This window comes from Zea mays, chromosome 10 (assembly GCF_902167145.1).
Source record: "Zea mays cultivar B73 chromosome 10, Zm-B73-REFERENCE-NAM-5.0, whole genome shotgun sequence".
Classification (NCBI taxonomy): domain Eukaryota; kingdom Viridiplantae; phylum Streptophyta; class Magnoliopsida; order Poales; family Poaceae; genus Zea; species Zea mays.
This window is the reverse complement of record NC_050105.1, coordinates 105,869,463-106,013,641: the sequence shown is the minus strand read 5'-3', so window position 1 is coordinate 106,013,641 and position 144,179 is coordinate 105,869,463. Positions and strand designations below refer to the sequence as shown.

The 144,179-nt window shown below is 49.9% G+C and overlaps 1 protein-coding gene across 9 annotated transcripts; it reads left to right on the top strand.

Annotated features, from left to right (window-relative positions):
• The first annotated feature begins 28,876 nt into the window (after positions 1-28,876).
• On the top strand, positions 28,877-117,872 carry LOC100192729 (uncharacterized). 9 transcript variants are annotated; one of them, XM_008663144.2, is made up of 14 exons: positions 28,877-29,145; positions 29,250-29,436; positions 31,405-31,500; positions 31,597-31,684; positions 39,343-39,409; positions 39,553-39,595; positions 40,431-40,602; positions 40,708-40,806; positions 59,335-59,400; positions 69,231-69,366; positions 114,128-114,323; positions 114,556-114,671; positions 114,741-114,777; positions 117,436-117,872. In XM_008663144.2, the coding sequence occupies exons 1-14, from the start codon at positions 28,951-28,953 to the stop codon at positions 117,606-117,608; spliced, it is 1,671 nt and encodes a 556-aa protein (XP_008661366.1). In that variant the 5' UTR covers positions 28,877-28,950; the 3' UTR covers positions 117,609-117,872. The 9 variants fall into 9 exon arrangements, with proteins under 9 accessions (XP_008661366.1, XP_008661365.1, XP_008661369.1 ...); XM_008663143.2 differs by having other exon boundaries at positions 31,405-31,503; NM_001137929.1 differs by having other exon boundaries at positions 28,898-29,145; positions 31,405-31,497; positions 117,436-117,743.
• Positions 117,873-144,179: the final 26,307 nt, after the last annotated feature.

Sequence of the window (144,179 nt, the reverse complement as noted above, 5' to 3'; positions counted from 1 at the left end):
TTTGTAAAACAGGGGATTAAGGAGTAGTAATTAAATCCAAGGAAGGAAATGCAGCAACTGGTTTAGCACACAACTCCTATCACCTAATGCATCAAGTAAGTGAGAAAGATTTCAAAATAACAAGGGGGTGGCAAATGCACCGGGGCTTTCCTTGAGTGATAGGTGAATCAGGCTTTGTTCCGCAGATATCAAAGTAAAAGCAGTTTCCTGCCTGAGGTCTTCAGGTGGTGGTGGTGAAGTCCTCGTTTCTTCAACTTTTATTTCCTCCTCGTTTTCTAGATATAACCATATATAATCATGAATGCTCATATAATGCTCATGAAGATGTAAAGATAATAAAAGTTTATTATCTAATGTCTTGAATATAACTTTCCTTCACGGATCTCCGAGAAACTAGGGTTTTCGGAGTCTATAGTGAAGTTCATAGGGCAAGGGGTTAGGGTTTTGGGTTCTAAGTAACAAACATGGTCTAAATCATACCAAACTTTATCCAAGGCTTCGAAATATTATATAAAGTCTATCTAAAAAGTTTGGTGAATTTTGGGATTATTAATTATTCTCTAAAATTCCATAAGTATGTATTTTGGCTATTTTAAATGCCCCAAAATTTCCTATTTGAACTAAAAATCAGGAAACTATTTTTATTAAATACTATAAGAAATTAGAAGCCTAGCAAAATTGGTCTGGTATTTTTACCATTTTTCTACAATTTTCTAGAAATTCTTTAACTCTGGCAGAAAAAGAAAAGGAAAAACATTGAACAGTTTTGGACCAAAACTGGCCCAAGTCGGCCCATCTACAGGCGGAAGCGCGCCCACGCTGTCGGTTTTGCGCAGAAAGCCCTGATGATTTGAAATTCTTTAAAGAGCCCCTCCCACTATTCCTCTGTCTCGCTGACACTTGCAGAAACACCCTCGCGCTTCTATTCCTTCACAGTCCGAAGTCCACGACGGCGAATAGTGCGGGGCCGAGCTCCGGTGAGCTTGTACCGGCCGATTTACTCGATGACCGGCGTTCTTCTTTGGCAGAGACCGAATTCAAGTCCTAACGAGAGTTTCCCCTCAACTAATTTCACTAATGGCGCACTAACACGCTCTGTCCACGGTGACAGCGGGCACCACGGGCAATCAAACGCGTTCCCGACGATCTAAGGGGTCCTATTCCAATTGGCAGGGTCGGGGAGTATCAGGAGAACCTAAGGATGCTGAAACAAGAAAGCAAAGGGCAAGATCGGACCTGAATCGAGCTAGCCACGGCGAGACCTCTTTCACGGTGGCGGAAAGCAGGTTTGGGGGAAATGAGAAATTAGCGAGCTCTGGTGATCAATTGAGGGCACGGCTTGGTGGCTTGGTGCTTGACTACCCTATGGAGCTCATGGTGTGCTCAATTTATAGAGTCCATGAGCAGTGGTGTCCAATTTCGCGAAGATGTGCTGGTGGCCGGAGAGGAAGGAGGTTACTTGCGCTCAGGATTAGTGGCTTTCACCGTGGCAAGCCCACCGGTGACGAGCTAGGACCATGGGGCGGTTTATGGTGACTCACCGCGACGTAGTAAAGCATTGAGGCACATAACCCGGCCGGATAACGGCGAACGCCGATGATGCCAACGCGATTGACCACGGCGGGACACGACGGCGGTGAGAACAGTGGCCGGAGTTTATCTCCCGTGCGATATTTCTTACTGAGGAGCGCTTATCTGAGTTTGGTTGGGCGTGAATCGCGACGCCGACATGGATCTGAGCGCAAGATCACTAGTGGCGAGGTCTCTGAGCTAGCGATCCAATCCGGTCACTGTACCATCGCGAAGCTCATTCAGTCGACCTGCAGAGCATGTTTGGCATCGATTTGCTCCAGATTTTATGTAATGACTGAATCAACTCTCTGTATCAATGTTATAGCCTAATAAACCAGCTACAACTTTGCTACATCGTGCACCCACAAAAAGTCAAAGGATCTAGCTTAGAATTAAGCCCTAAGTTCATGCAATTCCACTGTCAGTCTAAATTCAGACTTAAGGCAGTCTGACAGCTCAACTTTGGGCACATTTTTCTCCAAATTTTTCATGTGACCATGGTTTAATTCCTATAGCAAAGTTGTTCTCCTTTCATAGCTTTACAAACTTGATGTGTTGACCTAGGGCAAAATCTTCATAATTTGGAAGATATGGGGCTTCAAAGTTGAGCCAATTCACTGAAATTCAGACTTAATAGAGTTTAAGTGGGACTTTTTGCAAATAAGTCCAAATCTCAAGGTTTAATTTGCAAATCCACATACATGTGAATCATATGAGTTAAGGTATCCTAATTTCATGGTTTTTGCACTTAGGTCCAAAAATGTGCACACTTTTACAGATAACCCCCTAGGGTTTCATTCCAGGGCTTTCCAGGGGTCTATTTAGGGTTTTTGTGCTTCTAGGGTTTGGATGCCACTTAAGTCTATTCATGGTGACATTTTATGACTATTTCTAATGAGTTTTGAAGTTTTCTCTTATTAGGCTTTGTTTACTCTTCTAAGTCCAGTTTAGGGTTAAGTACCTTATTCTAGGGTTTTACCCACAACCAGTCATATCCACACAACTTGTTTGAAATTTTTGGCTAGTGAATGCATTCTAGGTGTAACAAACACATGATATGCCAATGCTTATGATGTCATGCTCAAGTTTTAGTGACAGTAACATCAGGGGTGTTACAGGGTTAACATTTTCCCATAATTAATTTTGGTGGTTGAATGCCCAACACAAATATATGGACTAACTAGTTTGCTCTAGAATACATGTTCTATAGGTGCATAAAGGTTCAAAACAAACCAATAAATATTCAAGTTAGGGATCAAATACAAAGGAGCAAAAGAAACCAGAGTGTGCTGAGGAACGACGCACCGGACGGTCCGGTGTGCCACCGAACAGTGTCCGGTGCACCAGGACCGTACAACTCAAACCAACCACTCTCAGGTTTCTCCAGGCGCGCTCCGCTATAATTCACCGGCCTATCCAGTGCGCCATCAGACTGTCCAGTGCACCAGCGGAGCAACGGCTATCCAGTGCAACGGTCGACTGCAACGGCGCCCTGAGAGCGCTACAGTGGAGAACAGTGCACGACAGAGTCAGAGGCGCACCGGACAGTGAACAGGACCTGTCCGATGTCACATGAGGATAAAGCCTCCAACGGTCGACTGCTCCCGAACCCTAACGGTTGGGTGACATGGCGGCGCACCGGACAGTCTACAGGACCTGTCCGGTGCGCCCATCGACAGCAGCCTTCCCCCAATGGCTTGTTGGTGGTTGAGGGCTATAAATACCCCCCCCCCAACCACCACAACTCCAAGCATTCAAGTCTTATGAACTTTTCATTCAATACAAGAGCTAGTGAATTCACTCCTAGACACAAATCAAAAGATCAAAGCCTCTTCAAGTCCCAAAATTCACTCCAACCACCTAGTGACTTGAGAGAGTGTTTGTTCGTGTTCTTTTGCGCTCTTGTGCTTGGATCGCTTTCTTCCTTCCTCATTCTTGTTCCCAAGTGAATGGTAATCAAAGCAAGAGACACCTAAGTTGTGGTGGTCCTTGCGGGGTCTAAGTGACCCGTTTGATTAAGGAGAAAGCTCACTCGGTCTAAGTGACCGTTTGAGAGAGGGAAAGGGTTGAAAGAGACCCGGTCATTGTGACCACCTCAATGGGGACTACGTTCTTTAGAACCGAACCTCGGTAAAACAAATCACCATGTTCATCCGCTTGATTCTCTCTTGATTTGTTTTGTCCCTGAAAGGGAAATAGGGTCAAACCTTTTCCTAAATGATTTTGGTGGTTGAAATGCCCAACACAAATAATTGGACTAACTAGTTTGCTTTAGATTATACATTCTATAGGTGCTAAAGGTTCAACACAAACCAATAAAAAGATCCAAGTTAAGGTTCAAAAGAAAGGAGCAAAAGAAACCGAAGAGAACCCTAGTCTGGCGCATCGGAGTGTCCGGTGCCCAGGGCCGCACTCCTTCAAACTTGCCACCTTCGGGTTTCTGAAGAGCCGCTCCGCTATAATTCACCGGATTGTCCGGTGGGTCACCGGACTGTCTGGTGCACCAACCAGAGCAACGGCTAATAGCGCAACGGTCGTCTGCAAAAGCGTGAACAGTGCACGCAGAAGTCAGAGCAGGCGTCAGAGGCACACCGGACACTGAACAGTAGCTATCCGGTGCGACACGGACTGTCTGGTGCCCCAAGATGTCAGAGCTCCAACGGTGGAAACCGTTAGAACCCTAACGGTTGGGTGACGTGGCTGGCGCACCGGACAGTGTCCGGTGGCGCCCATTGACAGACGGCCTCCCCAACGGTTGGTTTGGTAGTTGGGGCTATAAATACCCCCCATCCACCACCATTCCAAGCATCCAAGTTTTTCAGACATCTCATTCAATACAAGAGCTAGTGCAATCAATACAAGACACAATTCAATAGAATCAAAGCCTCTCCAAGTCCCAAATCCACTCCAAACAAATAGTGACTAGAGAGAGTGTTTTGCTCGTGTTCTTTGAGCTCTTGTTCTTGGATCGCTTTCTTCCTTCCTCATTCTTGTTCTCAAGTGTTTTGTAAGCAAGGCAAGAGACACCAATTGTGTGGTGGTCCTTGCGGGGTCTAAGTGACCTATGAGAATTAAGGAGAAAGCTCACTCGGTCTAAGTGACCGTTTGAGAGAGGGAAAGGGTTGAAAGAGACCCGGTCTTGGTGACCACCTCAACGGGGACTAGGTTCTTTGGAACCGAACCTCGGTAAAACAAATCATCGTGTCATCCGCTCTATTTCTTTGGTTGATTTGTTTTCCCCTCTCTTTTGGACTCGATTTTATTTCTAACGCTAACCCCGGCTTGTAGTTGTGCTTAAAGTTTATAAATTTCAGATTCCGCCTATTCACCCCCCCCCTCTAGGTGACTTTCAATTGGTATCAGAGCCCAATACTTCATTAGAGTTTAACCACTGGAAGTGATGTCGAGAGATCACGCCAAGAAGGAGATCGTGACCGGCGGTGACAAGTCTACTAGCCACGGGAAGGCTCCATCGGGGGAGTCTGGCAACAAAATGAAGGGATCCTCTTCACATGCCAAGTCGCATCGGAGCGGCGACAAGAAAAAGAAGATGAAGAAGGTGGTCTACTACGAGACCGATTCTTTGTCACCATCTACTTCTGGCTCCAACGTGCCGCCCGTCACTTCTAAGCGCCATGAGTGCAAGAAGTTTAGTAAGATCCCCCTACGCTATCCCCGTATTTCCAAATGCACTCCTTTACTTTCCGTCCCTTTAGGCAAACCACCGGTTTTTTACGGTGAAGATTATTGTATATGGAGTGATAAAATGAGGCATCATCTAACCTCACTCCACGCTAGCATTTGGGACATTGTTGAGTTTGGAGCGCAGGTACCATTCGTGGGGATGAAGACTACGACTCGGACGAGGTCGCCCAAATCCGGCACTTCAACTCCCAAGCCACTACTATACTCCTCGCCTCTCTATGTCGAAAGGAGTATAATAAGGTGCAAGGGTTGAAGAGCACCAAGGAGATTTGGGACATGCTTAAGACCGCGCACGAAGGGGATGAGGTGATCAAGATCACCAAGCAGGAGATGATCGAGGGGGAGCTCGATCGATTCATCCTCAACCAAGGAGAGGAGCCACAAGCGATGTACAACCGGCTCAAGACCTTGGTCAACCAAGTGCGCAACCTCGGGAGCACCAAATGGGATGACCATGAAATTGTAAAGGTTATTCTAAGATCACTTGTTTTTCGTAATCCTACATAAGTTCAATTAATTCGTGGTGATCCTAGATACAAGCTAATGTCTCTCGAGGAAGTGATAGGAAGTTTGTGAGCTTTGAGTTGATGATCAAAGGCTCCAAACAAATCGTCGAGCAAGGCGACACCTCCACACCCGAGGTGCAACCCATCGCATTCAAAGCGACAGAAGAAAAGAAAGAAGAGTCTACATCAAGTAGGCTCCCCATCGACGCCTCCAAGCTCGACAACGAGGAAATGACGCTCATCATCAAGAGCTTTCGCCAAATCCTCAAGCAAAGGAGGGGGAAGGATTATAAACCCTGCTCCAAGAAAGTGTGCTACAAATGTGGTAATCCCGGTCATTTTATTGCTAAATGTCCATTATCCAGTGATAGTGACAGGGGCGACGACAAGAAGGGAAAGAGGAAGGAAAAGAAAAGATACTACAAGAAGAAGGGCGGCGATGCCCATGTATGCCGGGAATGGGACTCCGATGAGAGCTCCACCGACTCCTCCTCTGACGAGGATGCCACCAACATCGCCGTCAACAAAGGCCTCCTCTTCCCCAACGTCGGACACAAGTGCCTCATGGCAAAGGATGACAAAAAGAAGAAGGTAAAATCTAGAGCCTCAACTAAATATACAACATCTAGTGATGAGGGTAGTTCTAGTGAAGATGAGGATGATTTGCTTGCTCTTTTTGCCAATCTTAACATGCAACAAAAAGAAAAATTGAATGAATTAATAGGTGTTGTTCATGAGAAGGATGAACTCTTGGATAGCCAAGAGGAATTCCTTATTAAAGAAAATAAAAGGCATGTTAAGGTAAAGAATGCTTATGCTCAGGAAGTAGAAAAGAATGAAATTTTGACTAAGGAGCTTAGCATTTGCCATGACACCATTTCCAACCAAATAGAATGGTAATTTACTTGCTAAGGTTGAAAAATCAAATGTTTGTCATGATTCAATTGTCAATCTTAAAAATGATAATGCTAGTTTGGTTGCTAAGATTGATAAATTGAATGAATCAATTTCTAGCCTTAAAATTGAAAATGCTAGTTTAATTTCAAAAGCTAAAGATTTAAATGTTTGCTATGCTTCTATTTCCAATCTTAGAGATGAGAATGCTATTTTACATGCTAAGATTGATGAATTAAATATTTGCAAATCCTCTACATCTAGTGTTGATTATGTCTCTACTTGTACTAGATGTAGAGATGTTAATGTTGATGCTATTCATGGTCACCTAGCTTTAATTAAAGAACAAAATGATCACATAGCTCAACTAACTGCTAAAATTAATGAGCATGAGATAGAGAATGAAAATTTTAAATTTGCTAGAAGCATGCTCTATAATGGGAGATGCCCTGGCATCAAGGATGGCATTGGTTTCCAACATGGAAGCAATGTCAAACTTAATGCCTCTAAAAGATTGTCTAATTTTGTTAAGGGCAAGGCTCCATAGCTCAGGATAACGAGGGTTACATTTTATATCCTGCTGGTTATCCTGAGCACAAGATTAGGAGAATTCATGCTAAGAAATCTCATTCTGTTTCTCACCATGCTTATATGTATAAGAATGAGGCATCTAGCTCTAGGCATTCTACACATGTTAAAATGCATAAAAAGAAATCTCCTACTGCATCAAATAAACCTAATGTTTCATTTAAAACTTTTGATGCATCCTATGTTTTAACTAACAAATCAGGCAAAGTAGTTGCCAAATATGTTGGGGGCAAACACAAGGACTCCAAGACTTGTGTTTGGGTACCCAAGGTGCTTGTTTCTAATGTGAAAGGACCCAAGACCGTTTGGGTACCTAAGAACAAGGCCTAAACCTGTTTTGTAGGTTTATGCATCTGGGGGCTCAAGTTGGATAATTGATAACGGGTGCACAAACCACATGACACGGGAAAAAAGGATGTTCTCCTCCTACGAGAAAAACGAAGATCCCCAAAGAGCTATCACATTCGGGGATGGAAATCAAGGTTTGGTCAAAGGACTTGGTAAAATTGCTATATCTCCTGACCATTCTATTTCCAATGTTTTTCTTGTAGATTCTTTAGATTACAACTTGCTTTCTGTTTCTCAATTATGTAAAATGGGCTACAATTGTCTTTTTATGGATATAGGTGTTACTGTCTTTAGAATAAGTGATGATTCAGTAGCATTTAAGGGAGTATTAGAGGGTCAGCTATACTCAGTTGATTTTAATAGAGCTGAACTCGATACTTGCTTAATTGCTAAGACTAATATGGGTTGGCTCTGGCATCACAGACTAGCCCATGTTGGGATGAAGAATCTTCACAAGCTTCTAAAGGGAGAACACATTTTGGGACTAACAAATGTTCATTTTGAGAAAGATAGGGTTTGTAGCGCATGTCAAGCAGGGAAGCAAGTTGGTACCCATCATCCACACAAGAACATCATGACGACTGACAGGCCTCTTGAGCTACTCCACATGGATCTATTCGGCTTGATAGCTTACATAAGCATCGGTGGGAGTAAGTGCTATCTAGTTATTGTGAATGATTATTCTCGCTTCACTTGGGTGTTCTTTTTGCAGGAAAAATCACAAACCCAAGAGACCTTAAAGGGATTCTTGAGACGGGCTCAAAATGAGTTCGGATTAAGGATCAAGAAAATAAGAAGCGACAATGGGACGGAGTTCAAGAACTCTCAAATTGAAGGCTTTCTTGAGGAGGAGGGCATCAAGCATGAGTTCTCTTCTCCCTACACACCTCAGCAAAATGGTGTAGTGGAGAGGAAGAATAGAATTCTATTAGACATGGCAAGGACCATGCTTGATGAGTACAAGACTCCGGACCGGTTTTGGGCTGAGGCGATTAACACCGCCTACTACTCCATCAACCGGCTCTACCTCCACCGAATCATCAAGAAGACATCCTATGAACTCCTCACCGGTAAAAAGCCCAATGTTTCATATTTTAGAGTCTTTGGCAGCAAATGCTTTATTCTTGTTAAAAGAGGTAGAAAATCTAAATTTGCTCCTAAGGTTGTAGAAGGCTTTTTACTTGGTTATGACTCAAACAAGGGCATATAAAGTCTTCAACAAATCCACTGGATTAGTTGAGGTTTCTTGTGACATTGTGTTTGATGAGACTAATGGCTCACAAGTGGAGCAAGTTGATCTTGATGAGATAGATGATGAAGAGGCTTCGTGCTCGCGCTAAGGAACATGTCCATTGGAGACGTGTGTCCTAAGGAACCCGAAGAGCCAATTCAAGCACAAGATCAACAGTCATCTTCCATGCAAGCATCTCCACCAACCCAAGATGAGGATCAAGCTCAAGGTGATGAAGAAGAAGATCAAGAAGATGAGCCACCTCAAGAGGAGGACAATGATTAAGGGGGAGATGAAGTTGATCAAGACAAGGAAGATGATCAAGAGATATAGGGTCAAAAACTGCCACACCCAAGAGTCCACCAAGTGATTCAAAGAGATCACCCCGTGAACTCCATCCTCGGCGATATTCATAAGGGGGTAACCACTCGATCTCGAGTCGCTCATTTTTGTGAACATTACTCTTTTGTTTCCTCTATTGAGCCATACAGGGTAGAGGATGCACTAAGAGATTCGGATTGGGTGTTGGCAATGCAAGAGGAACTCAACAACTTCACGAGGAATGAGGTATGGCATTTAGTTCCACGTCCTAACCAAAATGTTGTAGGAACCAAGTGGGTATTCCACAACAAGCAAGATGAGCATGGTGTGGTGACAAGGAACAAAGCCCGACTTGTGGCCAAGGGCTATTCACAAGTCGAAGGTTTCGATTTCGGTGAAACCTATGCACCCGTAGCTAGGCTTGAGTCAATTCGCATATTACTTGCCTATGCTACTTACCATAGCTTTAAGCTTTACCAAATGGACGTGAAAAGTGCCTTCCTCAATGGACCAATCAAGGAAGATGTCTATGTTGAGCAACCTCCTGGCTTTGAAGATAGTGAGTACCCTAACCATGTGTATAAACTCTCTAAGACGCTTTATGGGCTCAAGCAAGCCCCAAGAGCATGGTATGAATGCCAAAGAGATTTTCTTATCACTAATGGCTTCAAAGTTGGAAAGCTGATCCTACACTCTTTACTAAAACTATTGCAAATGATTTGTTTGTATGCCAAATTTATGTTGATGATATCATATTTGGGTCTACTAACAAATCTACTTGTGAAGAGTTTAGTAGGATAATGATTCAAAAATTCGAGATGTCTATGATGGGGGAGTTGAAGTATTTTCTAGGATTTCAAGTGAAGCAACTCCTAGAGGGCACCTTCATCAGCCAAACAAAGTACATTCAAGACATACTCAACAAGTTTGGAATGAAGGATGCCAAGCCCATCAAGACACCCATGGGAACTAATGGGCATCTCGACCTCGACACGGGAGGTAAATCTGTATATCAAAAGGTATATCGGTCGATGATAGGATCTTTACTCTATTTATGTGCATCTCGACCGAACATTATGCTTTCTGTATGCATGTGTGCAAGGTTCCAAGATGATCCTAAGTAAGTTCACCTTAGGGCCGTGAAAAGAATCATGAGATATTTAGTTTATACACCTGAGTTTGGTCTTTGGTACCCCAAGGGATCCACTTTTAACTTAATAGTATATTCAGATGCTGATTGGGCACGGTGTAAAATTGATAGAAAGAGCACATCAGGGACTTGTCAGTTTTTGGGAAGATCCCTGGTGTCTTGGGCTTCAAAGAAACAAAACTCAGTAGCTCTTTCTACCGCCGAAGCCGAGTATATTGCTGCGGGTCGTTGTTGTGCGCAATTACTTTGGATGAGGCAAACCCTTAGGGACTATGGCTACAAATTGAGCAAAGTCCCTCTCCTATGTGATAATGAGAGTGCAATCCGCATGGCGGATAATCCCATTGAACACAGCCGCACTAAGCACATAGCCATTCGCTATTACTTTTTGAGGGATCACCAACAAAGGGGGATATCGAGATTGCTTATGTTAGCACCAAAGAACAACTAGCTGATATCTTTACTAAACCATTAGATGCTTTACCAAACCATTAGATGAGAAAACCTTTACCAAACTTAGGAATGAGCTAAACATTCTTGATTCTCGGAACTTTGATTGACACTTTGCACACATTGCTCATTTATATACCTTTGATCATATCTCTTTTATGTCTATGACTAATGTGTTATCAAGTTTATTCCTCTACTAAGTCATAGATTGAAAGGGAAATGGAGTCTTCGGCGAAGACAAGGCTTCCACTCTACTCTATCGGTATCATCTACCCTTCGCCATCACTCCACTCTCCACTTTGGTATAATCTTCACTCATATTTACTTGTACCAATGGGAGAGAAAAAGGGCTCTCAAACGACTCCGTTTCTGGCGATTAATGCCAAAGGGGGAGAAATATTAAGCCCAAAGCAAAAGGACCGCACCACCACCAATTTTAAAATTTTTCGAATTAAAGTTTTCAATTGGTATCTATATGGTGTCAAAGATTTTTCAATAGATATGTAAAACTCAAATCCCTCTTGAAAGCTAAGAGGAGAATTTCATCCAGGGGAGTTTTGTAGTCAAAGGAAAAGCATTTGAAACAGGGGGAAGAAAATTTCAAATCTTGAAAATGCTTCTCGAAATCTTATTCATACACCTTTGACTATTTGAAAAAAAGACTTTGAAAACATTTTCCAAAAGAATTTGCAAAAACAAAACAAGTGGTACTAATGTGGTCCAAAATGTTAAAATAAAGAAAGCAATCCATGCATATCTAGTGAAAGTATAAATTGGTTTTAATTCCAAGCAACCTTTACACTTGCCTTATGCAAACTAGTTCAATTCTGCACTTATATATTTGCTTTGGTTTGTGTTGGCACCAATCACCAAAAAGGGGGAGATTGAAAGGGAAATAGGGTCAAACATTTTCCTAAATGATTTTGGTGGTTGAAATGCCCAACACAAATAATTGGACTAACTAGTTTGCTCTAGATTATACATTCTACAGGTGCTAAAGGTTCAACACAAACCAATAAAAAGATCCAAGTTAAGGTTCAAAAGAAAGGAGCAAAAGAAACCGAAGAGAACCCTGGTCTGGCGCACCGGAGTGTCCGATGCCCAGGGCCGCACTCCTTCAAACTTGCCACCTTCGGGTTTCTGAAGAGCCGCTCCGCTATAATTCACCGGACTGTCCGGTGGGTCACCGGACTGTCCAGTGCACCAAGCAGAGCAACGGCTAATAGCGCAACGGTTGTCTGCAAAAGCGTGAACATTGCGTGAACAGTGCGCGCAGAAGTAAGAGCAGGCGTCAGAGGCACACCGGACACTGAACATTAGTTGTTCGGTGACCCAAGATGTCAGAGCTCCAATGGTCAAAACCGTCAGAACCCTAATGGTTGGGTGACGTGGCTGGCGCACCGGACTGTCCGGTGCGCCCATCGACAGACAGCCTCCCCAACGGTTGGTTTGGTGGTTGGGACTATAAATACCCCAACCACCACCATTCCAAGCATCCAAGTTTTTCAGACATCTCATTCAATACAAGAGCCAGTGCAATCAATACAAGACACAATTCAATAGAATCAAAGCCTCTCCAAGTCCCAAATCCACTCCAAACAAATAGTGACTAGAGAGAGTGTTTTGCTCGTGTTCTTTGAGCTCTTGTTCTTAGATCGCTTTCTTCCTTCCTCATTCTTGTTCCCAAGTGTTTTGTAATCAAGGCAAGAGACACTAATTGTGTGGTGGTCCTTGCGGGGTCTAAGTGACCCGTGAGAATTAAGGAGAAAGCTCACTCGGTCTAAGTGACCGTTTAAGAGAGGGAAAGGGTTGAAAGAGACCCGGTCTTTGTGACCACCTCAACAGGGACAAGGTTCTTTGGAACCGAACCTCAGTAAAACAAATCACCGTGTCATCCGCTCTATTTCTTTGGTTGATTTTTCCCCTCTCTTTTGGACTCAATTTTATTTCTAACGCTAACCCCGGCTTGTAGTTGTGCTTAAAGTTTATAAATTTCAGATTCTGCCTATTCACCCCCCTCTAAGCAACTTTCAGTCCCTCTCTCTCAGACTCCATTTAAGTTCTAACGCTAACCCCGACTTGTAGTTTGTGTTTAAAGTTATAAATTTTAGATTACGCCTATTCACCCCCCTCTAGGCGACTTTCAATTGGTATCAGAGCCTGGTGCTTCATTAGAGTCTAACAACTCGAAGTGATGTCGGGAGATCACGCCAAGAGGGAGATCGTGACCGGCGACAAACCCGCAAGCTCGGGGAGAATCCTATCAAAGGAGTCCGGCCACAAGCACAAGGAGGAATCCTCTTCCTCCAACAAGACACATCAGAAGGGTGACAAGAAGAAGAAGATGAAGAAAGTGGTCTACTACGAGACCGACTCTTTGTCACCCTCCACTTCATCAAACTCCGACTTGTCCGTCGCTTCTAAGCGCCATGAGCGCAAGAAGTATAGTAAGATGCCACTTCGTTATCCCCGTATTTCAAAGCGCGCTCCTTTACTTTTCATTCCCTTAAGCAAACCACCATACTTTGATGGTGAGGATTATTGTATGTGGAGTGATAAAATGAGGCATCACCTAACCTCACTCCACGCAAGCATTTGGAACATTGTTGAGTTTGGAGCTCAGGTACCTAATGTGGGGGACGAAAGCTACGACTCGGACCAGGTTGCCCAAATTAGGCACTTTAACTCCCAAGCCACAACTATACTTCTCGCCTCCTTGTGTCGAGAGGAGTATAACAAGGTGCAAGGATTAAAAGTGCCAAATAAATTTGGGACGTCCTCAAGACCGCGCACGAAAGGGACAAGGTGACCAAGATCACCAAGCGCGAGACGATCGAGGGGGAGCTCGGTCGATTCGTCCTCAACAAGGGAGAGGAGCCACAAGCAATGTACAACTGGCTCAAGGCCTTGGTGAACCAAGTACGCAACCTCGGGAACACCAAGTGGGATGACCATGAAATGGTCAAGGTTATTCTTAGATAACTTGTTCTTTGTAATCCCACTCAAGTGCAACTAATCCGTGGAGACCCTAGATATAAACAGATGTCTCCCGAGGAAGTTATTGACAAGTTTGTGAGCTTTGAACTTATGATCAAAGACTCCAAACATATAGTTAACTTGGAGCAAGGCACCACCTCAACACCCAAGGTGCAACTCGTCGCATTGAAGGCGACGGAAGAAGAGAAGAGGGAGTCTACACCAAGTAGGCTTCCAATCGACACCTCCAAGCTCAACAACGAGGAGATGGCTCTCATCATTAAGAGCTTCTGTCAAATCCTCAAGCAAAGGAGGAGGAAGGATTACAAACCCCGCTCCAAGAGGGTGTGTTATAAATGTGGTAAGCCCGATCATTTTATTGCTAAATGTCCAATTTCAACTGATAGTGACAGGGGCGACGACAAGAAGGGAAAGAACAAGGAGAAGAAGAGGTACTACAAGAGGAAGGGCGGTGATGCCCATGTATGTCGGGAATGGGACTCCGACGAGAGCTCCACCGACTCCTCCTCCGACGAGGATGCCGCCAACATCGCCGTCAACAAGGGTCTCCTCTTCCCCAACGTCGGCCACAAATGTTTCATGGTCAAGGACGACAAAAAGAAGAAGGTACAATCTAGAACCACCCCCAAGTATACAACATCTAGTGATGAGGGTAGTTCTAGTGAAGACGAAGATGATTTACTTACTCTTTTTGCTAACCTCAACATGGAACAAAAAAATTGAATGAATTAATAGGAGCCATTCATGAGAAGGATGAACTCTTGGACAGCTAAGAGAAATTCCTTATTAAAGAAAATAAAAAACATGTTAAAGTAAAAAATGCTTATGCTCAGGAAGTAGAAAAATGTGAAAACCTAACTAAAGAGCTTAGCATTTGCCATGATTCAATTACCAGTCTTAGAAATGAAAATGCTAGTTTAAATGCTAAGATTGATAAATTAAATGAATCAATTTCTAGCCTTAGGACTGAAAATGCTAGTTTGATTTCTAAGGTTAGAGAGTTAAATGTTTGCAATGATTCTATTTCCTGTCTTAGAAATGAGAATGACATATTACATGCTAAATAGATGAATTAAATGTTTGCAAACCATCTACATCTACTATCGAGCATGTTTCCACTTGCACTGGATGTAGAGATATTAATGTTGAAGCTATTAATGATCACCTTGCTCTTATTAAACAACAAAATGATCAGATAGCTCAATTAACTGCTAAAATTAATGAGCATGAAATTGAAAATGAAAAATTCGAATTTCCTAGAAGCATGCTCTATAGTGGGAGACGCCCTGTCATTGGTTTCCAACAGGGGAGCAATGTCAAGCTTAATGCCCCTAAAAAATTGTCTAATTTTGTTAAGGGCAAGGCTCCCATGGTACAGGACAATGAGGGCTACATTTTATATCCTATTGAGCATAAAATTAGGAAGATTCATGCTAAGAAATCTCATTCCGTTCCTCACCATGCTTTTATGTATAAGAATGAGGCTTCTAGTTCTAGGCATTCCACTCATAATAAAATGCCTAAAAGGAAAACTTCCACTGCATCAAATGAACATAACATTTCATTTAAAACTTTTGATGCTTCTTATGTCTTAACTAACAAATCAGGCAAAGTAGTTGCCAAATATGTTGGGGGCAAACACAAGAGTTCAAAGACTTGTGTTTGGGTACCCAAGGTGCTTGTTTCTAATGTGAAAGGACCCAAGACCGTTTGGGTACCTAAGAACAAGGCCTAAATTGTTTTGCAGGTTTATGCAATCGGGGGCTCAAGCTGGATAATTGATAGCGGATGCACAAACCACATGACAGGGGAGAAAAAATGTTCTCCTCCTACGAGAAAAACGAAGATCCCCAATGAGCTATCACATTTAGGGATGCAAATCAAGGTTTGGTCAAAGGACTTGGTAAAATTGCTATGTCACCTGACCATTCTATTTCCAATGTTTTTCTTGTAGATTCTTTAGATTACAATTTGCTTTCTGTTTCTCAATTATGCAAAATGGGCTACAACTGTCTTTTTACATATGTAGGTGTTACTGTCTTTAGAAGAAGTGATGATTCAATAGCACTTAAGGGAGTGTTAGAGGGCCAGCTATATTTAGTTGATTTTAATGAGAACACAGCTGAACTCAACACTTGTTTAATTGCTAAGACTAATATGGGTTGGCTCTGGCATCGCTGACTAGCCCATGTTGGAATGAAGAATCTTCACAAGCTTCTAAAGGGAGAACACATTTTGGGACTAACAAATTTTTATTTTGAGAAAGACAGGGTTTGTAGCGCATGTCAAGCAGGAAAGCAAGTTGGCACCCATCATCCACACAAGAACATCATGACGACTGACAGGCCGCTCGAGCTACTCCACATGGATTTATTCGGCCCGATAGCTTACATAAGCATCGGCGGGAGTAAGTATTGTCTAGTTATTATGGATGATTATTCTCGCTTCACTTGGGTATTCTTTTTATAGGAAAAATCACAAACCCAAGACGAGCTCAAAATGAGTTTGGATTAAGGATCAAAAAGATAAGAAGCGACAATGGGACGGAGTTCAAGAACTCACAAATTGAAGGCTTTCTTGAGGATGTGGCTATCAAGCATGAGTTCTCTTCTCCCTACACACCTCAACAAAATGGTGTAGTGGAGAGAAAGAATAGAACTCTACTGGACATGGCAAGAACCATGCTTGATGAGTACAAGACACCGACCGGTTTTGGGCGGAAGCAATCAACACTGCTTGCTACTCCATCAACCGGCTCTACCTTCACCGAATCCTCAAGAAGACATCTTATGAACTCCTTACCGGTAAAAAGCCCAATGTTTCATATTTTAGGGTCTTTGGAAGCAAATGCTTTATTCTTGTTAAAAGAGGTAGAAAATCTAAATTTGCTCCTAAGGCTGTAGAAGGCTTTTTACTTGGTTATGACTCAAACACAAGGGCATATAGAGTCTTCAACAAATCCACTAGATTAGTTGTGGTTTCTTGTGACATTGTGTTTGATGAGACTAATGGCTCCCAAATGGAGCAAGTTGATCTTGATGAGCTAGATGATGAAGATGCTCTGTGTGTCGCGCTAAGGAACATGTACATTGGGGGATGTGTGTCCTAAGGAATCCGAAGAGCCTCCACAAGCACAAAATCTACCGTCATCTTCCATGCAGGCATCTCCACCAACTCAAGATGAGGAACATGCTCAAGATGATGAAAATGAAGATCAAGAGGATGAGCCACCTCAAGAGGAGAACGATGATCAAGGGGGATATGAAGATAATGGAGACAAGGAAGATGATCAAGAAATACAGGGTCAAAGACTGCCAAACCCAAGAGTCCACTAAGCAATTCAACGAGATCACCCCGTCAACTCGATTCTTGGTGACATTCATAAGGGGGTAACCACTAGATCTCGAGTTGCACATTTCTGTGAATATTACTCTTTTGTGTCCTTTATTGAGCCATACAGGGTGGAGGATGCACTAAGAGATCCGGATTGGGTGCTGGCAATGCAAGAGAAACTCAACAACTTCACGAGGAATGAGGTATGGCATTAAGTTCCACGTCCTAATTAAAATGTTGTAGGTACCAAGTGGGTATTCCGCAACAAGCAAGATGAGCATGGTGTGGTGATAAGAAACAAAGACCGACTTGTGGCCAAGGGTTATTCACAAGTCGAAGGTTTGGGTTTTGATGAAACTTATGCACTCGTAGCTAGACTTGAGTCAATTCGTATATTACTTGCCTATGCTACTTACCATGGCTTCAAGCTTTATCAAATGGACGTGAAAAGTGCCTTCCTCAATGGACCTATCAAGGAAGAGGTCTATGTTGAGCAACCTCCCGGCTTTGAAGACAGTGAGTACCCTAACCATGTTTATAAACTCTCAAAGGCGCTTTATGGGCTCAAGCAAGCCCCAAGAGCATGGTATGAATGCCTAAGAGATTTTCTTATCACTAATGGCTTCAAAGTCGATAAAGCTGATCCTACACTCTTTACTAAAACTGTTGCAAAAGATTTGTTTGTATGCCAAATTTATGTTGATGATATTATATTTGGGTCTACTAACAAATCTACTTGTGAAGAGTTTAGAAGGATCATGATTTAGAGATGTCTATGATGGGGGAGTTGAAGTATTTCCTTGGATTTCAAATCAAGCAACTCCAAGAGGGCACCTTCATCTGTCAAACTAAGTACATTCAAGACATACTTAAGAAGTTTGGGATGAAGGATGGTAGACCCATCAAGACACCCATGGGAACCAATGGGCATCTCAACCTCGACACGTGAGGTAAATCCGTAGATCAAAAGGTATACCGGTCGACGATAGGATCTTTACTCTATTTATGTGCATCTCGACCGGATATTATGCTTTCTGTATGCACGTGTGCAAGGTTCCAAGCCGATCCTAAGGAAGTTCACCTTAGGGTCGTGAAGAGAATCATGAGATATTTAGTTTACACTCCTAAGTTTGGACTTTGGTACCTCAAGGGATCCACCTTTGATTTAATAGGATATTTCGATGCCGATTGGGCAGGGTGTAAAATTGATAGGAAGAGCACATCAGGGACTTGTCAGTTTCTGGGGAGATCCCTGGTGTCTTGGGCTTCAAAGAAACAAAACTCAGTAGCTCTTTCCACCGCCGAAGTCGAGTACATTATCGCAGGCCATTGTTGTGCGCAATTACTTTGGATGAGGCAAACCCTCAAGGACCATGGCTACAAATTGAGCAAAGTCCCTCTCCTATGTGAGAATGAGAGTGCAATCTGCATGGCGGATAATCTCGTTGAACACAGCCGCACTAAGCACATAAACATTCGGTATCACTTTTTGAGGGATCACCAACAAAGAGGGGATATCGAGATAGCTTATGTAAACACCAAAGATCAATTAGTCGATATCTTTACCAAGCCTTTAGATAAGAAAACCTTTAGCAAACTTAGGAATGTGCTAAATATTCTTGATTCTCGGAATTTTGATTGAAACATTGCACACATAGCTCATTTATATACCTTCGATCATATCTCTTTCATTTGGTACAAATGCATATCTCTTATTATTTATGTACTAAGGCTACGACTATTGTGTGTTCAAGTGTATTTCCATACTAAGTCGTAGATTGAAAGGGAAATGTGACGAAGACAAGGCTTCCACTCTTATTTACCATTTATCCTTCGTCGCTACTCCGCTCACTCCAAATTGGTATAATCCTTCACTCTTATTTACTTGTACCAATGGGAGAGAAACTACAATGGCTCTCAAAGTCTCTGTTTTTTGGCAATTAATGCTAAAGGGGGAGAAAGTATTAAGCCCAAAGCAAAAGGACCGCACCACCACCTAATTTTAATTGTGTTTCGAAATTTTTTCAAATTAGTATATTTCAAGTTGATATATTTAAAGGAAGTTTTTTTAAAAAAAATAGTATCTATTAAAACCCTCTTGAAAACTAAGAGGAGAATTTCATTCAGGGGGAGTTTTGTTTAGTCAAAGGAAAAGCATTTGAAACAGGGGGGGAGAAAATTTCAAATCTTGAAAATGATTCTTGCAATCTTATTCATATACCTTTGACTATTTGCAAAAGATTTTGAAAAGATTTTCCAAGAGAATTTGCAAAAACAAAACAAGTGGTGCAAACGTGGTCCAAAATATTAATAAAAGAAAGCAATCCATTCATATCTAGTGAAATTATCAATTGGTTCAATTCTAAGTAACATATGCACTTACCTTATGCAAACTAGTTCATTTTTGCACTTTATATATTTGCTTTGCTTTGTGTTGGCATCAATCACCAAAAAGGGGGAGATTGAAAGGGAAATAGGGTTAACCTTTTCCCACAATTAATTTTGGTGGTTGAATGCCCAACACAAATATATGGACTAACTAGTTTTCTCTAGAATACATGTTCTATAGGTGCATAAAGGTTCAACACAAACCAATAAATATTCAAGTTAGGGATCAAATACAAAGGAGCAAAAGAAACCAGAGTGTGCTGAGGAACGGCGCACCGGACAGTGTTCGGTGCACCAGGACCGTACAACTCAAACCAGCCACTCTCGGGTTTCTCCAGGCGCGCTCCGCTATAATTCACCGGACTGTCCGGTGTGCCAGCGGAGCAACGGCTATCCAGTGCAACGGTCGACTGCAACGACGCCTTGACAGCGCTACAGTGGAGAACAGTGCACGATAGAGTCAGAGCGCAGAGTTAGAGGCGCACCGGATAGTGAATAGGACCTGTCCGGTGTGGCACCGAACTGTCCGGTGTCGCATGAGGACAAAACCTCCAACGATCGACTGCTTCCGAACCCTAACGGTTGGATGACGTGATGGCGCACCAGATAGTCTACATGACCTGTCCGGTGGTGCACCGGACTGTCCGGTGCGCCCATCGACAGCAGTCTTCCCCAACGGCTTGTTGGTGGTTGAGGGCTATAAATACCCCCCAACCACCACAACTCCAAGCATCCAAGTCTTCTGAAGTTTTCATTCAATACAAGAGCTAGTGCATTCACTCCTAGACACAAATCAAAAGATCAAAGCCTCTCCAAGTCCCAAAATTCACTCCAACCACCTAGTGACTTGAGAGAGTGTTTGTTTGTGTTATTTTGCGCTATTGTGCTTGGATCGCTTTCTTCCTTCCTCATTCTTGTTCCCAAGTGAATTGTAATCAAAGCAAGAGACGCCTAAGTTGTGGTGGTCCTTGCGGGGTCTAAGTGACCCATTTGATTAAGGAGAAAGCTCACTCGGTCTAAGTGACCATTTGAGAGAGGGAAAGGGTTGAAAGAGACCCGGTCTTTGTGACCACCTCAACGGGGACTAGGTTCTTTAGAACCGAACCTCGGTAAAACAAATCGCCATGTTCATCCGCTTGATTCGCTCTAGATTTGTTTTGTCCCTCTCTCCCAGACTCGATTTAAGTTCTAACGCTAACCCTGGCTTGTAGTTTGTGTTTAAAGTTATAAATTTTAGATTACGCATGTTCACCCCCCTCTAGGCGACTTTCACCTAGAACACCCGAGATCCAATCGGCAAGCACCGGTCGGGTGGCTGGTCTACTCGTGGCGGTGCCACCCGTCTCCACGGCGAGGTTTCGCCGGAGGCGAGAGCACGACCACGGCTAGGGTCTAGAGCACTAGGGAAGGGCTCGGGCGCGATCGGGGTGACACGACGGACTCAAACATAGGCACGGCACCGGCGCGGGGACACCAAAGGGGCAGTCCGCGGTGGAGCGGCCCTACGGCGGCGTAGACCCGCTCCGGCGAGCAATTGTGCGAAGGATAGGGCAACACACGGGGAAATAGGGGTGTGGGCAAGTTGCTCACCTCGAGTGTAGACTCTGGAGCGCTTGAGCAACGGCGGAGACGCATGGAGGCCTCGGTTCGACGATGGTGAGGCTTCGGCTGCACGGGGAGAACGCCGGTGAGCGCGGACCGGGCGAAACAGAGGGGTAGCGGGCAAACCAGAGGGTGTCCCGCGTTGCCGGAGAAGAGACGGAGCTCACTGAGGCAACAGATGTAGCAGATGCACGACAACGGTCACGGAACGAGCAATGGACCTCGATGGAGCTTCACGAGCGTGCGCGCAGGGCGAGAGAGAGGGCGAGGGTGCTCGGCTGAGGGCGCAACTGAGGGGGGAGGGCGAGTGAGTGTGTGCGGGCTCCAGAAAAGGGCTCGGGCGCGTGGGGGCGTGGCCAGGAAACATGCGGTCGTGGGCACATCCGCGGCGGAGTGCGTGGACGAGAGGTTAGGGAAAGGGTAGTGGCTGACAGGTGGGGTCCGCAGGTCAGCGAGGGCGAGCGTGTGAACGGGCGGTCAACGCTGACAGGGAGGGCCTGCCGAGCAGCGAGAGATAACTGGGCGCGCGCGCGGATGGATTGGTGCCGACAGACTGGTCCCACCAGGTAGCGGGAGGGAGAGAGGGAGAGAGAGTGGCGTGCTCGGTCGCGGGCTGTCGCTGACAGGTGGGGTCCACCTGTCAGGCAACAAGGGCGCGTGCGCGACCTGGCTCGGCTGGATTGGGCCTGATGGGCTGAATTCCATTTTCCTTTTCTCCGAATTTTCTAATGCCTTTTCTTTTTATTTTCTTTATGGATTTAGATTCAAATTCAAACCAAATTTCAAATTCAAACCAATTCAAACATGTGAATCAAACAAAAGAATAATTTAGGCTCAACATGATGCAACATTTCATGACTCACATAAGTTTTAACAAAATAAATGCTTAATCCTTCCCTAATTGACTTAATTCTAATCAAAAGGAAGAGAGAGAAGGTCTAGAGAGCGAGACAAGAGGTAACACCTGAATTTGGTAGGCATTTACAGAAGAAATTTTATACCCCCAAATTCAGGGTGTTACAGTTATATATGTTAGAGGATGGAGGACCGTGAGTGGATGTACACATGCCGTGTAGGAAGGAATGATGTCACCCTGAATGGATTAGAAAGATCGATGATTTCGTGGAACGGGCATATGGTGAAGCTGCTAAAAAAGCGAGTCTAGTTCCATGCTCGGGCAGCAAATGTGCCAACTAGAAAAGAAAATCAAAGAAGGCAATGGTAGAACATATTTGGAAGAATGGATTTACATCGGACTATACTCGGTGGATCTTCCATGGTGAAGCGCATCGTACAAGAGAGGAGGTGGTGAGACAACGCGTCGAGGATTATGATGTTGATGCTAGGGTAGCGGATATGTTGAACGACTATCACAAGGCACAGTTCGCCGGAGGATGTACGAAGGACGAGCCAGAGCCGACCGCAAAGACGTTCTACGACATGTTTGATGCGGCACAGAAGCCCCTTCACGACCAGACAAAGGTTTCTCAACTGGATGCCATTGGGCATGTAATGGCATTCAAATCGCAGTACAACATGAGTCGAGACGCATTCGATGGCTTGTTGACAGTTATTGGCAGCCTGCTTCCGGAGGATCATGTTTTGCCAAAGAGCATGTATGAGGCACAGAAACTCTTTCGTGCACTGAAGATAATGTATGAGCAGATACATGCTTATCCAAAGGGATGCATGCTATTTAGGAAAGAATACACAAAGGCAAAGTAATGTCCGAAGTTTAAATCGTCTAGGTTCATGGAGGTATACTCTGGTGATGGACACATGAGGCAGCTCGACATCCCCGTGATAATCCTACGCCACCTTCCGTTCCATACCGAGGATCCAGCGTCTATACATGACCAAGGAATCCGCGAAACAGATGACATGGCACAAAAATGGCAAATGATATAATCCTGACAAGATGGTGCACACATCCGATGGTGAAGCATGGAAACACTTTGATACCATTCACCGTGAGAAAGCCGAATAGGCTCATAATGTACGTGTTGCATTGGCCACATATGGGTTCAATCCCTATGGAATGAGCGCTGCCCCGTACACATGTTGGCCCATGTTTGTTATCCCAATCAATCTCCCCCCGGGTGTTTCCTTTAAAGACATAACATATTCGTGTCATTGGTAATTCTCGGACACCCGAGGAATAAAATGGAAGTGTACATGGAGCCTTTGATTGATGAATTGGTATGTGTTTGGGAGGAAGGGGTATGGACGTATGACCGAGTTACGAAGACAAACTTCAAAATGCATGTTTGGTACCAGTAGTCCATTCATGACTTACCTGCGTATGGGCTATTCTACGCCAATGATGACTGGTACCGAAATTCATTAATAGATAGACAGGCTCGTGGCTAATCCAGAAGGTGGATTTGTGGGATAAGGTGAGCAGCATGTGTGGACACAAAAGTCGGGCCTGACTTGGCTCCCCTATTATGACGACCTGCTCCTTCCACACAACATTGACGCGATGCACACTGAAAAGAATGTCGCCAAGGCACTTTGTGCAACAATTATGGACATTCCTGATAAGTTAAAGGATAACATAAAGGCAAGAGTGGATCTAGCAGTGTTATGTGATAGACTAAACCAAGAGACGATGTCGCCTAGTGGTGGAAAGACATGGAGAAAGCCTAAGTCCGATTTTGTCCTAAGCAGGGCCCAGAGGAAGGAAGTACTTCAGTGGATCAAGATGTTGATGTTCCCTGATGGGTATGTAGCTAACCTGAGTAGGGGGTGAACTTATCTACTCTGCGAGTCTTAGGATAAAGAGTAATGACTTTCACATATGGATTGAACAGATTCTTCCAGCGATGTTTCGAGGCTATGTCCCTAAGCATGTCTGGCAAGCACTTACAGAGATGAGTTATTTCTTCCGCCAGCTTTGTGCAAAAGAGTTATCTCGGATCGTGATTGCAGACTTGGAAAGATTGACACTCGTGTTACTGTGTAAGTTTGAGAAGATATTTCCACTCGGCTTCTTCAATTCAATGCAGCATTTGATTCTTCATCTCCCATATGAGGCACGAATGGGGGGGGGCCCGTGCAGGGATGTTGGTGCTATCCAATCGAGAGATGTCTAAAGACTATTTGAACGAAATGTAAAAATAAATGCAAAATCAAGGCTTCCGTTGCAGAGGCATACATTCTAGAGGAGGTGTCAAACTTCACAACAACTTACTATGGTGACAAACTGCCGAGCGTGCATAATCCACCCCCGCGTTACAATGATGGTGGCAATGAATCAAACCTCAGCATATTTTGAGGCCAACTCGGAAGCGCAAGTGGTTCGACCATCAGACCTTGAGACATGAAGAGTGGCGCCATATCATGTATATGTATTGACCAACCTTGAAGAGGTGACACCATACATGGAACAATTTCTTCATGAATTCTAGCATCGATCAAGGGACCCAACTCCATAGGAATATGATGCCCTTCTTAGAAAGGGTACGGGAAATGGATTGCCTGATTTCATTTCCTATTTCAAACATAAGATACGTGCATAGTTTGTCAAAGAGATCCGTCTATGAACTCAATTTAGCGTCTTTTAACTTGCGAATACTTGCAGGGCCAAAGAGACCCGTCTATGAGTGTCGAGTTGAGACAAGTAGCCAATGACTTTGCTTATAGGGTCAGGAAATATTATGGGTATGACATCAATGGATACCGTTTTCGCACAACAAGCTACGACCAAAGTCAAACCAATCGAAAAACAACGTGTTCTGTAGTCTTTACGTCCGGCCTTGACGATGTCGATTATTTTGGACAAATCGAAGAAATATACAAACTCAATTTTCATGGTTCCAAACCTCTTACTCCAGTGATATTCAAATGTCATTGGTTTGACCCTCAAGTGACGAGACAAACACATTCTAATCTTGGGATAGTCGAAATTCGACAAGATTCTACCTTACCAGGAGACGATGTCTATATCGTGGCCCAACATGCCACACAAGTGTATTATCTCCCATATGTGTGCCAAACAAAAGAACATCTTAAGGGTTGGGATGTTGTGTATAAGGTATCACCGCACTGTAAATTACATGTTCCAAACGATGAAGATTATAACTTAGACCCGGACACATATGACAGAGCGTTCTTCCAAGAAGATGGGCTAGAAGGGCGATTTGAGATAGACTTAACCGAAGCTATCGGAATTGAGTAGATATTGAAATGGTTGTTGATGAGGAGGATGAGGAGGTGCAAAATGAGAATGCCTTAGTAATACTTGAAGGCAATGTCATTAATGATGAAATTGCGCCTTTTAGATGGTGTTGATTATGAAATGGTTGATAGTGACGATGAGACTTATGATCTGGCTAACCCCGACACATATGAAGATTATGTTTAATCGATGTAATGCTATATTTTTTTATTTCGCACATGTTTCTAAATACATTTTTATATGTGCCTATTTGCTTACTCTTAATTACATGTTGTTGGACAAATATGGTGGGTGGTGAGATGAGGACGAGGAGAGGGAGGAGGAGCACCCATAGGACGCGGAGGAGGCACAACAGGATGGCGACGTCCAGCAACAGGTGGAACAACAGGTCGCTGTCGATGCGGCGCAGTAGGACAACAACGACGCTCAGCAGGATGCCTCAGGTTTTGGCGCTTAGGTTCGAGGAACGTCTACCTGCGAGGTCCCGCGAGTCTCCCTCAACGTCCCATACTTCGAGATAGGCGGTCGCTGATTCGACCGGATGGGGAGAGGCATGTAACTTTATGTTCTCCCTACTTGTTCAAATTATGTGTTCAAATTCAAAATATAAACTAATACTTTTTTATTTATCACTTGGACGGGTCTTGGAAGGTTGTGGAGAATGCAGGAGGTCACGATCGCAACCCCAAATGGCACCCCCGGGCTTCTGTGCAGGGAACACTTCTCTGGACTGGTTGAGTACGTCGGAGTGATGGGCCCCGCCTACACCTTCGACCACTATGCCATCGCCCCGATGCAGTAGACCGGGACGACAGGGAATTCAACAACAAGGTAGAGCGGGTGAAGCAAGAGCTGCGGGTAAGTCTTACTATAATGTAAAATATGTCGCATTCGTTGCACATTCTTGAAATAATGTATGGATACATTGTCTTTGTATGCAGGATTTCTTCAGATACGAGGTTGGATATGAGGTCAGGGCAGATGTGGTGGCCACCACAAGTTGTAAGAAGCTCGTCGTGGACATACACTATGAGGCACGAATCCAGGTCATCGTCAGCAACCACAGCTCCGTCCTTGGGGAGAAGGTGACCAAACAGGACGCCCGAACCATGTCGTTGACTAGGGACCAATACTTGCATGTAAATACAACACTTTAATATTTGTGATAAAAATTTGCTTAATTTTATCTTCTGATATGCAATGTACCTGTTTTACTTTGTAGATGATTCCTTATTGGTGCGCCGCACATCCTCAGTGCTGGGAGCAGATGGTGAATAAGTGTTGTTCGCCTGAGTGGGACGGCGCACAACGCTAGCCGGTAACGGCGTCTGATGATGCAAGGTCCCTCCCACCACCAAGGCAGCCGCAACCTCGACAAATATACATAAGCATGGGTACGCCCTCTTTTTTATTTAGGTATATAACACTGGATTAGATATTATTTCTACCTATCTCGTTGGTTTTCTTGCAGTCGACGTCACATGGTGGCTAGCCTTGCTCCATCTTCTCGGCTTATGCTATGGCCCATAAGGCAAGGCGATGTCTGACGTCACTTACAACCCAAATGACGGGCTCGAGGCGTATAGCAAACCCGCTGTCTACAACTGCCTTCACATGTTACAGGAGGTCCATGGGCCAGATTACGATTCAAGGACCGAGGACATCGACAGAGATGTCCTCATGAGGTTCGGAGCAGGCAAGAGGCATGAAAGGTACTGGATTGCCGACGGGACAATCAACTCGTCGTCCACTCCCACTCTGTCTCAGGTGCGAGCAAGGAGGACGAGCTCGAGCCCAGCCATATGACCTCGGCAGGACAGCTCACATCATCAGATACAACAAGTCCAGGTTAGTGCTTCTGTAACTCGTCATTTCTTGAGTTATATACCTTCTCTTTGAGTTATTATAACATTGGGTTGGAATATTACAGGCCTAACTAGAAGAAGAGAGGAGGAAACATCAGGAGATGGAGGAGCGGGAGGCCCGCTTGGCAGATCAATAGAGGATGGCGGAGATGTTCCAGTACATTCAAAGCCTTGGCGCCGCACAAGGTTTTGCTCCACCACATCCGTTGTTCCCTCCAGTTGACCCTACTCAGTTTCATACTCCTGTGAGTATCAAAATTCTAGTTCTGCATGATATATATTTATCTATTATAACACATGCAATCTCTTCTCTGTGCAAGGACAATCTGGGGCAGCATCCAACAACCCTCATGGATCGTCCAGCCCATCGTCGCACCAGTCCAGCCGCCCACCTTGCTGATCAGCTTCTCTTAGCTTGTGTGATAAACTTGTCCTGAACTTATGTTTGTGAAAAACTTATGTTTTAGAGTTGTGTGATACTTATGTTGGTGAATCTTGGTATGGACATAGACATATTTGTGAAAAACTTATGAGATTTGTGTTTTTTTGTGAAATATGTGGTCTCTATTATGTATGTGATGATGATGTGATATCTGTGATGTATATGTGATGATTATGTGATATATCTTTTTGTTTGTTTGGATGGAATATAAAAAATAAATAAAAAAGAGGTATACTGGTCACTTTGCCGAGTGCTACACTCGACAAAGAGGCTCTATGCCGAGTGTCAAGGTCATAACACTAAGCAAAGAAGGCACACCTTGGCACCGGTAAAAGCCTCTTTGCGAGTGCTGTGGCCATGGCACTCGGCAAAAAAGCAAGCTTTGTCGAGTGCATCCTAGTGCACTCGGCAAAGGAACTGACAAAGGGGCCCGCTGGCGATCTCTTTGCCGAGTGTCTGTATAGTGGACACTCGGTACAGGCTCCGTTACCTGGCGTCGTGATGACGACTTTTCTTTGCCGAGTACCGAGTGACACTCGACAATTGCCGAGTGTCCGATAAAAAGTACTCGGCAAAGAAGCCGTTGTCGATGTACAGTTTGCCGAACTTTCTTTGCCGAGTGTTTTCCAGGCTTTACCGAGTATTTCAGACACTCGGTAAAGAAGTGATCCCGGTTAAGGCTGGGAAAAACCTCGGGCTCGGCGAGCCGGCTCGAGCTCGTTGTGGCTCGGGTAGGCTTGAGCCAGCTCACAAGCTGCGGGCGAGCCGAGCCAGTTTCGCAAGCTCGAAAAATTCCCGAGCCGAGCCAGCTCGCACAAGCTCGCGAGCCAGCTCGCGAGCCAAGCCCAGCGCGTGCACGTGTATCAGCGACCCAATACGAATAGGCCCACAAGGCCACAACCACCCAAAGCCCAGCGCGTGCGCCTGTGTCATGCTGGTGTGATCTCATGCGGGACATGCTTGCGAGCTAGCTCGAGTCGGACCCGAGCCGAGCCTATTTTGGTAGCTCGGTGTACCGGCGAGCCGAGCCAGGCTCGAGTCGTTTCACCTTCGAGACGCACCGAGCGGAGCCTGGCTTGACTCGTTTTCAGCCCTAATTCCGGTAGTGAGGACTAGCTCAACGTCGGGAAGCCGGGCCTGCTCCATGAGGTAGAGGGCCTTTTTAAAACAAAACATACAGTATAATGTGCAATTCATTATTAGTATTTAGTAGTACTACTACATGAACCATTCTTATTTTTTTTAGATTATTTTATCAAAATTTTATATTAACTCATTGACATGATTCAGCGCTGCCTATGCGCGCGAAGGGGCGCGTAAGATACTAGTATTTCTCTCTCTACGGGAGTTCCCTCTCCTTCGGTCCTTCGCGAGTCCAATGGCCGCCTCGCCCTCTTCACCCTTGACAGCGCCGCCAGAGCCGGTGACCCCGCCGTCCCCATGGACCATCACAGACGGAGCCATCTCTGGCACGCTCCCAGCAGCCGAGGCCTTCGCAGTGCACTACCCGGGCTACCCCTCCTCTCCCGCCCGCGCCGCCCGCACCCTCGGCGGTCTCCCCGGCCTCGCCAAGGCACTACTCCCGGAAATTCTAATCCATCTCCAGTTTCAGCCTTGCAGTGCGCCCGACCAAAGTGTACTGATGTTTGTCCGTGCGGCTCCTCCTCTCCCCCTCAGGTCCGGAGTTCCGATCCCGGCGCCCGCCTCGAGCTCCGCTTCCGCCCCGAGGACCCCTACTGCCATCCAGCCTTTGGCCAGTCCCGCGCCTCCACTGGCCTTCTGCTGCGCCTCTCCAAGCGCAAAGGAGCTGCGGCACCTTGTGCCCATGTGGTCGCTCGTGTCCGGACTGCTTACTACTTCGAAGGTAAGTGCTCCAGAGCGCAAAGCGTTCGGTGAAATGCCTCGTTTGCAGTCCCTATGGATTGGTTGATGTTGGAATTCTGCATGTTAGAACTTGTACATTTAAAAGTCATGGGCTGGGTTGGTCCAGTAGGATGATGGGAGGGCTTTAGACAGTTTGTTAATTTAATGTACGATACAAGCTTTCTTAAAAAAAAAACTCGGCTGGGGAGGGAAAGACCGCCCTCCCGGTATTCCATATAAGAAGAGACCGAAACAATGGTCCCGGCCGAGAAAATCCCCGAACGCTGGCCCCCATCACTAACGGACCGGCGTCAACGGTCCACTCTGCAACGGTCCAACCGGAGGGTGGCGCACATGACATCGCAACCCGAGAGTGGATGAGGCACAGCGAGGGGATTTTTTTAACCAAGCCTGAAAATTCGCTCCCGATAGGAATCAAACCCATGACTTGGAGGTGCTACTCGAAGTCCTTAACCGCTAGGCTAGAGGCCCGCCGATACAAACTTTCTTGCTACATCTCAACATATTTTTGTATCATTGTTTAGTGCCATACCTGAAGTTTTTGTAGAACTACTAGCACATATGAACTCTAATACCCCTAGTAGGTATTAACTTTATTTGATCCAATTGGCATACAAAATTGTATGGTCTCTGTTAGATCTAATCTTTGTTAATGATCTTAACTAACCTAAGGCATGAACAGACTACACTTACCTGGGATGGTCACAATACTCTATGGGCTGCTGACGTCCCCATGCCTGCTCCTAGCAGCAGGCATGGTGTCGATGATGAACTGGTCGCTGAAGATTCACGGTTCTTGTATATCACAGTCTTCAGAGTTCAGACCACACATGAGGTAACCTGATGGGGAGGTTATGGCTTGATGGCCCTAATCGCGACCCACAACTCATGAAGCGATGGGTTGCCTTTCTTATACCTCGCCAGTGGACCTTGACCAGGGCCAATTTGGTTGGTTACTGGGCTCACCTATCATGGTCAAGGCTTAGTCAAAAGCAATTAAGCTCCTCAAGACTTGGTCAAGTCTTCGATTAGCCGAGATCAACCCTAACCGTCTCTACTTACAACTACTTCAGAATACTAATTGTTTCTCTAACTGTTGTTTCCTTCAAAAGATATATGTCATAGGATGGTCTAAGATTTACGGGAGAGGATAGAAACCTGTTTTAGAAACATGAAAGAGAGGGAGGGAGGGAGAGGGGGCAAGTGGGTGCAGGAGCAGCCGAGCAGGAGGGGGTGGGGGTAGAGAGAGGGTGCGGGTGCAGAGGTGCTCATCAAGTTTCGATAAATTTGTGTTACGGATTCTCTTGAATGAGTATTTTGCTTTTATGCCTCTTGATAAATTTGTGCTATGGATTCTCTTGAATGGGTCTTTTGCTTTTATTCTTCCTGAGCAATGAAATCATGTTCTGGGATTACATTGTTTTATTTTAGTAGATTAGGGCCTTTACCATAATTTCCTATGTTTTCTGTGTTTTCATCCAAACAGCCAAGTCCAATGAATTTACTTAATTTTCTGTTTTGATTTTTTATGTATTTACCATGGTTTTTCCCATCCTTATGCCAAACAGACCCTTCAAGGAATGTCCAATGTGCATACCATGCTGGTTAAACCAATGCAGACTACTCAATAAAACTGAATTGATTTTGGCCTTTTGTCATTCCATTATCTTATATTGTTTGAAAGTTGATTCTCCCATGCCTCCCCAAATTTTCGTATGATCACAACTTACACTTATGCATGTGATAATGTGATATCTTAACATTGGTTTATTCTACATGCAAATTTGCTGATATACAGGTATATTATCTTATATTGTTTGAAAGTTGATTCTCCCATGCCTCCCCAAATTTTCGTATGATCACAACTTACGCTTATGCATGTGATAATGTGATATCTTAACATTGGTTTATTCTACATACAAATTTGCTGATATACAGGTATATGCAGGTATGGCAGATTTTCAACATGTTGTTCCAGTGCATGCTGCACAAACAAGAAAAAGAAAACACTCAGATTCTCAAAATGATAATGAGAATTTTGGTAGTGGTACCTTGCTTTCTGAAATTCTTTACTTTAAGGATTACCGGCTTCTTGTGATGATGCCGTTTCTAGTCAATATCCTCGTTTTCTGTATGACAGATAAGACAGGACATGATGAAGCAGATGGAGATGTCATGATGTTGGTACCCCCTCTCTTTTCAGTGAAGGATAGGCCAACAAAGATAGCGTAAGTGATATTGCTTGCAAAAATAGCAAATGATGCTGATCTTTGATTTCTTCAACTCTCTGTATTTGCAGTTCACCTCACTGCCTTGAAAATGGTACAAATTAGCCTTTTGTCCTGAAAAATTGTTAGTGAAATTTCCAAGATATGAATTGATATGGCACTTTGGGGGCTGATTGGATGGCCGCATTAACCTCCATCCAGGCTCGCTGGATGCAACTCGCCACTGATTGAATGCCTGACCTGCTGTTCAGCTAGGTCGTCGAGATGCATCCGGACCCCTCAGAGCTAGGTTCGCAGGATGCATGTTTTTTTTCGTGTTTCCGCGCGGCTAGACTCAAGAGGTGCCAGAGAATGCATGGGGGAGCGTGTTGTGAGAGGAAAAGTGGAATGGTTGAGCATGAGAGAGGCAAACAAACACTATCTCTGGTCGGTATAGCTGAACTCCGATATAAACCAAACAAAATCATGTTGCATATGGCGAGCCTGGCCAAGATGAGCCTAGTTCTATGATGTGAGCCATGCTCGCTCGAGAAGACAACCAATCACTCCCTTGTATGCACATGATTTTTGATAGAACATACATTGTTCCTGACATTTTAAATATGATTTGGATATGCATTTCTTGAACTATACTTCTTTCCTTTCTCAAACTTTGTAAGCCTCAAGCAAGTTGGTTCCTGCTTGAAACTCAATATAATATCAGAGCCAGAGAACTTGTGCTGCGAGATGCCAGGTGCAGGAGCTATGGCACAAATTGGGGCTGGGGCTGCCCTGTTGTACATATACTCCATTTCTATTAATTCAAAGGCAGAGCTCCTGCCACTTTGTTTAAACAAAAAAAAAACTTGTATTGTGATCAACCTATTTTCTTCTTTGAAAAGAACAAGTTCCAGACCCTTAGTCCTATGAGTTTACTTGTCAGCCTGCGAGGCAAGTTGTGAATTGTGGGTGCGTTGGTCATTGGAGTATTATTGCTCACCTTTCCCATAACAGCCCAAGCTGAAGCATGAGACTTTAGCGTAAAATATGAAATTATATCTAACTTTTTCTGTATGCTTTCTTGCAGTGTCTGTTCAGTTTTGTGATTGTGATGAAAATGATTCTTCTAATTTTTTTCTCTCAAAAGTGCAGGAGAACTGCACATCTTTATAGATAAAAGAGAAAACACGTCTTACAGAAAGAGAGACACACACACGCACACACGCACACACACGCACACACACACACACACGCACACGCACACAACCCTTCTCCTAATAGCTTAAGCTTTTGGGCTGATCTAGTTAGTACGTCCGCTCTAACATGATATCAAAGCCAGAGGTCCCGAGTTTGAATCCCGGCAGATGCTTTATTTGTGCCTCTGCCCCATTTTCACGTTTGCGCCTTTCTCTTTGGCTGCACATGAGTGGGGGTGTGAAGTGTATAAGTGGATTGCCTTATTCAGAAGAACCTTAGTAGAGGAGGATAGCAGGCCACAAAGGATATCGCACCAAATCTGACCAAAACCCAGCTTAACACCTCCGGCAGAAAAGGCCATAAGACCGAGTAAAAGGCTTTAGAGATATCCAACTTAAGGAGACATGGTTGCTTTTGTTGGAGGAACTTGTCTGTTTGCTGCACAAGCATAACATTATCATGAATAAACTGACCTTTGATGAAGGCACTTTAATTGAGAGAAACCATCTCATCAAGACCCTAGCTAATCTGTTGGCCAATAGCTTCGTGACAACCTTAGCGAAACTGTGAACTAAACTAATGGGCCGGTAATCCTTGATTTTTTCTGCATCCTCACACTTTGGGAGCAAAGTAACATAGGTTGTGTTAAGCAAACCCAAGTTCATAACTTTTCTACTCCACACAGCAGAAAAAGCAGCCATCAGACCGTTCTTCAAGATAGGCCAGCAGACCATGTAGAACCTCCTTGTGACATGTGGAAATTCTTTATGCATAGTAGTAAATAGATGCATATTCTAGAAACTTTGGTACCATAACTATTAGCATATGTAATGTTTCTTTTTATTAGTTCCTTGCCATTTAAAGAAGTTTGTATAATATTGTTAGAGTATCCGTTTAGGGTTTGAGGTTTACCTCGTGTATTTACCTTCTCACCCCTGTGTAATGGGCCAGGCCCAACTAACTCAGTCTATTAATACATCACCCAACCCCTTGTTAGGGTTAGGGTTTCCCACATGGTATAGAGCCAGTTTTTTCTTCCCTCCCCTCTCTAAGCCGCTGGCTGCCCCTCTACCCTTTCCAGCCGTCGGCTGCCCTTCCCTCCCTAGCCGCCACCGGCTCCTCCCTCTGTGCAGCCGCCGCCACTCCCCCATCTTCCCAACGCCGACCCCTTCCCCACCTCCAACACCCCCAACGCCGCCTGCCTCTCTAGCTGCCGCCGCCCGTCCCGACTACCGCCGCCATCACCGGATCCCGAAGCCGTCGGCCCCATCCGGCCCTCCGCCGTCGCGTCCGCCCACTGGGGCTCCCCTTGCTCACCGCCGCTGGGGCGGCCTCTAACATGGCCCTGGCCGCCACCGGCGCCCCCCCTGACCAGCGTCGCCTGGCGGTCGGCGACCTCGCCACGGGCCTGGCCGACGGCGCGCAGCCGCCGCCTCACAAGCCGCACTGCTCGGTCTCCACTCCTCCGGCGGTCTCTGCCTCATCCCCGGTGTCCCGGTGTATGCACAACACCCCTCCGCACCAGCACTCTCGTCGGGGACGACCCCCCTTCATTGCCGGCCTCGGGCTTCTCCCCGGCGACCTCTCAGCCACGCCACAGCGCCCCTGTCGGGTTTCACTCCCGCTGCTCCCGCGCTTATGGCTACCGCCACCAACCTTGCGTTGCTCGTTGCCATCGCCACGATCCAGGCTGCTGTGGCCGCCTCGCAGGAGCACGAGCGCGCCACATCCCTCGCCCTTGCCCTGGAGCAGGAGCGCGCCACGGGTGCCGCCCTGATTGCGCATATGGCCACCGCGCAGCGCCTCATCCTCGGCCACCCTCCGGTCGCCCAGGTGGCTCCTCCGGTCGCCCAAATGGCTTCTCCGGTGATCCGGTCACTCCTGAGGCTCCCCTAGCCTCTGGACTCGACGCTGACCACATCGCCGCTCTCCACGCTCAGGCCGTCGGGCTGCACAACATACGGTCCCTTGTGTCCATCGTGTTGGACCCGACATCCTTCCACTACCCTCGTTGGCGGGGCAGGTCCTCCTCACGCTTCGACGATATGCTCTAGCCGACCTCGTCGGCCCACCGTCTCCATCCTGGTGGCTGATGGACAGTGTGGTGCTCTCGTGGCTCCACGGTACCATCAACGTTGAGCTCCAGGACATCATCCGTGACCAGGAGGACATGGTCATCAGGCGTGGCTTATCCTCGAGGAACAGTTCCTCGGGAACCGGGACGCTCAGGCCCTCCACCTCGACGCCCAATTCCATCAGCTCTCTCCATGGGGGAGTATCGCTGCCAGATGAAGGGCATGGCAGGCTCCCTCCGCGACCTCGGCGAGTCGGTCGCCGACTGCACCTTGGTGTTGAACCTTCCGCGTGGCCTCAGCCCCGCTATGGCCACCTGAAGGCTCTCATCAAGAGGACCGTGTCCTTTCCCACCTTCCATGCCGTGCGGGACGAGCTTCTCCTTGAGGAGCTCACCATGGCGACTGAGGCTCCCGCTCTAGCCCCGGCCCTCTACAACGCTCCTCCCGGCGGCCAGACGCCCTTCGGGAGTAGGCCCCTCGTCCTCCGCCGACAGGACCACCTACCCGCGCTCCTCCCTCACCCCTGTGGCTCCTCGTCCGGCTTCCACCGCCGACGGTGGTCGTCGCCCCCGCAAGGGCGGCCGAGGGGGTGGCGGCTCCACCCGAGCTGGTCCCTCCGGTCGGGGTGTCGGCCAGTCAAGGCCGTCATTCTACAACCCCTGGACCGGGACCATCTCCATGTGGCTGGGTTAGGCCCCGAGTGCCTCCCGTCCTACGACGCCGGCTCTCCTGAATACGCCGCTCTACAACATGCCATCGTCGCCCTACGACGTGCCACCGATGTCGCCAGCTCCGCCCTAGCTCCCACCGGTTGGAGGATGGGATCACACCTTCTTCGCCGCCGCTTTTAGCACCATGGCGATGGCCCCACCCTCATCTGACTGGGTCATCTACTCCGATGCTTCCTACCACACCACCCCCATTGTAGGCACACTCTCTCGCTCACATCCCCCTCATTCCTCCTATCCCTCCTCGATCGTCGTTGGAAACGGTTCCACTCTGCCGGCCACCTCAGTAGGTGCCTCGGTTCTCCTTGGGCCGTTCTATCTCAACGACGTTCTCGTAGCCCCACACATCACCCATAATCTCCTTTCTGTTCGTCGGTTCACCATCGACAATTCTTGTTCCATTGAGTTTGACCCCTCTGGTTTTTCTGCGAAGGATCTGGCCACCAGGACCCCTCTCGCCCGCTGTGACAGCGCGGGGCCACTCTACACGCTCCGGTCTTCCACCACCGGCGCGTCTCCACCTCCCCCCACCACTTGGCATCGTCGTCTCGGCCATCCAGGACTCGACGTCATGACCAAGATCACCAGCAGTTTAGATCCTTCATGTAGTAGGGGACATTTTGAGGGCCTCTGTCATGCTTGTCAGTTAGGCCGACATACTCGTCTCCCATTTACTACTTCTCGGGCAGAGGCAGGCTTTTGACCTGGTTCATTGTGATCTCTGGACCTCCCTGTACTCAGTCTTTCTGGTTATAAATACTACTTGGTGGTTTTGGATGATTTTCCCATTTTCTTTGGACTTTTCCTCTTCGGTTGAAGTCCGACACGTTCACCACCATCACAGACTTCTTCGCCTGGGTATCCACCCAGTTCCGTCGGCCGGTCCGTGCCCTACAGTGTGACAATGGCCGCGAGTTCGACAACCACGCCTCCCGTTCTTATTTTCTCACCAATTGCGTCTCTCGTGCCCCTACACCTCTGCACAGAACGGTCGGGCCGAACTCATGATTCACACCACCACCAATATGATCCGCTGCCTTCTCTTCCAGGCGTCTCTCCCTGCCAGCTACTGGGCAGAGGCCTTGAACACCGCCACACACCTCCTCAATCGTCTTCCCTCGAAGGCGGTGAGCAACCCTACTCCCCACTTCGCCCTATACGACACAACCCCCTCCTACGACCACCTTCGTGTGTTGGACTGTGCCTGCTATCCTAACACTTCCGCCACCGCTCCTCATAAGCTATCGCCTCGCTCCACTCGTTGCCTCTTCCTTGGCTACTCCCCTAACTACAAGGGGTATCATTGTCTTGACCTCTCATCATCTCTCATCACGTCGTTTTCGACGAAGATGTGTTTCCCCTTGCTGGCTCCTCCCCACCCATCGATCTCGACTCCCTATTTGAGTCCGATCCGATTACCCCTCCACCCCAGGCGCCCCGCCTTGCGCCGTTGCCTGCACCACGTGCGGCCTCGACGCCTCCGCTCGCGCCTCTTCTTGCGCGACACGCGGCCTCGTTGACCCTGCCTGCGCTACGCGCGGCCCCGTCGACCATGCCAGCGCCACGCGCGGCCCCGTCGTCCCTACCTACGCCTCGCGCGGCCCCGTCGACTCCTCCCGCGCCATGCGCGGCCCAGTCGACGAGCGAGGCTCGCTTCGCCGACCCTGCCCTTGTCTACCATCGCCGCGGGCGCGCCACTCCCTCAACACCCACTGACCCGGGTCCATCGACGAGCGTGGCTCGCTTTGCCGAACCCGCCGCCGTCTATCACCGCCGTGAGCCGGCCACGCCCGTGACCCCCGACGTCCCGACGGTCCGCTCTGAGCCGCCTGTGTACCACCCGGTCGCCATCCACCGCGACCCCGGGCACGTCCACCCGATGGTGACTCGACGCACCGTCAGCGTTCTTCGCCCCATCGACCGACTGATTCTGGCCGCTGATACGACCGACACTCCTCCGGACGCCTCCTCGCCCCCCTCCGTTCACACCGCCCTCGCCGACCCACACTGGCGTCGTGCTATGGAGGAGTACACGGCTCTGTTGGCCAACCACACCTGGGACCTGGTGTTGTGTCCATCAGGCACCAAAGTGGTCCCGGCAAGTGGCTCTTTCGCCACAAGCTGACCTCAGATGGCTCCCTCGACCGCTAGAAGGCCTGTTGGGTCCTTCGGGGCTTCACCTAGCGCCCCAGAGTGGACTACGACGAGACCTTAAGCCCCGTCGTCAAGTTCGCCACCGTTCGCGCCATCCTCTCCCTCGCCCTATTCAGGGACTGGGCGATCCATCAGCTCGACATCAAGAATGCCTTCCTCCACGACACTCTGACGCCACTGACCCGGATCTGGTCTGCCGGCTGTACCGCTTCCTATATGGCCTCAAGCAGGCGCCGCGGGCATGGTACAGTCGCTTCGCCTCCTACTTGGCCTCCATCGGCTTCATCGAGGCCAAGTCGGACACGTCACTCTTCATCTACCGATGCGGCAATGACACCGTCTACCTCCTGTTCTACGTCGACAATATTGTGCTCACGACATCCACCGCCGACCTTCTACAGCGCACGATCGTCGCCCTTCAGCGAGAATTCGCGATGAAGGACTTGGGGCCTCTCCACCACTTCCTCAGCATCACCGCCGAACACCGGTCCTAGAGTCTCTTCCTTCACCAGCGTCAGTACGCCATCGACATCCTGGAGCGGGCTGGCATGTACGACTGCAATCCCTGCTCCACGCCTGTCGACACTCAGGCGAAGCTCACTGAGAACGATAGGCCCCTAGTCACCGACGCGACGTCTTACCTGAGCCTGACCGGCGCGCTGTAGTACCTCACCTTTTGTAGGCCCGACATCGCCTACACCGTCCAACAGGTGTGCTTGCATATGCACACCCTGCAGAGCCCCATCTCACCGCTCTCAAGCGGATCCTGCACTACCTCCGCGGCTCCCTCGATTACGACCTCCTTCTCCGACCATCCCCGAACTCGTGGTCTACACCGACGCTGACTGGGCCGGCTGTACCGACACGCGCTGGTCCACTTCCGGTTATGCCGTGTTCCTGGGCGCCAACCTCGTCTCCTGGGCCGCCAAGTGGCAGCCCGCCGTCTCCCGCTCTAGCGCAGAGGCCGAAAAATGCGCTGTGGCCAACGACGTGGCAGAGGCCTCCTGGATGCGCTAGCTTCTACACGAGCTCCACAACCCTCTTCAGCGCGCAACCCTTGTCTACTGCGATAACGTCAGCGCGGTCTACCTCCACAAACCCCGTGCAACATCAGCGCACGAAGCACGTGGAGATCCACCTGCACTTCGTCCACGAGCATGTCGCTAGCGGTGACGTTCGGGTTCTCAGCGTCCCCACCACGCTGCAGTTCGCCGACATCTTCACCAAGGGGTTACTGTTGAGTGTATTTTAGACTTTCGATCCAGTCTCAACATCTGTACAGGATAAGAGTTGCGACTGCGGGGATGTTAGAGTACCCATTTAGGGTTTAGGGTTTACCCCGTGTATTTACGTTCTCACCCCTGTGTAATGGGCCAGGCCCTACTAACTTAGTCTATTAATACATCACCCAACCCCTTGTTAGGGTTAGGGTTTCCCACAAATATTATTAATGCTATTGTTCTAGGCTTCTACCATCATCCAATGCCATAAATCTGCCTAATATTTAATGATGCTATTGTTCTAGGCTTGTACCATCGTCCAATGCCATATCTAAAACCATGCACAGGGGAGTTGTACAAGAACGGTGGGAGGTATATAATCTTTATTTTTGGCTTGACATATATGATTTCTTATGCATTGCCATGGAAAGTTTTTTCTCAGAGATACATGCACTCTACCTAGTATAAAAGGGCTAACTGAATCTATCAATTATGGCTTTATTCTTTGGTTGCAGATGAATGTTGGACCAACTCTGGCGCTTCCGTTCAACACTCAAGATATCCTTTGGGAAAATTTGTCTATGTCTCTAGGATATCGTGATCTTCATGAAGTATGTACATACTAATTAATGAAAAATCTAATGCAACTAAAAGAGGTAATAAATCAGAAATGGGACAAATAGAACTTCTATTTGTGTGGAAACTGGAAAGGTAATTCAAGAGAATACAACTTATAGAAAAGAATGAACAATCAATTCAAGGAAGGAACCGAAGAAGAGTGGCAGGCAGAGGAACCCACTGTGGGGCTGGGTCCAGGTGTAGTGTGTGGAAAAGCATGAGTGACTGCCAGAAAAGGACATAAGAAGAGGCTGTAGCTGTGAATGAGGGTCCAAGATGTACCTGTTTTGGTTTTAGGGTTCGAGAAGCGCATGAATAGTATTTGATTTATTTTCAGTACATGATTCTTTCTGTTTTGCTTTGGATGCATTCCAATATCAGATGCATATGCAATGTCCAGATACTGTTACAGTGATTTTCAGAAGTACCTACCATACATTATCAATTACCACATTCTTATGAAGGTCTATTACTTGCTAAATCATGAATTTATCCCTTTAATGGGCATGAAATCCATATTCGTGTTGATTCTTTGGGTAGTGGAATGGCAAGCACCATAACCATATCTTATAGCTATAATGAAAAAAAACCTATTTATGCTACTCGTTTTGCATGTTATTTTTAGTGAGGACAATGTGATATTCTTTTTACAGGAAGCAAAATCTTGTTCCCTCTCAGTCTAAAGGTTTTGTTTCATGCCTGCGTCTTGTACATTGGTCATGATGTAATTGTCCAATATGTGCATGCCTTTTTTGTGATCTTAACTGTCATATACTTGTCCCGGAGAAGATTAATTGGGAAGACCACATTAGAAAGAATTCTGTAGAATGGGGTTGGCAAATGGCTGTTTGCAAATTGTTTGATGAGCGCCCTGTGTGGCCAAGGCAATCACTTTATGAGCGGTTCCTTGATGATAATGTGCATGTCTCTCAAAACCAATTCAAAAGGTTTATTTATGCCTTCCACTCTTTGTTATTTGTCAATCCTTTGTTATGTATTTCAACTGTTACTTTATTTGCTTGGTCTGTGTTCATGTCTTTTTGTTTGCTCAGGCTTCTGTTTAGAGCTGGATACTACTTCTCTACTGGACCCTTTGGAAAATTTTGGATCAGAAGAGGATATGACCCTCGTAAAGACTCTGAGTCACAAATGTGAGCACAATAGCTGCTTTCTTAAAGTATCTGTATTGTTCATGGTCTAACAAATTTGTTTGTGTTTATTTATTCCATTGCATTATTGTAGGCCCTAGCTGTTTCTGTTTTTCCTTTTCAAGCTGAATTATGGTTCAAAAGTTTCTTGTTCAGTCGGGCAACATATGTACTAACCAAAAAGCATGAAAAATGGGAACTCTAGTGTGAAGCTTTGACCGGTCCTTAAGGTTCATACTTTGTGTTATTTGACATATTAGATAAAGTGGTCTGTGCTTTCGATTAGGTAACATATTTACTAACAGAAAAGCATTATAACTGCAAAATCTGGTGTTGGGCATTGACAGGTCAATTAGGTTCGTAGTTTGTCCCATTTGGTATATTAGATACTCTCTCCAGTTTCAAAATACTAGTCGTTTTGGACATGAAACCACATACCAAGGACTGATCAACTAGAAGTCATATTTCCAGTCGTGCCCCTATTAAATATGTTTTGTTGCCTCTGCTATTGAGTTGTCTTAGCCGTTCCAGCTGGTCAGTTCGATCTCTATTGCAGCCACCGTGGTTTGATTCTTCTTGGCCACACGCCCTGTTTTATTACCCATTTTTATGGCGTTGCATGTGCTTGATTTTCCCACATGCATTCGCTCGACATTTTTAGCAGCGGTTTGTGAAGAGACATCTAGTAGAATACATGCATGCAAAGAGACACAGACGCGCCGGCCCCACGCGCGTGCAGTCCTCTAGGAAACGCAGATAATGAAGTTGCGGACACTAAAGTTATGGAGTGTAATTAGGGGCAAAGTTAATCAATGCTAACTTAAAAAGCAGAAACGACTAGTTTTGCTAGACCTTGAGTGTAAGGCTAAAACGACTACTATTTCGATACCGGAGGGAGTAAAGTAACATGTACAGCAAACCAACTACATGAACATCATAAGATCGCACACATGCCCCCTAGAATTTTTCCATTGTTCATTCATGTTTGAGGCAAGATTTAGGCCCTAGACTTAGAGCACAATGACTAGTCATGATTCCCCAAACTTGGCAAGTGACATTGGCATTGAACCACGGACTGGTAAGGTGGAACTTCATCTTGGCTTTACCAGAACTGAGTAGAATGCTTTATCATGCCTGGAGTGCTTGGGAAGATCAGCAGCATGGCATGGAGCTCTCCAATGGCATCCGTAGTCTAAACAAACCTAAAATTGTTGTGCATTTCTTGTATATGGACCGTCTAAAAGATTACATTTCTACTTGGCAATGCATCTGATCAGTTCTGCATGTTGGAAGGTGTAAAAACCCTAACCCATTGAATGGGTTGAGTATTACATATATACCAGGGTTACATGGACTGGGCTCTAGGCCCATAACACTAAACATAAAAGAAATAGTCTAACACCCCCCGTAATCGAAACTCAAGCCATGACAAACGTTGATACTGGACCGAAACTAGGAGAATGATGAGGGAAGACCCTTAGTGAACTCGTCGGGACGTGATGAACACAGACGTCCTCGATAGCAACGAGCAATGCGCTCATGGATGAAGTGAAGGTTGATCTCAACATGCTTTGTGCACTGGTACTAGACGGGGTTGACAGAGAGGTAGACAGTGTTGACGTCGTCGTAATAGACAAGTGTGCTCTTGATGAGGCGGTTGTGAAGCATCTGGAGGAGCTGACGCAACCAGCTTGCCTCATCCACCCTATTAGTGACAACCCGATACTCAGCCTCGACACTGGAGCGGGAGACCACATGCTGACGCTTAGAGGACCAAGATATGAGGTTGCCCCCAAAAACATAGCATAACTGGAGGTAGACCGGTGGGTGTTCTGGCACCCAACCCAGTCAGCATCGATGTAGACCAGCTCATGTGTGGAGGAGCGTCGAAGATGGAACCTGTAGTCGACAGTACCCTGAAGGTACCAAAGGATCATATGCATGTAGAGGCAGACCTACTTGATAGCATACACAGCCGAGTGAAGGTGAGATACTAAAGAGCGTCAACAAGACTGCGGTAGGCCGTATGGTCATTGATAGGGGCATCATCACCAAAGACCTTGGTTTGCGTGTCCGCCTATGTCGCACATGGCTTGCAGTCCAACATGTCAACGCTCCAAGTCCAAGATATCCAGGGTGTACTTCCGTTGATGAAGAAATAGGCCATCCGGGTGACACAATAGCAATCCCCAGAAAATGAAGAGGACCCAAATCCTTCATAGGGAATTTGTGCTGAAGGACAATAATGATCTGATGCAATGGCCCCAAAGAAGAGGCAGTGAACACAATATCATCAACGTATAGGAGGTACACAATGCCATTGCCACATTGGTAGATGAACTAAGAGGTGTCCGACCTAGCCTCAACAAAAACCCATGGAGAGCATATATATGGCAAACCAGCTATACCAAACATGGGGGCCTGTTTCAAACCATAGAGGTACTTGTTGAGCTTGCAGATCTAGGCTGAGTAGAGTCAACAAAACTAAAAGTCGCCTAGAGGGGGGTGAATAGAACGAATCTGAAATTTACAAACTTAATCACAACTACAAGCCGGGTTAGCGTTAGAAATATAATCGAGTCCACGAGAGAGGGTGCAAAACAAATCGCAAGCGAATAAAAAGTGTGACACGCGGATTTGTTTTACCGAGGTTCGGTTCTCGCAAACCTACTCCCCGTTGAGGTGGTCACAAAGACCGGGTCTCTTTCAACCCTTTCCCTCTCTCAAACGGTCCCTCGGACCGAGTGAGCTTCTCTTCTCAAATCAATTTGGGAACCAAACTTCCCTCAAGGACCACCACACAATTGGTGTCTCTTGCCTTGTTTACAATTGAGATGATCGCAAGAACGAATGAGAAAAAGAAGCAATCCAAGCGCAATAGCTCAAAAGAACACAACAAATCTCTCTCACTTAACACTAAAGCTTTTGTGGAATTGGGAGAGGATTTGATCACTTGGGTGTGTCTAGAATTGAATGCTAGAGCTCTTGTAAGTAGTTGAAAGGTGGAAAACTTGGATTACTTGAATGTGGGGGTGGTTGGGGTATTTATAGCCCCAACCACCAAACTAGCCGTTTGGTGGAGGCTGCTGTCGCATGTCGCACCAGACAGTCCGGTGTGCCACCGGACACTGTCCGGTGCGCCAGCCACGTCACCAGGCCGTTGGGTTCCGACCGTTGGAGCTCTGACTTGTGGGCCCGCCTGGCTGTCCGGTGGTGCACCGGACAAGTCCTGTAGACTGTCCGGTGTGCCACCCGTGCGTGCTGGCGCGCATTCAATGCGCCTGCAGTCGACCGTTGGCGCGAGGTAGCCGTTGCTCCGCTGGCTCACCGGACAATCCGGTGTGCACCGGACATGTTCGGTGAAATATAGCGGAGCGGAAATCCGAAGCTGGCGAGTTCAGAGCCGCTCTCCTCTGGAGCACCGGACACTGTCTGGTGGTGCACCGGACAGTCCGGTGAATTATAGCGAAGCGTCTCTGAGAATTCTCGAAGGTGAAGAGTTTGGCTTGGAGTCCCCTGGTGCACCGGACACTGTCCGGTGGCACACCGGACAGTCCGGTGCGCCAGACCAGGGCAGCCTTCGGTTGTCCCTTGCTCTCTTTGTTTGAACCCTTTTCTTGGTCTTTTTATTGGCTTGGTGTGAACCTTTGGCACCTGTATAACTTATAGATTAGAGCAAACTAGTTAGTCCAATTATTTGTGTTGGACAATTCAATCACCAAAATCAATTAGGAAATAGGTGTAAGCCTAATTCCCTTTTAATCTCCCCCTTTTTGGTGATTGATGCCAACACAAACCAAAGCAAGTATAGAAGTGCATAATTGAACTAGTTTGCATAATTGGAAGTGCAAAGGTTACTTGGAATTGAGCCAATAAATACTTATAAGATACGCATGGATTGTTTCTTTAATTTCAACATTTTGGACCACGCTTGCACCACATGTTTTGTTTTTGCAAAATTCTTTTGTAAATTCTTTTCAAAGTTCATTTGCAAATAGTCAAAGGTAAATGAATAAGATTTCGAGAAGCATTTTCAAGATTTGAAATTTTCTCCCCCTGTTTCAAATGCTTTTCCTTTGACTTAAACAAAACTCCCCTTAAATGAAATTCTCCTCTTAGTGTTCAAGAGGGTTTTAAGATATCAATTTTGAAAATACTACTTTCACCCCTTTTGAACACAATAAGATACCAATTTACCAATTGAAAATCCTTAGTTTTTAAAATTAGGTGGTGGTGCGGTCCTTTTGCTTTGGGCTCATGCTCTCTCCCCCTTTGGCATAAATCGCCAAAAACAGAACCATTAGAACCCTTATCCTAGCTACTTTCTCCCCTTTGGCAAATAAAACATGAGTGAAGATTATACCAAAGACGGAGAGATGCTCAGAGCGACGGCGAAGGATGAGTTACGGAGTGGAAGCCTTTGTCTTCGCCGAAGACTCTAATTCCCTTTTAATATACCTATGACTTGGTTTGAAATTCACTTAGAAACACATTAGTCATAGCACATAAAAGAGACATGATCAAAGGTAAATTTATGAGCTATATGTGCAAGACATCAAAAGAAATTCCTAAAATCAAGAATATTTAGCTCATGCCGAAGTTTGTTAAAGGTTTGTTCATCAAGTGGCTTGGTAAAGATATCGGCTAATTGATCTTTAGTATTAATGTATGCAATCTCGATATCTCCCTTTTGTTGGTGATCCCTTAAGAAGTGATACCGAATGGCTATGTGTTTAGTGCGGCTATGTTCAACGGGATTATCCGCCATGCGGATTGCACTCTCATTATCACATAGAAGAGAAACTTTGGTTAATTTGTAACCGTAGTCCCTAAGGGTTTGCCTCATCCAAAGTAATTGCGCGCAACAATGGCCTGCGGCAATATACTCGGCTTCGGCGGTAGAAAGAGCTACAGAATTTTGCTTCTTTGAAGCCCAAGACACCAAGGATCTTCCCAAGAACTGGCAAGTCCCCGATGTGCTCTTTCTATTAATCTTACACCCCGCCCAATCGGCATCCGAATAACCAATTAAATCAAAAGTGGATCCCATAGGATACCAAAGCCCAAACTTAGGAGTATAAACTAAATATCTCAAGATTCGTTTTACGGCCGTAAGGTGAGCTTCCTTAGGGTCGGTTTGGAATCTTGCACACATGCATACAGAAAGCATAATATCCGGTCGAGATGCACATAGATAGAGTAAAGAGCCTATCATCGACCGATATACCTTTTGATCTACGGATTTACCTTCCGTGTCGAGGTCGAGATGCCCATTGGTTCCCATGGGTGTCTTGATGGGTTTGGCATCCTTCATCCCAAACTTGCTTAGAATATCTTGAGTATACTTCGTTTGGCTTAGGAAGGTGCCCTCTTGGAGTTGCTTTACTTGAAATCCTAAGAAATACTTCAACTCCCCCATCATTGACATCTCGAATTTTTGTGTCATGATCCTACTAAATTCTTCACATGTAGACTCGTTAGTAGACCCAAATATAATATCATCAACATAAATTTGGCATACAAACAAGTCATTTTCAAGAGTTTTAGTGAATAAAGTAGGATCGGCCTTTCCGACTTTGAATCCATTAGTGATAAGGAAATCCCTAAGGCATTTATACCATGCTCTTGGGCTTGCTTGAGCCCATAAAGCGCCTTAGAGAGTTTATACACATGGTTAGGGTACTCACTATCTTCAAAGCCGGGAGGTTGCTCAACATAGACCTCTTCCTTGATTGGTCCATTGAGGAAGGCACTCTTCACGTCCATTTGATAAAGCTTGAAGCCATGGTAAGTAGCATAGGCTAATAATATGCGAATTGACTCAAGCCTAGCTACGGGTGCATAGGTTTCACCGAAATCCAAACCTTCGACTTGGGAATATCCTTTGGCCACAAGTCGAGCTTTGTTCCTTGTCACCACACCATGCTCATCTTGCTTGTTGCGGAAAACCCACTTGGTTTCTACAACATTTTGATTAGGACGTGGAACTAAATGCCATACCTCGTTCCTAGTGAAGTTGTTGAGCTCCTCTTGCATCGCTACCACCCAATCCGAATCTTGAAGTGCTTCCTCTATCCTATGTGGCTCAATAGAGGAAACAAAAGAGTAATGCTCACAAAAATGTGCAACACGAGATCTAGTAGTTACCCCCTTATGAATGTCGCCGTGGATGGTGTCGACGGGGTGATCTCGTTGGATTGCTTGGTGGACTCTTGGGTGTGGCGGCCTTGGATCGTCATCCTCCTTGTCTTGATCATTTGTATCTCCCCCTTGATCATTGTCGTTATCGTGAGGTGACTCATCTTCTTGATCTTGTCCTTCATCAACTTGAGCCTCATCCTCATTTTGAGTTGGTGGAAATGCTTGCGTGGAGGAGGATGGTTGATCTTGTGCATTTGGAGGCTTTTCAAATTCCTTAGGACACACATCCCCAATGGACATGTTCCTTAGCGCGATGCATGGAGCCTCTTCATCACCTATCTCATCAAGATCAACTTGCTCTACTTGAGAGCCGTTAGTCTCATCAAACACAACGTCACAAGAAACTTCAACTTGTCCGGAGGACTTGTTAAAGACTCTATATACCCTTGTGTTTGAATCATATCCTACTAAAAAGCCTTCTACAGTCTGAGGAGCAAATTTAGATTTTCTACCCTTTTTAACAAGTATAAAACATTTGCTACCAAAGACTCTAAAATATGAAATATTGGACTTTTTACCGGTTAGGAGTTCATATGATGTCTTCTTGAGGATTCGGTGTAGATACAACCGGTTGATGGCGTAGCAGGCGGTGTTGACCGCCTCGGCCCAAAACCGATCCGATGTCTTGTACTCATCAAACATGGTTCTAGCCATGTCCAATAGAGTTCGATTCTTCCTCTCCACTACACCATTTTGTTGTGGCGTGTAGGGAGAGGAGAACTCATGCTTGATTCCCTCCTCCTCAAGGAAGCCTTCAATTTGAGAGTTCTTGAACTCCGTCGCGTTGTCGCTTCTAATTTTCTTGATCCTCAAGCCGAACTCATTTTGAGCCCGTCTCAAGAATCCCTTTAATGTCTCTTGGGTATGAGATTTTTCCTACAAAAAGAACACCCAAGTGAAGCGAGAATAATCATCCACAATAACTAGACAGTACTTATTCCCGCCGATGCTTATGTAAGCAATCGGGCCGAATAGATCCATGTGTAGGAGCTCCAGTGGCCTGTCGGTTGTCATGATGTTCTTGTGTGGATGATGGGTTCCAACTTGCTTCCCTGCTTGGCATGCGCTACAAATCCTGTCTTTCTCAAAATGAACATTTGTTAATCCTAAAATGTGTTCTCCCTTTAGAAGTTTATGAAGATTTTTCATCCCAACATGGGCTAGTCGGCGGTGCCAGAGCCAACCCATGTTAGTTTTAGCAATTAAGCAAGTGTCGAGTTCAGCTCTATCAAAATCTACCAAGTATAGCTGACCCTCTAACACTCCCTTAAATGCTATTGAATCATCACTTCTTCTAAAGACAGTGACACCTACATCAGTAAATAGACAGTTGTACCCCATTTGACATAATTGAGATACGGAAAGCAAATTGTAATCTAATGAATCAACAAGAAAAACATTGGAAATGGAATGGTCAGGAGATATAGCTATTTTACTCAAACCTTTGACCAAACCTTGATTTCCATCACCGAATGTGATAGCTCGTTGGGGATCTTGGTTTTTCTCATAGGAGGAGAACATCTTCTTCTCCCCTGTCATGTGGTTTGTGCACCCGCTGTCGATAATCCAACTTGAGCCCCCGGATGCATAAACCTACAAAACAAGTTTAGTTCTTGACTTTAGGTACCCAAATGGTTTTGGGTCCTTTGGCATTAGACACAAGAACTTTGGGTACCCAAACACAAGTCTTTGATCTCTTGTGTTTGCCCCCAACATATTTGGCAACTAACTTGCCGGATTTGTTAGTTAAAACATAAGATGCATCAAAAGTTTTAAATGAAATGTCATTATCATTTGATGCACTTGGAGTTTTCTTTTTAGGCAACTTAGCACGGGTTGGTTGCCTAGAACTAGATGTCTCACTCTTATACATAAAAGCATGGTTAGGGCCAGAGTGAGACTTCCTAAAATGAATTCTCCTAATTTTGCTCTCAGGATAACCGGCATGGTACAAAATGTATCCCTCGTTATCCTGAGGCATGGGAGCCTTGCCCTTAACAAAGTTGGACAATTTCTTAGGAGGGGCATTAAGTTTGACATTGCCTCCCTGTTGGAAGCCAGTGTCATCCTTAATGCCAGGGCGTCTCCCTCTATAAAGCATACTACGAGCAAACTTAAATTTTTCATTTTCTAGTTCATGCTCGGTAATTTTAGCATCTAGTTTAGCTATATGATCATTTTTTTGTTTAATTAAAGCCATGTGATCATGAATAGCATTAACATCAACATCTCTACATCTAGTGCAAATAGTGACATGCTCAGTGGTAGATGTAGAGGGTTTGAAAGAATTAAGTTCAACAATCTTAGCACGCAATATATCATTTTTATCTCTAAGATCGGAAATTGTAATATTGCAAACATCTAATTCTTTAGCCTTAGCAAGCAATCTTTTATTTTCATTTCTAAGGCTAGCAAGAGAAATGTTTAATTCTTCAATCTTAGCTAGCAAATCATCATTATCATTTCTAAGATTCGGAATTGAAATTCACAAACATTTGAATCAACCTTAGCACTTAAACTAGCATTTTCATTTCTAAGGTTGTCAATGGTCTCATGGCAAGTGCTTAGCTCACTAGATAATTTTTCGCACTTTTCTACTTTTAGAGCATAAGTATTTTTCACCTTAACATGCCTTTTGTTTTCTTTAATAAGGAAGTCCTCTTGAGTGTCCAAGAGATCATCCTTCTCATGAATGACACTAATCAATTTATTTAATTTTTCTTTTTTTTGCATGTTTAGGTTGACAAAAAGGGTACACAAATTATCTTCCTCATCACTAGCATTATCATCGCTAGAGGACTCATATCTAGTGGAGGATTTAGATTTAACATTCTTCTTTTTGCCGTCCTTTGCCATGAGGCACTTGTGGCCGACGTTGGGGAAGAGAAGGCCCTTGTTGATGGCGATGTTGGCGGCGTCCTCGTCGGAGGAGGAGTCGGAGGAGCTCTCGTCCGAGTCCCACTCGCGGCAAACATGGGCGTCGCCACCCTTCTTCTTGTAGTATTTCTTTTTCTCCTTTCTTCTCCCCTTCTTGTCGTCGCCCCTGTCATTATCACTAGATAATGGACATTTTGCGATAAAATGACCGGGCTTACCACATTTGTAGCACACTTTCTTGGAGCGGGGTTTGTAGTCCTTTCCCCTCCTTTGTTTGAGGATTTGGCGGAAGCTCTTGATGACGAGCGCCATTTCCTCATTGTCGAGCTTTGAGGCGTCGATTGGTTGTCTACTTGATGTAGACTCCTCCTTCTCCTCCGTTGCCTTGAATGCAACCGGTTGTGCTTCGGATGTGGAGGGATCATCTAGCTCATTGATTTTCTTTGAGCCCTTGATCATATACTCAAAGCTCACAAAATTCCCGATTACTTCCTCAGGAGTCATTAGTGTATATCTAGGATTACCACAAATTAATTGAACTTGAGTAGGGTTAAGGAAAATAAGTGATCTAAGAATAACCTTAACCATTTCGTGGTCATCCCACTTTTTGCTCCCGAGATTGCGCACTTGGTTCACCAAGGTTTTGAGCCGGTTGTACATGTCTTGTGGCTCTTCCCCTTTGCGAAGCCGGAAGCGACCGAGCTCCCCCTCGATCGTTTCCCGCTTGGTGATCTTGGTTAGTTCATCACCCTCGTGCGCGGTCTTGAGCACGTCCCAAACTTCCTTGGCGCTCTTTAATCCTTGCACTTTGTTATACTCCTCTCGACTTAGAGAGGCGAGGAGTATAGTTGTGGCTTGGGAGTTGAAGTGCTCGATTTGGGCCACCTCGTCCTCATCATAATCCTCATCCCCTACGGATGGTACCTGTGCTCCAAACTCAACAACATTCCATATACTTTTGTGGAGTGAGGTTAGATGAAATTTCATTAAATCACTCCACCTAGCATAATCTTCACCGTCAAAGGTTGGCGGTTTGTCTAATGGAACGGAAAGTAATGGAGTATGTCTAGAAATGCGAGGGTAGCGTAGAGGGATCTTACTAAACTTCTTACGCTCATGGCGCTTAGAAGTGATGGACGGCGCATCGGGGCCGGAGGTTGATGGTGATGAAGTGTCGGTCTCGTAGTAGACCACTTTCCTCATTTTCTTTTTCTTGTCCCCACTCCGATGCGACTTGTGGGAAGAGGATTTCTTCTCCTTCCCCTTCCCTTTGTTGCGGGACTCTTCCGATGAAGCTTTCCTGTGGCTTGTAGTGGGCTTGTCGCCGGTCTCCATCTCCTTGGCGTGATCTCCCGACATCACTTCGAGCGGTTAGACTCTAATGAAGCACCAGACTCTGATACCAATTGAAAGTCGCCTAGAGGGGGGGTGAATAGGGCGAATCTGAAATTTACAAACTTAATCACAACTACAAGCCGGGTTAGCGTTAGAAATATAATCGAGTCCACGAGAGAGGGTGCAAAACAAATCACAAGCGAATAAAGAGTGTGACACGCGGATTTGTTTTGCCGAGGTTCGGTTCTCGCAAACCTACTCCCCGTTGAGGTGGTCACAAAGACCGGGTCTCTTTCAACCCTTTCTCTCTCTCAAACGGTCCCTCGGACCGAGTGAGCTTCTCTTCTCAAATCAATTTAGGAATCAAACTTCCCGCAAGGACCACCACACAATTGGTGTCTCTTGCCTTGTTTACAATTGAGATGATCGCAAGAACGAATGAGAAAAAGAAGCAATCCAAGCGCAAGAGCTCAAAAGAACACAACAAATCTCTCTCACTTAACACTAAAGCTTTTGTGGAATTGGGAGAGGATTTGATCACTTGGGTGTGTCTAGAATTGAATGCTAGAGCTCTTGTAAGTAGTTGGAAGGTGAAAAACTTGGATTACTTGAATGTGGGGGTGGTTGGGGTATTTATAGCCCCAACCACCAAACTAGCCGTTTGGTGGAGGCTGCTGTCGCATGTCGCACCGGACAGTCCGGTGTGCCACCGGATAGTCCGGTGTGCCACCGGACACTGTCCGGTGCGCCAGCCACGTCACCAGGCCGTTGGGTTCCGACCGTTGGAGCTCTGACTTGTGGGCCCGCCTGGCTGTCCGGTGGTGCACCGGACAAGTCCTGTAGACTGTCCGGTGTGCCACCCGCGCGTGCTCTGACTTCTGCGCGCGCTGGCGCGCATTCAACGCGCCTGCAGTCGACCGTTGGCGCGAGGTAGCCGTTGCTCCGCTGGCTCACCGGACAGTTCGGTGTGCACCGAACATGTCCGGTGAATTATAGCGGAGCGGAAATCCGAAGCTGGCGAGTTCAGAGCCGCTCTCCTCTGGAGCACCGGACACTAGTCCGGTGAATTATAGCGAAGCGTCTCTGAGAATTCTCGAAGGTGAAGAGTTTGGCTTGGAGTCCCCTGGTGCACCGGACACTGTCCGGTGGCACATCGGACAGTCCGGTGCGCCAGACCAAGGCAGCCTTCGGTTGTCCCTTGCTCTCTTTGTTTGAACCCTTTTCTTGGTCTTTTTATTGGCTTGGTGTGAACCTTTGGCACCTGTATAACTTATAGACTAGAGCAAACTAGTTAGTCCAATTATTTGTGTTGGGCAATTCAATCACCAAAATCAATTAGGAAATAGGTGTAAGCCTAATTCCCTTTCAAAAACTAGCTGACTTACTGCAATAGACAATCTTGTAAGAGTCATATAGAGAAAGCCATTCTTGACATCCAGTTGATGGACCGTCCATGAACGAGAGGGCCACTGAGAGAACGACACGGATAGTAGTAGGCTTCACTACTGGACTGAATGTCTCATTCTCATCTTAGTCAACCCTGTGATAGTGTGTTGTACAAAAAACCCTAGCTACATGGCTACACATGTATATAACCCTAATGGGACACGCCCATATCCATAGATACTCTAACACCCCCCGCAGTCGAAACTCTAACCACTACAAATGTTGAGACTGGACCGAAACTCCGCAAACACCATCGACAGAAGCTCCTTGGTGAAGACGTCAGCAAGCTGGGAGGTGGTCGGGACGTGGATCGATCTCGACATGTTTAATGCGCTGGTGTTGGACGGGGTTGGTGGAGAGGTAGATGGCGCTGACGTTGTTGCAGAAAACCAGGGTGCTCGTGGCCAGCAGACTGTGGAGCTCTTGGAGCAGCTGACGGAGCCAGGCCGCCTCAGCCACGCCGTTGGCCACGACGCGGTACTCGACCTCAGCGCTGGAGCGGGAGACGACCGACCGGCGCTTTGATGACCAGGAGACGAGGCTGTCTCCGAGGAACACGACATAGCCCGAGGTGGACTGGCGCGTGTCGGGACAACCCGCCCAGTCGGCATCGGTGTAGACGCGAAGCTCCGTGGTCGAGGGCCGGCGTAGAAGGAGCTCGAAGTCGAGGGTGCCACGTAAGTACCGCAGGATCCGCTTCATCACGGTGAGGTGCGGCTCCCGAGGGTCGTGCATGTGGAGGCACACCTGCTGGATGGCGTAGGTGATGTCGGGCCTGGTGAAGATGAGGTACTTGAGTGCCCCGGCAATGCTCCGGTAGTCGGTCGGATCGGCGACCGGGGGGGGGGGAGACCTTGCCCTGCGTGTCCACCGGAGTCGCGCAGGGCTTGCACTCGTCCATGCCAGCGTGCTCAAGGAGGTCGATGGTGTACTGCCGCTGGTGAAGGAACATGCCCTGGGGACGGCGCTCGACAGTGACCCCTAGGAAGTGGTGGAGCGCCCCCAGGTCCTTCATCGCAAACTCCTGCTGGAGGCAGGAGATGATGCGACGCAGGAGCTCAGGGGAGGAGGCGGTGAGCACAATATCGTCGACGTAGAGGAGGTACGCAGTGTCCGGGCTGCGACGGAGGAGGAACAGGGACGTGTCCGACTTGGATTCGACGAAGCCCTGCGAACACAAGAAGGTGGCGAAGCGACTATACCAAGCCCGGGGGGCCTGCTTGAGGCCATAGAGGGACTTGTTGAGCTTGCAGACCATGTCGGGGTGAGCAGGGTCGACAAACCCAACGGGTTGAGTGCAGTAGACCGTCTCTGTCAGGGTGCCGTGGAGGAAGGCGTTCTTCACGTCGAGCTGGTGGAACGGCCATTCCCTGGATAGAGCGCGAGTCAGAACAGTCCGGACGGTGGAAGGCTTGACCACTGGACTGAAAGTCTCGTCGTAGTTGACCCCAGGACGCTAGGTAAAGCCCCAGAGCACATAGAGGGCCTTGTACCGCTCCAGGGACCCGTCAGCGTGCAGTTTCAGCTTGAAGATTCATTTCCCGGTGACCATGTTGGCGCCATGGGGACGAGGTACCAGGTCCCAAGCGTGGTTAGCCTGGAGGGCCTCGTACTCCTCTTCCATGGCACGCCGCCACTGCGGGTCGGCGAGCGCACCACGGACAGTTGTGGGCACCGGAGGTAGGGCCGAAGAAGGGGTCGCAGAGAGAATCAACCGATCTGGGGCCCAGAGCACACCCGCCGCGCGTCGGGTGACCATCGGGTGGATGTGGCGAGGATCTCGGTGGACGATGACGGGGTGATAGGCTAGGGGCTCGGCGCGAGGGCAAACCGTTGCAGCGCGGTGACCGCGACGCTGGTATGTCTGGATGGGGTCGGTGTAGCGGGACGCCGGGGCCGTACGGGGCTGGGCGGGAGACGCCGGGGTCGCACGTGGCGATGGAGGAGACGCCGAGGCCGCACGTGGCTGTGCGGGGGAGGATGGCGCTGGTGGGGTCACGCGAGGCGACACAGGAGGCGCCGAGGCCGCACGAGGCTGTGCGGGGGAGGGCATCGCAGGCGGGGCCGCGCAGGGTGGCGCGGTGGACGGACCTGCAGGGATGGGGGACGCCAGTAGTGGACATAGGGTCGAGATCGAGGAACATGTCGAGCTCGGTGAGAGAGGCAGTGGAAGAAGAGGAGGAAAAGGGGAAATCCTACTCGTCAAAAACGACGTGACGAGATATGATGACTCTGTGTGAGGTGAGGTCGAGACACCAGTACCCCTTATGGTCGGGGGAGTATCTGAGGAAGACACAATGAGTGGAGCGGGGCGCTAATTCATGAGGAGCAGTGGAGGCGAGATTAGTGTAGCAAGTGCACCCGAAGACACGAAGATGATCGTAGGAGGGGTGGGTGCCGAAAAGAGCGAAGTAAGGAGTGGGGTGGGCAACCGCCTTGGTGGGCAGACGGTTGAGGAGGTAGGTAGCAGTGGTGAGGGCTTCGGCCCAGTAGTGAGTAGGAAGGGAAGCCTAAAAGAGCAGAGAGCGCATGACATCGTTCGCTGTGCGAATCATGCGCTCAGCCCTGCCTTTCTGAGGAGATGTGTAGGGGCACGAATATGGAGGTGGACGCCGCGAGAGAGGAAAAAGTCACGGGACGCATTGTTACAGAATTCATGTCCGTTGTCACACTGGACACTCCGGATGGTGCGACTGAACTAAATGGATACCCAAGCGAAGAAGTGAGACAGGGTGGGATAAGTATCCGACTTTTGACGTAAAGGAAAAGTCCACAAGTAATGCGAGAAGTCATCGAGAATGAGTAAATAGTACTTATAGCTAGAAATGCTGATTACAGGGGATGTCCATACATCACAGTGTATCAGATCAAAAATGCCTGCTGCCCTAGAAGAGGAGGTGGGGAATGGGAGCCTAACATGGCGACCTAACTGACAAGCATGACAGAGGTGCTCAAAAGATCCCCTACAACCAGAAACAGAAGTACTACTGGAGAGCTTGGACATCACATCATGCCCGGGGTGGCCGAGACGACGATGACAAGTCACAGAGGAGGCGACCGCTGCATGAACAGGCGGGGCAGAGGTCGATGTAGGGGAAGCAGGCAGGCGAAGCGTGTAGAGGGGCCCGGGGCTGTCACACCGAGCGAGAAGGGTCCCGATGGCAAGATCCTTCACAGATAGACCAACTAGGTCAAACTCCATAGAACAAGAGTTGTCAGTAGTGAACTGACGGACGGAAAGAAGATTCTGAATGATGTTGGGGGCAACAAGGACGTTGGTAAACGGAAAGGACCGGGAAGGACCGCGTCACCTACTGAGGTGACTGGTAGGGCAGATCCGTTACCAACAACGATGGAAGAAGGAAGGGAGGGTGGGGGGGGGGGGAGGTGGAAGACATAATACCTGCATCCGGGGTGGTGTGGAAGGAGGCACCCAGTCAGAGACCGAGGTGGGTGGGGCTAGTGTCATCGTGGAAAAGGAGCTGGCGAGAGAATGCACGTCCCACCCATTAGTCCAGGGCCCCCACATGGGCTGGGTCGAAGGCCCCGGGAGAGAAAGGAGCCCCTGCTGAGGTTGGGGAGGTGCCGAGGGTGCCGCCGGAGGTGGAGCGGCAAAGAAGACCTGCTGAGAGGTGGTGGGGCGAGGGGCCGAGGCACCCGCGGACGGCCCGGGCTACATGTGGATGGTGCCAGTCCACAGGTTGTAGAAGGATGGCCACTGAGAACCGCCCGGAGAGCTACCCCGGTCGCCCGACGTGCCACCACGTCCACTCTTGCGACCGCGACCCCCCCGGAGCCAGTAGTCCGCCGAAGAGCTCTAGAGGGCGGGGGCCGAGATGTGGTGAAGAGGACCCCCCTCCCCGAGTCAGAGGGGGCAGCCCAAGGTGCGCTGTAGAGCGCCGTGGCGGGAGCGGCGGTCGCAGTAGCGGAGAGGCGAAGCTCCTCGAGAAGAAGATTGTTCTTGGTCTCCGCAAAAGTGGGAAAAGGCTTCATGCGGGTAAGGATGGGCGTCACACGATCGAAGCGAGGGCTCAAGCCGTGGAGGAGGTTGAGCACGAGGCTCTCATCGGTGATGCGGGCCCCGAGGGTGCGGAGAGTGTCCGCCATCGTCTTCATTTGACGGCAGTACTCGTCCACAGAGAGATCGCCCTGAGCAAGCTAGCGAAAAGCGGTCTCAAGGTACAGGATCCGAGTCTGGCGGTTGCCAAGGAACTGTGCCTCAAGGGCACCCCAGATCCGGTGAGCGGTATCGTCCGGCACTCGAACGATGTCCCGAAGTTCGGCCGTGAGGGTGCCATGGATCCAGGAAAGCACCACTTCATCCATCAGGAGCCAGTCCTCCGACGGGTCAGTGACCGTAGAGAGGATGTGGTCGGCGAGGGCGTAGCGGCGGAGGATCTGCAGGACCTGGTCGCGCCACCGAGGGTACTGAGTGGAGTCGGGCACGAGAATGTCGGTGACGGTTGCCCGGATGCTGGTGAGGGCCGCCGCCTAAGCGTGAAGAGAGGCACGAAGGACAGAGAGGGTGACAAAGTGGCTGGTGAAGGCACGAAGGACGGAGAGGGCCTGAAGTTGACGCCCGGGATGGAGGGAGCAGCGCCGAGGGCGACATCCATGCCTAGGCTGACCAGGGCCACGTTGACGACGTCAAGGCCGGTAGCAGTGAGGCCCTGGTCAGCCAGGCTAGGCCAAGGGTTGGTAGGCTGACAGTGGCTAGGCCCTGGCCGGCTACGCGTAGGCCAAGGGTGGCTAGGGCATCGGCTGGTAGGGAGAGTCGTGGGGGAGGGCATAGACAGGCCAGTGGGGCAGTCGGCAGCGTGGGGTGCATAGGCCCCGCGTCGAGTGGAGGCGGTGGCGGGCAGGTGCCGACTTAGCCTGTTCGCTTGGCTTTAATCCGTACCGGCTTATATTGCTTCTACAGTGTTTTGTCTCTATGGATTGCAGCTGCAGGAGTCCGAACAGCTGGCTTTAATCCAAAGTGAACAACCCATAGGGCAGTTGCGTCTGTGACAACGATTGTAGACGTGGTGGTGCCGACGGATAGAGGGGAAAGGGTGGTGGTGTGGCAACAACGACGACCCAACGACGAGGAAGGGGTGAGGAGGGGAGGGGGAGGTTGGTCATGATAGCGACAGCGGCTGGGGAAGCCGAGTGGGGACCATCAGGGGCAGGCGATGGCTAGGGGAGGGGAGGAGGGAGTTAAGTCTGGCTTGATGCCATGGTGGTGGGTGTAGAAACCCTAATCCATTGAATTAGCTGAGTATTACATATATATCAGGGTTACATGGACTAGGCTCTAGGCCCACAACACTAAACATAAAAGAAATAGTATAACAATACACACCAAACATTTGTTCCAAACTTCCAATGTGGTGAGGCATATGAATGTGCTCCATGGTTTAGACTAAAATGTGCTCCAACCTCAGGAACATCAATTGTTGAGCAATTGGTGGGGATCATCATTGTGTTGGATGGTCAGCACAGAAGCTTCTCTTGTCTTCGTATGGAAGCATTCAACAATGATGAGAAGATGAGGGAAGAATGTAGAAGGATCAGAGGAGAAAGTGTGATCTCAAATTTCTTAATAGATTGGAGGATAGAACGTATCAAAAAGTAATAAAGAAAGGAAAGTAATGAGAAGGGAACAAGCAGGCACTAAGTGGTGGGAAACATTGTTGATGGGGAAACTTTCCAAATCTGGTCCAATGTGCACTTTACCTTCAAAGGAAATGGGCTGATTGGACATCAACTATGGTTGTACACACACTATAGGATATATGACATATTAGAACACTATTAGTCGGATAGACTGATGTGCATTGGAGTATATAGAGATTGATGTGTTACAGTCGAGCGACTAGTCGAAAAGTCGGTGCGAAGGTGATAGTCGATCAGAGCGACTCAACTTTCTCTGCTAGTCGCTCGACTCATCGACTAGTCACGACTAGTCGTAGCATTTGAGTCGTGCGACTTATTTGGGCCTAGGTATAAAAATGTGAGCCCACCCAACCATCTCAACCCTAGTAGGTAGGATGCTAATGGACAAGTTTCCTACCTTATTTTGGACATCGTGTGCTACCCACTGCTTGGATCTCATGCTGAAGGTTATTGGGAAGATAAAAGAGGTTTTGTAGCTGCATTGCTAAAGCAAACAAGATAACCAGATTTATCTATGAACATGGAAGGATTTAAGACTTGATGGGGACCAAGACAAATGATAGAGATCTTGTTAGATTGAAATGGTAGAGACCAGCAACGGCTGAAATGTGGGCTGCTATGGACCATGCAAAAAAGAGCATCAAGTAAGATTTGAAACACAGAGAGATTAATGGATGAAATAATTTCTATTGTTGATAAGAGGTGTGACATTCAGCTAAACGAGGTGTTTTTAGTGTTTCAACGTGTTTTTAGTATTAACATACATAAAAAATTATAAAAATATAATCATCGACTTTTATTCGACTAGTCACGACTAGTCTGTCCTAGTCACGACTAGTCTACTAGTCAGTATCTGCACAACTCAACTCGACTTCTAGACTCGAAAAAATTGCGAACAAGGCCAAAGTTCAAAATCTAATTTAGTCTTATATTTCTTGCATTTTCCTCCTATTTGAACATAAGTTACTTTTTATCAATATTATTAACTGAAATATTTCTTTTTTTGCTTGGTAGATATCAGAGAATTGATTTTCGCATGCCTCCCGAGCTACGATATCTTCTAAGGCTGAAGAATTCTGAGTGAGCCATATCCTTTCTTTTAGTTTGTATTTGAAACCATATATTTGAAAGGATTTTGACAATAGTATTGAATTGTATGTATCAACCAGTTCAACCAAAAAGCTTAAGTTAATGGAGAGAGGTGAGCAATTTACTTATGCTGCTTCAACACCCTTTCACGTGGAGTCTTCCTCAGGCGTTAGACATGGAGTAGGAGTAGACAACAATTATTTTATTTAATTGCGCTAGCCACAATTTTAACAAGACTTCTGCATTGGTACCATATTGAGTTGCATACACCAAACAATTCAACCAAAAAGCTTAAATTGACAGAGTGCTGGTCAATTCACTTATACTCTAACAAATAGTAGAGGGACCTGTAACCATCATGATTACATGTCTTCAAGCCTGATCCTACTACCAAAGGATGTTTGTACTTGTATTAAATGTAGTGGCCTCCAATCTTAACCTTAGTTTGGTGGACCTCTAATAGGCCATCTACTACTGGCATATTAAAGCTACTAGCAAAGTGCCCGTACCTTGTTACGGTTTTACTTTATGCTTGAGTATACACATAAAGACATGTGTGTTCTATTGGCTAGGTGAGTGTGAATGTGGGTTTAGAGCTAACAACCATGATTTGAATCCCCATTTGTGTATAATTTTAGCATTTTTACCATTTAAGTGTGGGCAAATCGGATGGAAAAAGAAACAAATATAATATAGAGGTTTTTTTAGATTGGACCGCGGGTTTGTTACAAAGAAACATAAGTTTTTTTTTGCAAAAGCGATGACGGTGGAACCGTGGAACCATGAAAACTGATGCTTTAATATAGTAGAGGCTGACATGTCTGGCTTGGAAACAAAATAAGTGACAAAACCAACAATGCAAATATCAAAATAAACTGGCTTGTCCATAGTTTTTTCCTAGTCCTTGTGGACTGCATTAGTGTATAAATGTGATGCATGTCCACCTGGGTTGATGTACTCTTGTTATTTTGATGGCGTTATAATTGTACCATGATTGTGCATACCTCAAATAGTTTATTCAATGCACCAATGATGACATAATTCTTCATGCTTGCATGATACAACTTCACAAATTTCAGAACATAGCATCCATCGCTCTGTTTACATAGTTTGTAGATGTCAACAAATTCAACAAACCATAGCTTCACAAACATTGGTGACGCCTTTTTTGGCTCCGGCTTCATGAGCAACTCTACCAGTAGAGCTAGATTTGTTTACATGAATTGTTTGGCAAAACAGCTCCACATATGAGCTCCTTAAAAGATGCTATCATAGAGTCCAATGTAGAGCCCACCGGAGCGAGGTGGAGCTAGGTGAAGCCACTATTTTAGCTTCACCCCATAACAACCTTTTGTCTCAACATGTTTTTCTTGAATACGCAGGAGAGATGCATATCATTGTATTAATAGAAGAAGAGTGTACAGATACAAAAGGCTAATATGCCGCTACAGACTTTTTTTTTTCTCGAACGCGCAAGAGAGCTGCGCATCATTAAACCAAGAGGAGAAAAGTCCAGAAAATGATCAAAGTACAAGCCCAAAAGAGCTGAAAACAAAAGGAAAAGAAGAAAACCTGCCCTGCAACAGAGCTAAAGCAGACTCTTGACTATGATAGAATCAAGTCAAGGATTTCAGTATACGCTGATGATGTGGTTTTATTTATTAAGCCACAGGATCTTGAATTGAGGTGTACTAAGGTTATTCTTGACTGTTTTGAGGAGGCCTCGGTGTTGGTTGCCAACATGCAAAAGAGTTGTTTTATCCCTATTGCTTGTAATGATTAGGCGGTTCAGGAAAGCGATTCCTTACTGCAGTGCCCTTCAACAACCTTTCCATGCACCTACTTAGGGCTGCCCATATCCAACAAGAAGCTATCGAAGGGTACTCTAATGGGTTGGGTTGAGAAGATAGCTGATCGTTTACCTTCCTGGAAGGCCTCCCTTCTTAACTTGGCGGGTAGAACTGCTTTGGTTCATTTCGTGCTCTCCACTATTCCTGTTTACCTCCTTATCGCCATGAGTGTCCCGAAATGGGTGATCAAGGGGATTGACAGGGTTAGAAGGGGCTTCCTTTGGAAGGGGAGAAATGAAGTAAATGGTGGCAACTGTCTGGTGTCTTGGGACATTGTTACTAGGCCCTTTTTCCTAGGAGGGCTGGGTATACCAAATCTGCATTTTCAGGGATTAGCTGCAGGCAAGGTGGCTTTGGAAGGGGAGAAATGAAGTAAATGGTGGCAACTGTCTGGTGTCTTGGGACATTGTTACTAGGCCCTTTTTCCTAGGAGGGCTGGGTATACCAAATCTGCATTTTCAGGGATTAGCTGCAGGCAAGGTGGCTTTGGCTGCAGAATACTGATGCCAGCAGGTCTTGGAGGGACCTGGACCTTCCCATTCACCCGCAGGTTAGGAAGTTCTTTGCCATCTCAGTAGTTTCGTCTGTCGGAAATGGTGCAAACACTCTATTTTGGTCAGATCGCTGGTTGGAGGGGTGTGCTGTTTCTGAGGTTGCTCCAGATGTTTTTCAGAAGGTTGATAAGAAAATTGTGGGTTCTAGGACGGTGGCTCAAGCTCTTCAAAACAGTTCCTGGGTTACAGCAGTACCTCCTTCTGTGGAACGTGGTCAATGAGGTTGTTTTGAAGGATGAGCATGATCGTCATTCCTGGAGGCATGAGGCCTCAGGTCTGTACTCTTCTAAATCCTGTTATAATGCCCTCTTCACCGGTGCCATTACCTTTGAACCATGGAAGAGGTTGTGGAAGACTTGGCCCCATTTCTTATGGCTGGCTATTAGGGATAAATGTTGGACTGCTGACAGGCTACAATCGAGACGTCTACCTCATCCAGTTGCTTGCTCCTTATGTGACCAAGTCCAAGAAACAATACAACACATCTTAACCTCTTTTTTTTGCTCGTCAGTTTTGGTTCAGTATCCTCTCCCCTTTTGGCTCGGGGCACCTGACACCCAGTCCTGATGCCCCATCCTTCGCTGATTAGTGGCGGGATGTTAGTGGCAAAATCACCAAGGAAAAAGAGGAAAGGTTTTAACTGTGCTATCATCCTTGGAGCCTGGTGCCTTTGGTTGTAGAGAAATAGGGTTATTTTTGAGGTGGAGGCTCCTTCTATTCCCATGGTGCAGCAATGTTTCCTAAATGAGTTAGGTTGCTGGGTCATGGCTGGGGCTAAGCACCTTGGCAGTCTTGGGCTGGCTGAAGCTCTGTGGGCGGCCGAATCAATTAGTTTTGGTCTTTTTATTTTCCGCTACATAGTTACATGAGGGAAACTGAAGAAGAAATGAGACAACAATAAAAACGGCCATAGAACACCCTATGGCGTTTAACCATGAACACTAGGCAATGACAGACCCTTGGTCCCAACCATCTCCCAAAATCGAATTTCATTCATAATCATTATTGTAGAGATGTTTGGCCTAACTCCATTGAACATGCAGTCGTTGCGATGTCATCATAGAGTCTATGCTCCTAGGATCACCAAGGAGTTTAGCCTAGTTGGAGAATGAAAACACAGTCATTGCAGGGGCGGGGCTGGACGGGGGCAGGCCACGCGCCAACGGGAAGGGGGGGGGCCAGCGCCGGCGGGGCTGCTCGGGGTTGGTCCGCGTGTCGGCGGTGAGGGCCGCACGTGGGCGCAAGGGGCCCGCAGTGGAGGGGGCCAACGACTGGAGCTTGGGGAAGCCGATGACTATGGTGTGGGTGGGAGGGAAGAGAGAGAAATCTGTCTCTGGTACCAAGTTGGAGAATGCAAACCCTAACTCAGGGTTGGCAGTTGTATTAATAGACTCGGGTTGTTGGGCCTGGCCCATTACACATGGGTATAACTGTAATTACAAGGGGCTAACCCTAAAACCCTAAACGAGCAAGCTATGTTAAGGAGCGGATCCCAGGGTCCTCGAGGGCCCACGAGTCAGAGAGGATACAGGGAGGAACCCGCCTAGGTGAATACGCCTAGATGACACCCGCGTCGCACATGGGGTTAGGCGAGGCACAACCTAGGCTAAGGGTTAGACTAGGCGTTAGGGAGCCACTCGAGTGGATTCTGCGCCTGACCAAGGGACCACTATCGTCATCGATGCTGCGCATGTCGCATTAATTGCGCCTGGCGCTGAGCCGTGGTGTGGGAGAGAGTCGGTCCGCCTCCCACTCATGGCCTACGTGTTCTAGGCCTGAGTTCCAGTTATGACCTACGAGCCCTAGAGTGGTGTGGTATGAAGTGCCAGAGTTGACAACCCAATCGATGGGAGTAGTAGGGGGCAACGATGATATGGGGTACGAGGCAAGAGCCAAGGCACCCCACAGAGCCTCCGGCATGGGCGCTGGGGCCACCAGTGGCGAGCAGGCTAACGACGAGCATCGGTGGTGGAGATCTTGATTGTCATGCTGACAATCTCGCACTATGGAACACTAACGACCCTGGAGCGTGGCTTCCTCCTAAGGGTGTAGAGTTTGACACAGTCATGGAGAATCGGTTTCATGATCCGATTAAAGGCCATGAACGTGCCTTAGAGAAATTGCTATCGTGAATGGACACACACACAATAGGAAGGCATGTGGACGTCGGCAGAGCGAAGGACGGGCGTTAAGGGAGCTTACCCAGGAAGGGAGAAGTCGACGCTCGTAGGGCACCCACACTCCCATGGGACTAGAGGAAGGGGCTATCAAGAGTGACCTATGGGGCCGTGGCGGAAGGAGGCGGGAGGTCGCCAGAGTGGGTGGGGATGCTGGCAACGGACGACGACGATGCCGGTGCACAAGCACCGGCCGCGGCCACAAGGGCCCACATGTGTGCAGCCCTTGCGGGCTGGTGGGAACGAGATCCCACCATCTGCATTACGATGGAGGGAGGCGGGGCCGACGGGCGCAGGAGGATGCACGGAAGTGGCGCAGGCGCGCGGACAGGGCCGCCAGAGTTGGCTGGTTGGTCGCTGAGAGCGTGTCGTTCAACTGGAAGCGCGAGGGAGGACTTCGGGGCGACGACCTCGTGACCACGGGGCGGAGTTGTTGGCCGGCGGCTTCAGGATTCCGCCATGGCAGTGTTGGGCGCATGTAGGCACCCTGTCCACCAGCACATGGGGAACTCGACGTGACTTTGCGGGTGTAGGCGTCCGCGAACCGGGGTGAGTGAAGGGCGCATGGGAGAGCCAAAGAGATGCGTGTCGGTCGCGCGCACAACGGTCTCGTCCACCGGCACATGGGGAACTCGGTAGGGTTGTGCGGGTGAAGCGTGTAGGTGCCCACAAGCAGGGGAGGGTGAAGGGCGCCAGGGCGAGCGGAGGAGATGCGGACACCCTCGGCGGTGGCGGTAGCTTTCCCGGCGACGTTTCCTCCATGCCGACCACGCGCACAGGCGTTGGCTGGTGATCTGATGACAGCGTGTAGAGCGTGGACCGCCGGCGGCTGCGGCTGGGGAAGGGTGTCGGCAAGGCGGTGGTGGCTAGCGGGGGAAGGAGCGCAGGGGAGGTCCATGGCACGAGGCGGCTGGTGGGAGGGAAGAAGCCAACAGCTGGATGCCCTGGCGTCTAGGGTGAAGGGAGGAGGGAGAAGGCAGACTGACTTGATACCATGTTGGATAGAATAGAAACCCTAACCTGGATTAGGGTAGGCTTGTGTATTTAGATAAGATTATATGGGCTGGGCCCTTAGCCCAGTTACAATAGATGTACACAGAAACACAACAAGCCAACAGAGAAGACTCCATGAGATGGTCTCTCCTAATCAAAATGCTTTCATAAAGGGTTGGTTCATACATGACAACTTCATGCTGGTGCAGCAAACCTCAAGACTTCTTCATCAACAAAGAAATCCTAGTCTTCTCAAGTTAGATATCACTAAAGCCTTTGATTCAGTTTTGTGGCCCTTCCTTATTGATGTCATGAAACATTTTGGTTTTGGGCAAATTTGGAGGGATATTATTTGTGGATCTTCCACCCAAGTGTTGCTTAATGGATTTCCATGGAAATGTATTAAACATCGAAGAGGACTTCGGCAGGGAGATCCCCTTTCTCCCATGCTTTTATCCTTGCTATGGATGTCCTAGGTATCTTACTCTCACAAGCGGAAGAAGCAGGTCTTTTGCAGCATCTATCAAGAACAACTATACCCCATCAGATTTCCATGTATGCAGATGATGTGGCTCTATTCCTACACCCCACTGCAGTCGACATATCGATCACATTGGATATTCTACACTTATTTGGCGAAGCTTCGGGTCTCCATAATAATGAAAATAAGTCTAATGTATATCCTATCCAGTGCTCAGATGAGGACATTATGGTGGTGCAAAACCTGTTGCCCTGTGAGCTTTCAACCTTCCCTTGCCACTATCTTGGTCTTCCATTGTCTATATACAAGCTTACTAAAGACCAAGTGCAACCTATTGTGGACAAAATCGCAGCACAACTCCCAAATTGGAAAGCTGACTTATTGACATGGGCATGTAGAAGAATTCAGGTGCAACACGTCCTTACAGGCATGATCATTTACCTAGCTATGGCTATTGATTTCCCTTCTTGGGCCTTGGATGCCATTGATAAGATTAAAAAAGGTTTCATTTGGCGAGGACACAAGGAAGCTAATGGGGGGCACTGCCTTCTGTGTTGGGGAAGAGTGTGTCGACCCCTTAAGATGGGAGGGTTGGGTATCTCTAACCTACATGCAAGGTTTTAAAGTCGTCCGACTAATCGCGATTAGTCGCTAGTTCGAGCTCGATTAGGGTCTCCGACTCGACTAGAGCGACTAGGTAGCGATTAGTCGTCCTAGTCGCCGACTAATCATGATTAGTCGTCTGACTAGGGGTTATGCTTGACTAGTTATGCCTGTTTTGGGCCACTAATCCAGCCTCTATTATGTGGGTCGGTCCACCATCTGTACACAACATAAACACTGTTTTGCCCTACGCCCCTGCCTGTACCAATACGGTATGCACTTTTGAGCGTGCGCTCTTTCGCAGCGCAACCACCCCCTTCTCCATCGCCGCCGCCCTCCTCTCCTGCCGCCCTGTTGTGCTTGGGCGACTCTCTGCTCGAGCAGCAGCTGCGCCCCCTCCATCGCACGACGGCTGTAGTCTGCAGAGGCCCCCCCTTCAGCGCGCTCCCGTCCTCCTCTGTTGTCTGTTCAACGGCTGAACAGGCGAGTAGGCGACCACTTCTCTGTTTAGAATTCAGAGACCGAGATGAGGATTGAGGACCTCTTCAGACAGTAATTGCTCTGATATTTTGGTTGTTCAATGTTCTCTGTTTACTTACTGAGCAGTATTGTGTCCGCCTTGGCCTCCTCTTGAGTAGTGCTTCACTTGATTGTTGTGCCACTGCAGAAGAGAATAGGAGGCGGCGTAATAATGTTGAAGCCATCTTCCCAGAATCTGTGTTGCCCCAACCCTAGAACGATGGCAGTGGCACTGGTACAGTTCATGCAGTCCTGCAGTCGAGCTACAACTATATATATTCATATATATTGATATATATACACACACATGTGGTCCTGTTATAGGTGGACAACTATAGGACGACTAGGAGTTGACTAGACTCGACTAATCGAGCAAATCGACGACAAATTGCGATTAGTCACCTTATCGGTGCTCAGGCGACTAGAGTCGACTAGCCGACTTTAAAACCTTGCCTACATGAGATGAGCTGGGCGCTGCATATGAGGTGGATTTGGTTGCATAAAACTGATCCTAGGTGTCCTTGGGCAAACCTTCCTATTCAAGTTCCTTATAAAGCTCGGGCCTTCTTCTCCACTGTTCTAATTTAGGAGGTGGGAAATGGAACCAATACCTTGCTTTGGACAGATAAGTGGCTTTTGGGACAAAAAATCAGTGATATTGCTCCTAGATTATTTCAAACCATTCCAAAGAGGATTGCAAAACGAAGAACAATCCAGGAGGCCTTACTGCATAGAAGATAGATCTCAGATATCAAGTGGGCTCTATCTGTTGGAGTGTTAGCGGGTTATATTCAGCTGTGGGATCTGCTCTCTGATATAGAATTACAGCTTGAGATTGAAGACAAACATGTGTTCAACATAGCTGCAGATGGAACGTATTTAGCTAAGGCTGCGTATGACGGATTTTTTTAGGATCAACTTCTTTTGGCCATTACAATAGGGTGTGGAAAACTTTGGCTCCTCCATAGTGTAGATTTTTCCTTCGGCTTGCAGCCCATAACAGGTGTTGGACTGCTGACAGGCTTGCTAAAAGAGGAATTGATCATCCTTCCAAACGCCCTCTATGCGATCAAGAAACTGAAACCTTGGATCATCTCTTAGTGTCTTGTGTTTTTTCAAGAGATTTCTGGTTCAAGCTGCTGAGTCAAGTTGGTCTGCGAACATTCGCACCATAGTCTGGGTTGCCTTCATGATATGGTGGGAAGAAGCTTCCGAGTCAGTTAATGGACCTATTAAGAAGGGATTCGATTCTCTCATTGCTTTGGCGGCATGGTTTATTTGGAATCATCGAAACAAATATATCTTTGAGTGGTGGAGAATGAGGATAGTGCCTTCCTTGAGTGGTGGAGAATGTTATGCACCAAGGTCTTAGGAATCGCAAGGGATGACTTCAATTCTCTAGTCATTCTGGGAGTCTAGACCTTATGGAAGCAGTGCAATGGCTGTGTTTTTGACAATAAGAGCCCCGGTATTGCTGATGCTATTAGAAGAGTTGGTTTGGAGGTTGACCTTTGGGAGATGGCTAGTGCAAAAAAGTTGTCTTTGCTCACTACCCCCATGTCGGGCCTCCCTACTAGTTAGCTAACGTTGTGGTAGTTCTTGTTAGTTTTTTATGGATGGGGTTTTGTATGCCTGTTGTTGGCCGCCGTAGGGCCCCCCAGTTTGTTCTTGTATCTGTCCCTCTTCTCTAATATATTATCGCGCAGTTCTCCTGTGTTTTCAAGAAAAAAATGTATCTTTGATGGCTGGACCCCCAATGTATCTCTATCTATTCGGTTAGCTAGGGAAGAAAGAATGATGTGGGAGATGGCTGGGGCCAAGGGCCTCTCTTACCTGGCGGCCTCTATTCCTAAGGCTTAGTTCTAGGAGGGGGGCAGATAGTTTGGTGTGCTTTTTTCTAGTTTATTTAGATGGATCCTTTCAGGTTGCTGAGTTTTGGACCTCCATAAGGAAGTCCTTGTACCTGGTCTACTTTGGACCTTCATTTATTTTTCTTAATATATTGGGGCGTAGTTCTCCTGCGCTTTTCGAGCAAAAAGACAATCAGGGAGGAGGAGCTTCCACTAATGGGCTGCAGTTGGCTACTGTTGGTCTGGCCCAGCAGATCCACCATAGAGCTCTCCCAGACACTTATCTCAGTAATAGTGGGATCCCAGATTCACAGTGGAGTTGCTCCACGTTGGATCTGGTGCTCTGTATTTGGTTTGGGAGAGCTGAACCTCTCCCAAACAGGGCCATAAGCTTCGGTTGTCCAAAAGGCTGATATTTTAGGGGTAATGTTGAAAGGAGGGATGACACATAGACCTTAGTTGTGCCAGGTGATTAGATAAAGGTGGGGAAGGATATTTCCTGCCGGCCTATGGTTGCTGGCTGAGAGGATGGGGGAGCAGGCAGGTGGAGGTAGGGTTGGGGGTTGGCCCATGTGGTCAGGCCTAAAGAAGACGATTCATTTGTCTACCTGTACCTTTTATTGTTCTGCGTGGCCTTGCATTTGTTTCCTCCCATACAAAAATGTCTCTAAGTTCTACTGAATGATACTTTTTCCTTGGTATGCAGCTGAATTTGTAACAGTTTTTTGTCGCCTGCATCCTCCCCTCCTCTGCCCATGTACTTATATTTTTTTAACGTGCTTTGGTATTTGCAGGTCTCGAAAGTGGGCAGATATGTGCAAGCTTGAAACAATGCCATCACAGAGTTTCATCTACCTGCAATTATATGAACTGAAGGATGATTTTATTCAAGCAGAAATTCGAAAACCTTCTTATCAATCAGTTTGTTCAGTGAGTACCAAGACAATTGCTTCCAGTTCCAGGTTTTATTTCAATCTGTTCTTCCCTGAGTGTAAAAAACATTGTTAAACGCTCGCTTTAAGAGCTAGGAGGAGACCTAGTGTGTCACCAGGTCATAGACGTCCAATTAAAAGCCACATGAACTGTCAACCAATGGATGGTTAAGAAAGGAAGAGAAGAGACGATTTTGAGATGGCAAAATGGTTTGTTTTATTTTGATTCCACGTATGCCTACTGTTAAGGCCCATTAGGCCTAGGTCTACCGCCTACATATATTATATAGTCCTTAGGGACTAATCATCATTTGTCAATCCTAAGGTTAGTAACATGGTAACATAGCAGGTTACGATTAGGGTTTTAATAATTTTCTAGCCGCCATCGCGGCCTTCCACGATCCTCAGCCGCCGTCGCGGCCTTCTACCTCCCCTCAGCCGCCGTCGCGGCCTTCTCCCTCCTCTCCTCAGCCGCCGTCTCAGCCTTCCCCCTCCTCTCCTCGTCGCGGCCTTCCCCCACCCACAGCCGCTGCGCCGTCCGCCGTCCGCCGCCAGCCGCTGCGCCCTGCGCAGTTGCTGCACCGCCCCTTCTCGGACTCCGCCCGATCTACTTCTGCTCCCGCCGGAGCGTCCGCCGCCAGCCGCTGCGCCCTGCACAGTTGCTGCACCGCCCCTGCTCGGACTTCGCCCGATCTGCTTCTGGTCCCGCCGGACTTCGCGCAGGGCGGATCTTCGTCGGGATTTGCGGGCAGTGCTGCGGGTCTGCGCCTCGCAACTCGACTCCGCCCGATCTGCGCCTCCTGCTCCCGTCGGACTTTGTGCAGGGCGGATCTTCGCCGGGATCTGCGGGCAGCCACCCTTCTGTGCTGTTGCGGCACCACCCCTGCCCTATCTCCGCCCGATCTGCGCCCTCCTGCTCCTGCCGGACTTCGCGCAGGGCGGATCTTCGCCGGAAGCTGTGGGTCTGCGCCTCTTGCGTCCGTTCGCCGTCGTCGCGGGCAGTGCCGCGGATCTGCGTCGCTGTCCCGCCCTTCTGCGCCGTTGCCGGTATCCGTCCTCCTGCTCCGTCGCACATTAGCCCTACCGCGCCGTCCGTCGCTGCATCGCACCTGTTTGTGCGGCGTGCAGCACAGGCCAGATCTGCTGCTGTACTGTGACTTCGCACGGTCTCGGACTCTCGGTACCATCAATCCAGTCTTTTTTCAGATCTGTTAATCTTCAGTATTTTATTGCTCTTCAATATGTCGGCCAACACTATTGTTGTCAATATTGTGCTTGATGGGCAGAATTATCCAGAATGGGCTTTTTGTGTCCAGACTACATTAAGAGGTCACGGGTTACTATTTCATTTGACTGAAGATTCTCCAGTTTTAGCAGCTGATAGAAGCAATGCTGCTGCAATCAAGACTTGGCAGATCAATGATGGCAAGGTAATGACTGCAATGGTCAACAACACTAAACCAACTATGATTATGAGTCTGTCCAAATTTACCACTGCTAAGGCTATCTGGTCACATCTGAAGGATCGATTTGTTCAGGATAGCGGTGCTCTTCTACATACCCTTATGCAGCAGACTCATGTGATTGAGCAACATGATATGTCCATTGATGAATATTATTCTGCCTTTGATCGGCTTATGAGTGCATTGACCTCCATGGTGCCCGCTTATACAGTTGTGGTCCATTGAGAAGTTCTTTACCTACAGATTTGTTATGGGAGTTCGATCTGAATTTGATTCCCTTCGTGCAAGGCTGCTTCACAGTTCGAATACTCTCACCATGGCTCAGGCATTGTCCGAATTGCTTGCTGAAGAGACTCGTCTGAAGTCTATGTCCTCTATTACTGGTGTGAGTTCTCATAGTGTGTTGGCTGCTGCTCAGAGGTCTAGGAACACCTCCTTTCAGCCTTGTGAACACTGCAAAAAGACCACTCATCAGCCTGAGAACTGCTTTGCTAAGTTTCCAGAGAAGCTGGCTGATTTTCGTGTCCGTCGTGCTACTCGTGGTCGTGGTACAAGACCATCTCCTAGAGGCTCAGTTGCGGTTGCTACTACTTCATCTGCTGGTGCTTTGTCATCATCTTGGGTTCTTGATTCTGGAGCTTCCTTTCATGTGACATCTGATCAGTCACGGCTGGCGTCTACTAAACCTGTCACCGAGGATACTTCTGTTCAAACTACTGATGGTACATTATGTCATGTCACCCACAAGGGTTCTCTTTCTGATTCAACTTTTACTGTCCCAAAATATATTTTTTGTACCTCAGTTATTCATGGATCTACTATCAGTTGGTCAAATTACCGATCACAATTGTTTTGTTGGATTTGATGACTCATCTTGTTTTGTACAGGATCGCAAAACAGGGGATGTGATTGGGACTGGCCATCGCCGTAAATCTTCGCCTCGCCTCTACATCTTGGACACTTTGCGTCTTCTTTCATCCCCTACCACTACACCTCATGTGCTCGCTGCTTCGGGCCCCAAGACGTCATTCGCCCAGTGGCATCATCGTCTGGGCCACTTATGTGGATCCCGTCTGTCTACTCTAATAAAGTCAGGATGTTTAGGCTCTACTAATGTTGAGTCTAGTTTTCATTGTAAAGGTTGTCATCTTGGAAAACAAATACAACTTCCATATTTTACTAGTAATTCCCATTCTGCTAAACCTTTTGATCTAATTCACTCTAATGTTTGGGGTCCATCTCCGTTTGTTTCTAAAGGTGGTCATAAATATTATGTCATTTTTATTGATGACCATCCTCGTTATACTTGGATTTACTTCATGAAACGCTGCTCGGAATTGCCTTCTATTTACAAGTCCTTCAATCGCATGGTTCACACCTAGTTTTCTGCTACTATTAAAATTTTTCGTTCAGATTCTGGTGGTGAATTCCTATATGATAATTTTCACCAGATATTGACCATAGAGGGTACTCTAGCTCAACTTTCTTGTCCTGGTGCTCATGCCCAAAATGGTGTTGCTGAACGCAAACACCGTCATATTATTGAGAGTGCTCGTACTCTTTTGATATCTTCTTTTGTGCCTTCACACTTTTGGAGTGAAGTTGTTTCCACTGCCGTGTATCTCATTAATAGACAACCTTTATCTAAACTTTCTGGTAAATCATCGGGTGAAGTTCTTTTTGGGACTTCTCCACGATATGATCATCTTTGTGTGTTTGGATGTATATGCTATGTCTTGTTACCACCACGTGAGCGGACTAAATTGACTGCTCAATCTGTAGAGTGTGTATTCCTTGGATACAGTCCTGAACACAAAGGCTATCGTTGTTATGATCCATCTACTCGTCATATTCGGATTTCTAGAGATGTGAGTTTCAATGAAAATCGCCCCTTCTTTCACAACCAGTCTACTCACTCCACCTATTATCCCACAGAATCTACTTCTTTCATGTGTCTTCCTTCCATTCCTGCATCTGAACCATCACCTTCTACATCCACATCTGATGTTCTCATTCCCATAACACCACCTTCCACCTCCACGTCATCCACCTCTTCCTCTTCCAAACCACCTATCATCCAAACCTACATTCGTCGTTCCCGCTCTATCCCTACGGCTGGTCCTGGTACTGATCATGTACCTGATTCTTGTACTAACAACTCTAAGTCTAATGATGCTTTTAATCAGGGATATCGTCTTCGTGATCGTGGTACTATTGAACCTCCAGATCGTTATGGTTTCCCACGAACTGCTGTTGCAATTTTTGAACCCACTACTTATCAGGAAGCTTCTGAGATTCTTGAGTGGCAGCTAGCTATGATTGATGAATTGGCTGCTCTTGAATGCACTGGTACATGGGATATTGTTCCTTTACCCTCACATGTTGTTCCTATCACATGTAAATGGGTCTTCAAAGTTAAGACAAAATCCGATGGTTCCATTGAGAGGTATAAAGTTCGTCTTGTGGCTCGTGGTTTCCAACAGACTCAAGGACTTGATTATGATGAGACCTATGCACCTGTTGCGCATATGACTACTGTTCGAACCTTGATTGCAATTGCAGCCTCATCTTCTTGGACTATCTCCCAGATGGATATTAAGAATGCTTTTCTCAATGGTGATCTACATGAAGAAGTTTATATGCATCCTCCTCCGGGGGTTGATACTCCATCAGGGCACGTTTGTCATCTCCGTTGCGCATTGTATGGGCTGAAACAAGCTCCTCGTGCTTGGTTTGAGAGATTCATCTCTGTCATCACAGCTGTTGGTTTTTCTTCTTAAGAACATGATCCTGCATTGTTTGTTCATGTTTCTCTAAAAGGTCACACTTTACTTCTATTATATGTGGATGATATGCTGATTACAGGTGATAACTTAGAACATATTTCTCATGTCAAGCAGCATCTTAGTAAGGAATTTCAGATGTCTGATTTGGGTCCACTTAGCTATTTCTTGGGCATTGAAGTTCAGCAGACTCCAAAAGTTTTTTACCTGTCTCAGTCCAAGTATATACAAGATCTTCTTGATCGCTTTGGAATTACTGATACTCGCACAGCTGCAACACCAATGGATATTCATTTAAAACTTCGTCCGAAGGATGGGACACCACTAGGAGACCCCACTCGATATCGTCATATTGTGGGTAGTCTTGTTTATCTCACCATCACCAGACCTGATATTGCTCATGCTGTTCATATGTTGAGCCAATTTGTATCCACACCAACTTCAGTTCATTATGGTCATTTGCTTCGTGTGCTTCGATATTTACGTGGGACACGATCCAGATGTTTACTCTATGCTTCTGATAGCCCACTTCGTCTACATGCATATTCTGATGCCACTTGGGCAAGTGATCTTGTTGATTGTTGTTCTACTACAGGTTACTGTATTCTTCTTGGATCCTCTCTATTGCTTGGAAATCCAAGAAGCAAGCGGCCATATCTCGTTCTAGTGCTGAAGCCGAACTTCGTGCTCTTGCTACTACCACTGCTGAAATTATTTGGCTCCGCTGGCTATTGGCTGATCTTGGTGTCTCTTGTGACACTCCTACACCTCTGTTATGTGATAACTTGAGTGCTATACAAATTTCTCATGATCCAATGAAGCATGAACTTTCTAAACACATTGGTGTTGATGCATCATTTACTCGGTCTTATTGTCAGCAGAAGACTATTGATCTTCAATATGTGCCATCAGAATCTCAATTGGCAGATTTCTTCACCAAAGCGCAAACAAGAGCACAACATCAGTTCCACTTGATCAAACTCAATGCTTCAGATCCTCCATTTCCACATTGAGTTTGAGGAGGGGTGTTAAGGCCCATTAGGCTCAGGTCTACTGCCTATATATATTATATAGTCCTTAGGGACTAATCATCATTTGTCAATCCTAAGGTTAGTAACACCTACTATTGGCATTTTTTGGGACAAATACCAATGAACCGCCTTCATGCAACGCGCAAGACCTTGGGGTCAACTCTGCGAGGAGCTGGACTGTTCGCGGTAGGTCATCGGACCGTCCGCAGTAGGGCGTCGTATCGTCTGCGATGGCGGATAGATCTCTCGGGTAAACCTAGATCTCGCCTCTTGGGAAGGACCCCATTGGGGAGGAGAGATTGTAGGGTTGCTTCAGGATCGGCAAGTCACCCAAACGGCCTCTAGACAACGTAGAGCCGTAGAGAGGTGAAGATTAAGTTTGGGGAAGCTACACTACATCTAGACCTAATGCATAAAGATAAATAAGGTAATTGGATTAATTCGATTGGATTGTGTGTTTGCGATCGGTCGTACCCCTTCATATATTTAGGGGGAGATCTAGACCCGTTCCTAGGCATATCCTAACAGTTTCTCGCGTGTCATTAGGATAACCACGCAAGGGATAAGGACTCCAGCTTGAATTAATCTAATCACAGACCACCTGGGTTGGAGAAATAGTAGTATATACATGAAAGGGTGATACATGTACATATATATAGAGGAGGGAGACTTAGAGACAAAAGGAAACCTCCTATCACTAAGGGAACTACAGGATCGACGGGCAATGATCCTGCATGATCACCTCCATATCTACCCAATCAATCACTACCAAAATCAATACTACAATATGTAGCTGGCCCGGATCACAGGCCAAGCACTAGCCATATTTGTCTATACACAGATTTGTCTAACACCCGCAGTCAAAACGTCCGTGGAGCGAACATTGAGATTGAACGGAATTCATTGAACATGGAAGACGACAGTCCTTTGGTGAAGACGTCGGGGAACTGGGATGTCGTGGCCTCGTGGGGACTTGTAAGACGTGAACATCTCCAATATGCTTGGTATGTTGGTGCTGGATAGGGTTGGAAGACATATAAACTGCGCTGATGTTGTTACAATATACCAATGTTGTCTTGCCCAGAGGAGTGTGGAGTTCAAACAACAACTGACGGATCCTTGAGGCCTCAGCAACGACGTTGGCGACAACACGATACTCTGCTTCAGCACTGGAACGAGACATAATGTTTTGGCGTTTGGAGAACCAAGAAATGTGGTTGTCCCCAAGAAAAAACAACATATCCATGAGTGGAACGGCGAGTATCCGGACAACCTGCCCAATCAGCATCAGAGTAAACAATTAGACCGGATTGAAACGAGGGTCGCACACACAGGCCCAGTCCAGAGTGCCTCTAACATAACGTAGGATGCGCTTAATGTAACACCCGGATTTTAGGGGTCCAAAACCCGGGCGCTAACATAAACACCAGGTATGCTGGGACCAAGTCTCCCACATATGATGTAAAGTGGCACAGGATCGAATGTCACATCTTTATATATAACAGGAGTTCTATACAAAATAAATAATTACATTATAAGGAGACAACGGTCCAGCAACCCAAAGTTGACTGGGAGACGACGACCTAGACCACTCACGAACTCATCGCAGCATCCTCCATGAGCATCATCCTGCAGTACCTGGTCTTGACCTGTGGTGTATGTGAGACAGCAAGAGTGAGCTCACATACGTTCATCGCTCAACAAGTTGTGGGGAATAATGTGCATGAACTCGCCAAAGGTGGGAGCTCACGTGAAGTGTAAGGCTTACCAAAGAAGATGGTTAGAGCTGAGCATTGCTTTTAAAGTTGGTCAAAATTTTATTAGCAGTTACTAAGTATAAGTAAATACCAAACCCAATTAAGTAGTAGAACAAAAATAACAACTTCACCCGCGATGCAATGCATATGACAAATTGAATTTAGTTCCATAATTTAATCATCAGAGAGTCCTGAGCTGCTCATGACCGTGAGCTCGGCTAGTATACCAGTTTTACACTCTGCAGAGGTGGTACCCTTTACCCACAAGTCATGTTACCCATCTGCCAAGAGATCGCGACTTCCCATACACCTCTACCGAGGAGGCGAGGCAGGGTAACACTACGAGGCCTTTACAAAGTTCCACTAGCTTCAGAAAACCCGCTACAGTTTATAGGAAGCTCCAATGCAGGAATCCCTTGCAGGACCGCCATCACAGCAAAATCCTCCCGAGGGCCTTCCCAGGAATCCCTTGCAGGACCGCCATCACAGCAAAATCCTCCCGAGGGCCTTCCCAGGAATCCCTTGCAGGACCGCCATCACAGCAAAATCCTCCCGAGGGCCTCCCTACACTGACCACTCCCCTACTGCCCTTGCCCCTTTCGGGTAAGGTAGTCCTCCACTAGCTTTCCTAATTAGTCAGCCAAGGGCGTCCCATTAAACCCTTGTGGTGGCACGTGGTTCTCAAGTTAAGCTCTATGTTCCAATTAACATTTAATGATCTTGTCATGAACATAAATAGAATAACAACATAATTGGAACATAGATGTAATGAAATATTAACCCAAAACCATATAAAGCAGTAGCAGAACTACCCAAGTGATTCAGGGGTAAACAAGGTATTCAGGACGAACAAACTAGGGTGACCTATTGGGTCCCATCAAAATTAACCTATGCAGATCATTATGATTAATCAGAACATGAGTAGGTAAAAGAAGTGATCAAGGGCACAACTTGCCTGGCACTTGAGATTCCAGGTACCAACTTGCTCTTCAGATAACGCATGTCCTCACTGCTAAACGTAGCAATACAGACAAACATGGTATAGGCAAAATGAACATCACACCAAACATAAGATTAAACTGTATAATAATAATCTACGCGTCGCAATGAGATCGTGGGCTCGAGAATCACTAAATTCGGAGCTACGGTTTAAAAAGATATAATATTCTAAAATTTTAGGTGATTAAACAGTAAATATTTTATTCTCTATTGATTAATATAAGCTAGAAAGGTTATGAAAAACAATTAACAATTTTATCTTTAATCTAGTTTATGACTTGACTAGAAATTATATTTTAACCAAATTATAACTACGAACATGTTAGCTTTGACTAAAAGAGTTAATCTAGCGGACATGGGTTAAATAAATATATAACTATAAAATTATGCAATATGGTATAATTAATATTGTTACTGCATAATAAATATTTATATGAAGCTAGCGCGACTTGAATGGACCAAATCGGAATTAGAACGAGGAAGTTATGGATTTCCGGAATTTTACGTGTTAGATTAAAAGAAACTAAGTGTATAATTTCTAATCTATGACAAAACAAGGTTACCAGATGATAAATAATATTATTATGAATTTAACGCAACTGGAATGAATCAAAAATGAGTTAAAATAAATTTTCTATGAATTAAACAAGATTTTGGAATTATTTTTATATTAGAAATCATTTCTCTGTATTAATTACTGGATTTATTTAAGCCCTGGGCCACGAGTAATATTTACCAGAAGTTCGGGGGTCAAAAATATAAATTCCAGGGACCCGCCCGTGTTTATTTTCCACAGCCAGAGGATGGCGGGTTAGTTTTGGAAAAATTGAGGGTCTCTTATGGAAAAATACTACGGGGAAGGGGTGTGTTCTAATCTGGACCTTCAGATCTGAAATCGACGGGTATGATTAGATCTAACTAAGGTGAACCGTTACACATCTGTGGCCTTCGGATTACGCATCAACGCTCAAAACTTCAAGGAACCCTCGACCTATTTCAGGCCAATGGATCGGGGATCTACGGCTAGAAACTTGTCTTCCTCCTTTCGCCGGAACGCAGCTGCGTGCAGGCCCTCTCGCGGTGGATCTCCATTGTGCCATGGGAGAGGGGCTCTCGGCCACCATGCCGGAGCTGCACATCATGAGCTGAGCCGCTCTAGCGAGGGAGGGCCCACGGCCAGGGACCCGTAGGGTGGAGCACAAGGCCGGAACACACCAGAGCGGGCAGCAGTGCTGTTGCGACGATCGCGGAAAAGAAGAAAAAAAAGGGCCGGCAGCTATGGGAAGAGAAAGCAACGTACCATACAAGCACCAGGTGAGTTCGAGCGACGCCGTATATGCACGTCAACTACAGCGACCCGATGCTCTTTTCTCCTATGCTCCTCTTGGTGTCGGACAGGGCAGCAGCTCCCACACGACGATAACCCGTATCCTGGTCTCCGGCACGAGTAGATGGGCGAGAAAGCCATGAAGCTTAGTTTTATAGCCGTAGGGAGATGCAGTCGGGGTGAGTGGTTGCCGTGAATCCTGGGAAGTTTGTTGAGATTGCTTTAGTTTGTTACGGGTGGAGAAGAAATCATGTCTGGGTTTGGTTGCCTAGTTATCGGGAGGTGGTTGGTTGTCCTGTGTTGCTGGATCCAAGCAGCCGAAGAGGTGCGTTTGCAGATCGCGTCTAGGGGGTCTCCGTGTGCATGGCTGCAGCGCACACCCGCCCGAAGCACATGTGCATTGCGCATGGTCATGTAGCCGTGGTTCTAGGAGTGGGCTCCGTGTGCATGGCGTGAGCAGGTAGGCTTAGTCATTTTTTTTGTTTTTATTTCCTGTTTTCAAAGTCTAATTCAATTTTAAGTTTGGTTTTGAAATACAAACTACATCTAAATGCACAAACAAAAGCTTCAACATGAATGCAAAAATATAAATTTTATTTATTGTTCCGCTCATGTATATAAATGCCTCTAACATTGTATGTAATTTAGTAGTATTTTTTTTATGTACCCAATAATCCACTCGAATAAAGGACTTTTAGATTTTAATTAATTTTTTTTATTTTTAGAGGATTTTCTTAAATTTTAAAATAGGATTTTAGGGTGTTACAAATCCTACCCCCTTAACAGAAATCTCGTCCTCGAGATTTGTAAGAAAAGGGATGCAACGAGTTTGGTTTGAATTTTAGTTTCTCATTTAGTTTAGGATTCAAAAGTTTTGTTTGAAGTTTTTTTTATACACGTTAGTAGATGATTTGGAAAATATGGATATACATATGTCTAGCCATTTATTATGTAAGATGAGGTACGGTTATGGCAAGTACAGGTTGTGGCAAGGAAGAGTATAATAAGGAAAGACTTCATCGAGAACTGGGGATCTTGATTCCGCTGGCGATTCAACTTGATCTTTGAAGACTTGAGTTGATGCTTATCCTTCTTTGATGTGGTTGGTCTTCTTTGGCCTTTCTTCTTGGAGTTGCCACCCGAGTTAAGGACATATAGTTAGGATAGCCATGGTACACGAGGTAGGTAAGTTTGAACAGAATTTTACTTTGCTTTTGGAACAAATGGACTAGGCAGCCTGTGATGTAGGTTATGTTGTTGTTTACAGATGGGTTGGTATAAAACATTAATTTAGGTTAAGGTATGTTTGTAGAGACAGTGTCTAACCTATATCACCAACTTAGCTAACCTGTTAATAAGTCACTTTAGATTGGATCATATTAGATTACATAGAATCTAGATTAGATTAGTTAAGATCTGATTATTTTGGATTAGATCATGGTTGTTACACTAGTGTGGGATAAATATGCTTATTGGGGCAAGATGAATCTATAAGGATAAGATAGGATCTTTTGAGGTCAGTTATATCTATTAAGATAAGATAAAATCTTTTCAAGATAAGATGAGTCTGTTATGGTAAGAGAGTATCTTTGAAGATAAGATGAATCTATTAAGATAAGAGAGTACCTTTTAAGATAGGGTGGATCTATTAAGCTCGATACATTTTTAATGACGGACAATCTAAGTTTGATTAGTTATCTTATATTTTTTTATGCCTAAGTAGATGCAATTGTGAACACTACTCCACAACTCACACTCAATCAAAGATCCAAATCAAACAAGTATCATAAGAACAAACATTCAAGTTAATAGATACAAAAAAATAGTTTTTTTTGTTTGTTCCTAAGATTAGGTCTCCTGTTCCTAAAGTCACTTTAGGCATAGGATTTCAAAGTGTGAAATCCACATTTGTCTTTAGAAGGAAAAGGTAAGAATAATCAGAGTAAAGCGGAAATAGATGAGAAAAGATTAAGATAAGTTTAGAAAAGAATCAGAGTAGCAAAGGTAAGTAGATATTGGTTGTCCAGTTCTATCTAGGTTTCGTCCTACAGTCAACATTCCTCTGATACCACTTCTGTAACACCCGGATTTTAGGGGTCCAAAACCCGGGCGCTAACATAAACACCAGGTATGCTGGGACCAAGTCTCCCACATATGATGTAAAGTGGCACAGGATCGAATGTCACATCTTTATATATAACAGGAGTTCTATACAAAATAAATAATTACATTATAAGGAGACAACGGTCCAGCAACCCAAAGTTGACTGGGAGACGACGACCTAGACCACTCACGAACTCATCGCAGCATCCTCCATGAGCATCATCCTGCAGTACCTGGTCTTGACCTGTGGTGTATGTGAGACAGCAAGAGTGAGCTCACATACGTTCATCGCTCAACAAGTTGTGGGGAATAATGTGCATGAACTCGCCAAAGGTGGGAGCTCACGTGAAGTGTAAGGCTTACCAAAGAAGATGGTTAGAGCTGAGCATTGCTTTTAAAGTTGGTCAAAATTTTATTAGCAGTTACTAAGTATAAGTAAATACCAAACCCAATTAAGTAGTAGAACAAAAATAACAACTTCACCCGCGATGCAATGCATATGACAAATTGAATTTAGTTCCATAATTTAATCATCAGAGAGTCCTGAGCTGCTCATGACCGTGAGCTCGGCTAGTATACCAGTTTTACACTCTGCAGAGGTGGTACCCTTTACCCACAAGTCATGTTACCCATCTGCCAAGAGATCGCGACTTCCCATACACCTCTACCGAGGAGGCGAGGCAGGGTAACACTACGAGGCCTTTACAAAGTTCCACTAGCTTCAGAAAACCCGCTACAGTTTATAGGAAGCTCCAATGCAGGAATCCCTTGCAGGACCGCCATCACAGCAAAATCCTCCCGAGGGCCTTCCCAGGAATCCCTTGCAGGACCGCCATCACAGCAAAATCCTCCCGAGGGCCTTCCCAGGAATCCCTTGCAGGACCGCCATCACAGCAAAATCCTCCCGAGGGCCTCCCTACACTGACCACTCCCCTACTGCCCTTGCCCCTTTCGGGTAAGGTAGTCCTCCACTAGCTTTCCTAATTAGTCAGCCAAGGGCGTCCCATTAAACCCTTGTGGTGGCACGTGGTTCTCAAGTTAAGCTCTATGTTCCAATTAACATTTAATGATCTTGTCATGAACATAAATAGAATAACAACATAATTGGAACATAGATGTAATGAAATATTAACCCAAAACCATATAAAGCAGTAGCAGAACTACCCAAGTGATTCAGGGGTAAACAAGGTATTCAGGACGAACAAACTAGGGTGACCTATTGGGTCCCATCAAAATTAACCTATGCAGATCATTATGATTAATCAGAACATGAGTAGGTAAAAGAAGTGATCAAGGGCACAACTTGCCTGGCACTTGAGATTCCAGGTACCAACTTGCTCTTCAGATAACACATGTCCTCACTGCTAAACGTAGCAATACAGACAAACATGGTATAGGCAAAATGAACATCACACCAAACATAAGATTAAACTGTATAATAATAATCTACGCGTCGCAATGAGATCGTGGGCTCGAGAATCACTAAATTCGGAGCTACGGTTTAAAAAGATATAATATTCTAAAATTTTAGGTGATTAAACAGTAAATATTTTATTCTCTATTGATTAATATAAGCTAGAAAGGTTATGAAAAACAATTAACAATTTTATCTTTAATCTAGTTTATGACTTGACTAGAAATTATATTTTAACCAAATTATAACTACGGACATGTTAGCTTTGACTAAAAGAGTTAATCTAGCGGACATGGGTTAAATAAATATATAACTATAAAATTATGCAATATGGTATAATTAATATTGTTACTGCATAATAAATATTTATATGAAGCTAGCGCGACTTGAATGGACCAAATCGGAATTAGAACGAGGAAGTTATGGATTTCCGGAATTTTACGTGTTAGATTAAAAGAAACTAAGTGTATAATTTCTAATCTATGACAAAACAAGGTTACCAGATGATAAATAATATTATTATGAATTTAACGCAACTGGAATGAATCAAAAATGAGTTAAAATAAATTTTCTATGAATTAAACAAGATTTTGGAATTATTTTTATATTAGAAATCATTTCTCTGTATTAATTACTGGATTTATTTAAGCCCTGGGCCACGAGTAATATTTACCAGAAGTTCGGGGGTCAAAAATATAAGTTCCAGGGACCCGCCCGTGTTTATTTTCCACAGCCAGAGGATGGCGGGTTAGTTTTGGAAAAATTGAGGGTCTCTTATGGAAAAATACTACGGGGAAGGGGTGTGTTCTAATCTGGACCTTCAGATCTGAAATCGACGGGTATGATTAGATCTAACTAAGGTGAACCGTTACACATTTGTGGCCTTCGGATTACGCATCAACGCTCAAAACTTCAAGGAACCCTCGACCTATTTCAGGCCAATGGATCGGGGATCTACGGCTAGAAACTTGTCTTCCTCCTTTCGCCGGAACGCAGCTGCGTGCAGGCCCTCTCGCGGTGGATCTCCATTGTGCCATGGGAGAGGGGCTCTCGGCCACCATGCCGGAGCTGCACATCATGAGCTGAGCCGCTCTAGCGAGGGAGGGCCCACGGCCAGGGACCCGTAGGGTGGAGCACAAGGCCGGAACACACCAGAGCGGGCAGCAGTGCTGTTGCGACGATCGCGGAAAAGAAGAAAAAAAAGGGCCGGCAGCTATGGGAAGAGAAAGCAACGTACCATACAAGCACCAGGTGAGTTCGAGCGACGCCGTATATGCACGTCAACTACAGCGACCCGATGCTCTTTTCTCCTATGCTCCTCTTGGTGTCGGACAGGGCAGCAGCTCCCACACGACGATAACCCGTATCCTGGTCTCCGGCACGAGTAGATGGGCGAGAAAGCCATGAAGCTTAGTTTTATAGCCGTAGGGAGATGCAGTCGGGGTGAGTGGTTGCCGTGAATCCTGGGAAGTTTGTTGAGATTGCTTTAGTTTGTTACGGGTGGAGAAGAAATCATGTCTGGGTTTGGTTGCCTAGTTATCGGGAGGTGGTTGGTTGTCCTGTGTTGCTGGATCCAAGCAGCCGAAGAGGTGCGTTTGCAGATCGCGTCTAGGGGGTCTCCGTGTGCATGGCTGCAGCGCACACCCGCCCGAAGCACATGTGCATTGCGCATGGTCATGTAGCCGTGGTTCTAGGAGTGGGCTCCGTGTGCATGGCGTGAGCAGGTAGGCTTAGTCATTTTTTTTGTTTTTATTTCCTGTTTTCAAAGTCTAATTCAATTTTAAGTTTGGTTTTGAAATACAAACTACATCTAAATGCACAAACAAAAGCTTCAACATGAATGCAAAAATATAAATTTTATTTATTGTTCCGCTCATGTATATAAATGCCTCTAACATTGTATGTAATTTAGTAGTATTTTTTTTATGTACCCAATAATCCACTCGAATAAAGGACTTTTAGATTTTAATTAATTTTTTTTATTTTTAGAGGATTTTCTTAAATTTTAAAATAGGATTTTAGGGTGTTACACTTAAGGGCAGCCAAGTGCGGTTCTTGGGGATCATGCATGTGAAGACATTTGCTGAACTGCATAAGAAATATCTGGGCGAGTGAATGTGAGGTACTCTAGAGCTCCTAGAAGACTCCGAAAATCTGTGGGGTCAGAGATAGGATCACCAGCAGTAGGGAGCTTTGGATTCACATCAACATGAGTAGCACATGGTTTGCAGTCACTCATACCATCTCGGTCTAATATCTCAATCATGTTCTGGCGTTGTGAAAGAAAGAGGCTTGAAGCTGAGTGCTAAACATGCATACCGAGAAAATGATGGAGCTTGCCAAGGTCCTTCATAGAGAATTCTTGCTACAAGGCATGAATGGTCCGTCGCAAGAGATTTGTGGAAGACGCTGTGAGCACAATATCATCCACATAAAGAAGCAGATACATCATGTCGGTCCCTTTGCGATAAACAAAAAGGGACATATTCTACTTGGCCTCGACAAATCCAAGTTGCAGTAGATGAGAAGCAAAACGAATGTAGCAAGCACGAGGAGCCTGCTTAAGACCATACAACTAGCGATTGAGTCGGCAAACATAGTTAGGATGTGTGGAGTCCTCAATGTGTGGAGTCCTCAAATCCCGCAGGCTGAGCACAATGAACAATTTCAGGCAGATGCCCATGAAGAAGGCATTATTGACATCAAGCTGGTGGATAGGCCATCCATGTGATAGAGCCAATGAGAGGACTGTCTGCACTGTAGCAGGCTTAACAACTGGGCTGAAAGTTTCAGAGAATCAATACCGGAACGCTGAGTGAAACCGCAGAGAATCCATTTGGCTTTGTAGCGCTCAAGAGAACCATCATCATTGAACATGTGTTTAAACACCCACTTGCCGGTCACAATATTAGACCCTGGCGGTCGAGGAATAAGATCCCAGGTTTATTGGCGATGAGAGCATAATATTCCTTCTCCATGGCAGCACACCAGTTGGGATCTGCTAGAGTAGCTCGATAGCTCCTGGGTACTGGAGGCAGAGCAGCAGCTTCAAACAAAGCTGGGAACCGGAGACCTCCCTTCCCTCTTGTCGTCATGCCGTGCTAGTTGGTGACAGCAGAAACAACCACGACGCCAGGAGGAATAGGTGGCGCAGGGGGTGCTGGTGATGGCGACATAGAAGCAGCCGGGCGACGATGGGAGTAGACCTGACCACATAAGCGACCAGGAGCAGCAGCTAGCGTTATGGTAGAAGGCTGTGATGATGCAACAGGAAGGACAACTGGTGTCCGTGTAGTAGAGGGCCTGGTCGCTGCAGGTGAGCCTCTTGAAGGAGACACAGATGCCAACAGGGTGGTTGAACAGCCACCAGACTAGGGCGTAGTAGCTGCTGGAGTGGGCCTCGATGTATGCGACTAGTGTGGGGACCCGTGTAATGAAAAAACTGGGAACATCTCAAAGGAACTGACATCATGTTAGATGAGTCATCTAAAAAGTCAAAAGATGCACGTGTGGGGGAAGAGGAATCCTCGGAAATAGGAAACGAGGATTCATCAAAGACCACGTGACGAGAGATGATGAGTTGATTTGTTTGCCGATTAAGGGGGTATTTGGTTCCCACATGCTAAACTTTAGTGACTAAAGTTTAGTCATTTTTAGTCCCTACAATACCAAACGAGGTGACTAAAAAAGGTTTTCTAAATAGGATTTCTGGGGACTAAATTTAATCACTAAAGTTTTGGAGGGTGACTAAAGGAACCAAAGAACCCCTAAAACTAATGTGCAGAAAAGCAGTGTGACCCCCATCCAATGCACCCAACTGGAAGTGCAAGAAGTAATGTGTTGTTCCCCTTGTACGATTGAAGAGTTCCCTATCAAATACTTGGCCTTACCACTCTTTATTAAGAAGCTGCCCAAGGCTCAACTTCAGCCCCTCATAGATCGGCTAGTTGACCTCTTACCTAGTTGGAAGGCCGACCTAATGACGAGGGCTGGGCGAGCCACCGCAGTCCAGTTTGTGCTCACGACGACAATTATCTATCACACAATGGCGCTTGACTTACCTAAATGGGCTCTCAGAGCCATTGATAAGATTGGGCAATGTTTTCTATGGAGAGGGCGTAAGGAAGCTAATGGAGGTCACTACTTGGTAGCTTGGCACAAAGTCACTAGGTCAAAGGAGCTAGGTGGCCTCGGCATCTTTGATATTCATTGTCTGAACTGCGCATTGAGGGTTAGGTGGCTTTGGCTTGCTAAGACTGACCCAAGCAAGCCTTGTGCTGATCTGCCCTTTAAATCAAATTGGATGGTTCAGGCCCTGTTTAATCACGCCATGGATTCGGTCTTGGATGATGGCCACACTATTTTGTTTTGGAAAGACAAGTGGCTTCTGGGCAACACATTTCTGACTTAGTGCCTCATATTTTGCTGTTGTCTCTACCATATTGGTGAATAGAAGAATGGTGGCGGAAGCCATGGAAGGAATGAGTTGGGTATGAGACTTGAGAGGTTTGGTTTCTTAGGAGATTATTTCTGAGGTGCTACAACTTTGTGATGCCATCTACGGTGTGATATTGCGACCTAGAACATCTGACAAATTTTTTGGCGTTTCTCTAGCTCAATATATTTCGGCAAAGTCGGCTTATGATATTACCTTCTGTGGCTCCACTATTTTTAGGCCCTTTGAGAAGGTGTGGAAGTCCTGGACGCTAGCCAAGTGCAAATTCTTCATATGGCTAGTTTTGGAAGATCGTTGTTGGACTGCAGATCACCTGGAGATGAGTGGACTCTCCTACCTTGCAGCTTGTCTGCTTTGTGACCAGGAGGACGAAAACATTAACCATCTTTTGGTCTCATGTGTTTTCTCAAGGCAGTTTTGGTTCCACCTTTTGCAGCAGCTGGGCTTGGCTGGCCTCTGTCCAAGCCCTTCTGAGGACAACCTGGATGAATGGTGGAGCAGCTCTATCAACCAAGTAGATGGTCCTCGCAAGATTGATTTCAATTCGCTGGTGATCCTTGGAGCTTGGGCCATTTGGCGGCACCGCAACGATTGCGTCTTCAAGGGGATCTCTCATAATTTGTCTAGTGTGTTAGGCTTGGCCGAGGACGACCTCAATCTGTGGTGTATGGCTAGGGCCAAGGGCCTTTCCGTGTTGACCGCTTTTGCCCCAGCGGGGCTTTGAGTGTGGATGTGTGTGGTGTTGCCTGTGTGTGTCGTATGGTTTTGTGTGGGTGAGTTCTGTAGTTGCGTGCGTGTAAGTGTGTGTTGTCTGTTGACCTATCCTCTTTTTTCTTTCTATTTATAATATGTATTAAATATTTAAGCCTATATTATTGGTTTTGGTTAATTCATTTGACTTTTTTATACATTTAAATGCAATTATTCGGTTTTTACAATCTTTCTTAACATTTTTTTTCTCGAACGCGCGGAGAGCTGCGCCTCTTTATATATTAGAGAGAGAAAAGAGAGGTCTTACAAGAAGGGTACACCCCTGCTATGCAGCAGTCCGTAGAGGAACACACACACTTAGAAACTATTACATGATCATTACATTACATAATTTTCTCCGACCACATTGAGGGCTTCGACTACGCGCAAGCTTCCGAGATGTTTGGCTCCAGCTAGCACCCAGCACACCAACTCATCTAAGAAACTTCTCTGCACCTTGCCAATGGAGGGAGAATCATCCTCAAAAACCACCCGGTTGCGTTGTAGCCATAAACACCAAGCATCTAGAATAATGGCACCATTAAAGCCTTTCTTGTCTTTATGCACTCGGTTGCAAACTCTTTTCCACCAGTCAGTAAAAGCGATATCCTCTACACGAGGGCAAAATTGCCGAGCAAAGACACACGTAGTCAAGAGATGTTGAACTGTTTCTTGCTCCTGGTCACAAAGAGGGCATGCTTCCGGATATGGGAGGCCTCTTTTTGCCAAAGTATCAGCTGTCCAACATTTATTCCTCATAGCCAGCCATAGAAAGGTCTTACATTTTGGAGGGGCCCAACTTTTCCATAGCCTCTTTTCCATGGCTTAAAAGTGATGGATACTATGAATAGGACCTTGTAGTAGGATTTAGATTAAAACCGACTAGAAGCCTCATGCCTCCACACATGTTGATCATCATCCTGGGTCAACACAACCTCTCCCAAAGAATCCCAGAGAAGAAGGTACCGCTGCATCCCTAGTAAAGAAAGGGGGAAATAATGTCCCTCACCCACAATCTGTTGTCAAGACCTTGTGCCACCGTTCTAGAGGAAAGGGTCATCTTATCAACTTTAGCAGACACCTTAGGAGCAATGTCCTGAATACAACAACCATTCAGCCATCTGTCAGACCAGAACATCGTGTTGTTTCCGTTTCCCAAAAAGGAGATGATCGAGCTAGCAAATAGCTGTCGAGTCTGAGGCTGGATGGGAAGATCCAGTCTACTCCAAGGCCTATTCGGTCTGTTTTCTGCAGCCATAACCATTTCGTTTGTAGCGCCCAACTCATATATTGCAAGATCGGAAAACCCAGGCCTCCAAGTTTTAGCGGCCTAGTAACTTTGTCCCATGACACTAAACAACTGCCCCCATTCACTTCTTTCCTTCCTTTCCAAAGAAACCCCCGCCGTAGCTTATCGATAAATTTGATTACCCACTTAGGCACTGAAGGAGGGAGATAATGTGTATAATGTGTGGGATGTATTGCATTGGGTCTCTAGGGAGAATATATAGGAGTACATGACTTGGAGGGCAAGAAGCCTATCCTAGAGATAAGGAAGGTTATCCTAGATATAAGGAAGGTATCCCGGGATTACAATCAATCCTAAACCAACCATATCATGAGTTGCCTAATATACTCTAACATCCCCCGCACTCGTAGCGTTAGCAACACGAACGAACAGACCGGAGAATAATGGAGATATACCCTCCACAGTAGGAACGCCGGTGCGAATGCTGCGACTGGAGTAGCCCATGCAGATGATAGCCCTTTGTGCCGACAATGTCGAGATAGCCAAGGACGAGGACGCGGAGCCATTGTTGAAGTGCCGTGTGTAGGGTAGCCGTGGTCGAGGAAGCTGTCGAGGATGTCGTAGAAGACAAGCCGCACAAGTTGTGGGCACTGGTGCGGCACGCGGGAAGGCCCGCAGTGCGCCAGAGAACGCGCGTGGTGACGGTGGCGCTGAGAAGCAGCGATAGACGAAGGCACGTGGTAACGGTGGCGCTGAGACGCAGCGATGACCCTCTTGCTTGGCGAAGCATCATGCGATGGACGACAAACGTCTCGGGAGGATGGTTCGCCCACGATCCGTTGATCAGACCGACGACGATGGTAATGTCGATGGTGGAGCCTCCCGATCGGTGGTGGCGACGACAAGCCGACATAGATGGACGTGCAGACGAAGAGGCGTGGCACATGCAGGAGTTCCAGTTACGTCACATGCCACGCCAGTTGCACTGTCGAAGAAGACGAAGAAGCTGGTGTTGTTGAAGCCGATGTCGAGGGCGCGCGAGTCGACTGGCGGTGGGCGATGGAGACGCAAACCCGACCACTGACTGGGAAATCAAAAAAGACGTAGCAAGAACAGATATGGGGAACTCACCGGGGTACCGAGGCGCGTCCCGTGCAGGCGCATGGCCTGGCGGCGCGACCCCGGCGGCTTAGCGCGGGCGCGACAACTCTAGCCGCGGTAGTGCGCGAGCGTGGCCACAGCTCGGCGCGGCCGGGCGAGATTGCAGCCCCGACGCGGGCGCAGCGTCCCCGGCGCGGGGTCCAGCGCGAGTGCGCAAGCCTGGCGCGCGACTCCGGCGAGACCGGTCGACAGCGAGAGTCGGAGCTGCCACCATGGCGGCGGGGATTCGACCTGGCCACAACCGCCAGTCCGTCACCACGACGGCGTGTGGAGGTGCTGGATCCAGCCGGTGCAGGTCGACGGGAGGCGATCCCAGCAGCGTCGACGGTGATTTTTCCGATCTGCTGCTACTTCGACTTGACACGATGACGACGATAGACACGACAGATCTGAGGGACTGGTCGCGCATCCTACGAGGGCGCTGCCCCCGGCGGAGGACAATCTCCCCGGGGGCGACGCGACGGTGACAGCGGAAGACGCCTGTTGGATCTAAAACCTAAACTGGTGATACCATGAACGAAGGAGAGAATGTGTATAATGTGTGGGATGTATTGCATTGATCCTCTAGGGACAATATATGGGAGTACATGACTTGGAGGGCAAGAAGCCTATCCTAGAGATAAGGAAGGTTATCCTAGATATAAGGAAGGTATCCCGAGATTACAATCAATCCTAAACCAACCATATCAGTGATGGAATAAGTCATGTGGTCTTTGTGTGGAGGACAACAACTCTGCAACAACATGTGTAGGATAACATGGTGGAGGACAACATCTCTGCAGCAGTCTTTTGCTGTAGTGTGGCAGCAGCACCTCTGTTTACAAGTCGTCCGACTACTCGAGATTAATCGCGATTAGTCGGGCTGGTCGCCTCAAAGTGGCCGATTAGCCGGATGACTCGATCAGACTTTCTAGTCGTCCAGATCGTCCGATTAAGCGTCCAGATCGTCGATTAGGCGTCCGATTAGAGGGTTTCTGGTCGTCCACTAGCGGTTTAGTGGCGGCTAGGGTTTACTATTGGGCTTTATTGTTTTTACGGCCCATCTACAGTCAAATAAACAGCTTGGCTCCAGTGGCGGCTAGGGTTTAGTGGTGGCCCTCTCCAACCCGTTGACTCCAACCCGTGGCGGCTAGGGTTTAGTGGCGGCTAGGGTCCAATGCAGTCATCGGCGGCTGTCCAGTGCAGTAACTGACGTCTGCTGCAGTTCACCCGCACCGGCTCTGCACCCACTTCCGGCGTCTCTAGGTCACCGGCGTTGGCTCCAGACCAGCTCGAGACCAGCACTTACGACGGACAAGATGATCTCCCCTCCTCCCCCTTTTCTATCTTATTATTAGTATGTCTGCACTCTCTAGTTCTTGCCTTCTTGGTTCTTACCATCACATTCACAACACCAGTGTTTTGTTCCATGACTTCTGTCTGCTCTACAGAGGACCGATTAGATAGAGGACCGATTAGGCGTCCTAATCGTTGCCCTAATCGCGATTAGGCGCCTGGTCGGTCCTCTGAATCGACCAGCTGGTCGCCCGACTTGAAAACAATGAGCAGCACACACTGCAACAGTGCAGTGCAGCGCTATGGCAGCAGCAGGCAAGCAGTACAGTGTAGCAGGCAGTGCAGTGCAAAGCAGCAACAGTGCAGTCTTTTGACTGCGCTATGGCAGCAGCAGGCAAGTAGTACAATGTAGCAGGCAGTGCAGTGCACAACAGCAACAGTGCAGTCTTTTGACTGCGCTGTGGCAGCAGCAGGCAGGCAGTTCAGTGCAGTCTTTTGACTGCACTTTAGCATCTAGAGGACAGCACATATGTGCTGCAGTGTGTGGTGTAGTGTGTAGTGTATTCTAGTGCAGCCCCGAGGGCTATAAATATGTGTCCCCAACCCTTCTAAGGGTATGACATTGTGTATTGTTTGAGGAAATAAACAAAAAATTGCCCCAACTCATAGTGTCATCCTCTTGATGAGAGTTAGTGCCACTACTCCACGCCGTACATCCCGCAGTAGAACGGCGTCGTCGAGCGGCGCAACCAGACGGTTGTGGGGATGGCTCGGGCTCTCCTCAAATAGAGGGGAATGCCGGCTGTCTTCTAGGGAGAGGCGGTGGTGACATCGGTTTACATCTTCAACCGCTCGCCCACCAAGGCTCTCAACGGGATGACACCGTACGAGGCTTGGCACGGGCGCAAGCCGGCGGTCTCTCATCTACAGGTCTTCGGCTGCCTCGTGTTCACCAAGGAGCTTGGCCACATCAGCAAGCTCGACGATTGGAGCACCCCGGGAGTGTTCATTGGCTACGCGGAGGGCTCGAAGGCCTACCGCATTCTTGACCCAGGAACACAGCGTGTGCGCACGACGCGCGACGTAGTGTTCGACGAAGGGTGAGGATGGGCGTGGGATAAGGCGGTGGACGACGGCACGACTCCGACGTACGACGACTTCACCATCGAGTACGTCCACTTTGAGGGAGCTAGGGGAGTAGGCAACTCTTCTCCGAGTAGGTCTACCCCAGCCCCCAAGTCTCCACCGACTCCAGCGCCACGCTCTCCAGCTCCGGCTACAACGAGCTCTTCACCACCATGCACTCCGGCTACAGCGAGCTCTTCGCCACCACGTACTCCAGCACCGACGGTACCCTCTCCTGGAACGTCCTCTTCGACACCAGCTCGTGTCGAGCACGACCCAGTGGAGCTCGTGACCCGCTCTCCCACGACGAGGAACACGTCGACGCGTGCTACGACGGCGAGCCGTTGCAGTATCGAAGGGTGGAGGGCCTTCTTATCGACCCATCGGTGCTGGGCCCTGCGTCTCGCATTCTGGCAGGAGAGTTGCATCTTGCATGCGACGATGGTGAGCCTCGGTCTTTCGCGGAGGCCGAGAAACATGCGGCTTGGCGTGCCGCGATGCAGTCGGAGATGGACGCTTTTGAGACGAACCGCACTTGGGAGCTCGCCGATCTCCCTCATGGTCATCGTGTGATCACCCTTAAGTGGGTGTTCAAACTGAAGAGGGATGAAGCCGGCGCCGTCGTTAAGCATAAGGCTCGCTTGGTGGCACACGGTTTCTTGCAGCAGGAGGGGATCGACTTCGACGATGCCTTCGCCCCTGTGGCATGGATGGAATCCGTGCGACTCCTCGCGCTGGCAGCCCAGGAGGGCTGGCATGTTCATCACATGGATGTCAAGTCGGCGTTTCTTAACGGCGACTTAAAGGAGGAGGTTTATGTACACCAGCCGCTAGGTTTTGCGATCCCTGGCAAGGAGGGCAAGGTGTTGCGCCTGCGTAAGGCCCTCTACGGCTTGCGACAGGCACCAAGGGCGTGGAATGCCAAGCTGGATTCCACGCTCAAGAGGATGGGCTTCATTCCAAGCCCGCACGAGGCGGCCATCTATCGGCGGGGCAATGGAGAAAATACCCTGCTGGTGGGTGTCTACGTCGACGACTTGGTGATCACCGGCGCCAAGGATGCAGAGGTGGCAGCGTTCAAGGAAGAGATGAAGGCCACCTTCCAAATGAGTGACCTGGGGCATCTCTCCTACCTGGGGATTGAGGTGCACTAGGGAGACTCCGGGATCACACTTTGCCAGAGCGCCTACGCCAAGCGCATTGTTGAGCTGGCTGGACTCACCGACTGCAACCTAGCTCTCACTCCGATGGAGGAGAGGCTGAAGCTAAGTCGCGATAGCACGACGGAGGAGGTGGACGCTACACAGTACCGGCGTATTGTGGGGAGCCTTCGCTACCTCGTCCACACACGGCCGGATCTAGCATACTCTGTCGGCTACGTTAGTCGGTTCCTGCAGCGACCGACGACGGAGCACGAGCAGGCTGTGAAGAGGATCGTCCGCTATGTTGCGGGAACTCTTGATCACGATCTCTACTACCCGAGGTGCCCTGGGGAGGCACACCTTGTCGGGTACAGCGATAGTGACCACGCCGGCGACATCGACACTAGCAAGAGCACAAGCAGGATCCTCTTCTTCCTCGGCAAGTGCCCCATCAGCTGACAGTCGGTCAAGCAGCAGGTGGTGGCCATGTCCAGCTGCGAGGCCGAGTACATAGCGGCCTCCACCGCTTCAACTCAGGCGCTTTGGCTTGCTCACTTGCTCAGTGATCTCATCGGGAGAGACGTAGGAGTAGTGGAACTTCGGGTGGACAGCCAGTCCGCCTTGGCGTTGGCCAAGAACCCCGTGTTCCATGAACGAAGCAAGCACATCCGGGTGAGATACCACTTCATCCGTGACTGTTTGGCAGAAGGGAGCATCCATGCACGCTACATCAACACCAAGGATCAGCTTGCGGACTTGCTCACCAAGCCCCTTGGGAGGATCAAGTTCCTTGAGTTTTGTTCCAGGTCTGGGATGGCTAAACTTTCCCACAAGACGACGCACAAGTCTTAGGGGGAGAATGATGGAATAAGTCATGTGGTCTTTGTGTGGAGGACAACAACTCTGCAACATCATGTGTAGGATAACATGGTGGAGGACAGCATCTCTGCAGCAGTCAAAAGCAGCAGTCTTTTGCTGTAGTGTGGCAGCAACACGCACTGCAACAGTGCAGTGCAGCGCTATGGCAGCAGCAGGCAAGCAGTACAATGTAGCAGGCAGTGCAGTGCACAGCAACAACAGTGCAGTCTTTTGACTGCGCTATGGCAGCAGCAGGCAAGCAGTACAGTGTAGCAGGCAGTGCAGTGCACAGCAGCAACAGTGCAGTCTTTTGACTGCACTTTAGCATCTAGAGGACAGCACATATGTGCTGCAGTGTGTGGTGTAGTGTGTAGTGTATTCTAGTGTAGCCCCGAGGGCTATAAATATGTGTCCCCAACCCTTCTAAAGGTATGGCATTGTGTAGTGTTTGAGGAAATAAACAGAAAATTGCCCCAACTCATAATGTCATCCTCTTGATGAGAGTTAGAGTCCCTCTACTTGCAATCAGGACTTGCCTAATATACTCTAACATGCCTAATATACTCTAACAGGCACATTCACGACAATAAGAAGGTACAAGGGGATAGCTAATAGGACAAACTGGACAAGAGTCATCCTACCAGCAAGGTTGAGAAGAGATGCCTTCCAACTAGGAAGCTGGTCGGCTATCTTTTCTACCCAAAGCAAAAGATCACTCTTCCTGAGCTTCTTATTGGAGATAGGTAGCCCCAGATAATTACATGGGAAAGAACCCATGAAGCACCGTAAAATACTGCAGCTGTCATGGGCAATTGGGGACCCGCAACTGATCGGAATAGCACAACTAAGCACTGTAAAATACTACAACTGTCATGGGCAATTGGGGACCCGCAACTGATCAGAATAGCACAACTCTTCTGCATGTTAGCAACCAACCCCGATGCTTCACCAAAACAATCCAAAATCTTGACACACCTTAAATCCTCCTCCTGCGGTTTGACAAGAAGGACCACATCATCCGCATATATAGATAGCCTGGCCTTAACAATTCTGTCATCTAAGCCTTGCAACAGCCCTGTATCCTCGGCGTGCTTGAACTAGCTGCTAAGCACATCCATGACTAGAATGAAGAGCATGGGAGACAAAGGAAAGGTATTTTATTACAATTAAATTATTTAGAAAGTCATTTATATAGTATCGTTGGAACGTAGTATCGGGATACTAAGAAATTTATGTAGTACCATGTGGAACCATCACACACGATCATGATACTATAAAAGTTAGGATACATGGTAGGATCGCTATCATTTTGGCTCAGTCATTTTGACTCAGTAGGATTATAGAAGATTCTAGGATACATGTCTGGATACCGACGACCTTAGGTAGAAATAAGCTATTTTTGTTTCATGCATGTAGCTACTTTGTTCTTTCACAAGGGCATATCTAGCGCTACTGCAGTCCAAGCCTCATGTGACTGGTCATGAGAAAATTTGACAAATTTTGCTGATGTAGACTATGCTACCAAGTTGCTCGCTAAGGGCCTGTTTGGGAACATTATTTTTCAAAATCATAGTTTATAATACCACAATTTACCAACTGTCATGACACAATCATGGTATATTTTACAACAGTCTAATTCAACACATGTTTGGAGACACAACATTTCATTTGCAGCATAGGAGCAAAGGAGAAAGAGCAAGACTTCAACCATTCTCTAGCGAAAAACTTTGGTCCAAACCAAAGTTTTTTAGACCCCAAAAATACTGTGGTATTGGTGAAACCATGGTTTAAAGTACATAATTTCTTCTTTCTAGATGTGCTCCCCCAAACTTAGCCTATGTTATCTCAACATATGTTGGTGCAGCATAGCCTGGTCCCAAGTCCAGGTACAAGGAGGGTTGCGTTAGGCATGGCGAGCCAGCTATAAAAACTTAGCCACTCAAAATGGAGATGAAACCCAATAGAAAACCGTTGGGGCGTAACCCTCTTAGCGACGCGCCATATCGGAACCCAGGTATGGTGTTAAATGGGCAAGGGCCGGGACGCCACCCCCTTGATAGCGCACCGTGTCGTGATCTGGATCCGGTGTCAAGTGAGCAAGGATCGGGTCGTCGCTTCCTTAGTGGCGCGCTACATTGACGCCAGGGTGTAGTGACAAATGTGCGAGGGTCTTCGCATCTGTCTCAACGGGTGTGAGGGGTAAGGAAGCTAGTTGAGCCGACTAGGATTCGTGTAGGTAGTTGTAACGTAGGGTCCCTTACAGGTATGCTAAGAGAGTTAGTCGATGTAGCGAGAAGGAGGCGTGTTAGTATCCTATGTGTCCAGGAGACAAAATGGAAAGGGCAAAAAGCGAAGGAGGTAGAGAACATAGGTTTCAAACTATGGTACTCAGGAACAATGGCAAACAAAAATGGAGTAGGTATCCTGATTGATAAGTCCCTCAAGGATGGAGTGGTGGACGTCAAAAGGCAGGGAGATAGGATTATCCTAGTCAAACTAGTTTTGAGGTGTCGGCGTTTCGAGACAGGGGGGTCCCTAAGCCGACGAGTGAGTGTGCTGCGTGCCCCAGCCCAGATGGGTCGAGCGCGTGGGCGAGCGCGAAGGGGGGAGAGGCGAGGTGGCCGGAGTCGAGCGTGAGAGAGGTGTAAGTCCCGCGGCCTTCGTGTTCGTCCCGCGCCCAGGTCAGGTGCGCTTGCAGTAGGGGGGTTACAAGCGTCCACGCGGGTGAGGGAAGCGAGCGGCCCCAAGAGAGCGCCTGTCCCGTCCTCGGTCCCGCGCGGCCAACCTTCTCTGAGAAGGCCCTGGTCCTTCCTTTTATAGTCGTAAGGAGAGGATCCAGGTGTACAATGGGGATGTAGCAGAGTGCTACGTGTCTAGCGGAGGGAGAGCTAGCGCCCTAGGTACATGCCAATGTGGCAGCCGGAGAGATCTGGGCACCCTGCTGGCGTGATGTCGTGGCTGTCGGAGGTGCGGCGGAGCCTGATGGAGGGACAGCTGTTGGAGCGGTCGAGTCCCTGCTGACGTTGTCCTGCTTCCGTAAGAGAGCCGGGGGCCGCCGTCGTCACAGAGCTTGCGGAGCGCCATCATTGCCCCTCCGGCGGAGCTGGCCGGATGAGACGCCGGTCTTGTTCTCCGTGACCCGAGTCGATTCGGGGTAGGATGATGATGGCGCCTCCTGTTGACGTGGCGGTCTATGCCCTAGGCAGGGCGACGTGGGGGTTCCTCCGAAGCCGAGGTTGAGTTTGCCTTTTGTTGCCGTGACCGAGCCCGAGCCAAGGGGTCGGGCGAGGCGGAAGTCGTTCGGCCGAGGCCAGGGCGGAGTCCGAGCCCTGGGGTCGGGCGAAGCGGAGTTTCGTCGTCTTCCGGGTGCTAGCCCGAGTCCGAGCCCTGGGGTCGGGCGGAGCGGAGTTCGCCGTCTTCCGGGTCTTAGCCCGAGTCCGAGCCCTGGGGTCGGGCGGAGCGGAGTTCGCCGTCTTCCGGGTCTTAGCCCGAGTCCGAGCCCTGGGGTCGGGCGGAGCGGAGTTCGCCGTGGCGCCTTTGGCAAGGCCTGACTGCCTGTCAGACTCACTCTGTCGAGCGGCACTGCAGTCGGAGTGGCGCAGGCGGCGCTGTCCTTCTGTCAGACTGGCCAGTGGAGCAGTGGAGTGACGGCGGTCACTTCGGCTCTGCCGGGGGCGCGTGTCAGGATAGAGGTGTCAGGCCACCTTTGCGTTAAATGCCCCTGCAATTTGGTCAGTCGGTGCGGCGATTTAGTCAAGGTTGCTTCTGAGCGAAGCCAAGGCCTCGGGCAAGCCGGTGATGTGTCCGCCATAAAAAGGGGGCCTCGGGCGAGACGGAAGTCTCTCGAGGTCGGCTGCCTTTGGCCGAGGCTAGGCTCGGGTGAAGCGTGATCGAGTCACTCGTGTGGACTGATCCCTGACTTAATCGTACCCATCAGGCCTTTGCAGCTTTATGCTGATGGGGGTTACCAGCTGAGAATTAGGCGTCTTGAGGGTACCCCTAATTATGGTCCCCGACAGTAGCCCCCGAGCCTCGAAGGGAGTGTTAGCACTCGCTTGGAGGCTTTTGTCGCACTTTTTTGCAAGGGGACCAGCCTTTCTCGGTTGCATTTCGTTCCGGTGGGTGCGCGCGAGCGCACCCGCCGGGTGTAGCCCCCGAGGCCTCGGAGGAGTGGTTACACTCCTTCGAGGTCTTAATACTTCGCTTAACGCTTCGGCTGGTCTGGTCGTTCCCTCATGCGAACTGGCCGTAGCCCGGGTGCACGGTCGGGGCCCAAGCTCTCGGGCTGGTATGTTGACGCTGTCAACGATTTGGCCGGAGCCGGTTTTTGCGAGAGCAGCCCCCGAGCCTCTGCACAGGGCGAGAGGACGATCAGGGACAGACTCGACTTTTTACATACGCCCCTACGTCGCCTTTCCGCAAGGAGGAGGGGGGAGTGCGCCATGTTACCCTCGATGGGCACCGAACATGGTGTCTCCGGTGAGCTGCAAGCGGGTAATCCGAGTGGACGTCCGTGCCCCGTTCGTTGGGGGTCGGCTAGGGGCCCAGAGGCACGCCCAAAAGTACCTGCGGGTGATTTGCCGGACCCGGTCCCCTGGCGACGGGGTCCGAGGGCTCGATGCCTCCCTCCGATGGGATTCTGTTACAAGATCGTTCCCGCTGGTCTCGGAAATGTCCTAGGGTACCTCGGGAGCGCAGCCCGAGCCTTGGTTATGTATCGAACGTACCCCTGGTCATCCCTCGCTCGGTGTCTGAGGCGACTGTGAACCCTTCGGGGGCCAGCCTTCGAACCCCTGATCAGTAATGGGCGCGGAGCCCGAGTAGCCTGAGGCGGCCATGGAGCCCTTCGGGGGGCTGGCCTTCGAACCCCTGACCAGTAGCGGGTGTCGGGCCCACGCGATCTGAGGCGACTGTTGAACCCTTCGGAGGGCCAGCCTTCGAACCCCTGATCAGTAATGGGGGGCTCGGAGCCCGGTTCCTTCGCGGAGAAGGATCCCTTTCGGGGTATCCCCTTCCCGGTCCCTGTTGCAAGAGATAGAGAAAGAGGAAAACGGAAAAGGATACGAAATCGGACGACGTGGCGTACCTTTTCTGACGCGGTTATTTCGGCGAAGGTGAAGCGTCGCGCGCTCCTCCTGCCAGAGGCGCCGCGTGTCCCGCCGCGGAGTTAATGCGACGGGGCGAGTGGTCGGCGAGGCGGCCGTTGCGCGCGTGCGATCCGTTCGAGGAACGGGTCACGGGTGCACCGTCTCCGCGCCGTGAGAGGAGGCTCTCTTGCTGTCTCAGGATGGGACGTGAGCCTGGCTGACGACGTGACCGCTGCGCCCGCCCGCCTGCCACCGCTATTACTGCCGGCCCACTTTCGGTCGCTTTGACCGACGCGCCAGGCTGGCGCTGTTGGGTCGCCTCGAGTCGTGGCATAGGCTCCGCAACCGAAGAGGCGTGATGGTGGCACAAGTGGCGGTGCGGTTGCTTGCATGCAGCAACTGACGCACCGGTTGCTCGACGCGTGGGCCTGGGTTCCCAAGCTGGCGTGTCAGAAGTCGGAGAAGCGCGTCCATCTGGCGCGGTTGCATGCCGCCTGCATGGCTGCCCGCCCCTTCTGCCCGTTGGTCTGGGCGAAAATGGGGGGTCGCCTGTAGCCGCCGGACGGTCGTGCGCACCACGCGCGGCGGTTTGGCTTCTTCTGCCCTGAGCCGGCTTGCATGACATGCGGGACCCAGCCCCCGAGTCGCAGGGGAGGGCCTTGGAGCGTGTTGGAGAAGACTCAGCCCGCGGCGCCTGTGGGCGCACGTAGGGAGAGTTGCCTTTAAAAGGAGGGAGACTCCTTTCGTAAGGCAACCATGTTTTCTTTCTCCCTTAAGCGTCGTGTCTTCCCATCTTCCAAGCCCCCGGATGGGGGGTATCCGCCGCCTTTCCGCCTCCTCGTTGGAGGATCGCAACTCCAGGGGAGTTGGTACCTCTCAGCCATCGTTCGGCTTCAAGGATTTTCATCACGCAGCCCGGTCGCGCCCCTTCACCGGCGGTCACCCGAGATGGCGACCTCCAGCTTGATGGTGGGGGAAAGCGAGCCGGACTGCGGCCTCTGCCCCTTCCTCAGCCTCAAGGATTTTCATCACCAAGGCTGGGGAGGGGAGAGTGCCGAGTTGGGGTCGGCCCCTGCGTGGGCGGTGGCCCGCTCCTTCACTCAGTGATGGGGGGAGAAGCGGGCATTGCCCGTGGCGTCCGGCAGCCGCGGCGTGCCTGGTCTTCAGCCGCGAGTGGCTTCGGGGCCACTTGCGGCGCCGGCGTCTGCCACGGCAGCTGGAAGAGGTTCTTCCGCCGGCGCGGCGGCCGGGACCGGCCACGGGCTGACCTCCAACTTCTACGGCCTTCTGCCCGTCCTTGCCTCACGAGTTTTGGCATGGGCGGGGGCCTCCTGGCAGCGGCATCCACCCTGAGGTCAGCGTTGCCGCTGTTCGGCCCCCCGGAGCAGAAGTCGTCGTCGTCGCCGCTGCTGGAGCAGGTGACGGCGCGCCGTTCGTCGGCCTTCCGTTGCTCCGCAGGCCTTCCCCCTCGGAGTGGGGTTGTTCGTACCTGCGGAGGGGGAACCGGAGTTCCGTTTGTAATGGCACTTCGAATGCCAGTGTTCTTCGTTCATTTTGGCTGTCGGGGCCTGAACGTGTATGTAATTTCGGCACGGAGCCGTGTTTTTTCCTCATTTTCGAGCATTAAGTCTCGCCTGTTGATTATCTGAACCGCTTTATCAAGCATGAGTTGCCCCATGTCAAGGTGACGGGTGAGGTATCCGTATCCCGGAGGCGTAGGAATCCCTCGGCCCGTTCGGCCTTGTTGTCTGGGGCTCCTCTAGCTTAGTTGAAGAGACCCCTCGGCCGCCCTTCGGTGGACCGAGGCCAGGGGTAGCGATATCAGTATGAACAGAGGCGGAGTTGGCTCGAAAATGGGAACCTGGTCGGCCGGGGCCTAGCCGTGTTGTCCGTCGGCGGATCCGACGCCGAAGTCGATCAGTCGAGGCCTCGGGTCGGGCTGGCGCCCTTGGAAGCCGGTTGACCGAGGCCCCAGGGGTAACCGGTTGAGCCGCCTGCTCGGGCCGGATTCCCGGAGGAGTCCCTGGACCGCAGCGCCGCCCGAGGCTGGGTCGGGCTTTGCTGAAGACGTCGTCGATGCCGAGGGTGCTACGGCTCCCTTCAGCGTGAAGACCCGAGCCTGCAGGATCAGATCATCTTGTAGCGTGTGCTTTCTGCGGCCGCCGAGGCCAGAAGAACACACCCTCGCCGCGCTTGCGAAGCTGCGTCTTTTTTCCTCTCGTTTCGAGCATCTGGACTCTGTCGGTAACAGGGATGTTTGTGTGAGCGAGAGCTGCTTTTCGCGGAAGGGACGAGTGAGGTATCCGTGTCCCAGAGGCGTGGGAATCCCTCGGCTCGGTCGACCTTGCGGCTTACGCGTACTTTCACCCGTCCATGAGGCCCTGTCGCCGACTTAGTCGAGAAAGCTTGAAGGACTGCTTCGGCAGGAGAGCTTCCGAGCGTGATGACTCGTTCGGTCCACGGAGTCGCTTTATCCGAGCGCAAGTTACTTATCGCAGAAGGTGATGAGTGAGGTATCCGTATCCCGGAGGCGTAGGAGTCCCTCGGCTCGGTCAGCCTTGGCTGCTTACGTGTACCTCGTCGTTTCCAGGACCCGCTTTTCCGAAGTAGTCAGGAAGCACGAAAGAAATCCTGCTAAAAAGAGATCCTTTTTCGAGGAAAAATTCGACGCAGAGGGGGTCTCCCCCCTTTTAGCCCCCGAGGGAGGGTCGGGCTTTGCCGAGGCTAGGCCGACCCTTCCTTGACTAAACTTTGCGTAGGTGCGAGGTATATAAACAACTTGAAAACATCTTAAGGGTAGAAGCGACGTAGCTGTTTGATGTTCCAAGCGTTACCGTAGATCTCGCCTTGATTGTTGGCCAGCTTGTATGTTCCGGGCTTCAGAACTTTGGCGATGACGAATGGCCCTTCCCAGGGGGGCGTGAGCTTGTGCCTCCCTCGGGCGTCTTGCCGCAGCCGAAGCACCAGGTCGCCCACCTGGAGTTCTCGGGACCGGACCCCTCGGGCATGGTAGCGTCGCAGGGACTGTTGGTACCGCGCCGAGTGTAGTAAGGCCCTGTCCCGAGCTTCCTCCAGCTGGTCCAGCGATTCCTCTCGGCTAGCTTGGTTGCTTTGTTCGGTGTAGGCCCTCACCCTCGGGGAGCCGTACTCCAGGTCAGTGGGCAAGATAGCTTCAGCCCCGTAGACCAGGAAAAACGGCGTGAAGCCCGTGGCACGACTCGGCGTCGTCCTTAGGCTCCAGACCACCGAGGGGAGTTCCTTCATCCATCGCTTGCCGAACTTGTTGAGGTCGTTGTAGATCCGAGGCTTGAGCCCTTGTAGAATCATGCCATTGGCACGCTCTACTTGCCCATTCGACATGGGATGAGCCACGGCGGCCCAGTCCACCCGGATATGGTGATCCTCACAAAAATCCAAGAATTTTTTGCCGGTGAACTGGGTGCCGTTGTCGGTGATGATGGAGTTCGGGACCCCGAAGCGATGGATGATGTTGGTGAAGAATGCCACCGCCTGCTCGGACCTGATGCTGTTCAGAGGTCGGACCTCGATCCACTTGGAGAATTTGTCGATGGCGACCAGCTGGTGCGTGTAGCCCCCGGGCGCCTTCTGCAAGGGACCGACGAGGTCCAGACCCCATACAGCGAAGGGCCAGGTGATGGGTATTGTCTGCAGAGCCTGAGCGGGCAGGTGTGTCCGCTTCGCATAGAATTGGCACCCTTCGCAGGTGCGGACAATTCTAGTGGCGTCAGCCACCGCCGTTGGCCAGTAGAAGCCTTGCCGGAAAGCATTTCCGACAAGGGCTCGGGGCGCTGCGTGGTGGCCGCAAGCCCCCGAGTGTACTTCTTGCAGCAGTTCCCGACCTTTGGCGATGGAGATGCACCGCTGGAGGATGCCCGAGGGGCTGCGATGGTAGAGCTCCTCTTCGTCGCCCAGCAAGACGAATGACTTGGCGCGTCGCGCTACCCGCCGAGCCTCGACTTGGTCGAGGGGTAGCTCTCCTCGACGGAGATATTGCAGGTACGGGGCCTGCCAATCTTGATCTGGTGTGGCCCCGCTCTGCCCCTCCTCGACGTTCAGTGCCCTGCCCTCGGGGGCCGAGGGTACCTCGGGCTGGGCCGAGGGTGCCTCGGGCTGAGCCGAGGGTACCTCGGGCTGAGTCGAGGGTACCTCGGGCTCGGGCGTGTCGTCGAGCTTGACGGAGAGTTGATGCAGATCCCGGGAGAAGACGTCCGGGGGGACTGTCGTTCGCCCCGAGGCTATCTTAGCCAGCTCGTCTGCGGTTTCGTTGTAGCGTCGAGCGATGTGGTTGAGCTCGATCCCGAAGAACTTGTCTTCCAGGCGCCGAACCTCGTCGCAGTAGGCCTCCATCTTCGGGTCGCGGCAGTGGGAGTTCTTCATGACTTGGTCGATGACGAGCTGCGAATCACCGCGAGCGTCGAGGCGTCTGACCCCTAGCTCGATGGCGATCCGCAATCCGTTGACCAGAGCTTCGTACTCGGCCACATTGTTGGACGCCGGGAAGTGGAGGCGCAGCACGTAGCGCAAGTGCTTTCCGAGGGGCGAGATGAAGAGCAGGCCCGCGCCGGCCCCCGTCTTCATCAGCGACCCGTCGAAAAACATGGTCCAGAGCTCCGGTTGGATCGGGGTTGTTGGCAGTTGGGTGTCGACCCATTCGGCCACGAAATCCGCCAACACTTGGGACTTGATGGCCTTCCGAGGGGCGAACGAGATCGTTTCGCCCATGATTTCCACCGCCCACTTCGCGATCCTGCCGGAGGCCTCTCGGCACTGGATGATCTCCCCCAGGGGGAAGGATGACACCACAGTCACCGGATGGGACTCGAAGTAGTGTCGCAGCTTCCGCCTTGTCAGGATCACAGCATACAACAGCTTTTGAACTTGTGGGTAGCGGATCTTAGTCTCGGACAGCACTTCGCTGATGAAGTAGACCGGCCTCTGAACGGGCAATGTATGCCCTTCCTCCTGCCTTTCGACCACAATCGCGGCGCTAACCACCTGAGTGGTTGCGGCGACGTAGACCAAGAGGGCTTCTCCGTCCGCCGGCGGCACCAAGACAGGCGCTTTTGTAAGGAGCGCCTTCAGGTTGCCGAGGGCTTCCTCGGCCTCAGGGGTCCAAGCGAAACATTCGGCCTTCCTTAAGAGGCGGTACAGAGGCAGACCTCTTTCGCCGAGGCGTGAGATGAAGCGGCTCAGGGCCGCGAGGCATCCCATGACCCTCTGTACCCCTTTTAAGTCCTTGATGGGTCCCATGCTGGTGATGGCCGCAATCTTCTCCGGGTTGGCTTCGATGCCTCGCTCGGAGACGATGAACCCTAGGAGCATGCCTCGGGGGACCCCGAAGACACACTTCTCAGGATTAAGCTTGACTCCTTTCGCCTTGAGACACCGGAATGTCACTTCAAGGTCGGAGAGGAGGTCGGAAGCCTTCCGCGTCTTGACTACGATGTCATCGACGTAGGTCTCGACTGTGCGACCGATGTGTTCGCCGAACACATGGTTCATGCACCGCTGGTACGTCGCGCCCGCATTCCTCAAACCGAACGGCATGGTGACATAGCAGTACATGCCGAACGGCGTGATGAAAGAAGTCACGAGCTGGTCGGACTCTTTCATCCGGATCTGGTGATACCCTGAGTAGGCATCGAGGAAGGACAGGGTTTCGCACCCAGCAGTGGAATCCACGATTTGGTCGATGCGAGGCAGAGGGTAGGGAACCTTCGGACATGCTTTGTTGAGACCAGTGTAGTCTACACACATCCGCCATTTCCCCCCTTTCTTCCTCACAAGCACAGGGTTGGCAAGCCATTCGGGATGGAATACCTCTTTGATGAACCCCGCTGCCATTAGCTTGTGGATCTCTTCGCCAATCACTCTGCGCTTCTCCTCGTCGAATCGGCGCAGAGGCTGCCTGACGGGTCGGGCTCCGGCCCGAATATCCAGCGAGTGCTCGGCGACCTCCCTCGGTATGCCGGGCATGTCCGAGGGACTCCACGCAAAAACGTCGGCGTTTGCGCGGAGGAAGTCGACGAGCACTGCTTCCTATTTGGGGTCGAGCCCGGAACCGATCCGGATCTGCTTGGTGGTGTCGCCACTGGGGTCGAGGGGGACGGCCTTGACCGTCTCCGCTGGCTCGAAGTTGCCGGCATGGCGCTTCACGTCTGGCACCTCCTTGGAGAGGTTCTCCAGGTCGGCGATGAGGGCCTCGGACTCGGCGAGGGCCTCGGCGTACTCCACGCACTCCACGTCGCATTCGAACGCGTGTTTGTACGTGGGGCCGACGGTGATGACCCCGTTGGGGCCCGGCATCTTGAGCTTCAGGTAGGTGTAGTTGGGGACGGCCATGAACTTCGCGTAGCATGGCCTCCCTAGCACGGCGTGGTAGGTTCCTCGGAACCCGACCACTTCGAACGTCAGGGTCTCCCTTCGGAAGTTGGAGGGTGTCCCGAAGCAGACTGGGAGGTCAAGTCGCCCGAGGGGCTGGACGCGCTTCCCAGGGATGATCCCGTGGAAGGGCACAGCGCCTGCTCGGACGGAGGACGGATCGACGCGCAGGAGCTTGAGGGTCTCGGCGTAGATGATGTTGAGGCAGCTGCCCCCGTCCATCAGGACCTTGGTGAGCCTGACATCGCCGACAACGGGGTCGACGACGAGCGGGTATTTCCCGGGGCTCGGCATATGGTCGGGGTGGTCGGCCCGGTCGAAAGTGATGGGCTTGTCGGACCAGTCTAGGTAGACTGGCGCCGCCACCTTCACCGAGCAGACCTCCCGGCGCTCCTGCTTGCGGTGCCGAGCCGAGGTATTCGCCGCATGCCCTCCATAGATCATGAAGCAGTCGCGGACCTCGGGGAACTCTCCTGCTGGGCGATCTTCGTTCTTGTCGTCGTCGCGGGCCCTGCCACCCTCGGCGGGTGGCCCGGCCCTGTGGAAATGACGCCGAAGCATAACGCACTCCTCGAGGGTGTGCTTGACGGGCCCCTGATGGTAGGGGCACGGCTCCTTGAGCATCTTGTCGAAGAGGTTTGCACCTCCGGGGTGCTTCCGAGGGTTCTTATACTCGGCGGCGGCGACAAGGTCCGCGTCGGCGGCGTCGCGTTTCGATTGCGACTTCTTCTTGCCTTTCTTCTTGGCGCCGCGCGGAGCAGACGCCTCGGGAGCTTCTTCCGATGGGCGGCCCTGGGGCTGCTTGTCCTTTCGGAAGATAGCCTCGACCGCCTCCTGGCCAGAGGCGAACTTGGTGGCGATGTCCATCAGCTCGCTCGCCCTGGTGGGGGTTTTGCGACCCAGCTTGCTCACCAGGTCGCGGCAAGTGGTGCCGGCGAGGAACGCGCCGATGACATCCGAGTCGGTGATGTTGGGCAGCTCGGTGCGCTGCTTCGAGAATCGCCGGATGTAGTCCCGGAGCGACTCCCCCGGCTGTTGCCGGCAGCTTCGAAGGTCCCAGGAATTCCCGGGGCGCACGTATGTGCCCTGGAAATTGCCAGCGAAGGCTTGGACCAAGTCGTCCCAGTTGGAAATCTGCCCCGGAGGCAGGTGCTCCAACCAGGCGCGAGCAGTGTCGGAGAGGAACAGGGGGAGGTTACGGATGATGAGGTTGTCGTCGTCCGTTCCACCCAGTTGGCAGGCAAGGCGGTAGTCCGCGAGCCACAGTTCCGGTCTCGTTTCCCCCGAGTACTTCGTGATAGTAGTCGGGGGTCGGAACCGGGTCGGGAATGGCGCCCGTCGGATGGCCCGACTGAAGGCCTGCGGACCGGGTGGCTCGGGCGAGGGACTCCGATCCTCCCCGCTGTCGTAGCGCCCCCCACGCCTGGGGTGGTAGCCTCGGCGCACCCTTTCGTCGAGGTGAGCCCGACGGTCGCGTCGATGGTGCTCGTTGCCGAGGTGGCCCGGGGCCGCAGGCGCGGTGTTGCGCGTGCGCCCGGTGTAGACCGAGGCTTCCCGCATTAATCGGGAAGTTGCGGCATGAGGTTCCGAGGGATATCCTTGCCTTCGGGATGCAGTGCTCTCGGCCCGCCGGGCCGCAGCGCCTTCCAGGAGATTCTTGAGTTCTCCCTGGATTCGCCGACCCTCGGTGGTTGACGGCTCCGGCATCGCGCGGATGAGCATTGCTGCGGTTGCCAGGTTCTGACCGACCCCGCTGGATGCGGGCGGCGGCCTGATCCTGACATCGTTGGCGACGCGGTGCTGGAGACCTTGGGGCAGCTGACGTATTTCTCCGGCCAGGGGTTGGCCCACCCGTGCCTGTCCGACGTCCCGACGGATCGGCTCAAGCGCTCCTGTTCCCTCGTCGAGCCTGGCCTGCGCCTCGCGGACTTGCTCGAGTTGTGGGTCGTAACCCCCCGCCGGAGCGGGGACCACAGCTAGCTCCCGTGGGATGTCGGCGCGAGGCACCGGCCTAGGGAGATCACCATCCTCCGGCATGCCAAGATGGTTGCCTTCGGTGGGATCCCCTAGCTCGATGTGGAAACATTCGCGGCTTAGGCCACAGCTCTCGTCGCCAAGGCTGCGGCTTCCATCGGAACAGTCGGATAGGCAGTAGTCACATGCGGTCATGAAGTCCCGCACGGCACTGGGGTTGCCAAGTCCGGAGAAATCCCAACCGATGCCGGGATCGTCATCTTCCTCGGACCCAGAGGGCCCGTAGGTCGAGACGTCCGTCAGTCGGTCCCAAGGCGACCGCATACAGAACCTCAGTGGGGTTGCAGTCGCCTCAATGAGAGCGCCCGCCAAAACGAGGTCGTTTGGCGGGTTGAGGCCGAGTCGAAATGACGCAAGATGGGAGTTAGTCGTTACCTTTTGGTCGACGAGGAGCGACGTAGTCACATCGGGGACTGGCTGCGCCGTCATCTCTGGTTCGAGGGCGACGTCCTGCAGGCTTTCCGCGAGCGCGCCGGCGTCGTCTTCTTGCTCGGGGTCAGCGTGGCGCGGGGGGACGGCGCTTGCCTCCGTCTTGAACGCGAGGTCGACGTCCGGCGTGCCTTCCGTCGGGGCGTCGGGGGCGTCGATTCGCTCGACGGCCGACGAAGCGCGGCCTCCCGTCTGGCCTTGACGGCCCCGCCTCCTCCTCCGTTGGCGGGGGAGGGAACGGAGCGAGCCCGAATGTTGCTCTTCCACCACGCGGGGAAGACGTCGTCGATTCCGCCGCCGGCGGGCGGGTTGTCGGCCGCCATTGTCGTAGTCGCGCGGCGGTGGAAGAAGTATCATGTCGTAGCTGCCGTCGAAGGACATGAACTCAAGAGTCCCGAAACGAAGCACCGTCCCGGGCCGGAGAGGTTGCTGGAGACTGCCCATCTAGAGCTTGACGGGGAGCTGTTCGTCAGCACGCAGCAGGCCCCTACCTGGCGCGCCAACTGTCGGCGTTTCGAGACAGGGGGGTCCCTAAGCCGACGAGTGAGTGTGCTGCGTGCCCCAGCCCAGATGGGTCGAGCGCGTGGGCGAGCGCGAAGGGGGGAGAGGCGAGGTGGCCGGAGTCGAGCGTGAGAGAGGTGTAAGTCCCGCGGCCTTCGTGTTCGTCCCGCGCCCAGGTCAGGTGCGCTTGCAGTAGGGGGGTTACAAGCGTCCACGCGGGTGAGGGAAGCGAGCGGCCCCAAGAGAGCGCCTGTCCCGTCCTCGGTCCCGCGCGGCCAACCTTCTCTGAGAAGGCCCTGGTCCTTCCTTTTATAGTCGTAAGGAGAGGATCCAGGTGTACAATGGGGATGTAGCAGAGTGCTACGTGTCTAGCGGAGGGAGAGCTAGCGCCCTAGGTACATGCCAATGTGGCAGCCGGAGAGATCTGGGCACCCTGCTGGCGTGATGTCGTGGCTGTCGGAGGTGCGGCGGAGCCTGATGGAGGGACAGCTGTTGGAGCGGTCGAGTCCCTGCTGACGTTGTCCTGCTTCCGTAAGAGAGCCGGGGGCCGCCGTCGTCACAGAGCTTGCGGAGCGCCATCATTGCCCCTCCAGCGGAGCTGGCCGGATGAGACGCCGGTCTTGTTCTCCGTGACCCGAGTCGATTCGGGGTAGGATGATGATGGTGCCTCCTGTTGACGTGGCGGTCTATGCCCTAGGCAGGGCGACGTGGGGGTTCCTCCGAAGCCGAGGTTGAGTTTGCCTTTTGTTGCCGTGACCGAGCCCGAGCCAAGGGGTCGGGCGAGGCGGAAGTCGTTCGGCCGAGGCCAGGGCGGAGTCCGAGCCCTGGGGTCGGGCGAAGCGGAGTTTCGTCGTCTTCCGGGTGCTAGCCCGAGTCCGAGCCCTGGGGTCGGGCGGAGCGGAGTTCGCCGTCTTCCGGGTCTTAGCCCGAGTCCGAGCCCTGGGGTCGGGCGGAGCGGAGTTCGCCGTCTTCCGGGTCTTAGCCCGAGTCCGAGCCCTGGGGTCGGGCGGAGCGGAGTTCGCCGTGGCGCCTTTGGCAAGGCCTGACTGCCTGTCAGACTCACTCTGTCGAGCGGCACTGCAGTCGGAGTGGCGCAGGCGGCGCTGTCCTTCTGTCAGACTGGCCAGTGGAGCAGTGGAGTGACGGCGGTCACTTCGGCTCTGCCGGGGGCGCGTGTCAGGATAGAGGTGTCAGGCCACCTTTGCGTTAAATGCCCCTGCAATTTGGTCAGTCGGTGCGGCGATTTAGTCAAGGTTGCTTCTGAGCGAAGCCAAGGCCTCGGGCAAGCCGGTGATGTGTCCGCCATAAAAAGGGGGCCTCGGGCGAGACGGAAGTCTCTCGAGGTCGGCTGCCTTTGGCCGAGGCTAGGCTCGGGTGAAGCGTGATCGAGTCACTCGTGTGGACTGATCCCTGACTTAATCGTACCCATCAGGCCTTTGCAGCTTTATGCTGATGGGGGTTACCAGCTGAGAATTAGGCGTCTTGAGGGTACCCTAATTATGGTCCCCGACATGAGGGATATTGTCTTGAACATTATAAGTGCATATGCCCCTCAGGTTGGTCTCAATGAGAGCGAGAAGAGGAAGTTCTGGGAAGACTTAGATGGCATGGTCAGAGCGGTACCCACCAATGAGAAGCTTTTCATAGATGGAGATCTCAATGGTCATGTAGGTTCAACAAATGTAGGTTATGAGCTGGCTCATGGAGGTTTCGGGTATGGTAGTAGGAATCAAGAAGGAGAGGATATTTTGGATTTTGCTGTAGCCTACAACTTAGTGATAGCCAACACTTTCTTCAGAAAGAGAGATTCTCATTTGGTGACTTTTAGCAGCGACCATCGTTCGAGCCAGATCGACTTCGTGCTCACAAGGAGAGAAGATAAACAAGCTTGTTTGGATTGTAAGGTGATACCTGGAGAGAGTGTTGTGCCCCAACATAATCTTGTGGTGGCTGACTTCCGTTTTCGGATCAGTACCCATAGGGTTAAACAAGCCAAAATTGCGAGGACGAAGTGGTGGAAACTTAAAGGGGAGACATCCGAAGTTTTTAGGGAAATAGTTTTTGTGGAGGGCGCTTGGCCCGAAGAAGAAGATGCAAACAACAAGTGGGTGAAGATGGTAACTTGTATTAGGAAGGTGGCGTCAGAGGTGTTTGGAGTGACCAAAGGGAGCAGCGGTGAATCAAAGGATACTTGGTGGTGAACCGAGGATGTTCGAAAGGCAATAAAGGAGAAGAAATAATGTTACAAGAGCTTGTTCCATGACAGGAGCGCGGTCAACAGAGAGGTATAAGGTGGCAAGGAAGACTGCAAAGCGAGCTTTGATTGAGGCAAAGGGTCGAGCCTATGATGATCTTTATCGAAGACTAAGTACAAATGAAGGAGAGAAAGATGTCTATAAGATAGATAGGATTCGAGAAAGGAAGACGAGAGACCTCACCCAAGTAAAATGCATTAAGGATGAGATGGATCAACTCTTGGTGAAAGGACAAGACATCAAACAGAGGTGGCAGAGGTATTTTGACAATCTTTTCAATGGTGAGAATGAGACTATGGACATCCAATTGGATGACTCCTTTGATGATTTAAATAGATGTTTTGTACGCATGATCCAAGAATCAGAGGTCAAAGAAGCTTTAAAGAGGATGAAAGGGGGCAAGGCGATGGCCCCGGATGGTATCCCAATAGAGGTGTGGAAATGCCTTGGGGATATTGCTATCGTTTGGCTAACCAAGTTGTTCAAATCGATGAGTGGAGGAGTACATTAGTACCAATCTTCAAGAACAAGGGAGATATTCAAAGTTGTACCAACTATTGAGGGATTAAGCTCATGAGCCACACTATGAAGCTATTGGAGAGAGTTATTGGGCATCGCCTGAGAGGAATGACGCATATCACCATGAACCAATTTGGATTCATGCTTGAAGGTCGACCATGGAAGCAATTTTCTTAATAAGGCAAGTCATGGAGCGATATAAGGAGCAGAAGGACTTGCACATGGTTTTTATCGACTTGGAAAAGGCCTATGATAAAATACCTATGAATCTCATGTGGTGGCATTGGATAAGCATAAAGTCCTAACAAAGTATGTTACGCTCATCAAGGACATGTATGACAAGGCTGTGACTAGTGTCCGAACAACTGATGGTGATACAAATGTTTTCCCGATTAACATATGACTACATCAAGGTTTATCTTTGAGCCCTTATCTATTTGCATTAGTGATAGATGTGGTCACGAGGGATATACAAGGAGATATCACTTGGTGTATGCTTTTCGCTGACGATGTAGTTCTAGTAGATGAAAGCCAGGAAGGAGTAAATAGAAAGCTAGAGTTATGGCGTCAGACCCTAGAGTCAAAAAGATTTAGAATTAGCAGGACCAAAACCGAGTATATAAGATGTGACTTTGGTACTACAATTAGTGAGGATGGAGATGTAAGTTTGGGAGGCCAGGTAGTACCAAAGAAGGACACCTTCCATTATTTGGGATCGATGCTACAGAGAGATGGTGATATTGATGAAGATGTTAGCCATAGAATCAAAGCGGGGTCGATGAAATGGCGTCAAGCATCGGAAGTGCTATGCGACAAGAGAGTGTCACAAAAGTTGAAAGGCAAGTTATACAAGTAGCGATTAGGCCTGCTATGTTATATGTGGCTGAGTGTTGACCTACTAAGAGACGACATATCCAACAACTAAGTGTCGTAGAGATGCGTATGTTGCGTTGGATATGTGGGCACACAAGATTGGACCGAGTGAGAAACGATGACATACACGATCGGCTAGGAGTAGCGCCAATTGAAGAAAAGCTTATTCAACACCGGTTGAGATGGTTTGGGCATGTCCACCAGAGACCCCCAGAGGCACCGGTGCATAGAGGTCGACCAAACTTGACATGTGAGGAGGCAATCAAAAGGGACTTGAAGGAATGGAATATCCCAATGGAGTTGTGTTTGGATAGAAGTGTTTGGAAAGAAGCTATCCACGTGCCCGAACGGTGATTAGGCCTTTTTCCTTTTCGTGTTCTCAAAAGTTTTTCCCTCCCCTTTATCTCTCGTTCCCCTTTTGGTGACATCTTGTTGGGTTTCAACTCTAGCCTATCCCAACTTGCTTGGGACTAAAAGGCTATGTTGTTGTAGATGTGCTCCCAAACACCTTTTGGCCTAAAATACCATGGTATGTGTTGGGATTGAGAACATTGGGTCCAACACTTGGAAACATGGATGACATGTGGCACGACAAAACGGATGGCTGAGAGCTCCAATGTCTTGTCAAGCGTGTCCCATCCGGGGATGGGACGGGGATATTTTTAGGGTAACAAAGGTCCCGAGGACTAAAATAAACTTATGCCCTTGGTTACCTACTACATGCCCCGAATATACTGTGCAATGGGGTAATTATAGGTCAACATGATCACATTCTCCATTACATCGCTCTTTATACCCCGCATTGGAGACCGACATGTGGACCATGCGGGTCCACCTCGTAACCGGGCAGATGCCTGACGGAGTCCTGACGAAACTTCAATCTCTCCTATAATTAAGGCATGCAAAAGGAAACTAGATCCTAACTTTCCAAAACTTAGCCACTGACGGTGGCACCTGGCTTGGCCGCGCACTCCGCATCCCTCCTGGCGTCACGACGACGCCTATAGGTGTGACCGTACATGACACTATGAAATCAAAAATCTGTGAAAAAACATGTGAAATCCGGCAGTGTGGCGGGCGCCTGTAACCCCGCGCCTACTCACCTCTAGAGTACTGACCTTTTCTTCCTCGACGTTGTCTCTGGCTATCCGCGTTCGATCCGTAGAGCAGAGCCGAGAAAATGGGAAAGGGACAAGATCCGGTAGTGGAGCAGACGTCCGACACTGCCTCGCTTGCCTGGCAGGGGGCGACGCTTAGCTGGCAGGGGGTTATTGCTGGGAGGCAGGACTAGGGGGGCGTCCGGACGAGTGGGTGGCTAGTGCTGGGAGGCAGGGCCGCTGGTGCGTGCGGGACTGCGGCTGCTGGAGTTAGGGTTTTCTGTGTGTATATATATAAGCGGGTTCGCAGGTAAACGGGCACGGGTTATGATATTTTGTACCCGCGAAAACAAACCTATTGGGTACATATCTAAACCCGTACCTGTGGGCACAAAACCATACCCGAACCCTCGTCCTAGTGGGTTTGTGCCCGCGCAGGTAATATGTACCCGTTGCCATCCCTAGTTCTCCATATCTGGTTACACGACGTTTATGTGTATGGAGCATGGGAGCACTGGTACATTAGATATTTTCTCTTCTTTAACTACTTTCCATTTAGACCAACTTCACTCCACTTTGCTTTATCATTGCCTGTGAACCTTGATGTATAACTAGTAGTATCCTCTGTGCACTATAATGTATGCTCTGGAATAACTGATTCCTTTGCAGCGTTCTACAGGATGGTTTTCTAAGCCAATGATCAAAACCCTGAGGTTGCAAGTGAGCATAAGGCTCCTCTCTTTATTGCATAATGAAGAGGCTAAAAACTTGTTGAGGAATGCCCATGAGCTTATTGAAAGGTCCAAGAAGCAGGAAGCCCTTTCGAGATCTGAGCTGTCAATAGAATATAATGATGCTGATCAAGGTCTGTTTGATTTCTTCATACTTGACATTAGTTAAGTGCACATCTTTCGGTTGTATGAGCTTGTTCAATCTCAGAGCATATTTTTTGGTATACGGCATACCTGCTGAGCTACAAGTACTACTAAAATATTGCTAGCTAAGACAGCTTAAAACATTATTAAGCTACTTTGTTCATTTTGTATTGGCATGGTACTGCTTGATGGTTAAACTCCTTTCTTTCTCCCCGCTAAAAGTTTCTGCCGCACATACTGGAACTGAGGATCAAGTCGGCCCTAACAACTCTGATAGTGAAGATGTGGATGATGAAGAAGAGGAAGAGGAATTGGAGGGTTATGATTCTCCACCTATGGTATGTCACCACCTACCATGATTTCCCGATGTATGCTAAAAAAGTTAACCTTTATGATTACTCTTGTAGGCAGATGATATTCATGAGTTCACCTTAGGTGATTCCTGTATCCTTGATGAATTGATCAGTTTTGATTTCTCTCATAGCGAGTACACTATATCAATACTAGGTTTTTGTGCTCTAGTTTTAGGACCAATCATTTTTTGGGGTTGGGTCCTTTTGGACCTTTACCTATTTTATTTACATGTCTTTGCCGAGCATACATCTGTTCTAGTCCAGATGTGCAAGCAGCCTGAAGAAATAAGGTCAGATAAGTACACAAGTCCTTTTCCATTACAATTAACAGGTTTTAGTTTTTCTCTTAAGCTTTCCCATTTTTTTTGTTTACAGACCAAGATCAACATTTCCATTCTTTGAAATGTCTAATGACATTATTTCTCTCCATGATACATTGACATTATTATTGTAGAATAATGAAATGTTGTATTGATAGGAGATGGGGTACATATATAGAGAGACTCAACCCTAACCCTAATGGGCCGGCAGCCCAACAGTGGTGCCGGCCCACACACTCACACACAGAGTCTAACATCCCCCGCAGTCGCAACGAGGGCACCACACACGATGAGACTGGAGTAGAGGCCGAAGGTAGGAGCCGACGGGTTGGAATCCCCCCGCAGTCGTAGCGCCGTGATGGTGCAAATGTTGCGGCTGGAGTAGAGACCGGTGTGTGCTCTATGAAGACGATAGCCCCTACATGCCGAGGTAGCCGAAGTCAAGGTGGTCACGGTCGGAAGACACGCAGCAAAACCCTGATCTTCGGGAGGGGTCGACGTTCGAGCGTCAATGATCGGCAGGGCGACACAACAAAAGAGCACCGGTAGGCCGACCTTCCTGCTTCTTCGATCGTCCAGACGTCAAAGAGCCCCGCCAGGGAGGCCGACAGCAGCGCACGCGTCTGCGCCGGTCATGGTGTCCGCGCCCGCGGCAGAATAGAAGGGGAAATGGCAGATCCGGCCGGGAAGGCCACGACAACAACGGATCCAGCCGGAAAGACACGATCTAACCAAAGGGGCGACAGATCGAGCCAGAAAGGTCGCAGTAACGGGGATCCGACCGGGAAGGCCGCGACAGCGACGGATCCAACAAGGGCGATGAAGGGGGGGTGGGCGGCGGGGTGGGTCCAGCCGAGCAGGGGCCTGCGCCGGACCTGACAAGGGGTGTTGACGGCACCAGTGACGGGAGAAGCTCGAAGTGGGAGGCGCTGTCGGGGCGTTAGCGCGAGCAATTAGGAGGTGGCTAGCGCGATGACAAGGGGCTGCAGGGGCAGAGATACCGACACAGGGGAGAGGCGCGCAGGGGCGAGAGCGGCCGAGGGCAAGGAGGCCCTCACAGCCAGAGAGGCGGTGGAGCAGACGACCAACATGAGGACCGGCGACGACGACCAGCCCTCGACGTGGCGCCGGCGCGGATTCGGGCAGCCCGGATCTGGGGTGGGGGAGAGAGGCCGCGAGGCCCATGGCTGGTGCCGCGACTGCAGGGGCAGCGAGTCCAGTCACGTGGGGCAAAGCCTGCGACGCAACGGCAGGGGAGGAGAGCCGTGGGCGCGCCGCTCAGGACGGGATCCACGTTGCCCAGGTCGGGCCGCACCGTCGCTGCGCAGGTCGAGTGGAGCCATGTCGCCGCGCCGGGTTGGGGTCGGACGGCGAAGGGGAGCAGGTGCGGCCGCCGGGGAGGGAGGGACGGCCGCCGCCGGTGTGGAGGCGCGGGCGTGGCGGCGGCTCGGCGCCCCTGAGCGAGGGGTGCAGGAAGAAGCCGGTCCGTGCGATGGCCGTGCGCTCGGTGGCCTCGTCCTCCTCCGTGCCCTGCGACCGGTTGAGGGGGTCGAGCAGCAGCGGCGTGACGGGGAGGCGGCGACCGCGGACGAGGGAGAGGAGGTGGAGGACGACGGGGAGTTGGGGCTCCGCGCCATGGGGAGGAGTTGCTTCGCCGCAACAACCTCCATTCGCGCGGCCGCTGAGAGGGAGAGCTGTAGGTAGGTTGAGCGGCGGCTGGAGGAGGGAGGCCGCCCCCGGGAGGGAAGGATGAGCCTCCTGGGGGGCGGCTGGTCCTAGGGCTGGCGGCGGCTGAGGGGTGGAAGCAGCCGGCGGCTGCTGTGGGAGGTGAAACCCTAAACCTAATCCTTTGATACCATGTAGAATAGTGAACTGTTGTATTGATAGGAGATGGGGTACATATATAGAAAGACTCAACACTAACCCTAATGGGCCGACAACCCAACAGTGGTGCCGGCCCACACACACAGTCTAACAATTATGCTAGTTTCAAATAAAAATAGACAAAAAGTGTGGGTGGCATGGTTTAATTCTCATATGTGGTGCTTAATCTCTTAGACTGTGTTCATTCCAAAACATTGTTTTGTATTGTAGATTGTACTGGTCACAGAGTGGAGTTTGAATATGAGTATGTGAATGGGTAAGCTGCTGGGGATAGCATTATACACAATATTCCATGAAAACAGGGCATTCATATTGTAATATTTATTTTTTTTGGCAGCGCTATTGTCTGGTTATGTTTCATGACAACATATTTAACTATCTAAAGGTTAAAGAACCATCTATCTAGAAACCAGAATGATGTAGTTTCTGTCGCAACATGGGAACTTTAAGTTTTGTTATGTTCATTAACAACATAATTTGATTTGTATCTATCTGAACTCCGCTTGGATGAGGTGCCCCATTTGTTTTCCCATAACCTATGTCAGATGCATTTGGTGAAGGCTTCTCGAATGGATACCTCGAAGAAGTACTGCGCAGCTTGCCATTGCAGGAAGACGGCCAAAAGAAATTATGTGATGCTCCTATCAACGCTGATGCAAGTGATGGAGAGTTTGAAATTTACGAACAGCCCAGTGATGATGAAGATTCTGATGGCTAGTTGTATCTTTTTTTGAGCTGTGATCTTCCTTAGCTTCAGTTTTCTAAACACATAGGATTGGTTCACATGTATGTAAGAACTGCATAGATGGCTTATTTGTTAAATTATTTTGGGTACTGAGGAGCTTAGTAGTTCAAACCCATCAGTGGCACTTTGGCTATTGAAAATCATAGCCCCACCACACCGATGAGGACAGCCACGCTGCCATTGGACTTGTGCCCGTAACTGCTGTTGCTCGCTGCAAAACTCGCATATGATTTTCCATTGGCCGAGCTCAGATATTCAGGGCGACATGTTAAGGGGATGTTTGGTTTATAGGGACTAGTTTTTAGTTTTCGTATTTAGTAATTTAGTGACAAAAATGAAATAAAATAGAGTGACTCAAAATTAGTTCCTAAGACAAAACATCCCCTAAGACCACGGTATTTCGAGATTTCACGGGGAATCTGCTTTGTCCCGATTCGAACGTCAGACAAGCACTTCGTCTAACACTCTCATTTAGTTAGGTTGGTGATAATGGGCGCTAAATTTTATACTATAAGATTTAAAGATCGGATTAAAATTGAGTTCTATTTCTATTTATTTTTAAACTAAAATTTATTTAGCATCGTTTTTTTTGTTAAGAAGCATTTAAATCTTAATCTATTACTACCCTTACTTGTCGGACATCATATATGCTTTGTGCCGTTAACTGGATAGAGCTACTTTGTTGTATAGAGGAAATATTTAACGACCGATAGGAGGAAAAAAATATAGCTTGAAGGTTATAAGTCTATCTCTAACCATTACACTTATAGCTTGGTGTACTGCGTTTGTAAGATTGGTGAAACCTAACAAGCAGCTATGCACCAGGGGGAGTCTTTGTAAAGGCTACATAGTGTATCCCTGGTCATTCATCTCGGTAGTGAAGATCGGGTCTGTACAACCCAGGCAGGAAAGGGATCACGACTCGTGGGTAAAGTGTGCAACCTCTGCAGAGTGTTAGAAACTGGTATATCAGCCGAGCTCACGGTTAAGAGCAGCCTTGGGATCCTTTTTGATTAGAAGAACTTTGGATACTTTTATGATGATGGTTAACAATGATGTTATAAATCTGATCTCTGGTATTTTCTCATTTGAGGGAGTTCTTTTGGGTAATAACTGGGTTCATTACTAAAACTTGGCTCTACCAATAATAATAAATATTTGACCAACTAAAAGCAACTGCTTAACCTCAACCCCACATACAGCTAGTCCACTTTAGCCAAACGGGACATTTGCTGAGTACGTTGATATGTACTCACCCTTGCTTTACAAACCACCCCACCCCAGGTTGTCCCACTGTACTCAGTGCTCAGGAGGTGATGCTGGCAACATGGAGGACTTCGAGGAGTTCCAGGATTACGACGAGTTTTAGTTTATCTTAGTGGCAAACCCCCAGTCAGCTGCCTGTGTAGGCTTATCATCTATGTTTCGTTTCTCCGCACTTTGATATTTATGTTGAACATTATGGTTATGTATTAGACTCTGTGGATGTCTCGGACATCTTATTGTAATAGTACCTTTCCGCTATTTATTTCGAGCATTGTGTGATAATGTCCAATTATGTAATCGATGTGGATGTGAGTTTCTGATCCTGGAACGTACATGGTTCGCATTCGGTTTGCCTTCTAAAACCGGGTGTGACAGAGTGACACATGAAAAATTGGGTATTTTGGGTACCCAATTCTAGTACCCGAATTATTCGAAATAAGTTTGGGTCTTACAAGTGTTGAACACCAAAAGTGGCGGACGGTCCGGTCCTGGGACCCAGACGGTCCGCGCCCCACGATCAGATTAACTCGGGCGGTTATCCTTATCTCATGCGTGGTTATCCATTAATCATGTGGGGTTCATTGGCTATCGCCTAGGAACGGGTCTAGACCCTCCTATATTTATATATGAAGCGGTACGACAGATTGAGAACCCTCGAACCAATTACTTCCTTTATCATTTCTGCCCTAGGAGTAGATGTAGCATAGTTCTAGTTATAGTTTTCCGCATATCCTGGGGGTCCAAAAAGAAGGTTGGTGTTTGCCAAGCTCAAGCCTCCAAATTCAAAACCTATTTCGAAAACCAAAATTCTTTGGACACTCTATGTACGACTGTTGTTAGGATTGAGAAACGAAGAGTGTTCCTGTTGAAAAACAGTTGAACTTCTTCAGTTCAGTTAAGCTTCTTCAGCTGAGTTGAGCTTCTTCAGCTGAGTTGAACTTCTTCAGCTGAATGGAGCTTTTTCAGCTGAGTTGAGCTTCTTCAGCTGAGTTGTGCTTTTTTACCTGAGTTGAACTTCAACTTCAACCGTGAAACTCTCTGGCCAAAACCAGTTGAACTTGCCTCCAGGCCAGTTGAACTGGGGTTTCTCTCCTAAACTTTCTAGTCAAAACCAGTTGAACTGGTCCCCAGGGGTTGTTCAACCGGTCACTAGGACATCTCCCCAGTTTGACCTGCAGACTACCAGTCTGACCGGTGTCAGGTCATTTTGACAAGTCTGACCAGCGGTATGTCAGTCACACTGGCAGTCTTCCAGGGGGTTGAACCGGTCCTAGGGCGGTTCAACCGGTTCTCCACAGCTAAATCAGCCCAACGACTTGTTTTGAAACCCCACCTATATATACTCACTCCTACCTCTCTCTCCAGACAGAGCATGACTTGAACTCCATTTCTAACCTGAGAAACACCTCCCACTCTCTCACACACATCTCTTGCCTCTCCCATTTCAAATCTTTGGAGAGAAATCTTTGAGTGGGATTGAAGAGTTGCGGGTTTTTGTACTTGTCGGCATTTCGAGATAGGGGGGTCCCTAAGCCCACGAGTGAGTGTGCTGCGTGCCCCAGCCCAGATGGGTCGAGCGCGTGGGCGAGCGCGAAGGGGGGAGAGGCGAGGTGGCCGGAGTCGAGCGTGAGAGAGGTGGAAGTCCCGCGGCCTTCGTGTTCGTCCCGCGCCCAGGTCAGGTGCGCTTGCAGTAGGGGGGTTACAAGCGTCCACGCGGGTGAGGGAAGCGAGCGGCCCCAAGAGAGCGCCTGTCCCGTCCTCGGTCCCGCGCGGCCAACCTTCTCTAAGAAGGCCCTGGTCCTCCCTTTTATAGTCGTAAGGAGAGGATCCAGATGTACAATGGGGGTGTAGCAGAGTGCTACGTGTCTAGCGGAGGGAGAGCTAGCGCCCTAGGTACATGCCAATGTGGCAGCCGGAGAGATCTGGGCACCCTGCTGGCGTGATGTCGTGGCTGTCGGAGGTGCGGCGGAGCCTGGCGGAGTGACAGCTGTTGGAGCGGTCGAGTCCCTATTGACGTCGTCCTGCTTCCGTAAGAGAGCTGGGGGCCGCCGTCGTCATAGAGCTTGTGGAGCGCCATCATTGCCCCTCCGGTCGGAGCTGGCCGGATGGGACGCCGGTCTTGTTCTCCGTGACCCGAGTTGATTCGGGGTAGGATGATGATGGCGCTTCCTGTTGACGTGGCGGTCCGTGCCCTAGGCAGGGCGACGTGGGGGTTCCTCCGAAGCCGAGGTTGAGTCTGTCTTCCGTTGCCGCGGCCGAGCCCGAGCCATGGGGTCGGGCGAGGCGGAAGTCGTTCGGCCGAGGCCAGGGTGGAGTCCGAGCCCTGGGGTCGGGCGAAGCGGAGTTTCGTCGTCTTCCGGGTCTTAGCCCGAGTCCGAGCCCTGGGGTCGGGCGGAGCGGAGTTCGCCGTCTTCCGGGTCTTAGCCCGAGTCCGAGCCCTGGGGTCGGGCGGAGCGGAGTTCGCCGTCTTCCGGGTCTTAGCCCGAGTCCGAGCCCTGGGGTCGGGCGGAGCGGAGTTCGCCGTCTTCCAGGTCTTAGCCCGAGTCCGAGCCCTGGGGTCGGGCGGAGCGGAGTTCGCCGTCTTCCGGGTCTTAGCCCGAGTCCGAGCCCTGGGGTCGGGCGGAGCGGAGTTCGCCGTGGCGCCTTTGGCAAGGCCTGATTGCCTGTCAGACTCACTCTGTCGAGTGGCACTGCAGTCGGAGTGGCGCAGGCGGCGCTGTCCTTCTGTCAGACTGGTCAGTGGAGCGGTGGAGTGACGGCGGTCACTTCGGCTCTGCCGGGGGCGCGTGTCAGGATAAAGGTGTCAGGCCACCTTTGCGTTAAATGCCCCTGCAATTTGGTCAGTCGGTGTGGCGATTTAGTCAAGGTTGCTTCTGAGCGAAGCCAAGGCCTCGGGCGAGCCGGTGATGTGTCCGCCATAAAAAGGGGGCCTCGGGCGAGACGGAAGTCTCTCGAGGTCGGCTGCCCTTGGCCGAGGCTAGGCTCGGGTGAAGCGTGATCGAGTCACTCGTGTGGACTGATCCCTGACTTAATCGTACCCATCAGGCCTTTGCAGCTTTATGCTGATGGGGGTTACCAGCTGAGAATTAGGCGTCTTGAGGGTACCCCTAATTATGGTCCCCGACAGTAGCCCCCGAGCCTCGAAGGGAGTGTTAGCACTCGCTTGGAGGCTTTTGTCGCACTTTTTTGCAAGGGGACCAGCCTTTCTCGGTTGCCTTTCGTTCCGGTGGGTGCGCGCGAGCGCACCCGCCGGGTGTAGCCCCCGAGGCCTCGGAGGAGTGGTTACACTCCTTCGAGGTCTTAATACCTCGCGTAACGCTTCGGCTGGTCTGGTCGTTCCCTCATGCGAACTGGCCGTAGCCCGGGTGCACGGTCGGGGCCCAAGCTCTCGGGCTGGTATGTTGACGCTGTCAACGATTCGGCCGGAGCCGGTTTTTGCGAGAGCAGCCCCCGAGCCTCCGCACAGGGCGAGAGGACGATCAGGGACAGACTCGACTTTTTACATACGCCCCTACGTCGCCTTTCCGCAAGGAGGAGGGGGGGAGTGCGCCATGTTACCCTCGATGGGCACCGAACATGGTGTCTCCGGTGAGCTGCAAGCGGGTAATCCGAGTGGACGTCCGTGCCCCGTTCGTTGGGGGTCGGCTAGGGGCCCAGAGGCACGCCCAAAAGTACCTGCGGGTGATTTGCCGGACCCAGTCCCCTGGCGACGGGGTCCGAGGGCTCGATGCCTCCCTCCGATGGGATTCCGTTACAAGATCGTTCCCGCTGGTCTCGGAAATGTCCTAGGGTACCTCGGGAGCGCAGCCCGAGCCTCGGTTATGTATCGAACGTACCCCTGGTCATCCCTCGCTCGGTGTCTGAGGCGACTGTGAACCCTTCGGGGGCCAGCCTTCGAACCCTTGATCAGTAATGGGCGCGGAGCCCGAGTAGCCTGAGGCGGCCATGGAACCCTTCAGGGGGCTGGCCTTCGAACCCCTGACCAGTAGTGGGTGTCGGGCCCACGCGATCTGAGGCGGCTGTTGAACCCTTCGGAGGGCCAGCCTTCGAACCCCTGATCAGTAGTGGGGGGCTCGGAGCCCGGTTCCTTCGCGGAGAAGGATCCCTTTCGGGGTATCCCCCTTTCCCAGTCCCTGTTGCAAGAGATAGAGAAAGAGGAAAACGGAAAAGGATACGAAATCGGACGACGTGGCGTACCTTTTCTGACGCGGTTATTATGGCGAAGGTGAAGCATCGCGCGCTCCTCCCGTCAGAGACGCCGCCTGTCCCGCCGCGGAGTAAATGCGACGGGGCGAGTGGTTGGCGGGGCGGCCGTTGCGCGCGTGCGATCCGTTCGAGGAACGGGTCACGGGTGCACCGTCTCCACGCCGTGAGAGGAGGCTCTCTTGCTGTCCCAGGATGGGACGTGAGCCTGGCTGACGACGTGACCGCTGCGCCCGCCCGCCTGCCACCGCTATTACTGCCGGCCCACTTTCGGTCGCTTTGACCGACGCGCCAGGCTGGCGCTGTTGGGTCGCCTCGAGTCGCGGCATTGGCTCCGCAACCGAAGAGGCGCGATGGTGGCACAAGTGGCGGTGCGGTTGCTTGCATGCAGCAACTGGCGCGCCGGTTGCTCGACGCGTGGGCCTGGGTTCCCAAGCTGGCGTGTCAGAAGTCGGAGAAGCGCGCCCATCTGGCGCGGTTGCATGCCGCCTGCATGGCTGCCCGCCCCTTCTGCCCGTTGGTCTGGGCGAAAATGGGGGGTCGCTTGTAACCGCTGGACGGTCGTGCGCACCACGCGCGGCGGTTTGGCTTCTTGTGCCCTGAGCCGGCTTGCATGACATGCGGGACCCAGCCCCCGAGTCGCAGGGGAGGGCCTTGGAGCGTGTTGGAGAAGACTCAGCCCGTGGCGCCTGGGGGCGCACGTAGGGAGAGTTGCCTTTAAAAGGAGGGAGACTCCTTTCGGAAGGCAACCATGTCTTCTTCCTCCCTTAAGCATCGTGTCTTCCCATCTTCCAAGCCCCCGGATGGGGGGTATCCGCCGCCTTTCCGCCTCCTCGTTGGAGGAACGCAACTCCATGGGAGTTGGTACCTCTCAGCCATCGTTCGCTTCAAGGATTTTCATCGGGCAGCCTGGTTGCTTCCTTCCGCCGGTGGCCACCCAAGACGGTGACCTCCAGCTCCTGGATGGGGAGAGGCAAACCAGGCTGTGATCCCGCCCTCAGCATCGGGTGTGTTCGTCATCCTCGCTGGGGCGGGGGTCGAGGCGAGCCGGGGCTCTACCTCGTGTGCGGGTCGGCGAACCACCTCCTCTTCCAGCTTCTGGTGGTGGCAATCGTCCTCCCGCGCTACGACGGAGTCGTCCTCCAGTCATGCCGGGGAAGGCGAACTGTTGCCGTCCAGCTAGGATGCAACATTCCGTCTTCCCCCTCGCATTCGAGGCGAGGACGGCAGCGAGGATCTACCGGAGCGCTCGGGAGCGGCCCGCTCTTTGGCTTTGATGGCTTGTTCGCATCCCTTGAGCGGGACCGCGAACAAGAGCCTTCCGGTAACCGCGTTCACCTGGGACCATGGCTGCCGCTGCAGAGGTCGCTGGCGAGCCTCCCGGCGTTCGTCGCCCCGCAGGCCCGAGGTCGCTCGTACCCTCGGGGACGGAACCAGAGTCCCGTTTGTGATGGCACCTTGGATGCCAGTGTTTTTTGTTCATTGTGGCTGTCGGGGCCTGAACATGTATGTAATTTTGGCACGGAGCCGTGTTTTTTCCTCATTTTCGAGCACTAAGTCTCGCCTGTTGATTATCTGAACCGCTTTACCAAGCATGAGTCGCCCCGTGTCAAGGTGACGGGTGAGGTATCCGTATCCCGGAGGCGTAGGAATCCCTCGGCCCGTTCGGCCTTGTTGTCTGGGGCTCCTCTAGCTTAGTTAAAGAGACCCCTCGGCCGCCCTTCGGTGGACCGAGGCCAGGGGTAGCGATATCAGTATGAACAGAGGCGGAGTTGGCTCGAGAATGGGAACCTGGTTGGCCGGAGCCTAGTCGTGTTGTCCGTCAGCGGAGCCGACGCCAAAGTCGATCAGTCGAGGCCTCGGGTCGGGCTGGCGCCCTTGGAAGCCGGTTGACCGAGGCCCCAGGGGTAACCGGTCGAGCCGCCTGCTCGGGCCGGATTCCCGGAGGAGTCCCTGGGCCGTGTCGCCGCCCGAGGCTGGGTCGGGCTTTGCTGAAGACGTCGTCGATGCCGAGGGTGCTACGACTCCCTTCAGCGTGAAGACCCGAGCCTGCAGGATCAGATCATCTTGTAGCGTGTGCTTTCTGCGGCCGCCGAGGCCAGAAAAAACACACCCTCGCCGCGCTTGCGAAGCTGCGCCTTTTTTCCTCTTGTTTCGAGCATCTGGACTCTGTCGGTAACAGGGATGTTTGTGTGAGCGAGAGTTGCTTTTCGCGGAAGGGACGAGTGAGGTATCCGTATCCCAGAGGCGTGGGAATCCCTCGGCTCGGTCGGCCTTGCCGCTTACGCGTACTTTCACCCGTCCATGAGGCCCTGTCCCCGACTTAGTCGAGAAAGCTTGAAGGACTGCTTCGGCAGGAGAGCTTTCGAACGTGAAGACTTGTTCGGTCCACGGAGTCGCTTTATCCGAGCGCAAGTTACTTATCGCAGAAGGTGATGAGTGAGGTATCCGTATCCCGGAGGCGTAGGAGTCCCTCGGCTCGGTCAGCCTTGGCTGCTTACGTGTACTCCGTCGTTTCCAGGATCCGCTTTCCGAAGTAGTCAAGAAGCACGAAAGAAATCCTGCTAAAAAGAGATCCTTTTTCGAGGAAAAATTCGACGCAGAGGGGGTCTCCCCCCTTTTAGCCCCCGAGGGAGGGTCGGGCTTTGCCGAGGCTAGGCCGACCCTTCCTTGACGACTAAACTTTGCGTAGGTGCGAGGTATATGAACAACTTGAAAACATCTTAAGGGTAGAATCGACGTAGCTGTTTGATGTTCCAAGCGTTGCCGTAGATTTCGCCTTGATTGTTGGCCAGCTTGTATGTTCCGGGCTTCAGAACTTTGGCGATGACGAATGGCCCTTCCCAGGGGGGCGTGAGCTTGTGCCTCCCTCGGGCGTCTTGCCGCAGCCGAAGCACCAGATCGCCCACCTGGAGTTCTCGGGACCGGACCCCTCGGGCGTGGTAGCGTCGCAGGGACTGTTGGTACCGCGCCGAGTGTAGTAAGGCCCTGTCCCGAGCTTCCTCCAGCTGGTCCAGCGATTCCTCTCGGCTAGCTTGGTTGCTTTGTTCGGTGTTGGCCCTCGCCCTCGGGGAGCCGTATTCCAGGTCAGTGGGCAAGATAGCTTCAGCCCCGTAGACCAGGAAAAACGGCGTGAAGCCCGTGGCACGACTCGGCGTCGTCCTTAGGCTCCAGACCACCGAGGGGAGTTCCTTCATCCATCGCTTGCCGAACTTGTTGAGGTCGTTGTAGATCCGAGGCTTGAGCCCTTGTAGAATCATGCCGTTGGCACGCTCTACTTGCCCATTCGACATGGGATGAGCCACGGCGGCCCAGTCCACCCGGATATGGTGATCCTCGCAAAAATCCAGGAATTTTTTGCCGGTGAACCGGGTGCCGTTGTCGGTGATGATGGAGTTCGGGACCCCGAAGCGATGGATGATGTTGGTGAAGAACGCCACCGCCTGCTCGGACCTGATGCTGTTCAGAGGTCGGACCTCGATCCACTTGGAGAATTTGTCGATGGCGACCAGCAGGTGCGCGTAGCCCCCGGGCGCCTTCTGCAAGGGACCGACGAGGTCCAGACCCCATACAGCGAAGGGCCAGGTGATGGGTATTGTCTGCAGAGCCTGAGCGGGCAGGTGCGTCTGCTTCGCATAGAATTGGCACCCTTCGCAGGTGCGGACAATTCTAGTGGCGTCAGCCACCGCCGTTGGCCAGTAGAAGCCTTGCCGGAAAGCATTTCCGACAAGGGCTCGGGGCGCTGCGTGGTGGCCGCAAGCCCCCGAGTGTATTTCTTGCAGCAGTTCCCGACCTTCGGCGATGGAGATGCATCGCTGGAGGATGCCCGAGGGGCTGCGATGGTAGAGCTCCTCTTCGTCGCCCAGCAAGACGAATGACTTGGCGCGTCGCGCTACCCGCCGAGCCTCGACTTGGTCGAGGGGTAGCTCTCCTCGGCGGAGATATTGCAGGTACGGGGCCTGCCAATCTTGATCTGGCGTGGCCCCGCTCTGCCCTTCCTCGACGTTCAGTGCCTCGCCCTCGGAGGCCGAGGGTACCTCGGGCTGTGCCGAGGGTACCTCGGGCTGAGCCGAGGGTACCTCGGGCTCGGGCGCGTCGTCGAGCTTGACGGAGGGTTGATGCAGATCCCGGGAGAAGACGTCCGGGGGGACTGTCGTTCGCCCCGAGGCTATCTTAGCCAGCTCGTCTGCGGTTTCGTTGTAGCGCCGAGCGATGTGGTTGAGCTCGAGCCCGAAGAACTTGTCTTCCAGGCGCCGAACCTCGTCGCAGTAGGCCTCCATCTTCGGATCGCGGCAGTGGGAGTTCTTCATGACTTGGTCGATGACGAGCTGCGAATCACCGCGGGCGTCGAGGCGTCTGACCCCTAGCTCGATGGCGATCCGCAATCCGTTGACCAGAGCTTCGTACTCGGCCACATTGTTGGACGCCGGGAAATGGAGGCGCAGCACGTAGTGCAAGTGCTTTCCGAGGGGCGAGATGAAGAGCAGGCCTGCGCCGGCCCCCGTCTTCATCAGCGACCCGTCGAAAAACATGGTCCAGAGCTCCGGTTGGATCGGAGTCGTTGGTAGCTGGGTGTCGACCCATTCGGCCACGAAATCCGCCAACACCTGGGACTTGATGGCCTTCCGAGGGGCGAACGAGATCGTTTCGCCCATAATTTCCACCGCCCACTTTGCGATCCTGCCCGAGGCCTCTCGGCACTAGATGATCCCCCCCAGGGTGAAAGATGACACCACAGTTACCGGATGAGACTTGAAGTAGTGTCGCAGCTTCCGCCTTGTCAGGATCACAGCATACAGCAGCTTTTGAACTTGTGGGTAGCGGATCTTAGTCTCGGATAGCACTTCGCTGATGAAGTAGACCGGCCTCTGAACGGGCAATGCATGCCCTTCCTCTTGCCTTTCGACCACAATCGCGGCGCTAACCACCTGAGTGGTCGCGGCGACGTAGACCAAGAGGGCTTCTCCGTCCGCCGGGGGCACCAAGACAGGCGCCTTTGTAAGGAGCGCCTTCAGGTTGCCGAGGGCTTCCTCGGCCTCAGGGGTCCAAGCGAAACTGAAAGGGAATTAGGCTTACACCTAGTTCCTATATAATTTTGGTGGTTGAATTGCCCAACACAAATCTTTGGACTAACTAGTTTGTTCTAGTGTGTAAGTTATACAGGTGTCAAAGGTTCACAACATAGCCAATAAAATGACCAAGTGTTGGGTTCAACAAAAGGGCAAAGAGCCAACCGTAGGCCCTCTGGTCTGGGCGCACCGGACTGTCCGGTGTGCCACCGGACAGTGTCCGGTGCACCAGGGGACTCCAGCTCGAACTCGCCACCTTCGGGAATTTCCAGGGGCTCTCGCGCTATAATTCACCGGACTGTCCGGTGTACACCGGACAGTGTCCGGTGCGCCATGGAGAAGCGGCCTCAGGAACCCTTCAGCTTCGGGAAAAGCCAACGGCTCGTCCGCTATAATTCACCGGACATGTCCGGTGTGCACCGGACTGTCCGGTGTGACTCCAGCACAACGGCTATTCCGCGCCAACGGCTACCTGGGGTGTGCACCGGACTGTCCGGTGTGACTCCAGCACAACGGCTATTCCGCGCCAACGGCTACCTGCAGAGGCATTAAATGCGCCGCAGCGCGCGCAGACGTCAGGTTTGCCCATACTGGCGCACCGGACAATGAACAGGAGCTGTCCGGTGCGCCACCGGACATCAAGGGTGGCCCACAAGTCAGAACTCCAACGGTCAGATTCCAACGGCACTGATGACGTGGCAGGGGCACCGGACATGTCCGGTGTGCACCGGACTGTCCGGTGCGCCATCGAGCAGACTGGCTCCCCAACGGCCACATTTGGTGGTTGGGGCTATAAATACCCCAACCACCCCACATTCATTGCCATCCAAGTTTTCCCACTTCTCAACCACTTACAAGAGCTAGGCATTCAATTCTAGACACATACAAAGAGATCAAATCCTCTCCAATTCCACTCAAGCCTTTAGCGACTAGCGAGAGAGATTTGCCGTGTTCTTTTTGAGCTCTTGCGCTTGGATCGCATTCTTTCTTTCTCTTTTGCTCTTGTGATCAACACTCAATTGTAACCAAGGCAAGAGGCACCGATTGTGTGGTGGCCCTTGCGGGGAAGTTTTGTTCCCGGTTGATTGAGAAGAAGGAAAGCTCACTCGGTCCGAGGGACCGTTTGAGAGAGGGAAGGGTTGAAAGAGACCCGGCCTTTGTGGCCTCCTCAACGGGGAGTAGGTTTGCAAGAACCGAACCTCGGTAAAACAAATCCACGCGTCACTCTCCTTATTTGCTTGCGATTTGTTTTGCGCCCTCTCTTGCGGACTCATTTATTATTACTAACGCTAACCCCGGCTTGTAGTTGTGATTATTTTTGTAAATTTCAGTTTCGCCCTATTCACCCCCCCTCTAGGCGACTATCAATTGGTATCAGAGCCCGGTGCTTCATTAGAGCCTAACCGCTCGAAGTGATGTCGGGAGATCACGCCAAGAAGGAGATGGAGACCGGCGACAAGCCCACTACAAGCCAAGGGAGCACCTCATCGGAAGAGTCCCGCACAAAGAAAAGGGAGAAGAAGAAGAACTCCTCCAAGCGGAAGGAGAAAAGATCTTCCTCTTCTCACCACAAGGAGAAGAAGGAAAAATCTTCTTCTCACAAGCCGCATCGGAGTGGGGACAAGCACAAGAGGATGAGGAAGGTGGTCTACTACGAGACCGACACTTCATCGACATCTACCTCCGGCTCCGACGCGGCGTCCGTCACTTCTAAACGCCAAGAGCGTAAGAAGTATAGTAAGATTCCCCTACGCTATCCTCGTATTCCAAAACATACACCTTTACTTTCCGTCCCATTAGGCAAACCACCAACTTTTAATGGTGAAGATTATGCTATGTGGAGTAATTTGATGCGATTTCATCTAACCTCTCTCCACAAAAGAATATGGGATGTTGTTGAGTATGGTGTGCAGGTACCATCAATAGGGGATGAGGACTATGACACGGACGAAGTGGCCCAAATCGAGCACTTCAACTCTCAAGCCGCAACTATCCTCCTTGCCTCCCTAAGCAAGGAGGAATACAACAAAGTACAAGGATTGAAGAACGCCAAGGAGATTTGGGACCTACTCAAGACGGCGCACGAGGGTGATGAACTCACCAAGATCACCAAGCGGGAAACGATCGAGGGGGAGCTCGGTCGCTTCCGTCTTCGCCAAGGGGAGGAGCCACAAGACATGTACAACCGGCTCAAGACCTTGGTGAACCAAGTGCGCAACCTCGGGAGCACAAAATGGGATGACCACGAAGTGGTTAAGGTTATTCTAAGAGCTCTTATTTTCCTTAACCCCACACAAGTTCAATTAATTCGTGGTAATCCAAGATATCCACTAATGACCCCCGAGGAAGTCATCGGGAATTTTGTTAGTTTTGAATGCATGATTAAGGGCTCCAAGAAGATCAACGAGCTTGACGAGCCTTCCACATCCGAGGCGCAACCGGTGGCCTTTAAGGCAACGGAGGAGAAGAAAGAGGAGTCTACACCAAGTAGACAACCAATTGACGCCTCCAAGCTCGACAATGAGGAAATGGCCCTAATCATCAAAAGCTTTAGGCAAATCCTCAAGCAACGAAAAGGGAAGGACTACAAACCCCGTTCCAAGAAGGTTTGCTACAAGTGTGGTAAGCCCGGTCACTTTATTGCAAAATGTCCTATGTCTAGTGACAGTGACAGGGGCGACGACAAGAAGGGAAGAAGAAAGGAAAAGAAGAAATACTACAAGAAGAAGGGCGGCGATGCCCATGTTTGTCGGGAGTGGGATTCCGATGAAAGCTCAAGCGACTCCTCCGACGACGAGGACGCCGCCAACATCGCCGTCACCAAGGGCCTTCTCTTCCCCAACGTCGGCCACAAGTGTCTCATGGCCAAGGACGGCAAAAAGAAGGTAAAATCAAGGTCCTCCACTAAATATGAAACATCTAGTGATGAGGATGATAAAAATGAGGAGGATAACTTACGGATTCTTTTTGCTAACCTCAACATGCAACAAAAAGAAAAGTTGAATGAATTAGTTAGTGCTATACATGAGAAGGATGAACTCTTGGACTCTCAAGAGGACTTCCTTATTAAAGAAAATAAGAAGCATGTTAAGGTTAAAAATGCTTATGCTCTAGCAATGGAAAAATGTGAAAAATTGTCTAGTGAGCTAAGTACTTGCCATGAGACTATAGACAACCTTAGGAATGAGAATGCAAATTTGTTAGCTAAGGTTGATTCTCATATTTGCAATGTTTCAATTCCTAGAAATAATGATGATGATTTGCTTGCTAGGATTGAAAAATTAAACATTTCTCTTGCTAGCCTTAGAAATGAGAATGAAAAATTAATTGCTAAGGCTAAGGATTTTGATGTTTGCAATGCGACTATTTCCGATCTTAGAACTAAAAATGATTTGTTGCATGCTAAGGTCATTGAATTAAAATCTTGCAAACCTTCTACATCTAATGTTGAGCATGTATCCATTTGTACTAGATGTAGAGATGTTAATGTTGATGCTATCCATGATCACCTAGCCTTAATTAGAAAACAAAATGATCACATAGCACAACTTAATGCTAAGATTAGAGAGCATGACTTAGAAGATGAAAAATTTAAATTGGCTAGAAGCATGCTCTATAATGGGAGACACCCTGACATCAAGGATGGCATTGGTTTCCAAAGGGGAGACAATGTCAAACTTAATGTCCCACCTAAAAATTTGTCTAACTTTGTTAAGGGCAAGGCTCCCATGCCTCAGGATAACGAGGGTTACATTTTGTACCCTGCCGGTTATCCCGAGAGCAAAATTAGGAGAATTCACTCTAGGAAGTCTCGCTCTGGCCCTAACCATGCTTTTATGTATAAGGGTGAGACATCTAGCTCTAGGCAACCAACCCGTGCCAAGTTGCCTAGAAAGAAAACTCCTAATGCATCAAATGATCATGCCATTTCATTTAAAACTTTTGATGCATCTTATGTGCTTACTAGCAAATCCGGCAAAGTAGTTGCCAAATTTGTTGGGGGCAAACACAAGGGCTCCAAGACTTGTGTTTGGGTACCCAAAGTTCTTGTATCTAATGCTAAAGGACCCAAAACCGTTTGGGTACCTAAAACAAAGAACTAAACTTGTTTTGTAGGTTTATGCATCCGGGGGCTCAAGTTGGATACTCGACAGCGGGTGCACAAACCACATGACCGGGGAGAAAAGGATGTTCTCCTCATATGAGAAAAACAAAGATCCCCAACGAGCTATCACATTCGGGGATGGAAATCAAGGTTTGGTCAAAGGACTCGGCAAAATTGCTATATCTCCTGACCATTCTATTTCCAATGTTTTTCTTGTAGATTCTTTAGATTACAATTTGCTTTCCGTATCCCAATTATGTCAAATAGGTTACAACTGTCTATTTACTGATGTAGGTGTCACTGTCTTTAGAAGAAGTGATGATTCAATAGCATTTAAGGGAGTGTTAGAGGGTCAGCTATACTTGGTAGATTTTGATAGAGCTGAACTCGACACTTGCTTGATTGCTAAGACTAACTTGGGTTGGCTCTGGCACCGCCGACTAACCCATGTTGGAATGAAGAATCTTCATAAGCTTCTAAAGGGAGAACACATTTTGGGACTAACCAATGTTCATTTTGAGAAAGACAGGATTTGTAGCGCATGTCAAGCCGGGAAGCAAGTTGGCACCCATCATCCACACAAGAACATTATGACAAGTGACAGGCCACTGGAGCTCCTACACATGGATTTATTCGGCCCGATTGCTTACATAAGCATCGGCGGGAGTAAGTACTGTCTAGTTATTGTGGATGATTATTCTCGCTTCACTTGGGTATTCTTTTTACAGGAAAAATCTCAAACCCAAGAGACTTTAAAAGGATTCTTGAGACGGGCTCAAAATGAGTTCGGCTTAAGGATCAAGAAAATAAGAAGCGACAATGGGACGGAGTTCAAGAACTCTCAAATTGAAAGCTTCCTTGAGGAGGAGGGCATCAAGCATGAGTTCTCTTCTCCCTACACGCCACAACAAAATGGTGTAGTAGAGAGGAAGAATCGAACTCTATTGGACATGGCAAGAACCATGCTTGATGAGTACAAGACACCGGACCGGTTTTGGGCCGAAGCGGTCAACACCGCCTGCTACGCCATCAACCGGTTATATCTTCACCGAATCCTTAAGAAGACATCATATGAACTCCTAACCGGTAAAAAGCCCAACATTTCATATTTTAGAGTTTTTGGTAGCAAATGCTTCATTCTTATTAAAAGAGGTAGAAAATCTAAATTTGCTCCTAAAACTGCAGAAGGTTTTTTACTTGGTTATGACTCAAACACAAGGGCATATAGAGTCTTTAACAAGTCCACTGGACTAATTGAAGTCTCTTGTGACGTTGTGTTTGATGAAACTAACGGCTCTCAAGTAGAGCAAGTTGATCTTGATGAGATAGGTGAAGAACAGGCTCCATGCATCGCGCTAAGGAACATGTCCATCGGGGATGTGTGTCCTAAGGAATCCGAAGAGCCTCCAAGTACACAAGATCAACCATCCTCCTCCATGCAAGCATCTCCACCAACTCAAAATGAGGATGAGGCTCAAAATGATGAAGAGCAAAATCAAGAAGACGAGCCACCTCAAGATGATAGCAATGATCAAGGGGGAGATACAAATGATCAAGAAAAGGAGGATGAGGAAGAACCAAGACCGCCACACCCAAGAGTCCACCAAGCAATCCAACGAGATCACCCCGTCGACACCATCCTCGGCGACATTCATAAGGGGGTAACTACTCGATCTCGGGTTGCACATTTTTGTGAACATTACTCGTTTGTTTCCTCTATTGAGCCACACAGGGTAGAGGAAGCTCTCCAAGATTCGGATTGGGTGGTGGCGATGCAAGAGGAGCTCAACAATTTCACGAGGAATGAGGTATGGCATTTAGTTCCACGTCCTAACCAAAATGTTGTAGGAACCAAATGGGTCTTCCGCAACAAGCAAGATGAGCATGGTGTGGTGACAAGGAACAAAGCTCGACTCGTGGCCAAAGGGTATTCACAAGTCGAAGGTTTGGATTTTGGTGAAACCTATGCACCCGTAGCTAGGCTTGAGTCAATTCGCATATTATTGGCCTATGCTACTTACCATGGCTTTAAGCTCTATCAAATGGACGTGAAAAGTGCCTTCCTCAACGGACCAATCAAGGAAGAGGTCTATGTTGAGCAACCTCCCGGCTTTGAAGACAGTGAGTACCCTAACCATGTCTATAGGCTCTCTAAGGCGCTTTATGGGCTCAAGCAAGCCCCAAGAGCATGGTATGAATGCCTAAGAGATTTCCTTATTGCTAATGGCTTCAAAGTTGGCAAGGCCGATCCTACACTCTTTACTAAAACTCTTGAAAATGACTTGTTTGTATGCCAAATTTATGTTGATGATATTATATTTGGGTCTACTAACGAGTCTACATGTGAAGAGTTTAGTAGGATCATGACACAGAAATTCGAGATGTCGATGATGGGGGAGTTGAAGTATTTTCTAGGATTCCAAGTCAAGCAACTCCGAGAGGGCACCTTCATTAGCCAAACGAAGTACACTCAAGACATTCTTGCTAAGTTTGGGATGAAGGATGCCAAACCCATCAAGACACCCATGGGAACTAATGGGCATCTCGACCTCGACACGGGAGGTAAGTCCGTGGATCAAAAGGTATACCGGTCGATGATTGGTTCATTGCTTTATTTATGTGCATCTCGACCGGACATTATGCTTTCCGTTTGCATGTGTGCAAGATTCCAATCCGACCCTAAGGAATCACACCTTACGGCCGTAAAACGAATCTTGAGATATTTGGCTTATACACCTAAGTTTGGGCTTTGGTACCCTCGGGGATCCACATTTGATTTACTTGGTTATTCGTATGCCGATTGGGCGGGGTGCAAAATCAATAGGAAGAGCACATCGGGGACTTGCCAGTTCTTGGGAAGATCCTTGGTGTCTTGGGCTTCAAAGAAGCAAAATTCGGTCGCTCTTTCCACCGCCGAAGCCGAGTACATTGCCGCAGGACATTGTTGCGCGCAATTGCTTTGGATGAGGCAAACCCTGCGGGACTACGGTTACAAATTAACCAAAGTCCCTTTGCTATGTGATAATGAGAGTGCAATCAAAATGGCCGACAATCCCGTCGAGCATAGCCGCACTAAGCACATAGCCATTCGGTATCATTTTCTTAGAGATCACCAACAAAAGGGGGATATCGAGATTTCTTACATTAATACTAAAGATCAATTAGCCGATATCTTTACCAAGCCACTTGATGAACAATCTTTTACCAGACTTAGGCATGAGCTCAATATTCTTGATTCTAGAAATTTCTTTTGCTAAGCCTGCACACATAGCTCATTTAAATACCTTTGATCATATCTCTTTTATATGCTATGACTAATGTGTTATCAAGTCTATTTCAAAAGAAGTCATAGGTATATTGAAAGGGAATTGGAGTCTTCGGCGAAGACAAAGGCTTCCACTCCGTAACTCATGCTTCGCCATCACTCCGAGCAACTCTCTCTTCTTCAGGGGAGAAATGAGCATCAAGGAAAAGGACTTCATCCTTGGGGGAGAGAGTAAAAGCTCAAACGCAAAAGGACTTCGTCTTTGGTATAATCTTAACTCACTTATTTATGACCAAAGGGGAAGATTGCACACTAAGGGCTCTAATGACTCCGTTTTTGGCGATTTATGCCAAAAAGGGGGAGAAATGAGCCCAAAGCAAAAGGACCGCACCACCACCACCAAATTCAAAAACTTAGTGCTTTCCAAAAGTCTTTATCATTTGGTACCCTATTATGTTCAAAAGGGGAGAAAGTAGTATTTCAAAAATGGTATATCAAAACCCTCTTGAACACTAAGAGGTGGATCTCCTTTAGGGAGAGTTTTGTTTAGTCAAAGGAAAAGCATTTGAAATAGGGGGAGACAATTTCAAATCTTGAAAATGCTTTGCAAACTCTTATTCATGTACCTTTGACTATTTGCAAAAGATCTTTGAAATGGATTTACAAAAAGAATCTGCAAAAACAAAACATGTGGTGCAAACGTGGTCCAAAATGTTATATAAGAAAGAAACAATTCTTGCATATCTTATGAAGTAGTTACATTGGCTAAATTCCAAGCAACCTTTGCACTTATTTTATGCAAACTAGTTCAATTATGCACTTCTATATTTGCTTTGGTTTGTGTTGGCATCAATCACCAAAAAGGGGGAGATTGAAAGGGAATTAGGCTTACACCTAGTTCCTATATAATTTTGGTGGTTGAATTGCCCAACACAAATCTTTGGACTAACTAGTTTGTTCTAGTGTGTAAGTTATACAGGTGTCAAAGGTTCACAACATAGCCAATAAAATGACCAAGTGTTGGGTTCAACAAAAGGGCAAAGAGCCAACCGTAGGCCCTCTGGTCTGGGCGCACCGGACTGTCCGGTGTGCCACCGGACAGTGTCCGGTGCACCAGGGGACTCCAGCTCGAACTCGCCACCTTCGGGAATTTCCAGGGGCTCTCGCGCTATAATTCACCGGACTGTCCGGTGTACACCGGACAGTGTCCAGTGCGCCATGGAGAAGCGGCCTCAGGAACCCTTCAGCTTCGGGAAAAGCCAACGGCTCGTCCGCTATAATTCACCGGACATGTCCGGTGTGCACCGGACTGTCCGGTGTGACTCCAGCACAACGGCTATTCCGCGCCAACGGCTACCTGGGGTGTGCACCGGACTGTCCGGTGTGACTCCAGCACAACGGCTATTCCGCGCCAACGGCTACCTGCAGAGGCATTAAATGCGCCGCAGCGCGCGCAGACGTCAGGTTTGCCCATACTGGCGCACCGGACAATGAACAGGAGCTGTCCGGTGCGCCACCGGACATCAAGGGTGGCCCACAAGTCAGAACTCCAACGGTCAGATTCCAACGGCACTGATGACGTGGCAGGGGCACCGGACATGTCTGGTGTGCACCGGACTGTCCGGTGCGCCATCGAGCAGACTGGCTCCCCAACGGCCACATTTGGTGGTTGGGGCTATAAATACCCCAACCACCCCACATTCATTGCCATCCAAGTTTTCCCACTTCTCAACCACTTACAAGAGCTAGGCATTCAATTCTAGACACATACAAAGAGATCAAATCCTCTCCAATTCCACTCAAGCCTTTAGCGACTAGCGAGAGAGATTTGCCGTGTTCTTTTTGAGCTCTTGCGCTTGGATCGCATTCTTTCTTTCTCTTTTGCTCTTGTGATCAACACTCAATTGTAACCAAGGCAAGAGGCACCGATTGTGTGGTGGCCCTTGCGGGGAAGTTTTGTTCCCGGTTGATTGAGAAGAAGGAAAGCTCACTCGGTCCGAGGGACCGTTTGAGAGAGGGAAGGGTTGAAAGAGACCCGGCCTTTGTGGCCTCCTCAACGGGGAGTAGGTTTGCAAGAACCGAACCTCGGTAAAACAAATCCACGCGTCACTCTCCTTATTTGCTTGCGATTTGTTTTGCGCCCTCTCTTGCGGACTCATTTATTATTACTAACGCTAACCCCGGCTTGTAGTTGTGATTATTTTTGTAAATTTCAGTTTCGCCCTATTCACCCCCCCTCTAGGCGACTATCAGAAACACTCGGCCTTCCTTAAGAGGCGGTACAGAGGCAGACCTCTTTCGCCGAGGCGTGAGATGAAGCGGCTCAGGGCCGCGAGGCATCCCATGACCCTCTGTACCCCTTTTAAGTCCTTGATGGGTCCCATGCTGGTGATGGCCGCGATCTTCTCCGGGTTGGCTTCGATGCCTCGCTCGGAGACGATGAACCCTAGGAGCATGCCTCGGGGCACCCCGAAGACACACTTCTCAGGATTAAGCTTGACTCCTTTCGCCTTGAGACACCGGAATGTCACTTCAAGGTCGGAGAGGAGGTCGGAAGCCTTCCTTGTCTTGACTACGATGTCATCGACGTAGGCCTCGACTGTGCGACCGATGTGTTCGCCGAACACATGGTTCATGCACCGCTGGTACGTCGCGCCCGCATTCCTCAAACCGAACGGCATGGTGACATAGCAGTACATGCCGAACGGCGTGATGAAAGAAGTCGCGAGCTGGTCGGACTCTTTCATCCGGATCTGGTGATACCCTGAGTAGGCATCGAGGAAGGACAGGGTTTCGCACCCAGCGGTGGAATCCACGATTTGGTCGATGCGAGGCAGAGGGTAGGGAACCTTCGGACATGCTTTGTTGAGACCAGTGTAGTCTACACACATCCGCCATTTCCCCCCTTTCTTCCTCACAAGCACAGGGTTGGCAAGCCATTCGGGATGGAATACCTCTTTGATGAACCCTGCTGCCATTAGCTTGTGGATCTCTTCGCCAATTACTCTGCGCTTCTCCTCGTCGAATCGGCGCAGAGGCTGCCTGACGGGTCGGGCTCCGGCCCGAATATCCAGCGAGTGCTCGGCGACATCCCTCGGTATGCCGGGCATGTCCGAGGGACTCCACGCAAAGACGTCGGCGTTTGCGCGGAGAAAGTCGACGAGCACTGCTTCCTATTTGGGGTCGAGCCCGGAACCGATCCGGACCTGCTTGGTGGTGTCGCCACTGGGGTCGAGAGGGACGGCCTTGACCGTCTCCGCTGGCTCGAAGTTGCCGGCATGGCGCTTCACGTCTGGCACCTCCTTGGAGAGGTTCTCCAGGTCGGCGATGAGGGCCTCGGACTCGGCGAGGGCCTCGGCGTACTCCACGCACTCCACGTCGCATTCGAACGCGTGTTTGTACGTGGGGCCGACGGTGATGACCCCGTTGGGGCCCGGCATCTTGAGCTTCAGGTAGGTGTAGTTGGGGACGGCCATGAACTTCGCGTAGCATGGCCTCCCTAGCACGGCGTGGTAGGTTCCTCGGAACCCGACCACTTCGAACGTCAGGGTCTCCCTTCGGAAGTTGGAGGGTGTCCCGAAGCAGACGGGGAGGTCGAGTCGCCCGAGGGGCTGGACGCGCTTCCCAGGGATGATCCCGTGGAAGGACGCAGCGCCTGCTCGGACGGAGGACTGATCGACGCGCAGGAGCTTGAGGGTCTCGGCGTAGATGATGTTGAGGCAGCTGCCCCCATCCATCAGGACCTTGGTGAGCCTGACATCGCCGACAACGGGGTCGACGACGAGCGGGTATTTCCCCAGGCTCGGCACATGGTCGGGGTGGTCGGCCTAGTCGAAAGTGATGGGCTTATCGGACCAGTCTAGGTAGACTGGCGCCGCCACCTTCACCGAGCAGACCCCCCGGCGTTCTTGCTTGCGGTGCCGAGCCGAGGTATTCGCCGCATGCCCTCCATAGATCATGAAGCAGTCGCGGACCTCGAGGAACTCTCCTGCTAGGTGATCTTCGTTCTTGTCGTCGTCGCGGGCCCTGCCACCCTTGGCGGGTGGCCCGACCCTGTGGAAGTGACGCCGAAGCATAACGCACTCCTCGAGGGTGTGCTTGACGGGCCCCTGATGGTAGGGGCACGGCTCCTTGAGCATCTTGTCGAAGAGGTTCACACCTTCGGGGGGCTTCCGAGGGTTCTTATACTCGGCGGCGGCGACAAGGTCCGCGTCAGCGGCGTCGCGTTTCGATTGCGACTTCTTCTTGCCTTTCTTCTTGGCGCCGCGTGGAGCAGATGCCTCGGGAGCCTCTTCCGATGGGCGGCCCTGGGGCTGCTTGTCCTTTCGGAAGATAGCCTCGACCGCCTCCTGGCCAGAGGCGAACTTGGTGGCGATGTCCATCAGCTCGCTCGCCCTGGTGGGGGTTTTGCGACCCAGCTTGCTCACCAGGTCGCGGCAAGTGGTGCCGGCGAGGAACGCGCCGATGACATCCGAGTCGGTGATGTTGGGCAGCTCGGTGCGCTGCTTCGAGAATCGCCGGATGTAGTCCCGGAGCGACTCCCCCGGCTGTTGCCGGCAGCTTCGAAGGTCCCAGGAATTCCCGGGGCGCACGTATGTGCCCTGGAAATTGCCAGCGAAGGCTTGGACCAAGTCGTCCCAGTTGGAGATCTGCCCCGGAGGCAGGTGCTCCAACCAGGCGCGAGCAGTGTCGGAGAGGAACAGGGGGAGGTTACGGATGATGAGGTTGTCGTCGTCCGTTCCACCCAGTTGGCAGGTAAGGCGGTAGTCCGCGAGCCACAGTTCCGGTCTCGTTTCCCCCGAGTACTTCGTGATAGTAGTCGGGGGTCGGAACCGGGTCGGGAATGGCGCCCGTCGGATGGCCCGACTGAAGGCCTGCGGACCGGGTGGTTCGGGCGAGGGACTCCGATCCTCCCCGCTGTCGTAGCGCCCCCCACGCCTGGGGTGGTAGCCTCGGCGCACCCTTTCGTCGAGGTGAGCCCGACGGTCGCGTCGATGGTGCTCGTTGCCGAGGTGGCCCGGGGCCGCAGGCGCGGTGTTGCGCGTGCGCCCGGTGTAGACCGAGGCTTCCCGCATGAATCGGGAAGTCGCGGCATGAGGTTCCGAGGGATATCCTTGCCTTCGGGAGGCAGTGCTCTCGGCCCGCCGGGCCGCAGCGCCTTCCAGGAGATTCTTGAGTTCTCTCTGGATTCGCCGACCCTCGGTGGTTGACGGCTCCGGCATCACGCGGATGAGCATTGCTGCGGTTGCCAGGTTCTGGCCAACCCCGCTGGATGCGGGCGGCGGCCTGATCCTGACATCGTTGGCGACGCGGTGCTGGAGACCTTGGGGCAGGTGACGTATTTCTCCGGCCAGGGGTTGGCCCACCCATGCCTGTCCGACGCCCCGACGGATCGGCTCAAGCGCTCCTGTTCCCTCGTTGAGCCTGGCCTGCGCCTCGCGGACTTGCTCGAGTTGTGGGTCGTATCCCCCCGCCGGAGCGGGGACCACAGCTAGCTCCCGTGGGATGTCGGCGCGAGGCACCGGCCTAGGGAGATCACCGTCCTCCGGCATGCCAAGATGGTTGCCTTCGGAGGGATCCCCTAGCTCGATGTGGAAACATTCGCGGCTTGGGCCGCAGCTCTCGTCGCCAAGGCTGCAGCTTCCATCGGAACAGTCGGCTAGGCAGTAGTCACATGCGGTGATGAAGTCCCGCACGGCACTGGGGTTGCCAAGTCCGGAGAAATCCCAACCGATGCTGGGATCGTCATCTTCCTCGGACCCAGAGGGCCCGTAGGTCGAGACGTCCGTCAGTCGGTCCCAAGGCGACCGCATACGGAACCTCAGTGGGGTTGCACTCGCCTCAATGAGAGCGCCCGCCAAAACGAGGTCGTTTGGCGGGTTGAGGCCGAGTCGAAATGACGCAAGATGGGAGTTAGTCGGTACCTTTTTGTCGACGAGGAGCGATGTAGTCACATCGGGGACTGGTTGCACCGTCATCTCTGGTTCGAGGGCGACGTCCTGCAGGCTTTCCGCGAGCGCGCTGGCGTCGTCTTCTTGCTCGGGGTCAGCGTGCCGCGGGGGGACGGCGCTTGCCTCCGTCTTGAACGCGAGGTCGACGTCCGGCGTGCCTTCCGTCGGGGCGTCGGGGGCGTCGATTCGCTCGACGGCCGACGAAGCGCGGCCTCCCACCTAGCCTTGACGGCCCCGCCTCCTCCTCCGTTGGCGGGGGAGAGAACGGAGCGAGCCCGAATGTTGCCCTTCCACCACGCGGGGAAGACGTCGTCGATTCCGCCGCCGGCGGGCGGGTTGTCGGCCGCCATTGTCGTAGTCGCGCGGCGGTGGAAGAAGTATCATGTCGTAGCTGCCGTCGAAGGACATGAACTCAAGAGTCCCGAAACGAAGCACCGTCCCGGGCCGGAGAGGTTGCTGGAGACTGCCCATCTGGAGCTTGACGGGGAGCTGTTCGTCAGCACGCAGCAGGCCCCTACCTGGCGCGCCAACTGTCGGCGTTTCGAGACAGGGGGGTCCCTAAGCCGACGAGTGAGTGTGCTGCGTGCCCCAGCCCAGATGGGTCGAGCGCGTGGGCGAGCGCGAAGGGGGGAGAGGCGAGGTGGCCGGAGTCGAGCGTGAGAGAGGTGGAAGTCCCGCGGCCTTCGTGTTCGTCCCGCGCCCAGGTCAGGTGCGCTTGCAGTAGGGGGGTTACAAGCGTCCACGCGGGTGAGGGAAGCGAGCGGCCCCAAGAGAGCGCCTGTCCCGTCCTCAGTCCCGCGCGGCCAACCTTCTCTAAGAAGGCCCTGGTCCTCCCTTTTATAGTCGTAAGGAGAGGATCCAGGTGTACAATGGGGGGTGTAGCAGAGTGCTACGTGTCTAGCAGAGGGAGAGCTAGCGCCCTAGGTACATGCCAATGTGGCAGCCGGAGAGATCTGGGCACCCTGCTGGCGTGATGTCGTGGCTGTCGGAGGTGCGGCGGAGCCTGGCGGAGTGACAGCTGTTGGAGCGGTCGAGTCCCTGTTGACGTCGTCCTGCTTCCGTAAGAGAGCTGGGGGCCGCCGTCGTCATAGAGCTTGTGGAGCGCCATCATTGCCCCTCCGGTCGGAGCTGGCCGGATGGGACGCCGGTCTTGTTCTCCGTGACCCGAGTTGATTCGGGGTAGGATGATGATGGCGCTTCCTGTTGACGTGGCGGTCCGTGCCCTAGGCAGGGCGACGTGGGGGTTCCTCCGAAGCCGAGGTTGAGTCTGTCTTCCGTTGCCGCGGCCGAGCCCGAGCCATGGGGTCGGGCGAGGCGGAAGTCGTTCGGCCGAGGCCAGGGCGGAGTCCGAGCCCTGGGGTCGGGCGAAGCGGAGTTTCGTCGTCTTCCGGGTCTTAGCCCGAGTCCGAGCCCTGGGGTCGGGCGGAGCGGAGTTCGCCGTCTTCCGGGTCTTAGCCCGAGTCCGAGCCCTGGGGTCGGGCGGAGCGGAGTTCGCCGTCTTCCGGGTCTTAGCCCGAGTCCGAGCCCTGGGGTCGGGCGGAGCGGAGTTCGCCGTCTTCCGGGTCTTAGCCCGAGTCCGAGCCCTGGGGTCGGGCGGAGCGGAGTTCGCCGTGGCGCCTTTGGCAAGGCCTGACTGCCTGTCAGACTCACTCTGTCGAGTGGCTCTGCAGTCGGAGTGGCGCAGGCAGCGCTGTCCTTCTATCAGACTGGTCAGTGGAGCGGTGGAGTGACGGCGGTCACTTCGGCTCTGCCGGGGGCGCGTGTCAGGATAAAGGTGTCAGGCCACTTTGCGTTAAATGCCCCTGCAATTTGGTCAGTCGGTGTGGCGATTTAGTCAAGGTTGCTTCTGAGCGAAGCCAAGGCCTCGGGCGAGCCGGTGATGTGTCCGCCATAAAAAGGGGGCCTCGGGCGAGACGGAAGTCTCTCGAGGTCGGCTGCCCTTGGCCGAGGCTAGGCTCGGGTGAAGCGTGATCGAGTCACTCGTGTGGACTGATCCCTGACTTAATCGTACCCATCAGGCCTTTGCAACTTTATGCTGATGGGGGTTACCAGCTGAGAATTAGGCGTCTTGAGGGTACCCCTAATTATGGTCCCCGACAGTACTTCATCTCTAAATCCTTCTTGCTCTTCTTGATTCGAGCTTTGGTACTACATCGAGTTCTTTGTGGATTCATTACTCTTGGAGCTTCTAGCTCCTAGATGACTAGGTGTCGCTTGTGAGTCTCCAAATCTTGTGGAAGACCACAAGGAAGTTTGTATTACCCGCTCGTGTGAGCAAAGATTAGTGTGTGAGCTTGACCTTTGTGGTCGGCAAAGGGAGGTTTAGGGTTGAAAGAGACCGGCTCTTTGTGGGCGCCTCAACGAGGAAGTAGGGAAGCTTTTGTGGTGTGACCGAACCTCGGGATAAATCTTATGTCTCTTATGTTCTTGTTCATTGTGTTTGTTCGTGTTCTTCGTTCTCTCACCATTCCGTGAAAGAATTGTTCATATCTTTTTGGTGTGTGGATTTTGAGAAGTTCCCTTCTCAGATCTACTACTTTGAACCCTTTGGATTATCTAGGACATCTCATTTCCAAAGATAACTGGGTGAATTTCAATATCAATTCAGTTTTATATATCATTCTTTAGATGAGCTTGTGCAAACCAGTTGAACTGGTTTTGACACCGGTTGAACCGGTTTTACCC

Coding starts and splice junctions, on each gene's coding strand:
- LOC100192729 (XM_008663143.2), top strand. CDS start 28,951: ATGGCCGCCTCGCCCTCTTCACCCTTGACAGCGCCGCCAGAGCCGGTG. Junction 59,401..69,230: donor CTAAGGCTGAAGAATTCTGA/GTGAGCCATATC, acceptor TGGTATTTGCAG/GTCTCGAAAGTGGGCAGATA. Junction 114,672..114,740: donor GTTATGATTCTCCACCTATG/GTATGTCACCAC, acceptor TTACTCTTGTAG/GCAGATGATATTCATGAGTT.